Source organism: Amia ocellicauda, chromosome 19 (assembly GCF_036373705.1).
Source record: "Amia ocellicauda isolate fAmiCal2 chromosome 19, fAmiCal2.hap1, whole genome shotgun sequence".
Taxonomy (NCBI): domain Eukaryota; kingdom Metazoa; phylum Chordata; class Actinopteri; order Amiiformes; family Amiidae; genus Amia; species Amia ocellicauda.
Genome location: NC_089868.1, coordinates 16,454,466 through 16,570,521, shown reverse-complemented (window position 1 = coordinate 16,570,521; position 116,056 = coordinate 16,454,466). Strand labels below are relative to the sequence as shown.

Below are 116,056 nucleotides of genomic sequence, written 5' to 3'. Positions count from 1 at the left end.
ATTAATAATCTTGGCGGCGGCAGCAGGCAGTTAGCAAGTGATAGATTTCATTTTAGTAATGTATGTGCCTCTCTTTAAAACACGCTATCCAATTCATGATTGCAGTCTGGAGTATATTTGAAAATGTGTCGTACTAGTACTGTAGAAAAATAAAATAAAAATATCACCAGATGGTAGAAAGCAGGAAGTCGGCTATTGCAAGGATTCCCATTTTGAATTAAGCCTTGACTTAAGCCCTGTAAACTTATTAATGGACATTTAATATTCAGTACAACCTATTGCAGAAGGTTGGTGGTATTAGCCAAATATCTGTTCAAATATACTAGTACTGTGGAGGGGGGGACCGACCAAAGCATAATACACTAAATTTGCAGTCTGGAAGCATTTCAGCTTGAGGGACACATGCTTCAAATTTGGTACACAGCCTAATTGCCATACAAAGGGTTCATAAAGCCTGTTAATAAATAGCTCGTACAGTTCTCAACCCTAGTGCTTAGGCATGACATCAGGGAAATGAGACATTAGATTCGCAGGGCTGTTGACTTTCAGTGCCATAGAGGATGCTTTGCTTCTGTTCAAACAAACTCCAGGGTCTCTTTAAGCATTAACGAATGTACCATTTTCTTTCAGCGTGTCCAAACACACAGTGGCACCCCGCACCACCGAGGTTCGTGTGGCGATCTTCCGTTCAACCCGCTCTTGTTAGAATATGTACGATTGGGTTCTGGGTGCCGCTGCCGGAGCCAGTGGGTTGTTTGTGGCGGGCCGGCGGTTGGGTGTATTTCCGTGGAAAACTGATTTAGCTGAAATGACAAGTAGGGGAGATGAGGGAGTAATTGGCTTTCCACCTGGTTTCTCGTGCTCGCACTGCTGCTATCTGTTGTTTCTGAGGGGGAGGGGGATTCACTGAGGCAAAACAGATGCCTAGTTACTGACTGCACTGCTGGTGTATGTATAATAGGAGTGGGCTAAAAATAATTCTGCGTGTGTGTGTGTGTGTTGGTCACAAGGATGTGGTTGTCGGTTTGAATTTCTGATGTCCCATTTGTTTACTTTTTTTGTCCCCCCTCTCTTTCTTCCCCCACTATGTTTCGATGAACAGCAGAGGAGGAAATATACTGTGTGCAATCCTGACTGTCATGCTGAGATCTTAATTTAAAGCTGCCTGCTCACCTGTCTCCACCAGTTTGCTCTTCTCGATAGAAAAGCAGCCAAGAAAGAGGTACTATGACTGATAAGACTTCCCGAGATCTCCAGGGACCTGATTTAGAAAGCTTTTGTTCTGTTGGCCTATTTTTCCCTCTGCACTGGGTGAGTGGGCTATGTGTGTGTGGGGAGGAGGGGACTTTTATTATCATATTCTACAGCGCACTGGGGAAAATATTGGGTAGACTTACTACAGTCATGTATAATGTAGGGGTCTCCATTTTGTATTACCGTTGAAGGGTTGCTTTGACCAACAAAATCAAAATTGAGGACTAGATTGGATTTGAATTTGAGTTTTTCCCCTCAAAGAATTAAAATTAATTTGTCTGTATTAAAATGAAGGTTTCATCTGCAGAGAAATGTGTGTTAAAGCAGACACTGCCAGTTGTGTTTTTTCTGCAGGGTTCAGTGTGTTGGTGCTTCCAGCTCCTGCTGTCATGGGCTGATGTTACCAGGCATCACACCACGCTCAGTTCAGCCCATCAACGTCCAAATCCTATGCCATGGACAACTGGTGGAGGAGTTCTGTAGCATGTCATTGAATGCTCTTATTTTCAGGCTTCAAGAAGCTATTGTAGCTGCTCATGGAAAGACAGAGGTTAGTATTATGGTTAGGCCCAGCTTGCTGTGGGGGATAAGAACACAGTGAAGTACATTTAATAACCACGCTGCCTTCTCCTATTGTCTGACTCAATGGGTATTGTTTCTGTGTAAATATACCTCTTGTCTGTTATTTATAGTATTGCTTACGATTTAAAGAAAGGCCTGAGATTCACTTCCAATGGGGGCGATTCTGATGCTAGCTTCAGCATGTGCCATGGCCCATTGTTTTGTTGTTGTTGTGGTTGTCGTTGTTGTCCTTGTTGTTCCCAGGAAGAAAATAAGAATTGGTCACTCCTGTGTTGTGTGTCAGAATCTGCTTTATAGCCCATGGGATAAGCCCATAAATCTCCATCACGACTGTTAATATTTAAATCAATCACAGCCAAAACCCTCAGATCTGATAAAAAGCTGATAGCACTGGCCCTGACAAATGATGTACAGCCTGCTGTCTCCAGGAGCAGATTGGCTTTTCAGGCATCCTGATTTGTTGAAAGATTGAGCTTGACGCCCACCCCCATTGCACCGAGCTCCCCCCAGGCATGGCTTTTTTTAAGGAGGCCTCTGGGAGTTTAGCTTTTTAAGTGTATATTCATTGTTGCAATTAAAAAAAAGGCTCCCCCCCCTCGTGGAGGGGGTGTATATCCGTTTTCCCAGAGAGTAGCTCAACACGTCCAATCAGCTTCACAAACACAACATGTGCTTTGTTCCCAACCACAGCGGAGACTGACAAGGGCTTCAAATCCACAAGTACTAATCAGCAAATTGATTTGATGTTTTGAAAGCTTATGGCACCTTATGCTGCAATCAGTGTTTATTTATCCCATATTGTGACAATAGTATACAGTTTGTGGCCAAATGATACATTGCAAGGGCTGCTTATAGGACTGTGTGCCCCATAAATACAAAGAAGACTGTAATCTGCAGTCTTGCAAAATACCAGTCTTGATTGTATATTCAGAGATAAGCTTTTCATTTTGCTTCACAGTGCTAAGATACGGTGTCTGAGCCAATCCAGAGTGTGTTGCTGGTGCAACACAAAAACAAACAAAAACAACCCACCATTAGTGCAGGTAAAGCTCGATCTCATTACTCCCATACAGGTTGTGACAGATGAGCTGCATGGAGAGCTGGCTAGGATCACTTTTGCCTGGTGTGATGATGCATCCTGGTCCTTGCAGGTCACCATTGATCCAGTAACAAAAACAGGGCAGATTTGAATATACAGATTCACGCTTTCGTTCTCTCAGTGCAAATGTGGCTATTTTCGATCATGGTATGGCACCGGCCTATGGAAATCATCACGTATTTCAACTAGGTAAGGCCTGTCTGTACAAGTAAACAACCTAGAACATTGTTTTTAACATTCATATAAATGCAATCAGTTTAAGAAGAGTATTACAGATATTCCAGAAGGCTGGAGCAGCAGTGATTTAATACTGAAAAGATGATCCAGTGTTAGACTGCTCTGAAGGTTGCATTCCCCATACCAGTTTGATTTTGTCATCACCTACCATGATGCCCCAAATAATCATAAGTTCTTAATCTAACTGCTTTTCCCTATACCATCTTTATAGTCCTCAGGTTTACAAATAAAGGAACCTGCAAAAAATAGTGCCTGCTAAGTAACTAAAGGTATAGGGTAATGATTTAGCTACAACCAACTGTTATACTGCCAGTGAACGAGTCCAATCCAAAACAACAGTAGTCTTTATTAACTATGATATAAAACAATGTCTGTGTGTATATGTATATAGATCTTTAATGCTATTAATATATTTGTTTCTCATGAGCAATTCAATTCACCTGTAGCTCTAATGTAACAGCATGTAGTTTCAGTGTAATGTCCAAAGCGCTGCCAGCACAATCTTCTGCATCAAGATTTCACTGTGCAAAAGCAAAGTTAGATCGGATTTGTTTTGAAGCATTACATTTCCTGTGCCGTAGCAATGGCTGGTGGTTTGGCTATTTGAGCTGGCAGAGCTGCCGCGAGTGCGAGTGGACAGCTTCCACGAAGGCGCCCACGTGCTCTGGGTCCATGTCGGGGTACAGCCCATGCCCCAGGTTAGCGATGTACCGCTGGGTGCCAAAGCCTTCCAGCATCATCTTCACCATCTCACCAATCTTCTCCTGCAGACACAGCAACGCAGGACAGATCAGCACCATAAGCACAACGCCCCAAGAACATTAATCAGTCTTCTACCTGTCATAGCATTGAAGGCTGTGGTCTTACCTTGGGGGCGTACAGAGCACAGGGGTCAAGGTTTCCCTGCAAGCTCACTCGCCCTCCTGCCCGCTTCCTGCAACGACAGCAATGGCCTTGTTATTCATTTACACCAGTGGTTTTCAAACCAGTCCTAGAGTACCCCCTGCCCTGCTGGTTTTTGTTCCAACTGAGGTCTTAATTGCTTAATTGAATCCTTAATTGAACTAACAAAGCAATATACAATTAAATTAAGTAATTAAGACCTCGGTTGGAACAAAAACCAGCAGAGCAGGGGGAACTCCAGGACTGGTTTGCAAACCACTGATTTACACCAATGGCTTCATCAGTCTCACTGTTATACTCTGAGGTACACACGTCGCCCGAAGTAACTCCAGATTCAGTAGCTGAAACCGATAGATTCTTTACCCTCGCTTCCCCGATTTTTCTTGTGTACTACAGCTGAACAGTTCTAACTTTTCACAAATACATGGATTTCACAAGATCTTTCCAGGCTCCCCCTGAGGCCAGCATACAGCCTGGAGTTTTGAAGGAACTGTCGCAAAAGCATCTTTAGGTCATTGTGAGCTGAAAGTCTGTGCATCTATCGTTATTCACTTGGTCTGCTGGGGACATGTTGGGCATCACTCACCGAGCGGCCTGGGGGTCGATGGTCCAGTCCAGCCCCACCACTTCATACTGAGACTGAGAGAGGTCCTCCAGGGCGTAGTGCCCATCCTTTGCAAACACAATCTGAGGTAGAGAGCAGAAAGGAGTCAGCATCCCCCCCATGACAGCACCTTAGACAAAAGCTAATGAACTCAACATCCATCTTAAAACACTCCAGTAGGTGCTCTGAAATTACCACTTGGTCAGTAGTTGTAAAACAATGGGGGCTGCAACAGTTATAGTTATTTTGTCTCTCAAGTTCAGAAGCCACAATGATATAAATTTGATTTAAGCAACAAAAACAAGTTTTATAGATTGAGTCTGCATCTGGAGTCTCAACACAGGGCAGCAAGCCAGGCCCAAATGGCTGTCTTACCATGGGCACGTCATCCAGCCCCGCTTCCTTCAGCTTCTCCTTCACTTTCCGAGCGATCGTCCGCAGGTAAGGCAGGGCAAACTCGTTAAACTGCGCCGGACCGAGGCAGCCAGCGTGGGACTCGAACACCTGCAGAGCCTGAGAGAGGAGAGAGGAGAGGACAGGTCACCTCCGTACACAGGGCTGGGCAGAAGATTCCTCCCGGCACCTCCACAATCTGCTTGTCTGTCTTTAGCAGTGGCAAAGGTCCTGACCATTGCAGAAGTAGGACTTTGGCTTGAATATATAATTCTATAGCAAGATAACACTGGCTTTTAAATCAGGCCAACTCAGAGCTATTCTGGAACTGAATAAACATGGCAGGCAAGTCTAGAAAGCTGGGCACGTGGATGTTAAAATTGGTGCATCAATTGATTGAAGTTTAACCTTTTTAAAATGAACTTCTTGCTTAGACATTTAAAGGGGTACAGAACAAGGAACAAAACCATTTAAAGGACAGCCAGATTCTGGAATTCCAAATAACCTTTTTATATGAATATCTAATAGGTATAGCTCAAAATAATTCAGTTCAAACCCTTCATCTTTAGACCAATTCATGTGTAGAAGCTCTGAAAGCAAAGCAACACCTTTTATAGAGAAGAGTGCTTGTGCAAGTGCTGTGCTGCTTCTGATCACACTGTAACACACACTGCCACTTCCAGCAGCACCTATTCACTCCGTAGTGGATATATTCCTCAGGTTAGCAATTATCTTTATGTAAATATTGCAGGAGAGGAATGGCTTTCATGCACTGAAATGCTGACCCGTAAAATGAGGGCCTATGCTTTGGGCTTCATATACATGCAAACATTGCCACCTTTGGGTGCACATTGGTTACTGCAAGCACAACATGGGTCACCTGCATGAAATCCTAACAACCCTAGCAATAGAAGACTTCAAGCCACTCTGCAGAAAATGTTAAACTTAAGCAATGAATTTATCCAATCAAAATATTACATTGTATTTGTTACTAATCAAGTAAAATGAAAGCCTCATAAATGTAAACAATATATAAGATACCATGACATTTATAGAGCAACCTTTTCAGCCTTGACCTCACCTGTGCCCCCGCTGCCACCTGTCCCAGCAGGTACTCCACGATGACGTCCGTGAGCTGCACCAGCAGGCGGTGGCTGGCCTCCGGGTGGCGATACAGCCAGCGCTTGGCCTTGGACATGGTGTTGGAGCCTCCACCCTCGATCATGTAGGTCATCAGTGTCCACTGCAGGGAGAGCACAGGGAGTTCAGCACACGGACGCACAGCTAATGAAGCAAGGTAGGGCTCCGATTGGACAGTGGAGGTTCTCCAATAGAGAGGCAGGTGTGTGCGAGAGCGTGGGCGCCTGCGGCAGGTTCACCCACCGGTGCTCCAGTGAAGCCGATGAGGGGGACCTTGCCCTCCAGCTTGTGGCGGGTCAACGTGATGGCCTTGAAGACGTAGCCCAGCTCTGCTGACACGTCCACTGTGGTCCGCAGACGGAGGAGGTCCTCCGGTTCCTTCAGGGGCTCTGGGAACGTGGGGCCTTTCCCAGGAACCATCTGCACATCCATACCCAGAGCCTGCCAACACACAGACACCCAGCTGTATGAACATCTGCACAGGCACGGCACCTTCCTCTCCCCTCCCAAAGCACACTGAGGAATTGTGTGCGTGAGGAACCCAATTAAAGATGCTCCGTGACTGATTAATGGATTTTCAAGTCTTCGGTGGAAGCACATTGTTAAGGAGTGTGTACAAGATTACTTTGAAATCTGCAGATATGTAGTACTCAGGAAATATGTTCATCTTATTAAAGTTCTGAAGATCCATTTGTGATAAACTAATTAGGTGCAGTGCAAATAACAGGATCGAGTAGGAGGCAGGTGTGACTAATCGTCACACTTTCACTCATACCTGAGGAACCACCAAGATATCGGAGAAGATGATTGCTGCATCAAATGGGAAACGTCTTAAGGGCTGCAGAAAAGTAACGGGAGAAAATGTATATATTTAACCAAGTTAATTACTTGTTTTTCAAGTAATTACAATAGTTCAGGAACATTATGGGTTGTTTAATTAAAAAAATAATAGTAATGTGCAATGTTTCTGGTTTGATCTACCTAATCATTCACAAGAGAAACTATTATTTATACTTCACTTCACAATTGCTGACCTCATTACCACACACTAAATTAATTAGAAAAAGCAAACATAATAGGTCAGCTGACAACAATGTATGGTAGACTGCATAATTCATATTCCATAAGCATGAACTGCTGTGTGTACAGTGTGTTCAGTCAGGCCCCAGGCGGCCGAGGCAGGGGTGCTGACCTGTAGTGTGAGCTCACAGCAGGCCTCGGGGGAGCGGCACGTCTCGAAGAAGTCCTTGCCTGCTCTGGACTCCCGGAACTCTGTACAGAGCACACACAGTCACATACGTATACATGCTTTACACCAAATACACAATCACACACATACGCTCTGCACAGCGTACACAGTCACAAACAGACCTAAATATCTTTACCCAGCAGTGCCAAACCCCAGACTGTTCAGCAGGGTTTACAGACATCATATAACAGATGTTGGCCATAGTTGTGGAAACACAAATCTCCAGTTTCATTTCGGTAATAAGCCGGTGCAGTATGCAGAGTTCTCACCTGGAAGGTAGCGGCCAGCTTGCCTCATACACCACACTGGGACACACGTGGTCTCCTCGCCCCGTGCTGCGCGCAGGAAACAGTCATTCTGCAGCTCTGGGAAGTCCTTTGGGCTGAAACGGCACACAGAGACATCTGAAACACTTACCCTTAGACATCCTCCTGTATAAACCGTACACACACATGTAGACTGTTTTTCTATAGTGTCTCTCTCTGGTCAATTTTGTTCTAAAAATTTGTTTGAGACCATTGTTTTTCCACATATTTTGCCAATTACTGGACTTTCCTTATTAGTATGACTGTTACACATTATCTTGATTGGTGTATAAAGACCAGCCCTGTGAAACCAACTGAAAGCTTCCCGTGTGCGTTTTCTTCAGCACAATTCCTTGTCCCTCCCTTCACAGCTGCTATCTTTGTAGGCAGGCTTCGGTGTGGATCATGAGGAGCAGATGATTCTTAATGATAGGGCTTTTCTAATCAAGTCTTATCAGCTGAGTAACTGTCTTTTTCATCCACCCCAAAGGCTGCCAGCCCATTGAACCAGACAGCTTATCTCAAGCTTTCAAGGGGTTCAGCACCCAGAGACAAGTTACCAAACATGCATTCTTCATCTGAATTTTAATACCAACACCCAATACTTTTGAATTCATACAAAGCACCAACAAATATGTAGTAACTGCATTTTGTGAAGCTGATTTACTGAAATACAATACATAATTAATATCTGTACTCCGTTGTATTTGACACATCAATGATGTAAGTGTCTGCCTGCCATATGTTGAACTCTTTGAATCCTTCCAAACATATACACTGTTCTCTCTTCTTCCAGTGAAATGCAAAGTTAAAACATAACATTGAATGTTAATATTATAAACAAAAAAAGATAATAATCGGTCTACAATGTGGTATGACAAAAACTATATTTTCAGCGTCCTGACTATTTTAATGAAATCCTTTGAAATAAGTTATGATCGCACATAAACAAACAATTTACGCAACACTCGTGTCCACTTTGAGATACGAATGCATTGTTGTTTATAACAAATGAGGAGAATGAAGACACGTGCATTTACCTAACAGACGTTAATATGTCAGAATTTACATAAACAGAAACGACGTTTTTTTGTTACATACAGAATGTGATTGTCCTTGTCCATGGTGAAGTCAGTAGTGTCCCAGCAGTACGATGATGGTCTCAGCAACGTCACACACCTGACCGTAACTAAACCGGCGGACTTCTTAAGTGGTCTCCTCCCGAGTCTTAAAACTGGAATTCAGTAATCAGTCAGTCACGCCCCTTGCAAGTGCCTGGGCGCGGCCATCTTTGTTTCGTCACATGACAAACCCGGAAACGTTCCCTCCAGGCCCCTCCTTCGGTTTAGCTGTCTAACGATGTGCCTGAAGGACCCAACGTGAGTTGATTCAACAGGCCAACCGCCGGACCTGCCTTATTTATTGGAGTATGAGGACAACTTTAATTACTGTAAACACAGGTCACTCCGCCAACCTTTTTACTCCTTTTTGTACAGAAACAAAACACATGTGAACGTACATTACCGAACAAATCAAAGGACATGCGCACAACTAGGACGACACAAACTTTTGGAAAGCCCCCACGAAACGTAAACAGTATCCATATAGGCATTGAAGCTGTCATTTTATATCAGTAATTACGGCAAATAAACTGCGGACAGTTCGCACAAGGTACACCTTTGCTCTGCGGGACAGAAGCTCAACAAGCAGTTTGTGTGTTTATGTCTGTGTCACCGGCTACTGGACCCAGGCCGAAGAGGGGGAAACCCAGCGGGGACGAGAAGACACCGGCCGATCGTCCACACACACCGGCATCGTAGCCCCGCAGACAGTGGGGGATGTTGTAGCGTGCAGACCGTGTATTGACATCGTTTTGTTTCCGACTGGACGTTGCATTAGCTGTCGAGGAAAGAGCAACAGACACTAAAACACGCACAAGGAAAGTCTGATGTCAGCGGCGGGAGTGTGGGGTGCGAGTCTGCGTTTTAATTACTATCACCGCTGAGAGATGTCACCCGGCGACAACCCCCACATCCTTCTGGGGAGAATTCGCTTTTTAATCGAGTGCATTGAGTGTTTTAGAAATAGCAAGCCGATCCCGGAGAGCCTGTGCTTCGTGCCCAAGGAAGTCTGCTACAAAATCTGCAAGGACTCGTCGTTCAGCTCCGGCGCCGCGTCGTGTGCGTCCAGTGGAAACTCGTCGGTGGGAAAGACCCTGGTCTCGGTGTGGGAGAGCCCGTCCCAGGCTCAACAGAGTAAGAAACTATGCAAGTTCAACATCGAGCCCAAGAAAGGGACGTGCATCAGGACTACGGGAGAGGAGTATTGCAACAACTACGGCCTGTGGGTCAAAATCAACAAGGTACGATTCAATTCAGAAGTCATTAAGACAAATTAAGTATGTCGGTGTGTTTTTCCACTTCCTGGTGGTGACGTCACCGCGCAGGAATGTACAGTTCTGACGCCTTGCAATTCGTGAAGCGCGTTTTATGATTTTAAAATGCAAATGTTAACCCATCCAGGCGTTTGGTTGAATAGGCAACCGAAAAAGTTTCACCTAAATTACATAAAATGGAAAACACATCTGATCTGATCGATAAGGAAGTCGTGCATCCTTTTTTTGTGGGCGAAATAAATGCTTGGGCTGCTACATTTTTGATGCATGAATCAATTCCTAATAATGCGTGTTTTTGTTTTTTAACATGCTATAAAATATGATTGACAAGGACTTGTGTAATTAATGATCAACAGTTTCATGCCACTTCAGGCCGACCTTATTAGGGCGTTTCTAAAAAGCACTGAGTCATAATGTATCTATCAGTTGTTTCATATCCATTATTCTTTGTGATTTTAAGGCAGGTGCTTTTTTTATGTGTCCACAATAGCATTTGTTTTATCTTGTGTATTTCTTTGTGGGGAGGCAACCTCTAAAAAGATTGTTTGACCGGGTAACTTAATTCTACCTGTATCCAATACACTTCAATTGCACCTAGCTGATGTGGTTTGGAGAATGACACTTACTTTTTATTTATGTTTGTATTTGTTTCTGTCTGTATGTATGTATTTGCACAGCCCCCTTCTTTTCATGCAGCATATGAATGGCCAATATTCAAGTTATTGCTGCCTCTCTGAAATCTTTGCCTGTCCGGCCCTCACCCTTTCTCTGTAGGAGCAGCTGGAGGAGCACAAGAACGGCCTGGATGTGGACGAGGGCTGGATCCTGGTGTGTAAGCACATGGACGGAGGGGACAGGCTGGTGCCGGTGGAGTCCGCCGAGACTGTCAGCAGGCAGCAGCAGCTCTTCGGATACGACTACAAAGCCTTTACCAGGTCTCGCACTCTCGTCCTCTGCCGATGCCCGTTTGAGAGAAGAACAGAGATGGCCTAGTTCAAAAGACACCTGTTATTGTTAATGCTTGTGAGCATGAGAACAAAAAGGAATATTTGGAAATTTGGCAAAGAAGAAAACTTACATTTACTGTACACGAATATTTTAGTGTTTTAATTCTGCCTGTACCAAGTGTAAGTAAATCATTTTGGGAGAATTGATGACCTCCTGACTGGTGTCTGTGTATTCAGGTGGGAGCAGGTGGTGGATGCAGAGTACGGCCTACACCTGGGCTCCAGACCCAAGGTGACGGAGCGCGATGAGGCTGCTGTTCAGAAACTCAGGTGAGCCGTGGCCTTCCACAGTCTTCTTTGATCCGTTTTCAACTGTGGACTCGGGGGCTGGGAGCTGGCGACTGTATCTGTATATTGTGTGTATGTCTCTTGGCAGACATGTGCCCCCCACCTGGACGTTTGAGTGCGACGAGGACTTGGTCCACTATTTCTACGACCACATCGGCAAGGAGGACGAGAACCTGGGCAGTGTGAAGCAGTGTGTGGAGAGCATCGACGTCTCGTCCTGCTCGGTGAGTGCCAGCCCTCCTGTCGGCACCGCTTTTGGAATAGTACAAAAAAATGCAGGCAGGCGTTTTTAGTTTGCTCCCTTGTCAGTGATTATGTTGCTCGGTCTTCCTCACCGTCTCTTGTCTGTGGGGTCCGTAGGAAGACCCCAGCGGTGGTGCTGGGTGCCTGACCGACGGGGACACTGACACGTACTGGGAGAGCGACGGGATGCAGGGCCAGCACTGGATTCGCCTGCACATGAAGAAGGGCACTGTAGTTAAGTAAGACACGCAGCCTTATCGGCTTATTGAACACACATGATGGTGTAATAACTCAACGCCATCTTTGGTCCTGATCTTTCCTCTACATTTCCCTAAATATCCCACTACAATGCAGCTTGTTTCACTGTAAGAAGAAAACATGCTTTTCTTTTTCTTTCTAGAAAGCTGATTTTAACAGTCGATTCGACAGATGACAACTACATGCCCAAGAGAATCACTGTGTTTGGGGGTGAAGGAGACAACCTGAAGAAAGTCAGTGATGTTAATATAGATGAGTAGGTTTCATTCATTCATTCATTCATTCATTCATTCATTCATTCATTCATTCATTCATTCTTTCGTTCATTTCAAGGCTAATTCTAAAATAGAAAAAAAAAACTTTTTACTTTTAAAAGATCCATAAGCTTTTTTTTATGTATGAAATATACAAGTCTGATTTAAAATGATATACAAATTACATTGAGAAGAAGAATGCAATAATGCATTTGTGTTTATTATCAGTTAGTAAAAAGATTGGGATTAAAGAAAGTACCAGTAGTCATCATCTTAAGACTGGAAAAATCTTGCCTCCCAAAGTCCGTCAAAGTGACACTTTCCTGTGCATTTCAGTTTTGTATTGTTATTTTTATTCCCTTACAGGAATTTAATTGGGGAGGTGTGTGTTCTGGAAGACATGACATCACATTTGCCAGTAATTGAAATCCGAATAGTGGAGTGTAGAGGTAAGGACTTTAAATACTGTTATTCAGCAAATATACACGAGTGGACACAAGCATATTCCACAATAACTCTGTCAAGTATTTTACCAGAAAATCAATGAGGCAAGAACACTTGAAGTTACTCTATTTTTATTTGATCAGTAAAGCTTTAGACGTGTCATTGCTAAGGAATCTGTGAACATCAGAGTCAGGGTTTCTGTCATGTGTTTTGGGTTGCAGATGAAGGGATCGATGTGCGAATCAGAGGGTTAAAGATCAAGTCCTCCCGGGAGCGGGACCTGGGCCTGAATGCAGACATGTTCCAGTCCCCTAACCTGGTGCGATACCCACGGCTGGAGGGCACACACCCTGACGTGCTGTACAGGAGAGCCATCGTCATCCAGAGGTACAGAGGGAGGGCAAGCCTTGCAAACCAGGAACGAATATAGTTCATGTCAGTGTGATAATTGAAGGAAACGTCCTCTTTGTTGAGTATTTTCAGTAATCTTACTCTGCTTTGATCCTTTATTAGGTTCATCTCCATGTTGGACAGTCTGCTCCCTCATCTGGTACCTTCATGGGATTACACCATGGGCACCTTCAACCATCTTAAAGTAAGTATCTTTATGGATATTGTTCAGTTGCTCAGCTAAATCATGTATATAGTTATTCTGTGTATTTTGTGGAAGTAAGACAAAGACATGCTAGCTAAAAGAAACGTGCAGTGCTGTGCTGGGGTGAGTGCATACATTACAGTTGAATTGGAGACCCCGGACAGTCGGCGTGCCCTCGAGGTGCTCAGCCGTGTGTGCTGTGTGTTTCAGCACATCAAGCAGTTCCTACTGCTGTCCAAGCGCCGCTCGGCCCTCATCACACAGTGCCTGAAGGACTCGGAGACCAGTAAGCCCAACTTAATGCCCCGGCTGTACATCAACCGGCGCCTGGCCATGGAACACCGCGACAACCCCTCCCTGGACCCCAGCTGTAAGAACGCAGTCTTCACCCAGGTACACCGGCACAGCTGGAGAAACTGTTCCACACAATACGCGGGTCAAGAAAATAACTTCTGCTTTCATTTATTAATGTCTTCTGTTGTATTTTTCTCTCAGGTATATGAGGGCCTGAAACCTTCTGATAAGTATGAGAAGACCCTAGATTACAGGTATTTATTTTTCTGTTAAAGTCTTTCAATTGAAGTGCTCCTGTGAGGGGGTGGAGTCTCACCTGTGTGTGTGTGTTTCCAACCCAGGTGGCCGGTGCGTTACGACCAGTGGTGGGAATGCAAATTCATCTCGGAGGGAATCATAGACCAAGGTAAACGTTTCAGGGCCACTATCTCCTAGATCCATGTTTTTTTTTAATTAATTTATTTTATCATTGTCCTTGTACTAAGTTCCTTGGAGGAGTTTTCTTCTGGTTGGTAATTGAAAACAAGTATAAGGCCATAGATTTTATTTTACAAGTCCGTATTCTTTTCGTTTCCAAGCATAAAAAGAAGTGTGAAACAGCTTACTATACAAAAGAGAAGGTAAATAAGATTTTTTTTGTGATTTTGTGTATTTGGTAAAAGAAACAAAGTCTATGAAATAACATATATATATATATATATGTGTGTGTTATCTAAAGGCTAAAGGCACAGCTCTAACCTCAGAAATAGTCCACATGTGAAACAGGACGTCCCTCCCTCCCCAGGTGGTGGATTCAGAGACAGCCTGGCTGACATGTCGGAGGAGTTGTGCCCGAGTTCTGCAGAGTGTCCAGTGCCTTTACCCTTCTGCACAAGGACTTCCAACCAGGTATCTGCCCTTCGCTACATAGCTGCCAAAATGTGAGGAACAGACTTGGTTATTTTCCAGATTTGCATGTGTTTTACATTTGCCTGAAGTCATGATGATGCACAGCAGTCAGCTCTGTCACACCTGCAATCCCTTTGTGTCCCTTTGTGGAAAAAATATTTTTATATATAAACTGGAATTCTGATCCCCATAACCTGAGTATCCGGTGCCTGTCCTGTTGCGTGGTTATGTGAGGTGTTATGGTGTGTGGAGAGACACGCTGACGGTGGCTGTGTGTTTGCAGGGCACTGGGGAGGCCCGGGACTGCTACGTGCCCAACCCGTCCTGCCGGGAGTTTCACAAGTACGAGTGGATTGGCCAGCTGATGGGCGCTGCGCTCAGAGGGAAGGACTTTCTAGTGAGTTCCGTCATTTTGACCTTCCTCTTTTTTTGTGAGCTGCAACAGGGAGGAATTACTTAACAAAATAATATAAAAATCAGTTTGATTATTTGTGACTTGAGGAACTCACTTTATTATGTGATGGGTTTTTTTTTGCTCAGAGGTCTTTGTTTGCAGAAATCCCATATTGCAAGTTTCCATTCAATGCAAACCTCCCTGATGGTTGCCAGTTTTTTCCCCATGACCTGAGGGTGTGAACAGCCAGGTGCTCATGACATCGTGTCGCTGTAGGTGCTGGCTCTGCCAGGTATCGTGTGGAAGCAACTGATGGGAGAAGCGGTGAGCTGGAGTAAGGATTTTCCAGCTGTTGATTCTGTGCTGGTAAGTGCGTCTGCAGTCCAAGTTAACTAGACTCCAGTACACCATTTGTTCACTTTAGGTCAGTGGTGAAGAACAAATACTTTGTGAGGTCCTGTGCACAGTGAATAAATAACACACTGCAGGGCTCTGGATTCACAGTGAGACCTAGAAATGAAGGCAGAGCTGCTCCACTTTCTCTCCTGCTCAGAGGAGGCTGTCTCAGGACATTGGCCACAGATGAGACTACTTGACATCAAATGGAATATAAGGATGTCTTCTTTCCCTCATTGTGCAGGTGAAGTTGCTGGACGCCATAGACAACATGGACAAGGAGACCTTTGAGTTCAAGTTCGGCCAAGAGCTGACCTACACCACGCTGCTGAGCGATGGGAGGATGGTGGAGCTGGTTCCCGGAGGGGCAAGTACTGTGGTCAAGCACGAGGATCGCAAGGAGTTCATACGACTGGTGCAGAAGGCCCGACTGGAGGAGAACAGAGAGCAGGTACACCACTGTCACTGGGCGGGTTTGAGAGTGTGCTGCCCACTTCTCTCCCCAGTATGGCGTGTCAAGCTGCTGGTTTGGGAAACTGTCTGTACAACCCACTGAAGCCGACTATGGTTATTCATCTGATCCTGGTGTGTCGGTGTGTTTCAGATCGCGGCGATGCAGGGCGGGCTGTTGAAAGTAGTGCCCCAGGCTGTGCTGGACCTCCTGACCTGGCAGGAACTGGAGAAGAAAGTGTGTGGAGACCCCGAGATCACCGTGGAGGCTCTGAAACGCCTCAGTGAGTTGCACACGGCCCACGCTGCCAAACCTCCCTGCAAGCACGGGCCTTCTTTAGGTCTAAGTGTGCAGAATTCTGGAGCGTTTCTATTTATTTTTATTAATAAAAAAAGAAGTAAAAAAATCTCTCACAGTTATTGCAGCTGGACCTAAACCTCTGTACTAATTCACTCTCAAACCTGACAAATTCTCTGCTTAATCCTTGTTCATCCCCTCAGCACGATACGAGGATCTGGAGCAGTCTGATGTCCGAGTGCAGTATTTGTGGGAGGCACTAACTAACTTTACCAATGGTCAGTCAATATCAGGGTTTAATTTGGTTTAAATGCCTTGGGCGTGCTTCTTATTTTTAAGCGCAATATGTTGTTTTTTCTCTCTCCCACGCAGAGGATCGCAGCCGATTCCTGCGGTTTGTAACGGGTCGAAGTCGCCTTCCAGCCCCAATCTACATCTTCCCTGATAAACAAGGGTGAGGAATCCATCACTTAATGCTTTACTCAGTGGGGTTGAGGAAGGAATATGGCAGTAATTAAACAGACAAGCGCAGAACTGGATTGTACTGTAGCAGGTACATTTTTATTTTTCTCTCATTTGGATTCATAACTCTTGAGGTGATAACCACCACAGAATTTCAGTTTCCTTTTAGATTATTTTAGACCTTTCAGTCCAATATTAATTTGTTTGTTAAGGCCTTTAACATTTATGTGGAATTGATTTAAAAAAAAAAAAAAAAAAAAAAAAAAAAGCTGTATATATAATATGCATAATATACAAAAACGTTATCTTTTTAAAATCTAGAACTGAAACCACAGATGCCCTTCCGCAGTCGTCCACCTGCTCCAGTACTCTTTATCTGCCCAACTATCCCAGGTGAGCCTGACGTTTAGAACTGACCGCTAGGACATTAAATGGAGCTGACCCACACTTCTTTGTGCTTTTCCTGGGATGTAAATGTATCTGTACTTTCAAACATACAATCGTGTTATTCAGAGAAGAACTAAGCAACTGGAATTGTATTGTTTGTATTCTGTATTAATGACTTGATATTACTCTAGAAGAGAGAAGGTGAAACGTCTGTTACTTACAAAGTTTTACTATGGATGTAGATCGCTTATAGTGCTGGGTGTCACATCAGTGCTTCTTTCATTAGGGAGGTATGAATTTGAGATCTCTTGGGAATGGATGGCCAGGACTCCCAGTAGATTTGTGCTTTGTCTCAGGTTTGAGTGTGACTGTTTTTATTTCCCTCCCAGTGCGAAGGTCTGTGAGGAGAAGCTGCGCTATGCTGCTTACAACTGCGTGGCGATAGACACTGACATGAGCCCCTGGGAGGAGTGACCACGAGTCTGATTCACACACATTGTGTTGGTGTACCACCTGGATTTTATATTCACCTGTTGTAGCGAATATTGTTAATATGATACCTACAAGGATTGCCAATCACAGCTGTACATAATAAAAAATTAAAAATGAAAATGTTGCAGTTTATTAATGTATTCATATATTTTTTACCAAAATCATAAGGATTCAGATTGTATATGAATCTGCAAATCTGAGTTTCAGTAGTGGTCCTGGGATGTAATGTGTTTCTCAAGAACATAAGAACATAAGAAAGTTTACAAACGAGAGGAGGTTATTTGACCCCTCATGCTCATTTGGTGTCCATTAATAACTAAGTGATCCAAGGATCCTATCCAGTCTATTTTTAAATGTTCCCAAATGTTCCAGATCGTGACGACTGTGTGAAGAAGTGTCTCCTGCTTTCTGTCTTGAATGCCTTGAAGCCCAATTTCCATTTGTGTCCCCGGGTGCGTGTGTCCCTGCTGATCTGGAAAAGCTCCTCTGGTTTGATGTGGTCGATGCCTTTCATGATTTTGAAGACTTGAATCAAGTCCCCACGTAGTCTCCTCTCTTCCACGGTGAAAAGGTTCAGGTCCTCAGTCTCTCAGTAGGACGTTCCCTTCAGACCTGGAATAAGTCTGGTTGCTCTCCTCTGAACTGCCTCTAGAGCAGCGATATCTTTCTTGAAGTGTGGAGCCCAGAACTGTCCACAGTATCCAGATGAGCTCTAACTAGTGCATTGTACAGTCTGAACATCACTGCCCTTGTTCTCAATTCTGCACTTTTGACAATATACCCTAACATTGTGTTTGCCTTTTTTATTGCTTCCCCCCATTGTTTGTATGGAGAAAGTGAGGAGTCCACATAGACTCCTAGGTCTTTCTCATGCGATACTTCTAGTTCTGTTCCTCCCATAGTGTAATTATAGTGGACATTTTTGTTACCTGCAATGTAATTTATGTAATACCTTGCACTTGTCCACATTGAATTTCATCTGCCAGGTGTCGGCCCACAATTGAATATTATCTAAGTCCCTTTGAATAGCCTGTGCTGCCGAGATTGTATCTGCTGAGCCACCTATTTTAGTATCATCTGCAAATTTGACAAGTTTGCTAACTATCCCAGAGTCCAGATCATTAATATAGATTAGAAAAAGCAAAGGCCCTAGTACTGATCCCTGTGGAACTCCACTAACATCCTCACTCCAGTTAGAAGCGACTCCACTAATCGACACCCTCTGTTTCTTGTACATCAACCAGTTCATAATTCATCTACTTACATTACCCTGAATGCCTACAGCTTCCAATTTTAGGATCAGTCTTTGGTGTGGAACCTTATCAAAAGCTTTCTGAAAATCTAAGTATATCATATCATATGCTTTCACATGATCCACAGCTGCAGTTCCAAATAGTTATAATAAATTAGTAAGACATGATCTGCCTCGTCTAAACCCATGTTGACTATCTCCAAGAATATGGTTTTCATTAAGATGCTCCTTTATTTTCTGTCTGATAATTGTTTCCAACTTTTTACAAGTAATGCAGGTGAGACTGATTGGTCTGTAATTTCCTGGCTCAGTTTTGTCCTCTTTCTTTTGGATTGGTATGACATTTGCTGTCTTCCAGTCAGTTGGCACATCCTCTGTTCTAAGTGTCATTTGGAATATTTTAAATAATTTCCCTAATTTATTTAAGTACTGTTGGAAATATCCCATCTGGCCCAGGTGATTTGTTTGTTTTTAATTCTGCTGGTCCCTTTAGTACCTCCTGCTCATTTATCCTGATCTCTCTTAGGGTTTGACTGGACTGATTGTTAACCTGTGGCATGTTATCTGGTTTTTCTTTTGTAAAACCCTCTGAAATACTCACTTAGAACATTTGCCACATCTTGTTTGTTTTCCAAGATACTTCCATTTTTGCCCTTTTGCTGTTTCACTTCCTCCTTTATTGACCTTTTGCTGTTGTAATATTGAAAAAAGCTCTTAGCATTAGTTTTAGCTCCAAGAGCTTTGTTTCTTTCCATTTCCCTCTTTGCATTCCTGATCCCTTTCTTAAGATCTCTTTGTAGCTCAGCATATTCTTTGTATTGGTTTCATCTCTATCTCTTTTGTATGCGCTATACAACATTATCTTTCTCTTTTTTTGCATACTTCTATTAAACCATTTTGGCCAATGTTTTTTGGTCCTCAATTTAGTAAGTTTTGGTACAAATTTCTAGTTGTATATTCTTAAAATATACCCATCCATTTTCAACTGAGTCTGTATCCAGTGTGCTCCAGTCTAACTCTTTTAATTGCCGCCTCATACCTTCAAGGTTTGCTTTTCTAAAATTGTAGACCATTGTTTTTTGAAAGAATGCCTCAAAGCTAACCGTATTGTGATCACAGTTTGACACTGGATCTCTAACTACTGTCCCTCTGACTCTATGTTGGTCATTTGAAAAGATCAAGTCAATGCATGCGCTCTCCCTGGTTGGTTCCCTGACAAATTAAGTTAGAAAGCAGTCATTTACCATCTCAACCATTTCTATTTCTGAACTTCTGTAGTTCCAGCTGGGCTTTTCCAGTGTATGTTTGGGAAATTGAAATCCCCCATTATAACAGCCACATCCTTGCTACATGCAGTCCTGATTACTCTGTACAATGCAACATCTTTCTGATATCTGAGTTGGGTGGTCTGTAACACACTTCTACTACTAATCCTCCGGATCTTTTATTCAAAAGTTTAACCTACAAAGATTGTGTTTCGTTACTGGGATCTAATTTGAGTTCTTCTGCCTCAATGTCATTTCTGACATATAATGCTACCCCACCACCTTTTTGATTTTGCCTGTCCCTCCTAAACTGTGTGTATCCTTTCAACTTGTATTCATCCCCATCATTTTCTGTAAACCATGTTTCTGTCACTCCTACAACATCATAGTCACCTGCAAGCACTGGGGCTTCTAGGTGTAACATCTTGTTCCTTTTGACATTGAGGTACAAACATTTCAGGACTTTCCTCCTAGCAGTTTCCCCTAGTTTTCTTTCCTTAGTAGAACATGTCCCATTTTCAGAGCTCCCTGTCCCCCTGGTCCCTAGTTTATAAGAAGAACTGGATTTATTGAGTTGCTAAATCTCTTGCCATCTTCATTGTGATCAGATTGATGACTCTTTTGTCAGTAACCCAAATGCCAAATCGTTTTTAAAAGCTACATTATCACTAAACAACATAAAAATGAAATAAATGATAGGTCAAATCCATGCACATTAATGTTTTATAATACTAAGACCAGTTAAACTTTTTCAGAGGCATTCGAACAGCAGTAATTAAGAAAAATAGAATAATTAAAGCATAATCATTTAGAATAATGTGGCATGAGCACAGAGGTTAATTCAGTCATGAATACTACGTCCTTGTCCACTTTATAAGTGTCTGTAGTGCCCCACAATGACATGGGGGAAATCACGCAAGCTACATTTTGCCCCTCAATGACGTAGCCTCTCGTCTGTTCTCGCGAGAGAGTCTCGGTATCAAACCTGCCCGTGAGGCTTTGCGTTTCCTCTTTCTAGCCAGCGCCTGAGAATGGGTACGTGTTTTTGTGGAGGGGTCGCGAAGGGAATCGGCTTTCATCTGCTCCTTACACTGGAGACATGGCCGTTAAAACCAGACAGTGGCTCGGTGGAAATGCTGGGGTACAAATTCAGACCGATATCGGGAGAAATAATTATTTAATTTGTTATTATTATCGGTCGGGGAAATATAAGGGGTGAAGACTGGAAATGTCCCAAGATGGCCGCCTGCACGGGGGCTCTGTGCAGAAATACGCGTAGAGATTTATAAAGTGTGCGGGAAAATACCAGTGCGCCGCCACCTTTAGTTATTTATGCTTTTTCCGTGTTTATCCGTTGGTTCACATGTTTTATTTGCTCACCACAGTGTTTCAATCCTGTTCCGACACGTATCTAGTATTGTGAATAACCCACCTGGTAGTGCGTGGTATTGTCCTTCTACTAGTATATTTGTGGAAATTGTGTATTCAACCTTGTCGCAGTTTCTTGTTTGAGATCAGGGGTTAGTTTTCAGTTCATTCATTATGACCACGATTCAGCCCCGTTTTCAATGAAACTAGTCGATCTGGGCCTAATTGCTGGTTTTAAGAAAAAGCACGTGTTCTGGGAGTCCCGGTGCGATAAAAACCGCTAAAATGCGTGATTACAGAGCATCTCCGATCTTCAAACCGTGCAGTGAGAAAAGCGTGGTGGCCCTGGATGTCTTGCACTAGGCCTTCCTCACATGCTTAGACCAAATCTGTGGCTTTTGCGTATGTTTTGTTTGAGCTCTACCTGTGGTGAGTGTGCAAGTTGCTCATGCTGGCACTTTTCTTGGGTGGCCGGAGTAATAGATTCAGTTTCGGGGCATTTGTGAGTGGGGGGAGCCCTCATGCGGCGGGCATCTTGGAGGCATTGATGGGACTGTGTAGTACACCTGTATATCCACCGGTTACAACTGTGCAACAGGAGTGTGCGTGATGAAGCTTCTTTTGCTGAATCCGATTTTAAGTGCGGATAACAACCTTGGAGAGCTGAACACTCAAGCCTGTAGAGATAGTGCTGCTGTTGAAGGGCTGGCCTTGCTCTGATTGTTGTCCCATCCCTGCACAGGTATCTCACGGGACAACTGGCACAAGCGCCGCAAGACTGGGGGCAAGAGGAAGCCCTACCACAAGAAGAGGAAGTATGAGCTGGGCCGGCCTCCTGCAAACACCAAGGTAAAGGGGTGCATTGGTGCAAAAACTGATGCATGCGTGAATTATTTTTTTTAATCAACGTGGGTGATGAAAATGTGACCTTAGGCAGGTTTTTGTTGATCGTTTTGGTCAATATCCAGGATCTGCCAATGCTAGGACTTGTCATAGTTACACTGATCACGTTGCCTTTCCATGCTGTGCTCACCATGAGGATGTGATGGTATCAAATTTTAACCCTTTAATATAGGCTTAATGAAGCATCAGACTTCCATAGTTTATTGGCTTTTTATCTGGTACAGGTTATTGCACTTTCAACTTTAAAGGTTCAATATACCTTGAAAGTAGTGGCTGAAAAACGTGCACTCCTTGCCTGTGATTCACTTGATGGACTTTGAAAATGAATCTTGGGAACAACGCAGTGTGATCTGATCGTTAATCATATTGTTACATCCTCATGGGGAACATATCCACTTAAAATAGTTGCAAGCTTTGATAACCCCGAGCTGTTAAACACTTCTTTTCCTGTTGCTTCCCTCAGATCGGACCCCGGCGCATCCACACTGTGAGAGTCCGTGGTGGCAACAAGAAGTACCGTGCTCTCAGGTTGGATGTTGGCAACTTCTCTTGGGGCTCAGAGTGTGAGTTTCTTTCTTTAGTAAGACTGCTTTCCCCATTTTAAATGCTAAAAGGAAAGTTTCTCTGCTATTGTATTGGTTCACTGTTTATGGCTCCTCAGCAGTGCTGTGATGAGAGTGAAGACCTTAGGTGGTCTTGGCCTGGACTGTTTCTGTCTTGGTTTGTTTCCACCAGTGATAGGCTTTGTCATAGTTACACTGACTGCACTGCTGCTGCTTTAATGTTAAAACTTGTGGTTCTGCAAGCTAGGGTTTAATGTGTGCATGCCTTTGACCTCAGTGGAGGCTACTAGTTGGTTGAAATTGCTTAAGCAGGAATGAAGATTCATGTTTTTCAGCAACTTCAATAAGTTTTAAGTTGCCTTTTTAAGCATCCGTCTGTATTTCAATTGTTTAAAGTTCTTGTCACTCAAACCAGTCTAAACATCCCACATTTCTCTCTGTAGGCTGCACCCGCAAGACCAGGATCATCGATGTGGTGTACAACGCCTCCAACAACGAGCTGGTGAGAACCAAGACTCTGGTGAAGAACTGCATCGTCCTGGTCGACAGCACCCCCTACAGGCAGTGGTATGAGGCTCACTACGCTACTCCCCTCGGACGCAAGAAGGGAGCCAAGCTGGTATGTTCACTTATGGTTAGATTGGGACTTGGCAGCGTTTCACGTTACATTTTTATTTTTAAATGCCCAGAATACACGATTGACGCAGCACTTCGTAAATCACCCTGTATTCCAGGTTTCTAGGGGATTTCTGCTTTAATGCAGTTGGTGGAAAGTCTTTCAGTGACGATATCTTTGTCCAGTTCTGCTACTGAATGTAAAGAGATGACATTAGTGACTCTGAGGAAGACTTGAATCCTGTTAAAGCAGATTTTAGCCTTGAGTGATTATTGTATCAAATGTTTTGTGAAATATTAGAAATTGACACCAGAAACTGGGCAAAACACTGCCACACTACCAAGTCTTGGTTGAATGATCTTCAGATGTCAAACGTTTGTAAATGTGAAGTTTTCTAAAGTTGCTTTGTGTTAATAGTCTGAAGACGTTCTTTACATAAAGGGTGATGCCTTTCAATTAACTCATTGAGATATAAATTGACTAAATTGTTAGATTCTGCCATTGTCATCCAAAGCTGGTCTCTGTTCCATCTACCTGCAGACTGATGCAGTTTTGTGTTTTGTAGACCCCTGAGGAGGAGGAGATCCTGAACAAGAAGAGGTCGAAGAAAATCCAGAAGAAATACGATGAGCGCAAGAAGAACTGCAAGATCAGCACTCTCCTGGAGGAGCAGTTCATGCAGGGCAAACTGCTTGGTGAGTGTCAGGACTGTACCTCTTAGAGGGCAACCAATTTCTATTGCATGCTAAGGCTGTAGTAGCACCTTGCACCCAGTTTTCCCCGTCTTCTCATGATGAAATCTATCCAGTTCTGCTACTGAAAGAAACGATGAAACTATATGGATCTGATGAAGACTTTACAGTTTTGGAGAGTGTTCTTAGCAACGGCATAAGTGGAACATTTAAAATGTTTCACTGCTGTAATTGATTGTCACTAATAGTGACATGGCTGCCTGTTTATACTGCAACACCCCCTTAAAGTTAACTGGCGATTCCTTACAGCCAGTCAGCCCGTTTAGTTTTCTTTGCACCCTGGCTATTGCATGTACTAATGAAGCTTGTGCTGTTTGTCCTATTCTAGCCTGCATCGCCTCAAGGCCTGGTCAGTGTGGCAGGGCGGATGGCTATGTCCTGGAAGGCAAAGAGCTGGAATTCTACCTGAGGAAGATCAAGGCCAAGAAAGGCAAATAAATGTACAGAGCTGTTTGATACCACATCAATAAAAATACAAAAACTCCCTCACTTTGTGTTCTGTGCTGTTTTTGTCATGCTAGTTTTCTCTGTATAGGCTACTTTATTAATTGTCTCCCAATTCAGCTTAGTGGATCCCGGAAAATAATCTAGTTGAATGTTAGGTGTTCCATGAAGTCATGCTATTGAATTGTAGTGTACTGTGAAGTTTTGTTGTAAACGCTCCTTGCTGAGCACTGCACTGTCTAGTGACCCGATCGCTTTCCCCTTGGCGCTCGGGTCTCATTCCAGTGCCAGATTAACCTCTGCTAGCAGAAGGGCTGGGCTTGAAACCTGTAGCTCCTCCCTTTCGAAGGCTGAGAACAAATATAAAATATTCCTGACCCCTGAATTGCCATCAAGCTTCGTTGGATGGATGTGCCAAAGGTAAGTTTTGCAGTTCTACAGTTTAAAGGTATAGATTTAACTTGCCACAAGTTTTTTTTTTTTTTTTTTTAACTTGGGTTCATATGTTAAAGTTCTTCTGCTACATTTTAGTGTAGAAACCCATTATTTTAGCTCCATTGGTTATAGTATCCAGATTTGTATAATGGTAACATGTAGGGTTTAATGCTCTCTATCCTTTCCCTGTAGTGATGCAAAGTCTTTCACGGGCTATACTCGGTCCCAAGTAGTGCAATGCTCAGTGAACGGTTGAAGGGTTTGTGTATGTTTATATTGTAAATATTATATAACTCCCCCCTAAGAGACCCAGTGACTAAAAAGACATCATGGAATTGTTTCAAGGGGGAATTAACCATAACTGCTCGACTGCTATAAATGCAAAGTCTTTCACTGATGAGATCTTTGTCCAGTTCTGCTACTGAATGCAAAGTGATGATATTAGTGACTCTGAGGAAGACTTGAATCTGTGTAAAGCATCGGCATATTACAGATGTTGACCTGGTATTTCACGATCAGATTTTCACTGAAACAGCATTTCACACCAGAATTAATTGAAACATTATTTTAATCTGAATCTCCAGACTGAAGCCGTGCCTAGACCCTGATGAGGAAAAGATCCGGAGCAACACCAGGTAAAGGCAAATCCACAATTATAGTTTGAATAAATGATCATCATGCATGCTGCTCTAATGCTATAAATGCAGAAAGTCTTTACAGTGATGATATCTTTGTCCAGTTCTGCTACTGAATGTAAAGTGCTGACATTTGAGACTCTGAGGAAGACTTGTCTTTTTAAGCATCAACAGAAAACCAAAACTTAAATGTTAACCTTATGTTAGGGGGATTGGTGATTCTAAACTTGTTAAATATTAGGAATTGTAGGGAAATGTATCTAATAGATGGCACAAACATCATTGTTCCAGTGGTGAAAGGATATCTGGAGCCTTTAAATAGACTATATAATTATTGCATTCTCAATTAGAGTTCGGAACTAGCCTGCCTTTCTCAGCCCCTTGATGTGGACATCCATCCTAACAATGTGTATTTGTTTCAGATGGAGGACACACTCGGTACCATTGAGGTAAAGGCAAAACCAGAGTTCATTGACTGTATATTTTAATACACCCATTAAAATTACATTTTAAACTTACTGCTGTTTGTGTTATACTTAACTTTGGGGAGTTACAATTGGGTCAGTTGGGCATCGGTACGGTCTGCTGGGAATGTGAATATCTGAAAGGACTTTGAAGTGAAACCATTAGTATTAGGCATTACAAGATCCTTTGTGTTCTAAAGAACTCCATCACCTCAAGCAAAAGACACTAAGCGACATATAATGATTGAGTCGAGTCAATGATGTACTGACCGTTGCTTCCCAGGTGTTTTGTCCTGCACTCCAAACCCCCCCCCCCCTGTTTAATTTTCAGAAAACCCTTTTCACAGCACGTAAGGCAAAAAGCAGTACAGCATGGCTTCAGGAAAGACTCTGCAAATCTTTGTGGGTGAAGGAGGAGGGGAGGGAATGTTGCCTAACATTAACCTAGAAGGGGTGGTGCAGAGGTGGATAGTGTGGGTGTGTTCATTGTGAGGGATGCTGGACTCTGAAACCCCACAGTAGCCTGCTGTTGCCCCGGTCAGCTGTCCGTGCTTTCATGCTCAGAGGGGGGTGGGTCAACAGTGATGGTGATCTTCGCCGTCTCCTCTCTTCTCTTCTGCTGCTCGGAGGCCTCCAGCCGGCGCGTGTTGGCTCGGCGGGGCGTGGACTGCTGGCTGCCCTTATCGTCCTCGTCCTCGCTCTCCTCCTCGTTGATGCGTTTGGAGCAGTCCCACTCCTCGCCCTGCCAGGGGTTGGAGTTCACACTGTCTCCGCGCAGCCGCAGCATCTGCAGGCCCCGGTTGCCTCGGCCGAAGTTCTTGAGGCTGATGGCGGGCGAGGCGGCGGCGGCCAGGAAGCGGGTCACCATGGGTGTCTGCATACGTGGGGTTTTGGGGCTCGGCTCCACCGTCTGGTGCTGGGCTGGGTCCTCGCTCATCCTACAGCCCAAGTCAGTTTTGTCTCACTCAACACTTTGACAAAGAGTGTGTGTGTGGTGGTTCTTTCCTCACTTCTGTCCTATTTGGTCTTTTTTTGGTCCTGAATATCCTGAAGGCACCACATATATATGTCTATATGTAGGTTTTCTCATAACTTCTGATTGGGCCAACTCCGGAACATTTTTATCTACCACAACCATGCATAACCTTCACACGAGAAGTTGGGTAGGTATATTTCTTGGGAGGTCAGATCCTGTGTAAATGCCTTATTTTAAGGTTTTATTAGATAATTATTGGTGTCACCTATATACTTCAGTGTGTGCTAATTGCTTCTGATTTGGTGGCGAGACTTTCTCCCTCTACTGTGGTTTGTTTTTGTGCCTGCCTGTGTTCAGCTCCTATGGTGTCAGACGTGTGCCCAAGGCTAGTTGTATGTGTGTGTGTGTATGTCTGTGGGAGATTACCTCATGTCAAAGGTCGAGCCAAGGAAGGAGGGTTTCAGAGTCTCGGCGACGGTGGCCAGGGTGTAGGGGATGGCAGTAGAGGCCTCGTTCCAGTACTTGTCCTTTTCAGCGAGAGGCAGGTTCTGATACATGTCGTCCACAGCCAGCAGGGACACCTGGCGACAACAGGGACAGAGTTTTGCTCAGTTTGTGGGTTTGAAAGATGCATGATTTGGACACCTATTACAATCACATTTTGCCTGAGCTTTAAGTAATTTCAAAACAATTTAGTGGATCATTAGAAATTAATACTGAACATAGTTCAAAAAAGAAGGAATGAAGTATTGACAGATATTGGGGATATAGAATGTCTATAGAAAGGGCCTTGAGGTATTTACCTGAATGTTTCTGTCAATCAGTTTATTTGTCTCAAAGTCGTCGTCATCCTCTCCAAATGGATTGATAATCTGTTCTGCTACCTGATGGAAAAAGTCATAACAGACACTTTTTGACATGTTACTTGTCTAGATCTGTAGAAAATGTTAAACTGAACAGTTAGTTTGAAGATTACATGTACAATATGGGCTTGAGTTTAAATATTTGCAGGCATATATCAATTGGAACTTGGGGTGATTTTGTGTATGAGTACTTTTTAAAATCCAGCCAATTGTCTATATGATGAAACCTAGACCTAAGAAGGATATTGGGATAGAGGACCCCTACATCCCTCACCTTCAGCCAGCCAACATAGAAGAAGAACTGCAGCAAAGTGAAGACCGGGACGTACAGGTCCAGTTCATTTGCATTACTAAGATACTGCCGAGCAATCAGAGACACTGTGAAGAAAGAGTAGACGGCAATCGTGACGACCTGGAGCAGAGAGACAAAGCAGACATCAGTAGGATCAGGTAGAACATTTCTCTTTGGCTAATGTAAATAGGCTCATTTTCAGTTATTGTCGTAGCACCGTAAGCCTATTTAGCTGCACAGTTCTGTATCCTAAATGAAAGCTGATTTTAATTCCAACTGGGCTGATTGTTTTTCTCTGCTGAACAAAAATTGAATGATTGTTCATCTCATTACCTGCGTGTAAACCAGAGGGATACTGATCCAGTCATAATGGAACAGCATGCTGCACTTGGCTCTGTACTTATTCAGCTCCTGTTGGATGAAATCGCAGTTTAGTTGATGGGCTAATGATGTTCTGATTACTGAATGCACTGTTACAATCATATTACATAATTACCCCAGCAAGAAAGTCTGATTTACAAGAATATGACTGTTGCATATGAGGTACTTATTTAGTTTTTGTAGAGCAATGTAGTTCTCTGGCTAGCTGAGCACTGCTTTGTGTATTCTTATCTTGGACTGGGTATACACTACTATACACTGCGGTCACGGTGGCTTTTGCATATAACATAAAAGTTATAGCTTAGTAGATAATAGTAATAATAGTATTCAGAGGGAACGTACGTCCATTAGCAGTCTGAGCGCCACATCGTCCCTTACGCGCCCCTCCCTGCGCGCCTGTGACGCCAGGTTGGTGAACCACACCATGGGCATCCAGTACTTATTGAAGTCCGAGTGGATCCCCTCCAGCTTTTTCAACTCGCCCGATGTCATGAATCCTGGAATAAGAGCAATTGCCATAAAGGACAATCCTTGCAGTGACCAATCAGACTGAGTGGAAGAAGGCAGCAGTCCTTGAAGATGGATGGTTAAACAGATTAATTAATTAAGGCCAAATTATGTTAGGCCAGGAGTTTCTAAAGCCTTCTCCCTTTTTAAACCTGGAACCAAAATTGCGCCATTAATTCTTTCTGGTTGGCATGAACAATGTGTTTGAGTAGTTCAGGTTTTTCACAGACTAGCCTTGGTCATGCCATTGCCCTGTACCTGCTTCCACGACGTGCTCCATGGTGGGGAAGCGCTTGCGGACGCGGGTGCTCACGGAGCGCAGGATGAGCACGGAGGACAGGTTGGCGTAGCGCATCAGGGTGCGCCGGACGATGCGGCCCTTCTCGTCCATGCCGTGCACGTTGGCAGACACCACCATCATGAGCTGGTCTGGCAGGGGGATGCTGGTGTACTGATTCCACCAGCGGTTCACCACCAGGGTGACGTAGAACCCTAGTCAGAGCAGGGGGGGAAGAGTCATTTGTATATTTTTAGGAAATATAAAATGCATTTCCAGTACATAAGGTATTTTCCAGTGCAAGCAAAATGTAATGTTGAAACTTGTTATAAGAGGATTTGGTATCAATCCAAGTTTGATCCTGGTGTGCCTCTCGCCCTGCGGGAGAGAAGGCAGTCTTACCCAGTACGAAGGACAGGGGGATGAGATCGGCTTGACCCTTGCAGTAAATGGCAACTTTTTCAAACATTATCTTCTGATTTTCATTCAGCAAACGCCTGCATGGGTCATCCAGAAGCATTGTTATCTGCACAATATGTCTTACTTTTTTCATATAAGAATAATTTGAATTTATTGGTAACTTTTTTTTTAGTTAGTTACAATTTAGATTAAAACTGCAATATGCCAGAGTACAGCTGTAATGCAGCCTATCTACATCCACACACGATCTATTCTCATTAGTGTTTTATCTACAAAACTCAATCAATCAAGCATCTGAATCCATTTAAGTAGAGTTTATATTTTTTATTCACATTCATATGCTTTCAAGATATTAAATGTGGGTTTAATTTCACCCTGAACAGCAATGGTACCTGTAAGTGAGGCTCAGGATCGTGTATAGGACAGCATAGACAATGAACTCCTTGTAGAGCAGTTTATAGATGCTCCCTTTCCACCTGAAGAGCAGCTTTGAGAAGCCAGCGAAGCGGGCATTGGCCACTTCCAGCGTGTAAGAGATGGTCATTGCGAAGAGCAGTGGAGTCCACAGTAGGTAAATCCACAGGAAGGCTTCTGTGATGAAGAAAAACCTATAGATGCATATATATATATATTGATAAAGTGTAATATTAATGTTTGGTTATTTTTGTGTTAACCAGAAATGTAACAACTCAAAACGATTGGAACTTACCCCTTTCCCTAGGAAATCTTTCATTAGTCAGAGTATCATTTTTGTGTAATAATGAATTAATTAGAATTATGCTTAGCTATATATATTTTTTTTTGTATGAGATTGTTATTATTACTACTACCTGAGAGATTCCTGGTATCCTCCTGCTCTCTCCAGGGGCTCAGTCGTGAGAAGATGAACACTTCTCTCACTTCTCTTTTTAACACTCCTACTCGGGTTCCGGGCAATCAATCAGACTGATTTATAGACTATCTGTGATTGGGAACACTTTAATAACGGTATAAAGATTTTTTTTTTAATGAATGCAAGATGAGTGGATACTTAATCTGGGTGGAAAAGTTTAGCGTTGCTCAGATGCTCAGACCTGGTTGCCGAATGACTTCTCCAGAACCAGAACCCCCTCTCTATAGGAGGGCTGTACCACCCTGCTGCTGGAGAACCTCCTTTTATCCTTGCAGGCCTCTTGGTCTTAATTCCCTCTGAAACATGAAATGTGCCTTGCTGTCCAGGTATTAGATATTGATGTGCACGTGCATGTGCACAGATAGACCCCAAGTGGTGCTTGAGCCCCTGCCCTTTTTCCCTTAGACTCAAAAAGTGCCCTTTATCCTGAGCACCCCCACCCACCCAGAACGCCCCATCCCTCCGCACCACACTTCACTAAGACAGGGTGCCTTATTTTTGGATTGAGCCCCTGTCCCTCAAAATATCTGTGCACGTTACTGGATATTGATATCTAAGACCTATAGAGAGCCTGCAGTTATGGTCCTTGTGGTTCTGAGCTGACCCATGTTAGTATGTAGGATTTATAAGTTAACAATAAATACAACAGGGACAAACAGCTTCTAATAAATATCTTGCATTGTGTTAAAAACATGCAATAGCTCTCATAATTAAACACAGATGTTTTTGCAGCTGTGTTTTTTGTTTTGTTTTAGTTTTTTGTGTGGTTTGAAGTATGTAGAGAACAAGTGCAGCCGTGTGTTTATAGGCCAGGCCAGGCAAATTGACCTGAATTTCCCATAGATGTGAAACTTCCCTTTTCAGTTATGTGTGTGGATCGACATCACAATTGCTGAACTTTTCTGACTCGGGTTAGTGCATCTCGGCTCATTGAGCTCTTTTAACCATTTCCCAGTACTTTGTGATTTATATTCCTGTTTTACAATAACAGCGTTCTTATCAGGTCAATAAATCAGTGAGATATTTAAAGACGATTGACAAAGGCTCATTGTGTGTAGCACAGTGTTCGACAACTGCTTTACTTCTGCTATTTCTGCTGATAAGCCATCAAGGACATGGCATTAAAACACAACAAATGCCAAAATACAGAGAATCTGCCCTGGCACAAATGCGACAAAACATTTTTAGGTCTTATTATAAAGTATTGAATATTGTTATTATTTTGTGTGTCATTTTTTCACCATGCTCGTAAAAAGTGCAACAAAATGCATGCACCCTATTTATTTTAATTGTATCAAATCAAACAAAATGGTATTGCAATCTTTGAAACACCAGCTTATCAGAACATTACTTTTTCTTATTTTTAAAAAAGTTTGTAATTTAGAAAACATTCACCTGCTTTTACATAAGAACAATTAATTATATATACATAAATTGTAATATAACTTTAAGTGAATACTTTCTCTTTCCACCTCCTCTTTGCCTTTGACTGGAGAGGTTATTTTTGGTTCCTCTTGTAATTAAACCTTCAAAACCTTTCCTGCAATCGACTCTTACTGTGGTTAGTTTCAAATCTGAGAGAAAGAAGTGCTTAGGGTTTTTCATCTGTACACCAGAGAGCAGTCACAGTGCAGTCGTATCTAGGCCAGGGAGAGCTGTACTGAGTTGGGAAACAAAAGTGAACCCTGATAAAAATAGATATGCAATATTTTCCATGGAATACTTTAACCAGTGTCTGAAGTTGAGTTTTAATGCATGTACAACAGTGATACCATTTTAACATTTAAATCAAACCCACACAGTGTATGAAAAAGCAGCACATTTCCAGTTTATGTTCTTATTATAGCGCCTCATTCAAATCAAACCACAAGCACATAATCACTAAACACACTATAATGTTGCTAATGAAATCCATTTGCAAAAGTGTCCTATTTAATGGCAGCAATATTCTTAATCTACTGCCTATTTAAAAATAAGAGAGAACATGTTTTTTGCTTATGAAATCTGTTCCCGTCCAAAATGTTTGTAAGTACTGTAATGCATTTTCCTTTTAATTGTTAAAACTGCTATTTGCAACAGTACCAGCAGGTGACTCCAGAGTTTTAGTAAGACAGTGATTGTTACTTATTCTTTTAAACCCTTCACAGGACGTGTGAGCCAGGAAACAAAGCTCACAGCCCAGTTCCGTTCATTTAAGACCTGGGCTCCCAGACTTGTTTTTCTTTTGCTGCCAGATATAGAAATAGTATTTTGAGAACTCAACTTTTGTTGCTCACTATGCAAAATAAATAAATGAATAAAATAGTGGAACAACTAAATCTTGTTAGTACATCAACCATTTCCCATTTCAAAACATTGCAGATTGTTTTTTCTTCTTTTTAAATCAGCAATCCAATTTTGATTGTAAAAATAGTACAGTCCCAGGACAGGTCTCACATCCTGTGTTTCCAGACAGCCAAAGGCGATGGGCAACAGGGCTTCTGTCTGAATTGTGCTCCAAAAAGTCGGTCATGTACAAGTGTTTTCAAATCCTTTACAAATAAAGGGCTCTATAGATATTCATGTTCATCTCAAAAGGAAGGCTTATTTATTGTTGTTTTAACAGCAGTTTAAGTCAGACCCACTCCCCTCTTCCCATACAGTAGGTGGAGAGTCATTTTGGTGCTGGCAAATCCACGTAGCAATCACACATGTTAAGTGAAGCTGGCCCGCATTCGGTGGACCTACACAACCCATCTTAGCTACAGGTGTAGGCCAAATTATGGCAAATTATGAGATCAGTATATCGAATAGGGAATGTATTATATTTATATAGGATGTATGCTATTTTTCTAAAAGTGTTAGTGGAAAACCAAAATAAAAATATGTAAAGGAGGATCTGTTTTCCCAGAACCTTCTTAGGATTGCTTGTGAAGTTTGTAGGGTTGTTTTGTAAGAGGGGACAGGATGATGCTGACATAGTAGATCATGTAAGAAATGAATCCTATATATCACACTGACCCGGTTGCAAACTTGAACTGTGTTCAAGTTTTGGATTTATAGTGTTATCTTTGTGGCCGGGGTGTGGGGCAGGAGGTTAAAGCAGAACTGGCGAGACTGAGTGCTCAGAGCTTCACTGTATACAGGGATGGTTTACTAGCTAACAGATTCTTGTTTCAACTCCTCCCTGAAAAGTCAGATGCTAGAATTCTGTTGGGATCCTGTGTGAGGGGCTGTCATATAATAGATATTTCTGTATTGCTAGTGCTGTTTAAATCCCAGAGGGGGCACCATGAGGTTAATATTCAAGATCATTGAGCACCTACACTCACCTAAAGGATTATTAGGAACACCTGTTCAATTTCTCATTAATGCAATTATCTAACCAACCAATCACATGGCAGTTGCTTCAATGCATTTAGGGGTGTGGTCCTGGTCAAGACATCTCCTGAACTCCAAACTGAATGTCTGAATGGGAAAGAAAGGTGATTTAAGCAATTTTGAGCGTGGCATGGTTGTTGGTGCCAGACGGGCCGGTCTGAGTATTTCACAATCTGCTCAGTTACTGGGATTTTCACGCACAACCATTTCTAGGGTTTACAAAGAATGGTGTGAAAAGGGAAAAACATCCAGAATGCGGCAGTCCTGTGGGCGAAAATGCCTTGTTGATGCTAGAGGTCAGAGGAGAATGGGCCGACTGATTCAAGCTGATAGAAGAGCAACTTTGACTGAAATAAGCACTCGTTACAACCGAGGTATGCAGCAAAGCATTTGTGAAGCCACAACACGTACAACCTTGAGGCGGATGGGCTACAACAGCAGAAGACCCCACCGGGTACCACTCATCTCCACTACAAATAGGAAAAAGAGGCTACAATTTGCACAAGCTCACCAAAATTGGACGACTGGAAAAATGTCAGAATTTGGCGTAAACAGAATGAGAACATGGATCCATCATGCCTTGTTACCACTGTGCAGGCTGGTGGTGGTGGTGTAATGGTGTGGGGGATGTTTTCTTGGCACACTTGAGGCCCCTTAGTGCCAATTGGGCATCGTTTAAATGCCACGGCCTACCTGAGCATTGTTTCTGACCATGTCCATCCCTTTATGACCACCATGTACCCATCCTCTGATGGCTACTTCCAGCAGGATAATGCACCGTGTCACAAAGGTCGAATCATTTCAAATTGGTTTCTTGAACATGACAATGAGTTCACTGTACTCAACTGGCCCCCACAGTCACCAGATCTCAACCCAATAGAGCATCTTTGGGATGTGGTGGAACGGGAGCTTCGTGCCCTGGATGTGCATCCCACAAATCTCCATCAACTGCAAGATGCTATCCTATCAATATGGGCCAACATTTCTAAAGAATGCTTTCAGAACCTTGTTGAATCAATGCCACGTAGAATTAAGGCAGTTCTGAAGGCGAAAGGGGGTCAAACACAGTATTAGTATGGTGTTCCTAATAATCCTTTAGGTGAGTGTCTAGTATTAGTATGGTGTTCCTAATAATCCTTTAGGTGAGTGTATGTTTTCAGTCCCTGGTAGCTCACAGCTTTGGTTACTTAAAGCTGTCAGGTTGTGGGCTCAAAACCTGGGTGACCTGCTGTCTTCTGGAAATGTTATTGTTTGTGTGCTGCTAGTGCTTTGTTTTAGTGTCAGAGGGGGCAGTGGAAGGTTGATACACCAGATCTTTGAACAGGGAGCTCTGTGTCTCTTTATGGAGTGCTGGTCTGAAAGCTAGCTGGTCTTGAGTTCAAATTGATCTTGTGGTGATGTCTATTGAGAATGTGTTGTTTGTCCGAAGTGGGCAGGGTGAGTTTGATATTGAAGATCTTGGATAACAATAGAACTCAATACTTTGTGGCCCCACAGCTTTGCTGACTGATCTTAAAGCTGGAAGATCATATGGTCAGTTGCGGTCATTTGAAACTGTTTGTTCAGTGCTACTAGTGCTTTGTTTTACTGCAACAGGGGGCAGTGTGAAGCAGATATGCCAGATCATTGAGGTAATAGATGAGTCCTAACATTAAAGGTGGAAGAACTTGGGTTAAAATCTTATAATATAATATATAGTATATAGTATTTAGTATAGTCCTTTGTGGCTCACCATGCAGAGTGCTCCTGCTAGTTTCAAAGCTTGCAAATCCTGAGTTCCGATCCCGCTGGAGACCATCTCTTCTGAAAATCTCTTGCTTGTCTTCTGTTGTTGTGCCAGAGGGGACAGTGTAAGGTTGAAATACCAGAACTTTGATAAAGTAGTAGAGTAGTACTTCTCAACTGAAACTTGGTAGGAACTGGGTTCAAATCCTGGTGCAGTATGTTTCTTCTCTTTATCTGATGTTTTGTGCCAGAGGAGGCACTGTGTAGTGGATATACCATATCATAACTGTAGTTATTTGTGGCTGACCATGCAGAGTTCTGGTCTCAAAAGTAGTAAGTTCTGAGTTCAAGTCCTGGTAGAGCCATTGTCTTCTGAAAGTCTCTTTGTTGTTGTCTGGCAGTGTGAGGTTGATAGAACTTTAAGCAAGTAACAGGAGAAGTCTTTGTGGCTCACAGCATGCAGTGCTTCCCTGGAAGCTGCAAAGGACCTTGGTTCAAATCCAGGTGCATTGTGTGTTACTCATAATTGTATCTGTGGTTTTACTGCTGGAAAGGGCAGTGTCAGGTTGATATACTAGATAATCTAGGATGAGAGTATGTAGTCCTTTGTGGCTCACTGCATTGAGTGCTGCTCTCGAAGCTAGCAGGATCTGGCTTCAGATCTTGGGGAATCATCCGTCTTCAGAGAATGTGTTGTTTGTGGTGTGTTTTAATACCAGAGGGGGCAGTGTAAGGTTGATATACCAGAACTTTGATAAATTAGAAGCAGAGTCCCTGTGGCTCACTGCATTAAGTGCTGATCTAGATGTTAGCAGGACCTAGATTCACATCCTGATGCAGCATCTGTCTTCTGACAATCTCTTCATCATAAACTAGGACTTTTTTTTTAGGGTCAGGAGGGTGTGAGGTTGATATATCAGAAATCTGATTATTTCAAAGGAGAGTTCTTTGTGGCTGAGTAACAGAGTGCTGGTCTTGAAGCTATTAGGACCTAGGTTCAAATCCATGCTGAGGAGGTTGCTGGTGACCAAGGTAAGTACATCAAGGGCTATGATGTTGAGAGTGGGGAAGCATAGAGTGAGTAGTAGTGTGATGTGAGTAAGGCTGTTGTAGGATAAACATAATGAGATGTGTGATGGACCAGGATAAGAGGCATAAGTGTAGGTGTCAGGCTATAGCATGTAAAATCCATTTAATCCTCCTCTTACCCACCTCACACCCTGGCCTTACCATACACTCCTGCCTTTCCCCACCACCTCTAACTCAGCCCACCTCTCTCTAAACATTGCTTAGTATTATATGCCTTAATGTACTTACCTCTGTCACCAACACCTCCTCAGCCTAGATTTGAACCTGGGTCCTGCTGGCCTCAAGACCAGCACCCTGTGACTCATCCACAAAGACCCTGCTCCTAGTTCATCAATGTTCTGGTATATCAACCTCACACTGCCCCCCCCGGTACTAAAACACACCAGAAACCATAGATGTTATGAAGACAGATGGTGCCCTAAGATTTGAACCCAAGTCCTGTTCACGTTTAGACCAGCACTCAATGCAATGAGCCACAAAGGACTACATACTCACTTGCTTGAATATCTTGTATATCAATCTCACACCAGCACTAAAACAATCATGAGTAACACAAACTGCACCAGGATTTGAACCCAGGTTCAGGCAACTTCCAGGCAAGCACTGCATGCTGTAAGCCACAAAGGCTTCTCCTATTAGTTGCTCAAAGTTCTTGTATATCAACCTCACACTGCCCCCTCTGGCACAAAAACTGAAGACAACCAATAGATTTTCAGAAGACAAGGGCTCCACCAGGAGTGGAACTCAGTTTGTATCATTTTCGAGCCCAGCACTATGCATGGTGAGCCACACAGGACTACACATATAGCCTAGGTGTTTGAAGATCAATGACAATGCTCTGAGGAAGACCAATGACTTAAAAAGGACTGAGGATATGGACTACTAATACAAAATAATTCCTTAAACACAGCTCATAATATTATATTGGTATAAATGTATATGTCTTTATTTATTATTTATAAAAATTATATATTTTATTTTATTGATGTAACCATTTTTTAAGTGAAAATATATACACTAAATGTGAGTAGTGGGGTTCAATTGAGTTTCAGTGGAAATGTAGAGTTTGTAAGAAAGAAAAAGTCAAAACATGTATTGTTGGTTATTCCAATAGATACGCTTCAGTTATTTATTTACGTAATTGACTACAGAAACAATTAAACCACACATGAATGTGCTGGATAAGCCAATACGTGTACTGGATACTGCCCACTAGCTGTAATCAACAGATTGAAAAATAAAAATAAATACAAGAACCGCTTCAAAATGTAAAAGCGCACTGAGAAATGTAAATAGCAAAGCAGCAAATGGGAAATAAATAAATGAATAAATAAATGTTGAAATAAATATATGGCTAAATAAATAAATGTCCATCTATTTATTTTTTATTTCAGCACTTATTTATTTATTCATTTATTGATTTATTCTTTTCTCTGTGTATTTATTTTGAATTTTGACGTGGATTATCCTCCATAACCTACATGCCTACTGGATTGATATTTCAAAATCCCAGCATCTAAATTTAAATGACAACTTCTTAAAGCACTGTTTAGAATAGATTATGCCTAGCTTTCCTATCTTCTTTTATATCTTCTTTTTTATTCTATAATAATTCATTATAGTAATACATTATGCCACAGATCCTGGAAGTGGAAGTGGAATAGACGTGGTATTGGACTTGGGTCAGATTAGGGGTATACAAAAGTGGCATATATAAAAGCTTATCCAAATTAGGCCACTGGACTGTAATATATTTATTAGCCTCCCGGTACTGGACCAGCACTGTCCCATATGTCTGTGCTCTGGCCCAAATCCAGTATCCACATTTAAGTCAGAAGATGCGAGCAGCAAACTGACACAGGCCCTGACCTGATACACGGATCTGGGCCAGCTCTCCAGCCACATTTGGAAAGGTTCTGGGCCAAACAATTTTGCTGTCCAAGATTTTTTGTTTTATAGAAGGGCTGAGTGGGTCTAATGTAAGTCTGGTACAAAAAGTTATTTGCCAACACTTCACTAAATTCACTTCACATAGCATTCCCTGGACCTGGTTTTAAAGCTGTTTGGTTACTTTACACATGGCTGTCGTGAACAGTATTTGCCGTGATGCAGTGGCTGGCATTTCGAGGGCTGCTCTTTGCCATAACTCCTGTGCGGATGTGAAATGTGCAGCAGTGAGAGAAGCCTATTATGAGAAGAAAGTTACCTCAGAGAAGTGGAGCAGCAGGTAACTCATGGAGGGGCTCTGAAGGTATCACAGTTACATGGTGAACAATGGCTGGTTTTCATGGGAAACTGAGCAGCGCCAGTGGATGGGCTACAAAGAGCTGAGGAGGAAACTTAAACCCCCTGACAGCCTCTGTGCTCTGGACAGTCTCATCTGACTCAGAGAGGGACCACATGCTCCTATGAAGTGATGTGATGTACCAACCCCAATATGAGGCATCCATGCTGGAAGGGCCGAGCACAAGGTCAGAGTGGTCTTGGTCAGTGGTTCTCAACCCTGGTCCTAGAGTACCACCTACCCTGCTGGTTTTAATTCCAACAGAGCTTTCAATTACGTAATTGAACCCTTAATGATGCGAAGGGTGTTTGTCTGCCCCCTGCCTTTAAAACACCCCCCGCTGCAGTGCATGCTGGGATGCGAGTCGGTCGAGCGTTCGAACTGCCAGGATCAAATTGTAAATTAAAAAATGTAAACACGCCTTTTATTAAATGGAATATCCACGAACAAAACTCACAGTTCCTTCATGAAGAAATGCTACTCAAGTGATAAATAAGATATTTACGAAACTCAGAATTTGGCTATAATAATACGCTAAGTTACTATCCGCAGTTTAAATGTATGGCACTTTTTTTCACAGGTTCAAAGGTTATTATTGATTAGGCAGAAGTGCTGGATATGAATTATCAGTAGAAACATTTTAAGCATTTTGTGAACTGGTTTTGATAAACATCACCATAAACTCATGTGCCCGCAATCCTCCTTTTCATTTGTGATAGGAAGGGTTTTTGGTACCTAGTGTCTGTTAGGTGTTTTTGAATCTCTCAGTTTGAAGGTGGTGTCCATGTCAGGATGTGTTTAGTGGTAATATGTCTGACACTATGATGACCTATGCTGTTGGGTGATGCCAGACCTGACCTCTGGACTGAGGGTTCACTAGACAGTGGAAACGGTCCTGATGCAGCACCAGGTGCACAAACACATCTGTTTCCTCAGGACAGTAGGATTGCAGGGGAAAACAGGTAATTTCCTCAGGACTGCTTACTGCTGTATTGCTTTTTGAGGTATTGTCTACCCAGTTGATTATTTGAATCACTTGTTTACAGAACTGTTTTCATTGACAGATGTATCTTAAATGATGAAATCATAAAAAACTACTATATTGTATAAGAAAAATAATATACACGTCTGAGTTTAAAAGCGTTTATTTTCTTCTTGTGTTTTTACAAAACGCGATGTATAAATATAAATGAACATTTCTTAAAAAATGTTTACATATAAAACATATAACATTAGAGTTATTGGCTCATCTTATTTCTTTAAAACTATGTACACATATCGGTGCCTACAAAATCAGGGCACCATAAGTTAAAACCAGTGCTTTGTAATATTTGTTTGAAATTTTATTGCAGTGCAACAGTAGATCAGTGGTTTACCCTAAAGCATTGCCTTCTTTCAACCTTATACAGCTTTGTTAGGATGTGTACACTGTTTGTAAGGCACTAATTTAAAATGTCTAACCAAACAAGGTCTAACATCCACCCTGTGTTCGGGAATTTGATTTTGTTTAACAATACACTCCAGTGTTAATTTTAAATTCCAGGAAATGTCCCACCCCATCTCTTGAGATAATGTAGCTGATATACTCCATTAGACAGCTTCTCATGTGAAATGTGTTGATTTTGTTTGGAAGATTGTAGTATTTAGGCTTCATCTTTCTGTTGTGGTTTTGCATTTGTGTGTGAATGCAGTGCATGCTTTATTTAGCAATCCATTTAACAATATTTTTCTTGTATCCTTTTAATTGTTCAAGCCCTAAAGTTATCTATTCACCCCTGCCTCTGCAGTCTTAGGGGGATTATATTGGGGGATGGGGGGATTATATCCCTTACTTCTAAAGTGACACAATCTTCCAGTGTCCTTAACTTTAATAATTAATTTAAAAAAAATCACTTGGCAATGTACTGGAAGATAAAGCACAATTAGGGAGTGGGTATCTTAAAAAAACTGGACAAGTAGACACCCTGGACAAATATAAATTCATATGATCATCCGAAGGTGTGTATCATGTTAAGAATGAAGTCAAACCCCACAGTACAGGTTTCTCAACAGGTTTGGCAAGAACACCAATTTCACTGTTCTATTCAGGACAAAACAAACTTAATGGTTTGTCCTGCTGTCAGTCAGCTCTTAGGACAATGGACTAAACTGCCTGTGTTTAAGAAAGCCATTGTTTAAACTCTCACAGTGCAGTATATCACACTGAACTGTGCTGTGTGTAACTCCTGTGAGGAACATTATCTTCCTAGAGAAGGGAATATTCGTTCAGGTGATCATTTGGGCCACCTTGTGTCACCTTACTCTACAATTGCTAATGAATAGTTCTTAAAAAAGAAACAAACTGTGTGAATACTTCTATAGTCTTCACATGTAAAGAAGGAATTGTACTTCAACTTGCATTAAAAAGGAGTTCCATTACACTGGACTAAAACAAGAAAAGCCCACCTGTGTCCGCTGTGTACTGGAATTTACAAAAATCTCTGGGTTTCACCCTAAGCACACACCGATACCAGCACTCCTTTCAAGTCCTCACCCAGATGAGGGATCCTGACAATCTGACATACAATTATCCATGATCAGCTTTCACGGATTGTCGAGACAGAGCTTCCTCTGTTATTCAAAAGCCCATTGATGTCATTTCATGAGAGGTCCACATTTTCATACTCTCCGTGATCCGAGTCGCCGAGGTCGATGCCTGGCACCAGGTTATAGTATTCAGTTGACTGGGTGAGGTAGAGCTTCTCCCTGTCATTGGAGTCCTTCAGCACCTCAGTCACACTCACAGTTTCCAGGTCTGGTCTGCTGTCCCCCAGGTGCTCCGTGGCCTCCTGAGACTCTAGGCTGGAGGACATGATGATGTTTTCAGACGGCGGCTGCACCAGTGAATCCACGGAGCCCAGTTTGATCTCCACTTCCTCATAAAGGTCCCGGTTGCTGCCAAGCAAGGCAGTAGAGGGCCTGAACATCAGCTGGTTCTTGAGGAGAATGTTCTTCTCCCTGTCCCTGGGCAGAGCCACCTCGCAGGGCTTATAGTGGTGGCGCCGGTCCATCATTCCATCAGAGCCATTTCGGTCCACCGTGGACAGGTGGGAGGCCCGCTTGGCCAGGTCAAAGGTGCCTTCCTTTCTCTTCCTTTTTCTGCCACAGCACCAGCACAATACCAGGGCTAACACTAAAGTCAAGGGCAGCAGAATGAAGAGGGCCGTCAGCCCCTTAGACCGGCAAACCTCTGTCTTCTTGATAGACCACACGCTCTTGCCATACAGGTGCTCAGGAGAGGCGCAAGTTAGGTTTGTGATCAACCATCTCCAGTCACTAGCATTAACTCTTTGTGGTTTATTGGACTCCTGCAGAAGCTCAATGAGGTCGCATGTGCAATCCAAAGAGTTGTTGGAAAGCTCCAGTCTCTGCAGCCCTGGTTTGAAGATGCTGAGGGGCAGACTGGATAAGTGATTGAAGTCAAGATGCAACTCCTCTAGGTGATGGGACTCTTGCAGAAAATTACCTGGCAGTTTCTGCAACTTGTTGTCCTGCAGGTGAAGGACCCTCAGGTTTGGGGTGTTGGCCAAGAAGTTCTCAGGCAGCTTCTTTAACTTGTTGTGGTCCAGGTAAAGTTCCTGAAGAAGTCCAACTGGGCCACTGACATCATAGATCTCGGTGATGCTACAAGCAGAAAGGTCCAGTATCCTCAGGGTCTTCGATTTAGAAAACATGCTCCATGGTATACGATCAAAGGAAGACCTGGAGTAATTTAAGCAACACTTTCCAGAAGGCAGCTCTTGGGGAAATGTATCTTCAACAGTTGCTTGCGGACACTCACACCTGTCTGGTTCGCCCTCCACCACAGTGAGGACCCACAGCACCAGGAGAACCCCAAGGACTGTTGTCCTCCACAAATGGCCTATGGAGAAATAAAGAATATTAATTAAAAAATGCTTCTTAAAAACATAACCACAGATTTATGAATATGACAGTTTATGCACTTTGAATTAGTCTGAATTAGTTTAAATTGAATTAGTTTGTCTGAAGACTTTTTAGCATTTGCACAGATTCAGAACACTATTTCTGGTGTAAACTAATACATAATAGGTGTTAATTCATTATTGTAAACACTTAACTGTCTAAATTATCACTTTTTACATAATACAGGAATTTCATAAAGAATATCGAAATGTATCTTGGAGAAATTAAATATATATCCTTTAATTGTACTTCAGTTTGTTCTGTAGCCTTAATAAAGGATACAGTGAGGGAAAAAAGTATTTGATCCCCTGCTGATTTTGTACGTTTGCCCACTGACAAAGAAATGATCAGTCTATAATTTTAATGGTAGGTGTATTTTAACAGTGAGAGACAGAATAACAACAAAAAAATCCAGAAAAACGCATTTCAAAAAAGTTATAAATTGATTTGCATGTGAAAGAGGGAAATAAGTATTTGACCCCTTCGACTTAGTACTTGGTGGCAAAACCCTTGTTGGCAATCACAGAGGTCAGACGTTTCTTGTAGTTGGCCACCAGGTTTGCACACATCTCAGGAGGGATTTTGTCCCACTCCTCTTTGCAGATCCTCTCCAAGTCATTAAGGTTTCGAGGCTGACGTTTAGCAACTCGAACCTTCAGCTCCCTCCACAGATTTTCTATGGGATTAAGGTCTGGAGACTGGCTAGGCCACTCCAGGACCTTAATGTGCTTCTTCTTGAGCCACTCCTTTGTTGCCTTGGCTCTGTGTTTTGGGTCATTGTCATGCTGGAATACCCATCCACGACCCATTTTCAATGCCCTGGCTGAGGGAAGGAGGTTCTCACCCAAGATTTGACGGTACATGGCCCCGTCCATCGTCCCTTTGATGCGGTGCAGTTGTCCTGTCCCCTTAGCAGAAAAACACCCCCAAAGCATAATGTTTCCACCTCCATGTTTGACGGTGGGGATGGTGTTCTTGGGGTCATTCCTCCTCCTCCAAACACGGCGAGTTGAGTTGATGCCAAAGAGCTCGATTTTGGTCTCATCTGACCACAACACTTTCACCCAGTTCTCCTCTGAATCATTCAGATGTTCATTGGCAAACTTCAGACGGGCCTGTACATGTGCTTTCTTGAGCAGGGGGACCTTGCAGGCGCTGCAGGATTTCAGTCCTTCACGGCGTAGTGTGTTACCAATTGTTTTCTTGGTGACTATGGTCCTGGCTGCCTTGAGATCATTAACAAGATCCTCCCGTGTAGTTCTGGGCTGATCCCTCACCGTTCTCATTATCATTGAAACTCCACGAGGCTGAATCTTGCATGGAGCCCCAGACCGAGGGAGACTGACAGTTATTTTGTGTTTCTTCCATTTGCGAATAATCGCCCCAACTGTTGTCACCTTCTCACCAAGCTGCTTGGCGATGGTCTTGTAGCCCATTCCAGCCTTGTGTAGGTCTACAATCTTGTCCCTGACATCCTTGGACAGCTCTTTGGTCTTGGCCATGGTGGAGAGTTTGGAATCTGATTGATTGATTGCTTCTGTGGACAGGTGTCTTTTATACAGGTAACGAGCTGAGATTAGGAGCAGTCCCTTTAAGAGAGTGCTCCTAATCTCAGCTCGTTACCTGTATAAAAGATACCTGGGAGCCAGAAATCTTGCTGATTGATAGGGGATCAAATACTTATTTCCCTCATTAACATGCAAATCAATTTATAACTTTTTTGAAATGCGTTTTTCTGGATTTTTTTGTTGTTATTCTGTCTCTAACTGTTAAAATACACCTACCATTAAAATTATAGACTGATCATTTCTTTGTCAGTGGGCAAACGTACAAAATCAGCAGGGGATCAAATACTTTTTTCCCTCACTGTATATATTACTTGTAAACTGTTAAGGAAACAGTAATAATTTAAATTATTTTTAATAAATGCAGTTTAACACATCATTTACAATGTGGATGGATATATTTAAGCCCTTCTGGAAAACTGAAAGCTGAAAGTAACTGATTATATTTTTATATATTTTCTTTTTTTTTTAAGTTGTTACTTGGTTGTTTGCCAAACACGCCATCTGTGGAGCGTAATTCACATAGTTACTAGAGGATATTGCACTATTTAATTCTTAACAGGATAAGAATTACATCAATATTACATTTTTGTCTATTCAATAATTATTATACCATTTGTTGTTGTTATGAATGTGTTTGGGTACAGGATACAGTAATGGTCTAGCAAATGATTTTCTGCAGACTTGTAAGTGGAATCTCAATCTGCGTCTCTCTGGTTACTGATATTTCATTCTGCAGCTTGTTGTGCTTTAGAAGACACACAATGGCACGACTGCACCTTGACAATTACCAGGTGATCTGAAGGTGTAAACATCTGTCATCCCTAGCAACTGAGCGCCAGTGTACAATCTATTACGGCCTGACCGGGGGTTGACATGGGAACTGCTATGGCTTGGGCCCCCGAGTCCCTCGCCTGATTTGACGGAGCCTCACTGAGCAGAGGAAATCCTACCCTGGGAGAGAACAATGCTGTCTAAGACCGGGCCAGCGCTGCCCAGGTCCAGTGTGGCGGAGGGGAATGAGAGACACAGTGAAGTGTGCAGAGCTCCCTGTGTCTGTACTTGAATGCACGGCAGAGGTATAGGTCCTGATCACAGTCCGTTTGAAATGGTGATATAATGGGAGAAACGTGTTTCGTTTGCGAGTACAGCACCATTCCCTCCACTTCGGTGGCCATGACTTCACATTTCCTCACCATAAACAGCAGCCGAGCTCTAACTCCCGTCTCACAGCAGGGGGGGAATAATGCTACCGTGCGACAGCTCAGAGGAACGCAAGCACTTCTGTAACTTAGCTCAAATTCGAAATAGTTGTGGTTTTGACTGATTCTACAGAAGTACGTTTATTTCCAGTTCGGACTGGAACAGCTGGGGACGGTCTGTTCTTGAAGGAGGAGCTGTAGCAGAACGAAGTTCAAATTCAGTAGATATTCAGTGATTAAAAGAGCTAGAGCTTTGCTAATTGCTCAGGTGCACTGCGACTTTAAGTGTAGTTAATGGGAGGTGGTTTTCACTTGTCACTATAAAACATAACAAATAGGACTTGGTTTCCAGGGATACCAGATAAACAGGGCTGATTACTCCCTTCCTCTTAATAGGACCTAAAGGGCACAAGGAAACAGAATTCAAACAAAAGCCCTGACTAATAATGCGTTATTGAACAGATTAATTAATACCTGTACTGGTTTTATATCGTTAAAAGTAGTGCTCTAATAAGTGACATAGCAGATGACCTTTTGTGAGATGAAAATCATAATTTTGTAATAAAACTTTTAAATCAGACATTGAAGTCTCCATCCCTGAACAAAACACAAAAAATATGGCATGTGAAGTGATTCCCATGAACTCTGTAATGTAAACAGCAGCCACGTCTCTGGGGTAATTATAAATGGCAGGCCACAATACCCTGGAGGCTTTCTGTACCTCACTTAACTGGAAGGGACTGAATGAAAATACTCCCTACTCCTGCTCTCTTTCCTTCAGTGTTATTTTTCCTTTAAAGGTAAAAATGATATGGTACATGACAAACCAAGAAACTTGAGAGTTATATATATCAGTGCAGAATACAGAAGAATACTTTACATGTATGCTGTTCTTAACTGAATGACAAGAATTAAGTTAACTACTGTTTATAGTTTGTAGTCAGGCTTTGTTTGGGATCCTGTGATATTTAAAGTTGATTTTGTGCCTTTCCTTTCTTTGTTTTGTCTCCTTAAATACAACACTAAATGTAGTCTGCGGCTAAAGAAAACAGTGGTGTAAAAAAGACCCACCATCATCCATGGCTTACTGTCAAAGATTTCTAGACTAGAGAAAAAATGAGAGGGTTTGGTTTTAGTGCCTTAGCCAAGGATTTCACGTCACCTACCGAGCCCCTGTAATCAGCCTCACCGAGTCATCCAGTGAAGGTTAGGTGTTACTCAGGAAGAGTGTGTGCTTTTATCGATGAAGAACAAATTCAATGTATGCATCCCTGTTTATAAATGTGATTCACATAATATGTACACCTGGTTATCTTCATTGAGCTAAACTAGCACATGATCACCTGATAGACTGGCTGATAAAATATGAATTTCAGATGAACACCTCTTGCCAACATGAAAACAATGGAAATTAAATGTTATAATAATATTATAATAGAATAATGTCATCATATTATAATAGTAAAATATTAATTTCAGATTTTCTAAAATACTATATAGATAAATATATTATAGGTAACTACCTTTTTACAATAAACTTTTGACAAATATCCTCTTATGCTGTAAGTTTAAAAATGCATTGGTTGTATATATTAGTGCTTCTGCTTGAGCTGTCTTCAAAGTAGGCGCTGTATTTAAAAATCACAGGAGAGAGGTTAAATGCAAATTGCCAGTAGTGTGTGGGAAGTGGCCTTCATGCTCTTTCTCAGGAGGCGACTAATTTGCTTAGTTACTGTACTGCAGAGTTGTCATGCACTGCTAATTAGTGTCAGGGTACAAGTATCTGACAAACACAAGTGCCTCTGTAACTAACTCAATACTGGAGAAGTGAGACAGACCAGAGTAACATCCTTCTTCTGGTGTGCCTTCATACTTCTGTAGCTTCAATAAAATAGTGGAGTCTAGTTTTCACATGCATCTAGGGAAATATGATTTGGCTATTCTCATATGTGGAAGGACATCATATTGGCCAGCTGCTGGTTATTAATAAAAACAAGTTATAGGAGACAAAACCGTCCTATATGTTGTCCTATCAGTGCTGGCACTTTTTCTAAACTTACTGTGCCCACGATTTAGCTTTGGGAAGAGAAGTGTGAAAATCAATCTCTACTGTCTTGCACTTCACAGCAAGGACACATTAGGAAGAAGTCGGATTAGCCATTTGCAAATACACCCTAGAGATGATCTCACTCCGCAACTATGCGCAGTTTTAGAGATTTTTCTTTCTGTTTTGTATTGCATCGTTGACACTAAGTTTAGTTTACTTAAGTGCTTTTTCCGATGGCTGTTTCTGAGTTTCTGCTTTCGGTATTAGCCTATATCCCTGTGTGGGTGCCATGGCAGTCTGTTTAAAGCCTGGCCCCTCCCTGCACGGTTACAGTCTTGGTTATCATGTTATAAAGGGCAGCTTGAACAACAGATAACATGGGGGATGACCATTGAAAATGAATGAATCTTGTTCAAATGCGGATGCAGACTGGGCTCTATTCTTTGACAGTAACAATGGGTCTCTTCATGCATGATCATTTCATTTTCATTTGCACAGACAGAAAAGTGAAACGGGAGCGGGATGCAAAGTAACGTATGCAAAGCGTGCTACTGTATTAACTGTTGTGTTCCAACATGCCAAATAACTTGTATATTAAGTAACACTTTTAATCTGAAATAAATCAAATGTCGAGTGAGGAATTTACGCAGGAGAAAAACGAGCAATCCGCATCAGGGTACATATCATCAGAAAGAGCAGCTTTAAAGATGCAAACATGAGTGTGTGTATATATGAAACGAGTTTAAAAGTAGGGATAATATCACTGCATCACGTCCTTTCTCTATTCCCATTGCAAACTGACAGCTGTAACCCTCCCACAGCTCACAATCAAAGACCTGCAACTCTTTCCTCTCTTTCTGTGGCCGTTCAAAGCGGTTCAGGACAGTGTCCAAGTCTCTGCCTCTTACCCTGTGGAGACATGGCCGTGTCCTGTCCGTCTCGGTCGGTGTGTCCTGGTCCCCAGCCCGGCTCTACAGGCGGCCGTGCGCGGTGTCTCCTCGCCCCGCAGCCCCGCAGCCCATCTCCCGCGGCGCTGGCGGCTCGGCTCGGCTCGGCTCGGCGCCCTCACTCTGGGTGTGTCCGTGTGGCTTTCAAAGGACCAGGAATGTGGAAAGTCGGGCTCTTTAGTAATAGTAACCGTCGTCCCTCAACACAATGCGCACAGGCTGATGTCATGGACACACTTGTAAGCCGAGGACAGTGTAGAGGAGACACCTATGAGGAAACAGGGAGCAGGTTTCGTCCTGTGCGTTTGGTACAGCACTGCCTACTGCAAACGCTGCTGCCAAGTCAAGTCAGTGCCAGGAGAGGAGAAATCTGAGTGAGTCAACAGGATACTCATAAAACACCCCCACCTTAAAAGCGCCATAAAGTACCTGATAACCGTGTGCCACTTTCACATTCAGACCACTAACTTGTTTATTAACTTTCTTTTTCACAGGTGCAATGTTATCAAAATAAAATTATATCAAGGACCCCCTAACTGTCTAATTGAATTGGGAGTAAGTCTTTTAACCTGAAATAAGATTTTCAATATGCGTCCAGTATGTCAAATGTGGTGAAAACCGCAGTTATAGATACTGTAGATATTATTAGCAGTGTTTTGGTGGGCTGTGTATCAGTCTGAGTCTGCGCAGTAGCCCCCTCTAGTCGTTACTTTGTTTCCTCGCAGGTGTGTCTGTAAGTTCTGTATCTCGGTGCCATATATTAGGACTCATGGTCAGTGTCCCAATCATTAAGGAACACTGTCGTCTGACATTTGGACACAATACTAATTTAATACAGTTTTGAATATATTGAATCAATGGATTGATAAGTGTGCCCTATTTATCAGCAATACATGATCGATTTCATTATGCCAAACACTGACGTATGAGTCTTCATGTTTTACTGCTTATTGAAGAATATCTCCATCCTTGGTTCACAACAGCTAGTGATGTGTTTTGTTTTTCATTTGGTCCACAAGGTGGCAGTCAAAGAATAACCCAGTGTATAAGTCAATGTGATGAATTGCAGATGGTTGTAAAGAATTGGGTAATTGAGGGATTTTCTTTTCCCAGGATTCTTCCCTGTTAGAATTCGAGTTTGTCATTAACCGCTTCTACTGATGTACCTCAGAGCCCAAATTACACATTAAATAGCAATTCATGGTATCCAGTTTTGCAGATCTGGGTTGGCATATGGTAGTTCACACACACACACACATATATATATATATATATATACACCAATCAGCCATAACATTATGCCCACTGACAGGTGAAGTGAATAACACTGATAATCGCGTTATCATGGCACCTGTCAGTGGGTGGGATATATTACGCAGCAAGTGAACATTTTGTCCTCAAAGTTGATGTGTTAGAAGCAGGAAAAATGGGCAGCGTAAGGATCTGAGCGACTTTGACACGGGCCACATTGTGATGGCTAGACGACTGGGTCAGAGTATCTCCAAAACTGCAGCTCTTGTGGGGTGTTCCCGGTCTGCAGTGCTCAGTATCTATCAAAAGTGGTCCAAGGAAGGAAAAGCGGTGAACAAAGTAACCGTCTTTGATCGTAACACGCATATCACACCAATACACTGCAAAACTGCAGTCGCACTGCGAAAAAAAAAACATCACTTTCAGTAGCGTTTGCAGGTCCCAACAGATTGCAAACTTGGGCAATCGCAACCACACTGCAGTCTCTGTATCACAACTACAGTGTCCGAACCACTAACTGTTGTGGAAACCTGTCTGCACATGACCTCACCACTCCTCCCAGGCTCACTGATGCACGTGGGGAGGGAAGGCTGGCCCGTGTGGTCCGATCCAACAGACGAGCTACTGTAGCTCAAATTGCTGAAAAAGTGAATGCTGGTTCTGATAGAAAGGTGTCAGAACACACAGTGCATCACAGTTTGTTGCGTATGGGGCTGCGTAGCCGCAGACCAGTCAGGGTGCCCGTGCTGACCCCTGTCCACTGCCGAAAGCGCCTACAATGGGCACGTGAGCATCAGAACTGGACCACGGAGCAATGGAAGAAGGTGGCCTGGTCTGATGAATCACGAGTTCAAGGTGCTGACTTGGCCTCCAAATTCCCCAGATCTCAATCCAATCGAGCATCTGTGGGATGTGCTGGACAAACCAGTCCGATCCATGGAGGCCCCACCTTGCAACTTACAGGACTTAAAGGATCTGCTGCTAACGTCTTGGTGCCAGATACCACAGCACACCTTCAGAGGTCTAGTGGAGTCCATGCCTCGACGGGTCAGGGCTGTTTTGGCGGCAAAAGGGGGACCTACACAATATTAGGCAGGTGGTCATGATGTTATGGCTGATTGGTGTATATTAAGACCATCAAGACACAGACACAATTCAGATCTGATCAGTCAAGGAGACACAAACTCTTTATGGCAAATTTTGAAGAAGTGTTTAAGGCTTTAGACTGGGAAGAAAAAGGTATCAAGATAAACAGAGCTTGCTTGAACACTTTATGATTTGATGATGACATTGTCAAAAATACCTGAAGACCTGCAGCTTCAAATTCAAGAACTATCTGCCTGAACAGAAAAGTATTTGATAATTGCAAACTACCAGTGCTCACTTGTATATAGATGCCTTTAAAAGAAAATACTAACAGAAATGATCATTTTGATTAAGTGCCCTTGGGTTCAGTCAACAGAGTGAAATGTGTGTTAGCTGGGCAAGCCAGAGGTAATTGTGCCGACCTGCAGAGAGAAGTGTCCCACTCGGCGCTCAGCTCTGGTAAGTGCCCCGAGATACAACATGTAGCACCGATTGCCTGGAATACACGTCTAAAACACCAATATACATAAATTCCTTAACTATTGCAAATGCCCTAGTGAAAACAACATTGTTCAGACATATTTAATAGACCACATTAGTCAGATATTCAATACATTATACTATACAACATCAAACTAAGAATCTGAATAATTGTCCATGTAAATAATGAATTCCAATATCAAGATTCAATCAGTGTTATTTACCAAAGGCATTTTATATTTGTTCTTTTACTGCATTTGCATTGGACAGCAGACAATCAAATCTGAAAGGCAAATTAAAAACCTGATTGTGTACAGTTCATTGAGCTTCATTTCTATGTACTTGAAAGCATCAAAATAAGAGGAATATTCTCCAAAGATCTGAAATACCATTACTTTTTCTCATGAAAATATCTGAAGGATATGCAATCAACTTAAAGACTTCAAATGATTTTCCTTTCTCATTAGGGATTTAAAAAATATTGAAATGCTCTAAAAAAAACTAAATAAAAACAAGAAACATCTGCATGTGTAATTAAATAGCATGGACGCAAACTTTAATCTTAAGTCTCTGTATACAAACAGTGGACTTCTGAGTGTATACATTGTGACATTTAAAAATGTCTCAATCTCTTTCAGTTATCTAAAAATTAAATGCATCTGATATTTTCCAACCGCACAATGTTTATTTTATACAGAAAAACCAACATAAAACCCCACCCATTCTTTTCTCTCTCTCTCTCAATGCATTTTTTTCTTTAGTGAAGGGTTTAGAAGGAAATATAATTGTTTTACAAATATGATTTGTAGTATTTGATTTGAAGGAGAATTAGTTGAAGAAAAATTTGATACAATGTTTCCATTTTATGTGTTTATTTAAATAGGAGCTTTTAAACGTGTATGAGAGTGAGTGACAGACATTTTGTAAAATCTGTAATTGTGAGCATTTTGAATAACTTTTCAGGCATTTCACAAAATGACTGATTGTGGAGAAATGACACAATTTGGCTGTTTTATGTGGCCATTTAATCAATTGCAAAACATTTTTAAGGCATGTTGTGAAATGACTGCAATTCTAAATATCCTTTTAAACTATTTGACTGACAGAACCTGTCATTTATGTGTCAAGATTACACGATGTTTCAAGATCTCAACTGCTTAGAATATCTCCTGCATTTCTATTGGTCTGGAATATTAGATGATTATAAGGTTTGTAGTAGGAGAATGAATCTCATAGCAGAGGGTAGATAGTAGGTATCCCTTATGGTATGTACATTCTTGAATGTAATTATATTTCGTTACATTAACATCTATACATAGCAAGATTTGCTCATGAAAAACAATGAATATGCTCTTGAAGTAATATTAAATAAATGAATGCCATAATACAAATATTTTAGCACACTTATTTTATGCATTATTTTAACATTAGTTATATTTCAGCCTAAAATGCACTCTGAGTGTTCTTTTCCTTGTGGCATAATTTACTTTTTGTGATTACAAACATGATATTGATGTGTGGAAACATAGCACAAGTTATAAATTAAATCTGAGACAGGGAAGCTATGGAAGGGAATGAATAGGGATAAGCTTGTGTCACTCTCTGAGGCTGTTCTCCATTGTTCTCAGGTACAGGTCAAAGTTTTTGTAAAATGTAGCTGCAATGGACCACAGAGAAGTAAAACAAACATACCTACATGATAGTACAAAGTGTGATAGCTGATGTCACAATAGCTTCAACAGTGAAAACAGGTCCTATGTGTAATACTATATAATGCCTGAAAGGTTTAGGTGTTTTGTGAAATGCCTGATTGCACAACATATATAAGATATAATTGTAGTTATAACTTATTATTTCCTTTAACTGGTAAAAGTACTTAAACTGGGAAAAATCCAAATATAAATTAATCAACCTACATTTTCCTTAGAACGCTGGAGTCAGTGTTTTATCAGAGGATATAATTATGTTTGTGTGCACTGATGTTATGACATCTGTATCTGTGTACAATGTCAAATCTTAATTAAAATCATACTTTCATACTTACACTAAGTGCTTCACATAACTGGCTTGTTTTAATCACAACTCATTTCATATGGCCACTGCAGACTAATTGTGATTGTTGTTTTCTATTCTGAAACTGATGTTTACAGTTAAAAATGTTTTAATGGAAAGGAGCATATTGTATCTGTTTATCTGTTTTATTATTTAAATCAAACCTTATTTTAAGACAATTGCACAATACTGCTCTTTTAAATTGGTAACAAACCAACTTTCAATCCTTCAGAGCATATCATTTACAAGAAAACAACAAACCACTAGAGGGCAGTGTTGCTCAAGAATGGGATATTAATTCATCCCTACAGTATCTTAAGTTTCTACGAATGCATCCCCAGTTACTGCCCTAGTGTGCATTTCTTCTCGGGTTTCTTTCCCAATAGAGAGTACTAAAGTGCTCATGCTGTACTGAACGATAATAAACCAGAATAAAGTGGTATTAGCTGTTGTGTAATCCCCTTTTCATTGTTCTAGCCTCAGCCAAAACTATTCACTCTCTCCTATCTAGGTTGCACCACAGTTATATTATTATAATTGAAAACTGTAGGTGCTGTGAAACTCATTCATAAACACAGGATTGATACCCACACTTCTTGCATGTATTCCCATATATAATAAGATCACAGAGTACGTTCAGCCACTGGCTACATTGTTGAATGGTAATTTATTTCTTAAAAACTTGAAAATATATGAACAATTTAGAATAACTGCTTTAAACAAACTGTACATTTTATACATTTGATCACAGGACTGCTACATTGTGTAAACAGACCAGAGAACTGTTAACAGGGCCAATGGTTTTTGTGTCTTTATCTTTTCTCGCCAAGTTTTAAAAGGCCTTCAAAGCCTACTTCTGCTGTGCAACAATCATTATGCCAAGATGCTACAGTATCTGCGACAGAGAACAAACACTTTCTGTGTCAAAAGCATTGACAAAACATCACAGCAAAATATATTTTCTGAACTTTAAAATATAGGTTGTTCCAAAAAACATAAAAATGCAGACAAGGCAACTGCAACACTGCTGGAGTGTAACATTAATTTAAAAGAACTAGAAATCTGCTCTGGCTAGAATGGGTGGGACCTGCAGGTCTGCGCCCCGTGCCGAGGTCAGACGCGGGTTTCATGTCTCAGTGTACACAGAGGAGATCTGACTCAAACAACGGTCAAATCCGCCTACTTGAAAAAAGACATTCTCCTCGGGGCCGGGGGAAAAGTCCTGTCCATTTCCGGCTGGCAACTCCTGCACCATACTGAAACCTGTGGGAGAATCGGGGACAGAATGGCAGTTTCACTTGCAGATTCATAAACTTTTATTTCAGGTTAAGGCTGCTGTCAATACTGACCATCTTGGGAATTACAGTTCTAGAAAGACAAGATTGAATCACCCCGACAAAGGCAACACATGTTATGTTGTTTTCTTAACCTAAGTCTCGGATCATCTTTGGTCTTATTTAAACCAGATTTGCGCTTTGTTTTTCTTTAAAAGGAGAAGTGAGTTACATTGGGTACAGTGCAGTGCAGTATATGTGGACACTACTGCAGTAACTTTTATGTTTTAAATTAACTGCCACGTGCCATTTTCTTTCAAGCCGTATTAAACTACAATCAAGGGTAAAAGACTGCATACACACTTGACACTGAATGGAGCCTGTCTAGTGCATATTGACAGTCTGGTTGTAAATGAGGCGAGTCCAGTCGCTTCACTTCTGAACAGCTGCCCTTGCTTTTCTCTTTTTTTGTGCGTGTGTATTTATTTTTTGTTAGAACTGACGCCCTTTTTTCTGAAGGTAAACGCTGAACAGATTTGTATTGTTTTTCAAATCTATGAATGTCAAAAGATATAAAATATGGTGAATCCACCCTCGGTTTCTTATTTGTTTTTCATAGCAATCATTGGATCAGACTGGTAAAATAGTGTCTTTCATATACAAGCGAATATTTCCTCTTGTTGCCTGAAACAGTTCAGTGGGCTGGCTACAGGCTTATTATTGTTTGGGATCACACAGGTTCTTTTACAAGCTTAGCAGTCATGCTGCACAAAATCCACACAAGACAGCTGGTAGTGAGAGCTGGGAGTCCTTTCATTGACTTCAGTGTGTTGGCGCAGTTTGGTTTCCCTGTAAAGCCCTTTTCTATATTGAGTGATCAGGGTTTGCTAAGAATAGCGCTGGTAACTGATACACCGGTTGCTGCACTGTAGAACTTATTTAAAATTTATGGCAATGAGGGCTGAACGTTCAAGCACTGTAGTGTACAATATGTTAAAACACTATCATCAGAGCACAAACATATTTTCACTATCTGGCAGACAGCTAACTTGGAGAGAACGTTAAGAAAAGAGGCTGATCAGATTAACAGATTTAAAGAGAACGAGGACGGACATGGACACAATTATTATATAAAAAAGAAAAGCTGTTGCAGAGTCATTTTAATCTTGTACTTCTGAGTTCAACAGGAGAAACTTAAAAGTGTTTCCGTTTTCGTAAGCAGCTATGAATCCCGTCCAGTTAGACACTGGTTTGAGGTATAGAAACAAATTATATACTTTATAACCAAACCAAACGTTTTTAATTGTGTTTATATTAATGCACTTTGCCTCGAGTGTGAGTAACCGCGATCAGACTCACCGGTGGAGGCCGAGTGTGTGGAGGTCATGTGATACCCATTTTGCCGATGAGGATTAAAGCAATGGGAGTCCCCGGATAAATGCGCGTCACTGACAGATTGTTCCATTCTGTAATTGTCTCCGTAATGGAAGCAACTCTGAAAGCTGCCTTGGTAACCTGCAGAGAGAGATAAAGAGAGAGAGGGGGAGAGAGGGACAAAAACAACAGAAAAGCCTAATTTAATTACTTTTATTGGATTTGGAAACCCCAACTATAACAATAACAATGTGGACTACAGTTAATTGCTTTAACATTTTCAAATATTTACATCTAACAAAAGTGTGTCATTTTTGAAGTAATGCCCAGTCTCCTGCCTACAGGTTTTGATGTATGATAGCTCATAGAGGCAACAGTCAGTTATCTACGCTTTTTGACTTGCATTAATAGAACTGCTGGGACGACAAACCGTATTGTGTAAACACGCTTTCTTAACACAATAAAAAAAAAAAAACAGTACTGCAAACTTTCATTTTTTTTTGTGTTCACAGAGTATTTTCTTGTAGAGAGATTTATGTGTAATATTTAACTAGTTTTTAGATGCTAATACAATTATTGTGCTTCCATCTTTGCCTACTTTGGATAACACGTATAAAAATAATAGCGAATAAGCGGAGCTATATAACATAAGTACAACCATAAGGACAACAGTAAACAAACACCCTTTTCTCATTTTCCATAATGGTATTAAAACTGTCCAGTCCATGCTTACACTTGCATCCAAGATCTGCAAACAGTTATTCAACCAGCACTTTATAATGGTACCAGGGGTGACTGAACTGTACTAGAACTGTTTTCCCGTGTTGTTTTTAGTAGATTAAGGGAGGTATGTTTTGTTACATAACAGTGAAACCTGTTTCTTCTAATAGACTGGATTAAAATAAAAAAAATACTTTAAACCGAAATTATAATTTTGTCATTTAGAGACAACATTAATCAAATCCTGTGCATGTATTTATTAAAAAAGGGAAGCGGCTTTTAAAGTGATTAGGGACTGGGGTTTCCTGTGACAATAAACTCAGCTTTTGTAGTCCTTTCAAAGACTATTCTCTATGAATGTTCGACACAATAATAACAGTGAAGAATCTTCCGCTTGTGGTTTTGCCTGCTCTGTTTCACTGACAGTGATCCCAGCTAACCGCTGTCATAAAACTCTATAGCATGTGAGCATTGTGTGTGTATGTTATTGTTATTATTTTATTAACAATTTATTATTGTATTTTCTATGTTATTTCTATTACGAACACAGATGGATATAATCAGAGTAATTACTCCAACCTGTTATTGTTAGCTTGAAGTGCACGTCCATGTCTCGTGTTCGTTGTAAATGTTTGCATATGAAATTACGGGTTAGTTCTGAGCTGTTTGGATAAGAGAAGCGACACAGAACATTTCTCCCACAGTTTGAGCTTCCCCTATGTGGACAAAGAATTGTATTTCTCAGAACGCTCAGCAGACATTTTATCAATAAGTTGAATGTGTCGTCTGTATGAGATTTAAATTTTGCAACTTCTCCTGGCTCTGTACTAACACTTTATAAAACACGAGGGGACTTAACAGCAAATCAAATAAATTGGTCTTTGCATGTCTTTGTTATAACAAAAAACAAACCCCAAAAAAATCTTCCACCAGAAGATTAAAGAGACCTTTGGCAGTGCTAATAAAACTTAAGAAGTGGTTGTAAAATGGATTGTTTCTGTAGTTACTCCCTTTTCAGCTGAATCTCGTTATTTTTCCACAAGGATACAAGATGGCTACAAGATGAAGCCGTTATATTACACCACTGTAACACTTTTTTCATAACCTGTAAAGGAAATAAGCGTGTTTTACATATGGGGGAAGGGGGATAAAAGATGGGGGTGCAGGTAAGTGTGTATGGAACTTTAATCTCAAGGTCTGTATAATACTGTAAAGGAAGATGCACAATTTTGAAGAGACAGATTTAAAGTCAACATAAAAACCCCCTTGATTCGCACCTTCATGGGTAGGCGGGTCATGGAAGTGGGTGTATGCTTTGTGGTGAGAGGAGAGCTGCTGCTCGGGGGGCAGCTGGGCCTGGGAGGACGCAGAGCCGTGCTTCTCCAGTGCTGTGGATGGAGGTGCAGAGTTCTTCATGGGGCTGATTCCCGGAGACAGGAGAGGGGCGGCTAGCCTGCCAGGAACAAGTGACAAACACACGTGAGCTGATGGGCAAAAATGGAAGAGCTCTGACACAAGCTTAGTCACCTTTACGTCTGCCTCCCACAGCTCTCACTATCTCCCCATAAGATCATCATCATCCTCAGACACATACTACTTTCAAATAAATGTGGTTTGAGTTTGGAAAGGAATCAGATGCCATGGCCTGTGTGCTAACTGCAAAACAACATTATAGACCAATATCATTATTGAATTACAACTACAATATTGTAGACCAGTATCCTATCTAGATCAAGACCACTATAATTATTTAATTTAAACTTCAATACAACACAGTAAAGACCACTGTCATTACTGGTTTACAACAATAATATAGCAGCCCACGATTCTTTCACAATGACAACTATTGAATTACAATTATGACAGAGTATAGCACAGGCCACTAGCACCACTACAAAACCATACTTACACATCAGTATTTTTCCCATGAATAAAAGTGAAAGCAGAGATAGTACTGCCAGGTTTAAGTGCTTATTTCTGTCCACCCAATTTGCCTTTACAGTCCACCTCCCAACATACCACAGAACAGCGGTTTACAAACTTGTTCCCACTGAATCCCAGCTATTTGTGGTACAGGCAACATACATTTTATTGTATTTAAAACATACGTTCATTCTAAATTAGATTTAGCTCTAGATTAACTATTATACAGCCTAGTCCACTTTTAGCACTTAATAACAACCACAGAGCAATAATGTCAGACACATATGTCATCTATTCTTCGGATGACAGGGAAGTGGAGATAATCTAACAATGTTGACAGACCAACATTGCCAAAGCTGGCCCATGTCTGGATCTGTGCTCAAGGCAGGCTGCAGCTACATGATTCACTGGGACCAGAGATATACATACGTGGAAACATAGCTCCCCTTTCACATCCACTTTCTTGGGGCTGAACACTAATAACTCCTGCATAGGACCATTACGGTTTATAAATGATACCCTGAACAGACAGAACACGCCAGAGGCTCTGAACACTGTTGACATATTCTTACCACCCAACTATGTTAAAGGTAAAGAGGTTAAGTCAATGTTCCATGTCAATATTAAAAACAAATTTCAAGCCATTACAGTGCTGCCAAATAAAAAATCTCACTATACTGGTTATGACAAGCATTGGTTTCTTCAGAGAAGTGATGAAAGTGAGACGGCAGAGGAGTGGAGTCTAATCTGGGACTGAGACACCCACTCATCCCTCCTATCAACAGCCATCAGCTCCAGCACACTTATAAAGAATGGTTAGTCATCTGTCTTGAACAATGATGGAGACAATACTATCTGCAAATATTTTGGTCAAAACTATTTGATGTCCTTTCATCTTGTGCCTAAAGACAAAGTTTTGAAAGTTTTCTAAGTGACACTGTCATCTAGAGCAACACTTCTAGGAAAATGTTTGCTATGACATAGCTAATAAGGGAATAAGCTTAAAATAATACCTTTATGGTTCCTGAGTACAAAGCCAGAGACTGCCTTTTGAACTTTCTTTGCGATAAGAAATATCTGTCATGACTAATTCTGCAGAATGCCTGTATGTTGACTTTATCTCAACTGCGCAACTGAAACGGTCAACACAGTGAGCTGGTGGGCAATTCCTCATCGAGAGGGCATAAACGAAACAATAATTGAAAATGCTAAACTGGAAAAAAAATGAAAATAATTCACTTAAAGGGGTTTGTATGTTGAGTATAGTTGCTAGTTCCTCCACACAATTTAGCCTCCAACTCTTTCTTTAGATTTTCTTGGGTTATCATTTAGATTCGTGCTGATCTGTAAACACCAATAAACCACTCAGTAGCTCTTCATCTCTGACATTTTACTGGTGCTTGTGGTTTCACTTTCTGTCTATGGTTTCTCAAATTCAGCACAAAACATGTTGAAATCTGTCTATTGCAGTGATCCACATTGTGTCTGTTATTCACTATTAAGATTGTTGTCTCTTCCTTGTGGGTTTTTTTATGACAAAGGGGAAATGTTGAAGAATTTTGAGAATGTAGCTTTTGAAATAAAGCAGCTGATTGCAAACATTATACATTAAAAACAAACTAAAGGCATGTCCTCTAACTCTGCAAAAAGAAAACAGAACTCTTGAAGCAGTGTCAAGAAACAGATTATTTCTATAAATACTACAGAGGGTGAAAAATCACTTACAAATTCCAAAATATTGTCTTTAATTGACATTGGTATAAACACTATATACCAGACAGAACATTTACAAATATTTATACTATTATACATTCCTTACATGGTTAAAAAACAATGATCACCCCCTCCCCCCATCCCCTTGGTGTACATAATAAAAGTGGAATTGTATTGAAGGGCTCTGATGACACAGGGACTTCCAGGCTTAATGGGTTTATTCATGTCACTTGACCTGTGAGATAACATTACAGTCTTTTTTCTCCATTGATAGTTGCAGCTTATTTTTTATAATTGCTTGGAAACCACAGAGGATGTGGCTCATACTTGTTTCTGACTGATACAGTTTCTAAAGGGACTATCATGCTTCTTCAAAGGACTGCCATTGATTTGTTCACCTTCAGCAAAATGGATGTGGTATTATATTAATCGGCTATATTTTCCTTCTTCAAAGGTGAATGCACATCTCAATAAGTGGTTTCTCGGGATAGGAATGGCTGGGGGACGCGGTTAACTATCTATGCATTAAAAAAAAGGTTAATAAAGAAAAGCCTCTGTAAGTAATATATTTAGCAGCTGTTGTGTAGGATTTGAAAGATACTCATGGCTGACATGTTTAAATCAGTTGGAGACAGAACTCTTGAGAAAGACGGCTTCACAATTATTTTGTGTAGAGAAATGCTTTATCTTTTTACTGACCACATCAAAGGACCTTGTTTGCAATTTAAAATTCCATATTTCAGAATAACAAAATAACCCCAAAAAAGGAAAAATCTTGAGTAGTTTCTTAAACAATATTTATTATAACTAACAGATGCCTAATTTAATCAATTGAGCTTGTAGTAAAAGAGCTGGAATTTTATATGGCTGTGCAAATGGCGTGACCTTAGATCTTTTGACATTATTGAAATATTTTCTTTCTACTATTTTCATAATGGATTCCAAGTAGTAAACCTTCTTTTGCATCAAAGTTATTATTATTATTGTTTCCATGGTAACTTGTAGTACATAGTATAAATGAACCAAAAAGAAAAAATATATGAATAAAATCCAGCCCTCAAATACAAGCAAAACAATGACTGACTATATTTTTCCTTTTGTGTAAAACTGGTTCAGATCTGGTTTCTGTAGTCAGTGACAGATTTAAAGCAGATCTGGAGAAAGAAAGCAAAACAAATAAATTCACCATAATTGGTTCTAGGGTGGGTTATCCGCACTAAAGGTTATATCTCGTTCCATAATGTCCTGATAAAAGCGGTGGCAGGGAAAAACAAAGATCAGAAGTATCAGAGTAAACATCCTGTATCATGAAACTGTTTAAGGATGCTCAGCAGAACAAGCAGGTATGTTGTTCAGAGCTACCAAGCGTGGCCGAAGTGTGAATTCACTCCATGGTGCCAGAGAATAGAAGACAGTGGGCGAACTGCAGTCTCTACCTATTTTATGACGTGTCAATGACTCATTCATCCGTAGAAAAACATTTGGCCTTCTTCTTAACAACTGTAAGCAACCGCACTATGCAAACTGAATAATATGCTTTGCAACCATTCCAGCTGTCCTCCTTCTACCAAGTATTCACCACCAAACAAGGTGAAGAAATATACATATTTAAAAATCGAACTAAAACCCTTTTCTTTCACTCTTAATAAATATAACCTCCCTACTAAAATAAGGTCACGTGGCAGTGCTGTGAACACATCGGCGGTTCATGATCCATCAGGACAACACGTATTCACAAACGCTTGCCACTGGTTTCCAAACCTGAAGCCAGCCAGTGTGAAAACCTCATGCTCCCTTTAAAAGCAGCTTTGGGCACAGACTTTACATACAGTGTCAGTATTTCGCTGTAGTCTTCATTCTGACTAAAAGTGAATATTGCTAATCCAGGCTTTGGACGCTGCCCAACGTGTTGCCATGTGTTTCTGTGGAGAGCTGGCCCTCTGGGGAGCTGCTGTCAGCACAAACTCAGGAAACAGTTATACTGTTCATATTTTTACAACTAGCCTCTATATGCAGCTAAAGTGAATCATAAGCTAATCATTGCCAGGTGCCTGCGCCTAGTCTGCAGGAATGAGAAGAATCTTTCATATGCAATATAAATCTTTCAGTGGTATTTACCTTGCTGATCATCTTCATGTTTTACAGTCTTTCCAAAGACTCTGACACGAGTCTTTACTGAGGTCCCCTGTGTGAGACTCAAAGGCCTGCTGAGAACAGGGTCCTCTCAGGGTAATAGCTTTTGAATGAATACGGGGACTTGATGAAATGCCAGCCGCATTGTGAGGGGTGCACATCAGTGACATTATATCACACTCCTAAACCTCACATTACTATCGGACAAATGCAGGAATTCATCCCTCTTATTTGACGAGAGTAATCTTCTAACATCTGGGGTATTTCTGGTGTCTCCAGAAAATCCCCTCTATATTAAATATCATATTTGTAAAGATTTTTTTTTTTAAGCAACTAATACATACCACCTTAAGCAGTACAAACCAGTATAGTGGTTATAATTACATATTAACTAGATCACTTCCATGCTGCATTGCTACAGAGATAAAATTATATTTAACTCTCTTAAGATTTGATCTTATAAACATTTGAGTAGAGTTGGTAGTTTGCCCATATACAGTACACATAGCCAAAACATTTACGTTCCACAAGGTTTCTCTCAATTCACCATACTTTTGGAATACGAAAACGAATAATCTGAGATTTACAGCATGTCCAGAGCTGAAGAAAGTGAAAGTGAGCAATCTGACGTTCTGTTATTTTACGGTCGGAGATCTCTCTCTGAAGGGGGCATTAAACTGAAAAACACCCACAAAAGAGCAGCATGTGCTTATAATTCACCCTGAAAAACAACAAAACATGCATCATAGACTCAGATGTACAGTAATTAAGTTACAACATCCAATGTTCTTGTTTTACAGTTTTCATTAGCTCCCACTATACTTTTCATGAAACACCGCTGACCTAAATCTATAAGTTGAATTCTCCACTTTGAAATGCACAGGCCTCTATGTCACACTGCCCATTCAGAGGTATAATTCGAGAATTCGTTTTGTTCGACTGCACTCTCCAGATTTATGGGTAACAAGAGTTTAGTTCTCTCTCCTCCTCCATCACCTGTGTGTGTTTTGTTGCTTTGGTGCAATGCATCAACATCCTCCACTGCGTGCCTAGATTTAAAACACTGATGAATTGCCCTGGTGTCTTGGCTGAAGTCGGTGGGAATATTTCTTGACATGTCGTATATCTGGTTCTAGTTAGTAAAGTAAAGCCCTTTATGAAAGACCTTGCCTCACTCTGAAAACCCTAGGCACCGTGGAACAGTGGGCTGTATGAAGAACTTGAACATATTAAAGTGGCAGTGAGTTAATGCAGTAGCCTTGTACTTCTGAAGACCAGGTGGAACCCAATCCAGGCTTAAATCAAGGTTCGCTTAGGCACTACTTTCAACTCGTTTAAGCTTTAACAAGCAATTGTCACTCTCCAGTTTATAAATTCCAACTTTAACTTCCAATCGGATAACCTTGCCATCGCAACTCACATTGACATTCAGATTTACACTTAATTCTTGTACTTGTATGGTCTGTAAATCAACACGTTTTGGGTCTACTGAACAGTGTAGTAATATGACTCTAGACCATTACTTTCCCTGTGTTTGATGTTGCTTTTAATGCTGGCTTTGTTTTTTTTTCCCCCATTGCTGTTTGTAATAAACAAAACAACAAACAAGCAAAACAACCAATTACAGACACACTGTTATTGTACACTGTACAGAAGACTAACACAGGCTTAACGATGTGCGCCTGCCAACCAGTTGTGTTTTAGTTGTGTGACAAATCAGGCTATGTATTATAAACTTGGAAGGCCTGCATCATGGACGCTATGCAACTGGTTAGTAATTGAATTAAACAAATCACATACATGTGAGGTTGTTGTTGTTGTTGGCAGTGGTTTGGGCGGGCCATTAGATGGCACTTTTTCCTCTGCGCAACATATTCCAACCCAGTCCCCCACTATGGTGACAGTGCTGTAGCAGAGCGGTCTCTCAGATTGGAGATTAAACTGAACTTCTGCCCACACTGGGGACATTATACATCCCATGGCCATTTCCATAAGGTCAGAGGCATTAACCCTGGTCTCGTGGGCAAATCCAAAACAGACTATATGAGATCTGACTTGTCTAAAGACCCCCAACCTTAATTAGGTTTAAAGTCAGTTTCCTACCTCAGCTATTCTACCCAGGTCTCCCTTGGAAAGGAGATCTTAATCTCAGTGGGACTTCCTGGTTAAACAAAGGTTAAATAAAAGTGGCAGATTCCCTTTGAGCTGGAGAGTGTATATTATTGTAAAGACTGTTGTCTATGATGAGATTTCCTTCTGAACCTGTGTGGCTCAGCTGACAGTCTGATTTACACCCGTGTTTGCATAGGAAAGGGTCAGATATCGTGAGTGACAACGCTGTCTGTGGACTATTTACATTGCATCTGTCCTGTACAGTTTCAAAAAAGAAAAATTTACAACCGGACAGTACGGAGGACATTTTTTATGACTTTACAATCAAAGGGCAGGGCACATGCAGACATTTTCAGAGATGTTTCTCTGGTTCAGCACTGTGTGCAGTCACAGAAGCGTAGAGCAGGAGAGAGCTTCCTGAATGTCTTGTAATGGGAATGTGCCATATACGACATTTTTGTGTAAAACTGTGGACTGATCCACTGCTTTAAATACTACAGATGTGAGGCAAGCAAGTACCAAACTACAAAATCTAAGCCATGACAAAAACTAAACTGCATTTTGAGGCAGTAACTCAGCTTTCTACCTCCAGCCCATTTCCATGATTCCAGATTTTGATGATTAGGCTTACAGATTCCTCAAGGGAATTTGTATTATACTGGTTTCTATGAGGATGTCACCCTTGAAGCTTTGGCAGAACATCCATCACCCCATGTTCTCCTTCATCTAAGTGTGACATCTAAGGACCTCATCATCAATAAAGCACCCTGCTGGCTGCATATCTCTGAGGTCTGAACCAATTAACATTTCATATGAATAAGTCAATGAAGAGTCAAAGACCTCCAGAAGAGAATTAACCAAAGCTATTTGATGTGGCACGTGACTTGTCTATGATTTTGATTTCAGGGTTTGTACCAAAGTCAAAGGCAATCTGCGTGAAGCTGATTTGTTTTACATATCTGACGGTGCTGTCCTTAAACCTTGTACTGCCCTGGGCAAATATAATGGGCAATTTCCTGCCTCTAAATTGCCAGTATAGATTGTATTTTCCAGACTGTTAAACAGACTCCAGAAGCTTGGAAGTTGGAAACTTACGGAGACTGATATTAGTTAATGGACATGAATCAGCAAGGCTACAACATACAATATAGAACTGAACAACACTATGCTGAAATGTCATTATTGTTCATAGAATGAAAGAAGATGTTTTTAAATTAGTATTGTAATTCATACAGCCTAACTCCATTCTAATGATACAGCAGTCACAACATCAGTTAGACTACAGTCTACCAATCCACTTCATCCAAACTCTTCTGAAAGACAAACTCAACAAGGAACATGCATTGGCCATAAAGTCACAAACAAACCCTGCAACATGCATCTCTATACAGTGTATCCAGCAACACTGGGAGGAATTTAATGGAAGGCGCCCTAAGATGATTAGCCAAAAGTGAGGAGTAAAGGCTATGCTGAAGACAAGACACATCTAACCAGCATTTGAGATCTACCAGCATCCAAGATACCACATGACTGAAATGGAGGAAATCTTTTACTTGTTCATGTCTGCAAGAGATTCACAGTTTAAAACCCATTTCAGTCAAAACTGCTTTGACAACTTATTTCATGTCTGGTTCTGACGCATAACTGTCTTGCCCTAACCAAGAATTATACATACGCCTAACATTGAAATATCTATTTTAACTGGCAAATTTTAATATTAGCTTCAGAAATTACACTAGTATTTAATAAGTAAAATTACTATAAATGCTTCATTTCAGCCAGGGTAAACACATTTAGTAATGAGGTCAGATCCTGCTGGTGCATATTCAAGTTAGTTAGATAATTTTGTCAAAATGTTTAAATGTCTTGCTAAACCATTTGGGAAAAACAAGTGCTGCACTGATATTGACTTTGGCAGGGGATACGATACCACAGACTTTAAACATTTAAATCAAATGCTGGATCTTCAGGCAAATGTAAGTAGACATTTTGTACCCAGCTTGTTGTAGGTCCTGGCAGAGTACATTTTCTGATTAGCCAGTGAAGCGGACATTTTTCTCTCCCCCAAATCAGGCACATCGTTTCAATGTAATTCACAAATAAAAACACAGCAAATTCACTTCAACTGGTGTTGTCATCATATTTTTCCCCCTTATAGGCTCCAACTGCAAATTCTTTTAAGTCTCTGAAAAGCGGAGTGCTGAAAAGTACATGGTGAATGACAGCAAGACGAATTGCATTTGGTAGGTTGAAACCCGCATTTCTCAATTTTTCTTTCTTTCTCGCTTTTTTTTTTTCCATTTAGCTATCTTGTTTTTATTTGACCCCTACTGGGGAAATTTAGTTATTCTACAGTTACACACTCCCAATGGTGTTGCACTACATTAATCATCAAACTCAAAGTGCTTCAGGTAATTTCTGTCAGACTTACCACCAATGCAATTAATTTTACCAGGAAATATTTTGATGATAATGTCATATGAGGTTCTATTTTTTATCCCTACTTCCCAGAAGCTTTAATTATGGGAGAACCATAATCGCATGATAGGTTGTAAGAGCTATCTACCTGTGTCAAGTCTTTTGGAAAAGCAATTTAGCCCAGTAAATCAACTGTGCCAAGACAACACGACACCATCTTTAATGTTGAATATATCTCAGCAATACTTTATTTACAGTGGAAAGCTGAATAGTTCAGTGTTTAGCTAGATCAAATGCAGTTTGTGGTTTTCCACTGCCTAGCTGATTCCTTTTTTCTTTAATAGATAAAAGGCATTTTTTTGTGACCATAATAGTATGATGATAATCTTTGGTGATAATAATTTGGTTAGGCTGTATTAGTTCGTCGCCATGAAAAGTTCTGCAGTAAAAGTTTTCTTTTTAGTATTTTGGTTTTAAGGCATTTTTTTAAGTACATACAGTCCTGTTTGTACAACAGGGCATTACTTTGAAAACATGCTTCGCTGACTCTTCAGGGAAAATCACAGCAGCTTTAATGGACAACATGCCTTCAACAAGAAACACAAGCAAGGACATTCTGGTGAAGTTCATGTAATGTTCTTGGTATAACTGCGCTACAGCGATTGGTGGTTGATGGTGGGTAGATACAGTACTTACTTGAATCTGTTACAGATGGTTAGATACACTACCTACCTAATCACTTCCTTGCAAAATACAATTGATAGCCATTCTTATATATATTATTTCAAACCTGGTAGCTGTTACTATGTATGTATGTATCTCCTGCTAACACACACTAGCTCTTTGACCTACTAAAGAAATCAAAAATAAAGCAAAACAAATTAGTCAATCTGACCGTGATGACAAATAGCGAATGTACCGCCCACCTAAAACAAAGCATTTCCACAGTGCACTGAATAAAAACACACACACAGACAGTTTTGAAGAATTTACCAAGGCTTAACCAATGAGAAGACAGGGTTATTACAGAGCAGACATCTGCGCAGCAGTGGGAGGACTGCCGGGGACAGGGAGGTCAGGGAGGCTGACCGCCCTACCATTGACGTCATCAACCTTATCCTCCTACACTAAAGCACCACGACACAGCCCTCGTAGCTCGGCCTCGTGCATCACAAAGGCTGCCTCCTGCATTAAACGCACTCTTATACCCTTGCATTGGAAATGTTGTGGCAGCACTGAGCATGGTCACAATATTTGGGCGTGCTTGCTTTAATGTGGCGGGTGTTCAAAGTCTCTGAAATCGCTACGCTGGAGAGTGAATTTAGCTTTTCAATACACACCCTTCTCTGGTGTTCTCCACAGCAGGCAGAGGTGACAGATGATTGTGTGGGCTGCTGATGCTCCCCTCCAGAGCCGACTGCCTCGAGGACATGTCATGAGTGGGTGGAAGAAGCCCAGATGTGGATCCATTTTGGGGGGCACTGGAGCCAGTGTACATGCCTGAAAGGCAAACAAAGTTAATTCGCAAACTGGTTAAATTAACCAAGAGGACTTCTAGGCTCCTCAGTTACATTTTCTGTTTACCAAATTATGTAATTATCATAGCAACATACTTTTGTTATGACAACAAACCTCGGACCGATCTAATCAGGGGCCTTAAAACAAATGTTGCATGTTTGTGCCACATGCAATTTACAGTCCATTGTTTATATTACACGATGTGTTTAGATTAATTCCATAACCTGTATTAAACTGAAAGTATTGTTGTTCTTTTTTTTTTCTATTTCATTTTCACTGCCTGTTTTTTATTTACACTTTAAAGACTCGATTTCTGAACAAAAAAAACATCTCAGTCCTCAGCAAATGGACCCACAGTGTGCATTAATTACACTATTGAGAAACTCATGCTGTTCTGTGTGCTGGTCGTCATGTTCTGTATGACGTTGACAGTGGGGTGAGATACAATTGGCTGAGTCCCTTTTTACATCCAGTTTACACCAGGTGAGTCTGAGCATATTTAAATGATTAATGACAGCTGTGGTGCATCTTACCTACAGCACTAACTGATGGTGAATAGGATGACTTTTATATTCCCACATTCTGCAGCGGTTTTCACTGCTTTCCAGGACAAAGTGTATTATTCTGTGTGTGTTTCCCAGATACAACTCAAATCCTTGGCGCTACTGTGAGGTAATTGAAATCGCAGTTAAATACTTCTGCAGTACACTGGTACTTCCATTACAACTCATCGGTTATCTACATACACTCGACACACCATAGATCTGTCTTTTGGGAATTTCCTATACAAATAAGATCAAACATATATGTCTGTGCAATTGAAGAAACCGACAGTCTAAAACAGCCCCCACATGATATATAGACGTGCTTTCTCAATACCCATCTTTGTAAGCAGAAAGAAGACTGGAAATGTAACCGAAACACGGCAACAATTAAATATATCCTTTAAAATGGGCCACTACTACCCTGCAATAGAGGGATGCGTCTTTAACCACCTTTAAAATCTCAAGAAGCATAACCACATATCATGGAGGTCAATGTATGGGGTGCACATTAGCATTTATGTTGGAGTGCATCTGTTCAATGGATTTTGCTAATAAAAAAGCAGGACAATTACAAACGAGAGGAGTTGGTTGCTGAGCTTGGTTTATTTTCTTCTGTTGCCTGATACAGAGGTTAGACCTAAAAATACATATTAATCCTTTAATAAAACTGTTCTTCTCAATTCTGTCCATAACTGGTGTTCCAGATTCCTGTGGGAAACCTGTGCGCTGACTGTCCAAATCACTTAGCTGGGAAGGTGCTCCTGTTTCTCTCTCTATCCGACCAGCTGTTTGCCAGTGGAATCGGGGTAATCTGACAGCTTTTTGAAATGGTTACAACTTCGATTCATTACCCAGAAATCATCAATCAAAATCCTAAATGGTTTCCCCTTTAGCCTTAACATCTGTTACTAAAACAGCAACATTTAATGAACAATGCCCATGATTGCAGCAATTTTATAGGTTACTTAAAAAAAAAAAAAAACACACACACACACACACACACACTATGAGAGTCCAGAAAGGGAGGAAAAAAGAAAAAAAGCTTGAGAGACAGAGAGGCACCAAGCTGAAGCCACACTACCCAGAGAGGGTGCCCCGCGTGCGGGCGCACTCCTCCACCAAACTGTTTGGAATAGTTGAGGTTTGTCATTGTGCAACGCCGAGCGCTGCCGAGCGGAGAGAGAGGGATACAGTGGTCCAGTGCCTTATTACTCCTCATGTCATCCCATCCTCCTGCCTGCTGTTTCTGCAACTCGCTGCAGCACAAAGCAACTTTGAAGCAGCACACAAGTGTGGGGGGGGATCTTTATAAATAACATTTTATTTTTTCATTTATTCTGCTTGGCTTCCTTCCCCAACATTTTCAATTTACACTGCAGCGAAAACCTTGGAATCAGTAAATGAAGGCCACGGGAACACAAGACCTCCCCGGGGCAAATGTTTTACACTAAAGTTGTGGCTTCTTTGAAAAAATAAATAAATGTATGATTCTTTTTTTTTTTTCTAATTTCTGAAACAGAATATCAAAAGAGATTTATAAGTAGGAGAAAAATGGTAATGAATAAGGACAACTTCATTAAGCTTTTTAAAGCCCTGAATAAGTAAACACCGTGTTCTCTGTATAATTACAGAGTATCTGCTATGGGCCTAGATTTGAAGAGATGGGGAGTTGAATTGCTACTTTTCTGATCTACGTATACTTGGTCAACTACTTTTTTTTTTTTTTAACATGGCTTTAGCCATCTCAGTTTAAATGTCTTCACCCTTCACTGCCTAGCACAGAATTGGAGAGTCAAAAAGAGAACTGGACTGGAAGTTCCCCTGAAGAGGAATATGGAAAAGCAACCCTGAATAAAAATAAATACAAATGTGTGCGAAGCTTCTGGGTAATGGCTAGTGGAGGTGTCTGTGTTCTTTGTGATGTAAAGTGAGCCTTGTGTTTACCCCCACAGCTGTCCCTTACCTGTGAACATATCCTGGCCCATCACAGGTGACCTGGCACACTTGCCATTGAGGAGGTGCTGAGAGGTGGTGGAGCTGTGGAGGTGCTGCACTGCCAGGCACTCGCTGAGCACGTCTTGGTCCAGATGGGTACAGGGACGCAACTGCCATGCAGGGAAAGAGAGAGAGAGAGGGGGATACAAAGAGGGCAGTCCAATATAAAATTAGTGTGGAAACAAAAGTGTTTAACACATTTGTGGACAGTAACAATAACCTCATGTGAATAAAGCAATTCATGTGCCCCTGTAATGCTTCCCAGTCCAACTATTTATTACAAACCCTTCTAAGTATTAGGAACAGTTTCTATTGAATGTTTTGTGTTTTCTAGATTGTCCATAAATAGATTTAAATAAAAGGAGCGCATTGATCTGACAACAAAACACAAAATGCCCAGTGAAGGCTGTGGGCACAGTACAACCATTGAGTTAAGAAGTCTTTGCATAAGAAGTAAAAAGATTTGCAGCTCTGGGGAATATCAATTTGTTTTTAAGCTAAAGTCTTTCAAAATGCATCAAAATTTTGTGATAGTTTCTGAATTGTCTGTAAAAGTATATAATGCACTTATTATCAAGTTCATAATTACCATCTAGACCAGCAGTTTCACACTGTGGCCCGGCTATTTGTCATAGTTCAATATACTTTAATACCACAATGTGAACTATACAGTCAACACACATTTTACTGCATATAAAACATACATACATGCACAAAGGATGTAAATGCAATACCAATACAGCACACTTGAAGCATTTGGAATTATTATCTTAATGTTTTGATGGATTTTAAAATTGTCTGAATGTGATAGGGTGCAAGAGGAAATATGCCACGGACCAGTACCAAATGTGTTATGGACAGCTGTTTGGAAACCATGGATCTAGACTACTGCAATGTTATTATGCTTACATTTGTAAAGCTTTATGCATAGGCTGGGAAAGAAATAAATGGCAGTTCTTTAAATAAAATAACAAACAAAAAAACTAATGTCTAGTAGGTTCATTTCATACTGCACTGAGCCGTTTCAAGACTTTGATTCTGATTCGGCACATTGAAGTTCTTCATTTTTTGATCGACACAAAATTGCTTTTCCAGCACACTAGAGATTTGTCTCTGAAAATCATCCAGTGAATGTGAGTGGCAAATAAAAAGCTAAGTCTGTCTCTGGATTAAGGATGTACAATTCTTAGAATCATGCATTGTTATGTCATGTCGAAAGTGATAAGTGATCGATAATAAGTTAACTGTCTTTCCTGTTAACTTTTCATCCACACATAGAAAAGATAATATAATTTTCCTTAACAATCCTTCACCTTTACTTCTTCATGTCAGGATTATTAACACTACAAATGCCATAATTAAAAGGAAGTAAAACAAACAGGATAAAGTTGAGGTCTGATTACAGTATGGCCTGTACACCATCAAATACAATAAGCTTTTTTTAAAATCCAGCCCTGCATTTACAAATTATTCTACTCTTCCTCCTGTTTTTAATATTTTCTTTCTGATTAAAAACAGTTCAAGGTTTCTTTTGGCACACAGTTGTTCAAGAGGGTAACTGTGTTCACTGAAAAGAACCACATGACCTGGAGTTTGAATGTGTAAGATTTTAGTAGCACGAAATGTATTGCTTGACTCAGACGTTAGCAGGACCAGTACAGAACATCTCTGGAAGCTAAAGAAAAGGAAACATTTTTTGTTTGCTATTCGTACACACACTGGCATAGTCTACTTATAACGTGTTCCAGTTCATGCCACTCATACAAATGCAGTGGGATTCACAAGCAATAATTCAACAAAATACAGCGTCAATGCTTATCATCTGCATTATGCTCCTGTATAAAAACAATTCTCATTTCTGATCCCCAGGGCAGGGGTTTACAATGCAGTGTTTATGTGAATGGGTGTTTTTCAGTGTTCTGTTCAGGAAATAGATTCACGTTTGTCTCACAATCAGTGTGAACCAAGATTCAGCCATCTATCATTAGTCCTCACTCTACAGGCAATGCCGAGTGTTGGTGGGAAAAGTACTGCAGGTTTTTACATCACCTACTGTACTAGCCTGCATTTTCTCTACGAGGTCTTGACGTGGAGTCATAATATTGGCTCGGACTACTTTTTAATGTTAATATTGTTTTTAATTACAGAGCTTTTGTAAGGTAGGCAGTTGACTCCTGTTTCTAGGTTAAGTTTGTTTAACTGAGTTACTTGGCTTTGTTTGACATTCGTGGACAATGACGTTTTTTTCCTATAAATGTGATGCTTTTTCTGAAATGGGGAAATAAAATGTGTAAACTGGATCAGAACCAAACAAAAGTCTTTAATAAAAATATGTAACAATTCATTGCGACATTTAGCCTTTATTCTTCAGAGGAAATTACTTTCAGAGAGGCCTGATTTTGAACCACAGGCACCCATCTTATTAAAAACATGAGGAAACAGGGATTAACAAAACCAACCTTCCTCCATTTACAGTTTAGAAAGTGGCTGCTGCAGCCAAACATTTGTCACTACGCAATGCTGAGCGCTCTTAGTGGAGCTGACTGCTCCGTGTTCCTGCTGCATTCATAATTGAAACATTACATTATTAGGCATTATCATGACTGCATATCCATCTGCCATGTGTTTAACGCACTGTTGAAATAATCTTTGAGTGCATATGTATGAATGCAGACCTGTTGTTTTCCATTAATTGACAGATGTGCGCTGCTTAAAGTCAGCACTGCCATATTACAATTAAGTGACTTACATAATATTACACGGAAGGACAACATTCAGCAAAGCCATTTACTCTAGGACCATTCTGCTTTTAAGACTATACTAGAATTAAATCCAGGTATATAGTTTGGTGTCCACCATCCCTTTTCCAGGTCACACCAGCAAAGCTTCTTACTTCATCTTCCCATCTCTTATGTGGTCATCTTCCAAGTCTTTTTCCATCTCTTAGGATCCATTCTGAAGATACTTTTTGTTCATCTTTGATCTGTTCTTCTTGTAAAGTGTCTGACCCATTGCCATTTAAACATTTTCACTATTTCAGTGATGCCACATACCTTTGTTTGTTCTGAGATCCATGTATTTGTTTTTCTGTTTTTCCAAGCATGCATCTTTCCATGCTTTTTTGTGTTTTGTCCAATATCAATCTGTATCAATCCCCCACAGCAGAATAATGTAATGTACTCTCTCTTACAAAAGCACAGTGAAGTATCATAAAGCACTGAGATCATGGCAAGCAAGGGACCGAATGGTAAACCATGATACAAACTGGCATAAAACCACGTACTTTTACGTTTACAGCATATTTTATTAAGTAAGTAACTATTTGTAACTTATTTAATTATTAATTAGAGAATTCTAATTAATTTCAAAGAGGTTCTTAGATGTTTTGTTTGAGATTTTTTACAACACATATGGCCCCCAAGGCAGCTTTCACTACAGCTTATTAACAACATGACAAGATCCCATGTGTTTGTGTGCATTGCACAATGTTTGACTACACAGAGAATGACACCACCCTTTTTGGTCAGTAATTCAGCTGAATAATACAATAGGCATTTTCAATTGAAGTTCACAATTAAAGCTTTTGAAATATACTTTAAACATGCATTGTACTTTTCACCATTTGATATATGCAACTACAATTATTTCTACAAAGTCGCAGTCTAAAGTCTAAAAATTATGGAACAGAGCAGAGTAAAATGGGTTAATAATACTATGTGTCAAATTGATAGGATTCGTACAATCTTTCAAATTATATATCACAAAGATGAATAAACAAAATAACAGCTTTATTCTGAGTGTGTGTGGGCCCAATCTGACCTCAAGACAGATACACAGGCTGAGGTTGTACTTTGAGCAAACTCTGACCCACTTGTTTTTTTCTGAGTGAAATATGAAACTGTAATAAGAAATGGAAAATAAAACGCCTGTGTATAACCTCTTAAATAAACATTTGGTGCTGTCAATTCATAATTCTGAAAGAATGGTATTTTAATTGTTTTTTTAAAGGCAAACAAAATAAGTAATTCTTTACACTTGAGAAACAATTGAGGCCTTTGTGTTAATGTTTCACTTTCACATCGCAGCCTGTAATTTGAAGGTCTTTTTCAGTGGTACATATGCTTATTTCAAAACCTCAATCAAAATGCATTTTTATCTTATCAGCTCAGAATAAATATAAAATTATAAAATCATGGATTCAAAGCAGTCTATTCAGTGACTGAATTTAGGGTCAAGACAGAATTACTAAGTTTGAAAACCAAAAGAATGGGAATCCTTTTTTGAGGTTCTATGTCATAAACATATATTGCAGTGTGGTAGATGCAGACGGTACAGGAGTCTCCTCACATATACACACACAATGACCAGTGGTTCAGCTACCTGGTAATAGCTTTTCCCACATGCATGTAGCTGTTGGTTGTTGGAGTTTTCCACACTGAAGCAGCAGACACATAACTGCCAAGATATGGTCCAAGTGTAGTGCAGAGATGTGAAAGGAATAAAATACACTATAAATGTACAAGTGAAACACCTGGACTTTTTCCTTTTTGTTTTGCAGGCTGCCACAGTTTTGACAGATGCCTTACCTTCTTACGCACCTGTTGCTCTTTGGCAGAATGGGCTTTCACATGCTTGCGGAGAGAGCTGGGGTCTGTGTAGCGTTTGGTGCAGCCAGGGATCTGACACGCATATGGTTTCTGTGCAGGAGGAAGAAACACAGAAGAAACAAAAGGGAGAGGTGTAAAAAAAAAAAACTAAAACTGAAACAGATAGAAGACCCTCCCAACCCCATTTATAATATTAAATGTATAGCTGCTCATTCTCTTGAGCATTAAATAGACAGGGGAGTCTTTAAAAATGAAAAATCGTGTTTTACACGATTTACAAAAAAATGTATATAGATGTATGCATATTTACGCACATAGATTGCAAAGTGTTCAAACAACTGACAAGTCTCTCATCTCTGGTGTATTACTTCTTTGGCAATCTCCCAGCAGTACATAATGTTAGTGACAGCACTACTCCTGGAGTGACTCCAAAACTCTCAGAGCACTTACTGCCTCTGAACCTGGAGTCAAGCTGCAAGTAATTAATATGTGTGCTTAACCAATAGATCATTTATAATAAGCGACCGATACAGGGCATAAACCTTTGCGCATGTTAACGTGAGACAAACAGGTTTTAATACAAAAATGGGAACATATGCATGCTTTTATTTAAAGGAATACCAAGATTTTTTTTTTTTTCAGCTGTCCGATAGCATTGTATTTTTCTGTAGCATACATTAAAATCGCAGCTGTTTGCAAGACCAAAAAATGATTTGAGCTGTTTCACTGCATAGAAAAACAATTACAGTCAATTATACAAGAATATTATTTCCCATTTCTTGAGTAAACAATGAGGGTATTGGGTATTAAGGTTCATGTGCTATATAGAGGCTGTTTGGCTTTTTGGATAACAGTTTAGTGCTAGTATTTATTTGTTTTATGCGCAATGTAACAAAGCTGTGTGTGACGCAGGAGAATAGTGTTGAGAACACTTCATGGCCTGACCTCAATCCAACAATTGAGAAATTGTCTTGTCTAAATACACTAGAAACTGGCCTTCAATGCAGAAGGATGGATAGAGTATTAGTGTGTCTCTATGCAAAGGACTGCAATCATCTTTAAGGCCACTGAAAAACATTGTAAACAGCTATCTGTTGTATTTATTATGTTTAATACTCAATAAAACAAAGAGAGTAAACCATTCCCTCATCTTAACACCGACTCTATCACAGTTTCACTGTAAGTCGGCCTGGATGGCCTCTGGCTCATGCAGAATGGAAAGTCACAGACAGTGGATTTTAAATGAACATTTAAGAGCTGTCTCCGGCCCCGGCTGCAGTTTACAGCCAAGAACCATCTGTGCGTCAGTGTACTGCAAAGGGGTTTGGACCTGCACCCGGTATTGAAGTGTGAGCGTACAGGTAAACATGGACTGGAGAGAGGGTTAGCTTTGATTGAGAGAAGTTTATTTTTTAAGGTAACTTCATTTGCCAACATTTTGTGCAGTATGTATTAGCTGGATAATGTGTCTGTGGTGACCATTTTAGGTGGTGACCAACAGTCCTAATGAAAAAATGGCACATGTAGTGTTTTGAGAATTTTAAAGTCAGAAAGAAAAGAAAGAAGCAATACAGAAAGTGTGTCACTACCTTTCGTGACCCTCACAATGAATAGCACAGTTGTATCAGTGGAGTCATCTACACTGACTCAAAGCACACGGAGCATCAACAAACCTCAGTTACAAGTAAAGAATGACAATGCTGATTACGAACACTTCAAGGAGGCCTTTGAGACCTTTGACTTGGTTTATAAATACAATCAGTGTAAGGGTGGCCACAAGAATACACAATATATATATGACAAAGACAATATGTAAAACAATGTTTTGTTAAAATAATGAAAGCGGTGCATTGAATGGAATGAAAAATAGCACAAAGTCAATACCATACCTTTCTGCTGCACACTCACAGAAGGAGAGAAAGACAAGAAGAAGAAGAACAAGAAGAAGAAGAAAGACAGAACAGTTTAATTGAAGAAGTATACATTTCATAGAGAGCATTATTTTAGAATGTAAGATAGAATGCCTTTATGGTCTACATTTACTTCAGTGCACTTTATGATAAAATTACATTTGTCTTTGTTTTCATGCCAAAGTCAAATGTAGTCAAAAGTGAAAAATATAATCCAACATATCTAAAAAATCCTTAATTAAAAACAAAAACTCTCATTATGGCATGCAAACGGACTGAAAACAGACCAAAGCTCTAACATTTACAGCTACATTTGCATTATTTCATTAAAAGTAAGTTGTAGCAGATTTGGAAAGGATACGATTTCTCATTGTTCAAGGTATCTTGTAAGCAAAAAAGCAAGACACATTTCACTCTCATGAAGCAATGAAAAATGCAAAGTCCGGCTGTATTGACTTAGTATTGAGGTGCAACTGATTTCATTAGTCGAACTGTTTGTCAGAAACCTTTATTAGCTGCAATGAAACCCAGACACACAAGACTAAAGGGAAATTAGGGGCTACTCAATAACACAATAAATGCTCATAGCAAGTGACCACCCTCTACCCAGTAATGCCCCCAGCGCTCCCCCCTTTAAGAAAAAGGTGGTCATTAAAGTGAAAATGGATACTGCAGCTTTAATAGGTTTGAATTCCTCATTTTGACTTTTCTGTAAATAAGACATTGTTATTATAGGAGTTCCTGGGTTTGGAAAAAGTGACTGACTAACTCCTCTGACTTGTTTGTTTTTCTAAGCATAATGCGCATTATACATTCCTTAATGCTGGTCTGTCGAAAACACAGAGAGAGAGAAAGAGAGAAATTGTAAGCTGTGTAAAAAATAAATATAATTAAATCCAAAGGGTTCTGCCCCATGAACACTCGGCAAAGCAGGAGTAAAACAAGCTTGACGACCACATTAATACATAGTGATTGCCATTTCTACTTATTAGCTTTATTATTCCTGTCAGTACAGTAGTTCTCACTGGAAAGTCTAATGGTGAAATCTGATAAAGGAGACTTTGGTCTTTTCTCAGTAAGCGTACCGTTACTCGCAGCCAAGATACGGAGCGAGAAGTGAGCCATGGCTTTGCCCGCCGCTTAGCTGAATGAGGGATTGATTTCTTTAGAAACTGGCAATGGAAAGAAATATGCCATTTCTAATATATAAGGTCCTTGGCATGTTCGTTTTCTTCTCTAATTTGAGCGAATACATTATTAATTATCTTCCCATGGAATTACGAAGTCAAATAATATATTCCTGTCAAGCTTGTGCAGGATAATATTCCAAAAATATGTTGTTGTTTTTTTTTCTGTTCTGGAATATCATGACTTCTGTATTACACCTGAGACTGCTACAATATGTAATCCAGTCTACAGTGTTGCTATAATTTGTATTGTTGTAATATTGCTAAGTAGTTCACAGTAACTACACACAATAGAACAGATTCATTTCATGCTAAAATATTTAGCAGCACCCTACATTTACACCTGCTTTTTCCTACTACAAAAACAAAATAACGATGTTGTAAAGTGTCAAATAAATCTTTCAGGATGCTCAAGAGTCCCCATAGGCCCTTTAAAGATTTCATTTTCATGTTGTAATGTTAGGAATTTCATGTTCCTTTCTGACAGTGTTGGAACATAGCATGATGCTAAATACTTAATTCATATGAACCAATGTGCACTTCGGTTAGTATCTCTCTTCAATATAAAGGCAAACATGAATAGAATAAGTATGCATAAATTAACTTATTAAAAAAAAAAAAACTGTCGGAATGTAAGTGTTTAATGGTAACGATTTTGTCAACTGTGTGCATCCTCTAATTGTAATTCAAGGACTGTGCTACAATGTCCCCTTCTGGGCCACACTAATGACCCGCTGTCTCCCCCGATCAAACCTGCCGTCCGTCTCTGTGTGTAGCACCTCATTGTGGCAGTACACAACTGGGTCCTCAGCTTTAATAAAACCAGGCCATAAATCTAACGCCGAATAGGAAGCAGTAGCACTTCAATTTAGTAGACATTAATGACAATATAATTACACCGGAAACCCTTTCAAGTAGACTGTAATACATTACAGCTTCTTAATGCATTTCAAAAGATATTGAAAAGGTATATTGTTAGGTATTGTTTTTGGGGAGGTTTGTTATTAAACTCTGTCTATTCAAATACGTTTACATAACGTAAAAAAATGAAGCACCTAATTACATTAAACATGTCACATTAACAATGATTTGTTACTATTACACCTGGTTTCTAATATATTTTTCTCAGCTGCTTCCAACACAGCCCTGTCTATAGAATAAGCTGCCTGACCAATAGTAATTAATGCATGTGATTGGTCAACAGGATTAGTTACCATGAACAAGTACCTAAGCACCCTGCAGCAGGGTCTTTACAAGCAAGTGAGAGCCGAGTTTCCATGTGCTTACAGTGTCCAGGTGTGTGCGCTGGTGCTTTGCCCGGTCACTGGAGTTGCTGAAAGCTTTCTGGCAGCCCGGGTGCTGGCAGAGGTATGGCTTTTCTCCTGTGTGACTGCGCAGGTGGATCTTGAGGTTCTCGAGCCGTGAAAAAGCCTTGTTGCAGCCTTCAAACTGCAATAAAAGTACCCACACAACACAGAGAGAAAAACATAAATTAGTGGGGAGAAATATTCAATAAACCTGCTCCCGCCACAATGAGCGCAGTGTATGCCGGTGTTGGTCCCACCATAAATCACTGCACGGCACAACATCTGTGCTCAGTCAGGGAGAGAAGACAGATCCTAAGCCATTAATTTAGATTAGCAGCAGAGACAAGTTGTGTCAGATTGGTAGATACACTCTGGAATTAGCACCCTTTTCTCCTTTCCCCTGCTTTTTCCTGCATAAAAAGCAATATCTGCTGTTTGTCACATTTATTAGCCTAACTAAAAGGGTATAATTTCTAAATGAATTCCCAAACATGCATTTGATGGTGCAGCTTTCTCACAATCTGGCTGCCACACACTTTGAACACACACTACAGAGGCGTGTGCACAGGACCACCTCAGGGTGTAATAAAGGATTTAAAAAGAAAAAGGAAAACTTTATGCACAGCGGGTTATGCCTGGTATAACAACTATATTAAAGAGATGCCATTTATAGCCATTCCCCAACACAAAAAATAAATGAAACACTAAATTAAAATCTTGGAAAAATGGCTTGAAACTATAAAATAACAAGTACCTGGGTGATATGTGACAGGAATATGGTTTAGAAAGTTACTGTACAGTTAAAACAATCTATGACGGTATAGTGTTACTGCACAGTGCTCCACCAGAGCATGTTTATTATACCTGGCTATTTTTCACAAGGATATACAGCTGACATCAATTTTGCACCAACGATTGTGAGTGTGAAATTTAATGAAAAGGTACTGTATAAAACGTCTGAAATGTTCAGTTGCAAAGGATAACTGTTTTCAAAGGTTAATGTTAAAATCAGAAATAATCACAGAAATCTCATTTAGATTCCATCAAAAACATAAATATGCTGAACTGCACAGAATGAGGACAAGACTGCTATTTCAGGGAGGCTTGAACATAAAGGAAGGCTATAACTATTTTTGGGTAGAATAAATTGAACTCATCTTGAATGGTAAGAGATGGTGAAATGTATATTATCTATATTATAAATCACATATGAGAAACCAGCCATTCACAGAGCAGCATCTCCAAAACATCTTGTACCTCTTATCTTGCGTATAAATGTCATCCCGTGCAGAGAATTATCAGTTACCAATGCCGTTTCAGGGCACTTAATGCTAGCGGTGCATGTTTTGGACCCAAAAAAATGTAGATGGAGAAAAAATATTTGTGTGTCTTATGCTCACGAGTGATTTATAATAAATTAACAGGTTGTGCGAAGGGTGTCTCTTATTGTAGAAGAGATTTCATTTTGTGAAGTTTGTGCAGCAGTTTTTGAATCAGCTTCACTTTGCTGTCCTCTTGTCAAAACTGCATGAGATTACATCTTACATACAATAAGAGACCAACTTCACACATTCTTTTCACTTATAAAAGGTAAATAGCAGTTAGTGTTGTCATTAATTAACCAAGCTTGTATAATGAGTGAGAGTAAATATAGCAATATAGAAGCAGGGGCAAAACAAACTAATTAGGCTTTCTGGGAGCTATAGCCCCATCTATATAAGATAGACACAATGGACTGACAACAGTGCTTTATACTGCAAGCAGTTTGAGAGGTTTTAATCAAGTAATACTAAAACAAATCTACTGATAAAATATCCAGCCTTTACAAAAAAAACTCCTACAGGTACAATTAAGTCATGCATCAAAACTACTTTAGTCTGTTTGCAAATATTTTCTCTTACAGTGAAAATCACTGATTGTAGACACATGCGTCTCCCATGATCAATGCGGTATGGGAGCACACGCAACTGCACATTTGTAATCACCTCTATTTCCCCCAAAGGGACACAATAATATCTTCAGCTTGTTAAATCTATCAACGACATTTGTTAAAAATTGGGTGAAATCTGGAGCTCAGATGGTTCAGACTATAAGTACACGTTTACAGCCCGTGCTGTTTTCCAGAAGTGACAAGTGAACTGGGCTCTTAAACACAGCTGCCTGGGAATGCTTACAGTCCACAGTCCGTGTCCATTAGTAAGCTATGACAGCATGTGAAATACTTTTCATTCGAGCTGCCTAGTTGTTTTGGTAACATACAATTCCACATTATACTTTGACATAGAGGAGCTACCTCTCCTGCTAACTGCAGATGCAACAAGGAGATAAAATGGTGAACCAATGGGTGCTCACTCTGAACAGGAGATTCATACATGTGAACGTGTCCCTGAAGAGACCGTTCAGCATGGCTCTTTCATGAGGTTGTACCGTCTGCTCATCAAAGCACCAACGTATGGAGTAGCACCATATGTAATCTATATCCCCATAGTTAATCCTGCTGTACAATTAAGTAGGATGCACGGTGGCTGTAGCGACAGACATCAATACACACATGTATTCAGGTTGCCTCTACGTAACAATGAGTTCTTTGGTCCAGAGCTGAACACATGGTCCTTCCTGTACAATTACTTATCTGTTACACTATCTCAGCTCTCCATCTCCTGCCCTTTATCAACTGATCGTGAGCGAGACACATTGAGCTCAATGCGCCCCGGTTGAGATTCCAGGTTATCTTTGTAGCTTCTGTAGTGAAACCTGACATTGAAATGCTCTCTTCCTTTGTCGGCTGACCTCTACCTGAATCTTCTTTGCCAGCTCCAGTTACATCAGTGCATCACAGTCCTATTCTTCTAAGAGCTTTTTAACCCATTTTTATTCCCTGCTCATCTATGGCTCCTGCATTCAGAGTTTCCCTATAGTTAATACCAGCGTAACTGTAGCTGAAGTGAACTACGGATGGCAAGGTTGACCCGATCAGGGATGCTCTTTAGCAGTAGAGGACGATTCAAATAGGGTTACATGTGTTCCTGTGATTGGGCTTAAAACACTTTTTACTCTCTTTTAAGTCCCTGCCGGCTGGTTATATAATATACTTTAAATTTTGGATTACAAAAAGCCACTACTAGGAATTGTCCTATTTAGCACAAAGATGCCGTGTCAGTCTGGTACAGCAGGGGGTCATTAAATGAAGTCCTGACTGTGAATGATAAATAATCAGCCAATTTAATCCTTGACACCTAAACACCCATCAATTTAAATTTAATGTAATCATACACTTCTACATTCTACATTTCTTTTCTATTTTATGAAGAATATAAAATGTCCGTCTCTCAAACACAGATACGGATATTTGGGGATTTCGAACGTACACCATAAAAAGTTGTGACTGGAATTACAAATACATGGTTCTTGGTCTCAGGGATTCAATTACACAATGCATTTGGGGTTACTCTGGGATAATAACAGACTATAAAAGCATTACTTGTATTTACATTGCATTGTGTTGCCATATGCCCACAGGACCACACACCCATCCAACCAAAAATGAGGTGTGAGTGGTAAGTTTAAAATACTGTTAGTGCAGGAAAAAACGTGACATGCATAAAAAAATCCCACAAAACCATAATTACTGGCCTGCCCGTTTTCCTTAAAAGTAAAAAAAAAAAAAAAAAAAAAAGGGGGGGGGGTTCTGTTTAAAAAATACGAGACGTCTGCTCTGTAAACACAACTTGCTTTACAGTTAGAATAATAAAACTGCTTGAAAGTAAAGAAAGGGAGAACCTAATAAGGCCTCAAAATTGAGGCCATCAATACTGACCTACCTCTTAGGATAGACAGGTACCATGCTGACTAAAAAAATATTGGCAAGCACTCACTTAAAAATAACATGGGAAAAACTGAAGTTTAGAAAATAAATAAACAGAAGCGTAATAGATGTCCTAATTGTGTGTGTTTCTAGATAGATTAAATAATCACTGCTTTATAGTTTTCCTTTAACTTAATATGAAGCTAAAGTAAAAAATTTATGACCCCATCGAGAAAGCTGTGTTAATCATGTAAAACCTGCCATTAGTCTAAATGGATGCTGCCAAGAGGTCTGTGCCTGTAGTTTTCCAATTTCCCGTATACATTAGGCTTCCTCAACGTACACTGGCATTTTGTGAAGTTACCCAATGATATATTATGTTTGTGGTACTCAAACTACATGTTCAAAGGACCATGCCAGTTTAATCCATAATCTGTAAAGCCATAATATATGTTTATAAGCGTTTTTTGGGAAACGTTTCAAAATATGGGTTCATTAACAACACTGTAGTTACATGGTAGTTGGACTGTAACACAAATTGTAGTAAAGGTAGTCATTACTCATAGTTACAGCAAAATCCATGGACTGAAGAGTAATTACAAGATGAGCGTAGATCTTGATTAAGAAAAATGATCTATCTCTATAATAACATTATCTGTAGGTCAAAATATAGTTTGAATTGAATCTTGAATGTCAGCAAAACCTTAGCCGAAGCTCACTTACAAAATATAAGACATGAAGAAGTAAACACACATTTTCTTTATTTCTGCATTTTGGAAAAAAGTAATAAAGATCCAATTTACCCATAATTGTTAAAACAGAAATAAATTAATGAATGACCTTTGACAGTTTACTTCTTTGTGCTTTAAACATGATTATGTAAGCCCTACATATTGTACCATGAAGCATGGATGTTTCCATGAACATCAATTATTTCATATATTTCTACATTAATTGAATGGAAATGTTTTGTTGCCCGTAGACAGCCTCACTTTCTGCAGGTGCCACAACAACAAAATGCATACAATTCACAGCTCTAAGGACTTGTTGAAAGTCTGCCAATTCAAAGAAGTAGTTTCGCCTCTTCTTTCAAAGCAAACCTTATACATTTGGAAGCTCTCCTTAGAATGGCAGATGTGCTTTGTGAAAGATGTCAGAAATAGATGACTGTCTTAACCAAAAACGGAAAACCCAAACCCACAGTTCTTCGAAAGGATCCCGTTACTAAAAATTGAAATGGGTTTGTAAATTTTATGAACGTGGGAACTGCCTCGTTTCAAGCAGTTTGACTCGTCAAATCTCGATCCAGTTGAGGACAAAGGTAAACAATTTATTTCTAAGCACAATTATTAACTTGACTGTAAGTATTATAAATATTGCCTTGGTCTGTTTCAATTAACTTTAGCTGCACATTTATGAATTTTGTCTGATTATAAAGCATGCACAGACCTTTGCTTATAAAATAATTGTGCAGTTGAGATAACCCAATAAACACCCATTTATTTTCAACCACGACTAGCATAGCAACCGCAGTTATGAAAAGCAGACAAAACCAATCAACACCACTGTTTATTATCTCCACGTGCATTGTATAAAACTTAAATGTATTGAACAGATTCATATTCACCCATACTTCAGCAAAAAAATGGCCAAGAACGGCTCATTTCTAATGGGGAAAGGTCGTGGGCACAGCAGAGAAACCTTAGAGGACCCTTTTTTTTTTCTTCAGTACATCACTTTGATATTATTCATGAAAACAGTTTAACACTAATCACATTAATTGCTTTAAACATGTTTTTCTTGCCCCTCATAATTATTTTTGAAAGTGAATCGAATAATAATATTACCATAGCTTGTAGCAGTATTTTGAAATGGCCCGATTTGGACTGGATTTAGGCTTTTTGTAAACATTTGCATGACAGTCTTCATCTGACATGCCTGTTAGGAGCAGGGGATCACAACAGACAAGCGCTGAGCCAAACAGGCTCGGCAAGAAGGTGGAGCAGTAGCTGATGTTTTCATGGGAAATGAGTTATGACTGCAGGAGAGAAGGTTTCACAGTTCTGCAGTTAAATAGGTCCAGTGTACCATTAAAAAAGCTCATTAATATCCAGCATAGCCATAAGATCATTCAAACAAACTGCCCATTATTATATAGTGCTAAGGAAAGTGCAGGTCATATTGGCTGCTGACAGACGAGCATCTGATGGAAACCCCCCAAAACAAACTGCAGCCCAAAGGGTTTTCAACCATCATTAGAAAATCTTGTGTCTGAGCATTAAGGGGTCTTACAACCTGGTTCATGTCTTGCAACCTGGTTCAATATGCTTTTTGTCAGAATAATATTGCAGATATTATTGCAAAGCTGATTTTTCCAGTGTTTGGTGTCGACTCGCTGATGTCTCAGAAAGTCCAGCCGCCCTGTGACTCTCAGGGGCAGCAGCTAATGATGGGAAAAGCCAGATTAAAAACTTTTGAAGTGATTCACCGTTAAATACCAAGACATTCATCATAACTCAGTTCTGGCTGCAGATTTATTAGAGGGTACAAAGAGTAAATTTACATACTCTGAGATGTATTAAATAAATATGTAGGCTATGTATGTATACACAGCTCTGGAATAAATAAGAAACCACTGCAATCAGCATCTCTACATGTATGGCAGCCATTCCATTTCATTCATATTTTTATTTGGAATTTGGAAGAAATGTTGTCAGTAGTTCATAGAATAAAACACAAATGTTCATTTTACCAAAACACATGAACCTATGAATAGTAAAACCAGAGAAACTGATAATTTTGCAGTGGTCTCAATTTCTTCCAGAGCTGTATATAGAACTACTTTATACCACATTAAAATAAAAAACACATTGTTACATCAAACTTATTCTATGGAAATCAGCGGATTTATTTCCTATTGGAAACACACTTTGGAAACATCAGGATCACAACAATAAATATAATGTGTGGATCCCACAACTGTTCAGCCGATTGATTTTGTTAAGTTAAAGTGTAGCATTAGGAATGGTCCTTTATGGCAGAATGGATTAACACTTTGATAAGGGAAAACAAACATTTCCTATAATGTCAACTGGTTAGAAGAAAAATACTTAAACAGTACTTTCGAAACCAAAACGATTGTAAAAGGCAATTTATTTTGTCGGTACAGTTTTTATAGTGTCCTTTGGCATTATAAAAGCACAGTGTACAAACCGCTATGCAGTTACCAAATAATGCTCTTGCAATTCACGAGTATTCACAAGAAGGTTTGATAAAATCTACAGTGTTGCTCGAGTTTATTACAGCATGGCTCAAAGCACTGACCTCTCAGGAAAACCACAATCACTTCTGCTACCTTAAGTGGAGACTTTGAAATGAAATGTTCCAACTGCAGGACCGAGGAACATGTGCATTTAATCTTACTGGTTAAAAACACCCTGTGGCTACCACAGTAAAGAGCTCGAGAAACGTAAATGGATGAAATTATATCCATATGATTAAATGAGACAGTTAAGGAGAAACACGTTTCTCGTGTACTTCATCAGGGATAAAATTAAACACAGCTTTGCCTAAATATTCAGATTAAATAGTTTACACATATCATTTCCACATAGAGCTGATATTTCTTTTAGCAGCCCACCGCATCTGTTGTAAATAAAGCTTCATCTGAATCTAACATTCACTGCACTTTTCACATGTGCTGCAGTTCGCCGTAGATGTGTTCATACACTAATACTGCGGGGATGTAGTTTTTTTTCCTTTTTTCTAAATAATAAATGTTAAAATGCTTCCTTTATGGATGGTTTAAGTGAGATAATAAATATATAACCCTTTAAATGATTTCCAGATGTAATTTCACACTTAGACTGTAATGTTTGAAACCAAAGAGTGAGTAAGGGAGGTAGTCATTAAGGGAACATATTTGAAATAAAATCCTATTGAGCAACTGTTTTATGCTTAATGCAGTTTTCCATGTGGTTAGCTTAGTAATCTGAAGCAAAAAAAAAAAGTAAAAAAAAATAATAATAATAAGTTTACACACAAAATAATAAAAAACGGACTCGTATACACTGCAAAACAAAAGCAAACAATGGCATGAGTACTGAATTAGGCATTTCACCTAATTGGCAACACACCGTGTCATTTTTTCTACTGTTCTATGATTGTTTGCTACAAAACTTCTGATTAACTTTCCACCAGTGATTGAAAAAGGGACATTATAAACATCTCTACTGCAGCCCAGCCTCTGTCCTTTGCCCACTATGTTAAACACGGTCATACTTCAGCTGTGATTGTTTTTTCAAAGCAAAGCTGAGCCACAACACAAAACTGACCACAGAAAGCCTGGAGATAAGAGGGCGCAGCAAATGTTTGCTCTGTAGCAGTTAATGGCAGCACTTTTCTTTAAGTGACATTTACACTTCATGTAATTATATAATAACTAGCCAGACAACAGACTAATACCAAAAAACATACAGCATGGGTTTCACCTAGTGTTACCATATGGTCCCATAATCCCCTGGACTCATTTGTTCCTAAACTGAAACAAACATTTTAAATGGAAAACATAAGTGTAAAGCCTTTGTTAAACTGATATTACTAATTACTGCAAGTGATTTTTTAATGCATATATTTATTTATGATTCGGTAATAAATGTATTAAGTAAATTATTACTCAGCCATAGCCAGTGCTCTATTTCAAAGTTGACAGGAAATTTGAAATATGAGTAACCTGGAAAAAATATTCAGGATGCATTTAAATTTTTTATTTCATAAAAATATAGTCCTGAAATGCTGCTTGGCAGTAATTCAAAATATCAAGTTAGCAAAGATTTAACACTCAATGTACGAGTTAATTATTTTCCGTTTAGGAGTAACTTTAAAGCCTGTCCTGAAGTGTGGGAGATTGGGGACATATGGTACGCATAGATGCAGGAATTATACAAATCATTGCCAGCCTCCAAAAAAAACACTTTTTCAAATGCTAATTCTGATTTCAAAATTAATTAAATAGCCAACAATCTGTAACTGCCTGTGTAATTGGTTCCTAGCTGCAAAAAACAAACACAAAGACTACAGTAAAACACCAGCTGTACACTTTCCCAAGGAAGTACTTTCTAAAGAACTGAAATACACGCTAAAGATGTGAACCATCTCCTGAGACAATATGGGATACAGTCTCACTCACCTAAAGAGATCCTATTATCTCACAGGCACTGAAAGGACCCCACACAGAGTGATACACTGCCCCGTCAGATTGTACTATTCTAGTACACATTTCTGCTTTAAATATGCAGCACCACATGTGATTTAGTGGTCATCATATAATGAGAATCCCTCGAACCCATTACACATCTGAATGTAACCTCTGCTCCATATTGTAATTTGCCTAGTCCACTTGTATAGCCAACACACAGCATCACTTCTCATTATCTCTTCAGCAATATAGCATTGTGACCAACAGAGCCTGTTGAGTATTGTAGTCACTGGGGTGACCCCCATTATGACTTACCTTCTAAAAATATCAGGCATCACTCATTTAAATATTTCAGTCTTCTGCGATATGTAAATGTCGCTCTTTAGTGGAACTCCCTTCCCTAGCCAATGTAAAGAATGTCCTATTAAAGACAAATTATTAACATTTACTTATTTCATAACAGAACATTGCAAATCATTCAGATTGCCATTATTCAAAAAAATCTTAATACTTAACTGTAATAGAAGAAAATACTAAATATAGACCTACCTCTGCCCCCATTTATATATTTATTTTCTAGTTTTCAAAGAAGCAACTGACTTATGACAGCAGCTTGTTATTTGAATTGCTTTGAAAACCTTACTATTAATACATTTTTATTATATAATAATAATAATAATAATAATAATAATAATAATAATAATAATAATAATAATTAATTCTGTACTGCCTCTCTTCACTGAATGAGGGGGAACTTGAGCTGTAAGCGCAATGCCCACAACCACAGAACTGCCTGTCAAACCAGGCTGTTTATGAGTTGGGGTGCACGTCATGTAAAGGAAAGACTAATTACAAACAGGCAATCACATAAAGCACACAGACCATGTTTTACAATGCTACTGCATTTTATATGGTATATAATAGCGTTAAACACAGGATCTGATTAAATATCACAACTGCCAGTATTATCAAAGGACATTTAGAAAAGGCTAACTAGAGCATGCAATGCATCTTGTGGCAGGGGATTCATAAATCTGATATTCTGCTGTTACCCGATTCTGTAAATATACATGACATATTGTGGTGTTTTGGCTGTGTATAACGGGGGTTATCAACAGATTCTCCTCATGAGCAAATATGGAAAAACTACAAGACATAAAAACATCAGATGAGGAGTCTTAACAGACACCACAAGAATCAAGAATAAACATATACATACATACACAAATACACAGAGAGCGAGCGAGAGATCTTAAATTGACAAATGAAAAGTGCTTTATGATCAGGACAAACAACACATTTTGTGACATAAGTATCTAGTATACAAGTGCAACATTTTCCTCTGCGACAGTGCTGTGGTGAGGTGCACATGTATCGTGAGCCCAATTCGCTGCAGCTCGTGGGTATTAATTGACTCGACAGCAGGTGCACAGTGGCTGCAATGCAAGCCTCACGAACACCTGGGTCCACTCTCACATAAACTCCAAACAGAATGTATTATTTGGAAGCGGAGCATATATAAATACTAGCACAACTGAGGTTTTCAGCCGCTATACACAAACTGTCAGTCTGTTTACAGATTTCCCATAGCTGACAGAAGTGAAAAATGATTCAGGTCTCACTCAATTCTGAGAGCCCCAGAGCAGGGCCCTGTGAGAGCAGTACCATCTTCAAAACGGACTTAATTGAAACGTTTTGTCTGGATTTAATTGAGCTCCTTTTATCTTGTCTGTCTTTTATTTACAAAACCACAACTTTAGACCTGGTGCAGCTCTGCTCTTTTAGTTTTTTTCACACTTAACAAATAAAGAAGAATGTAATGGCAAATATTCATGAAGCATAAATTAAACAGACTCTTTTACAGCCCTGTGCCAGAATACACTGATTGTGTCATCCACATACAGCATCAGAAATCTGTAACTGTTAGTTCTGCAAATGCAGCTGCAGCTTTCAAGTATGTATCAGTATGTTGGTGGCCTGCCTGGACTGCAAACTCAAACACCTATTTTACAGTTTCAGGATAATTATCTGGCTCGTATTAAGGCTTCCTGGAATTACTAGGCTGTAGAATTTAACCCAGCATGAGCATCTTTACTGCCAGCGTGAACTACTGAAATGAGTGTTGTTTAAATACAGAAAACTGAGGTCTACACATACTTCCACTTTAACATACTTGAATTAGTTTTCATTGCTCATTCTAGAGGGTAAACATAGACATATTTAATGGAAATAAAGATCTTAGTCGCTGAGAAAAGCTTGAATTATATGTATATATGTGACTTACATGTGAATTATGATTATATATGTAATTTGGCCAGTGTGGCAACAATATAAGTTGGTCGACCAAAACAAGAGAAAGTTATATTATTAATTTGCGTGCATATGCTTGCGTAATCCAAGGATTTGGCCAAGCAACAAATCAGCATTGCCAAATATGAAATTATTCTTTCTATTCACGAGCACTCATCTTAAATTTGTATGTTCTTTAAAAACTAAAACTGTGACCAAATAAAAGGCACAATATTGCGAGAAAGGGACCCAGAGGGCCAAAATCTGAAATAAAATTAAGTGTCTCTGATTTCTCAAATCAGATTTCAGCAGCACTCCACATACACTCACCTAAAGGATTATTAGGAACACCTGTTCAATTTCTCATTAATGCAATTATCTAACCAACCAATCACATGGCAGTTGCTTCAATGCATTTAGGGGTGTGGTCCTGGTCAAGACAATCTCCTGAACTCCAAACTGAATGTCTGAATGGGAAAGAAAGGTGATTTAAGCAATTTTGAGCGTGGCATGTTTGTTGGTGCCAGACGGGCCGGTCTGAGTATTTCACAATCTGCTCAGTTACTGGGATTTTCACGCACAACCATTTCTAGGGTTTACAAAGAATGGTGTGAAAAGGGAAAAACATCCAGTATGCGGTAGTCCTGTGGGCGAAAATGCCTTGTTGATGCTAGAGGTCAGAGGAGAATGGGCCGACTGATTCAAGCTGATAGAAGAGCAACTTTGACTGAAATAACCACTCGTTACAACCGAGGTATGCAGCAAAGCATTTGTGAAGCCACAACACGTACAACCTTGAGGCGGATGGGCTACAACAGCAGAAGACCCCACCGGGTACCACTCATCTCCACTACAAATAGGAAAAAGAGGCTACAATTTGCACAAGCTCACCAAAATTGGACAGTTGAAGACTGGAAAAATGTTGCCTGGTCTGATGAGTCTCGATTTCTGTTGAGACATTCAGATGGTAGAGTCAGAATTTGGAGAAAAAAAAGAATGAGAACATGGATCCATCATGCCTTGTTACCACTGTGCAGGCTGGTGGTGGTGGTGTAATGGTGTGGGGGATGTTTTCTTGGCACATTTAGGCCCCTTAGTGCCAGTTGGGCATCGTTTAAATGCCACGGCCTACCTGAGCATTGTTTCTGACCATGTCCATCCCTTTATGACCACCATGTACCCATCCTCTGATGGCTACTTCCAGCAGGATAATGCACCATGTCACAAAGGTCGAATCATTTCAAATTGGTTTCTTGAACATGACAATGAGTTCACTGTACTAAACTGGCCCCCACAGTCACCAGATCTCAACCCAATAGAGCATCTTTGGGATGTGGTGGAACGGGAGCTTGGGCCCTGGATGTGCATCCCACAAATCTCCATCAACTGCAAGATGCTATCATATCAATATGGGCCAACATTTCTAAAGAATGCTTTCAGCACCTTGTTGAATCAATGCCACGTAGAATTAAGGCAGTTCTGAAGGCGAAAGGGGGCCAAACACAGTATTAGTATGGTGTTCCTAATAATCCTTTAAGTGAGTGTATATACATTGAGGAAAAAAGTATTTGATCCCCTGCTGATTTTGTACGTTTGCCCACTGACAAAGAAATGATCAGTCTATAATTTTAATGGTAGTTGTATTTTAACAGTGAGAGACAGAATAACAACAAAAAAATCCAGAAAAACGCATTTCAAAAAAGTTATAAATTGATTTACATGTTAATGAGGGAAATAAGAATTTGACCCCTTTGACTTAGTACTTGGTGGCAAAACCCTTGTTGGCAATCACAGAGGTCAGACGTTTCTTGTAGTTGGCCACCAGGTTTGCACACATCTCAGGAGGGATTTTGTCCCACTCCTCTTTGCAGATCCTCTCCAAGTCATTAAGGTTTCGAGGCTGACGTTTGGCAACTCGAACCTTCAGCTCCATCCACAGATTTTCTATGGGATTAAGGTCTGGAGACTGGCTAGGCCACTCCAGGACCTTAATGGGCTTCTTCTTATGCCACTCCTTTGTTGCCTTGGCTGTGTGTTTTGGGTCATTGTCATGCTGGAATACCCATCCATCAATGCCCTGGCTGAGGGAAGGAGGTTCTCACCCAAGATTTGACGGTACATGGCCCCGTCCATCGTCCCTTTGATGCGGTGCAGTTGTCCTGTCCCCTTAGCAGAAAAACACCCCCAAAGCATAATGTTTCCACCTCCATGTTTGACGGTGGGGATGGTGTTCTTGGGGTCATTCCTCCTCCTCCAAACATGGCGAGCTGAGTTGATGCCAAAGAGCTCGATTTTGGTCTCATCTGACCACAACACTTTCACCCAGTTCTCCTCTGAATCATTCAGATGTTCATTGGCAAACTTCAGACGGGCCTGTACATGTGCTTTCTTGAGCAGGGGGACCTTGCGGGCACTGCAGGATCATTAACAAGATCCTCCCGTGTAGTTCTGGGCTGATTCCTCACCGTTCTCATGATCATTGAAACTCTATGAGGTGAGATCTTGCATGGAGCCCCAGACCGAGGGAGACTGACAGTTATTTTGTGTTTCTTCCATTTGCGAATAATCGCACCAACTGTTGTCACCTTCTCACCAAGCTGCTTGGCGATGGTCTTGTAGCCCATTCCAGCCTTGTGTAGGTCTACAATCTTGTCCCTGACATCCTTGGACAGCTCTTTGGTCTTGGCCATGGTGGAGAGTTTGGAATCTGATTGATTGATTGCTTCTGTGGACAGGTGTCTTTTATACAGGTAACGAGCTGAGATTAGGAGCACTCCCTTTAAGACACCTGGGAGCCAGAAATCTTGCTGATTGATAGGAGATCAAATACTTATTTCCCTCATTAACATGCAAATCAATTTATAATTTTTTTGAAATGCGTTTTTCTGGATTGTTTTGTTGTTATTCTGTCTCTCACTGTTAAAATACACCTACCATTAAAATTATAGACTGATCATTTCTTTGTCAGTGGGCAAACGTACAAAATCAGCAGGGGATCAAATACTTTTTTCCCTCACTGTATGTACACAACATTTGTCTGCTTTACTTCACGTGACAAGTTTCAGTGGTGGAAAATTCTAACCTGAGAAAAACGATTTAACCTCTTCTTCTTATTGAGACCTATACAGAAGGAAACCCTATTATTTTTTCATTGTCCCAGCATTAAAGCTCCTCAGATTAAATTATTTTTGGTCCAAGAGGTGGCATATTACAAAAGTGGAGCCCTCCAATGCAATCATTCCATATTCGCTCCAATTAATGATGACTTAGCACCTTTGTAACAGATGTGGCTTATTTTAGCTTTTGGCAAGTCAATCCAGTGGATAGTGGGACCACATCCTGCGTTTTATGTACATAAAAGTAGCTACATGTACCCTAATTCAGGACCAACCACAGAGAAACTGCCACTGAACTTCATTCATCAAAGTCCACTGTGGTTGCTCCTTCACGTCACAGTGAAGCCATTCTTCAGCATTACTCACACCTCCATTCGGCCTTCTCTCCTTCGCTGGCACACATCTCCTTTTATACAAAGAAAGTTGACACAGCTGTCTCAAATGCAAACCAAGGCATGTCATTTGATAGCTTGAATGTGACAACAAATAAACATTTTAAAGATCGCTGCTGCCAACCAAAACATTTCACATCCAAATGCATAATAATATTTGGAAAGAAAACAGAAATTAGAAATTGAACAATAGGTCAAGCTGGCATTGTATTCAATACCAGCCAGGGAGTGCTGTTAAAAAAAAAAATGTGTTTTGCAATACTAGTTATTGAAACCAAACCTTGCTGTACGCCCATCTACACGCCTGACAGAGAATCGGGCCATTGCTGCCATATTTCAGAGCTCAGATATCTAATAAATATGTGGTGAAATTACCTTCCCGCATTTTGTGCTTGTGCCTGGATTGTGTCTTGCTGCCTCAGTCCTGTGTTGCTGAAGACACCATATCAATGTGTGGTTTTTCCAGCTCATTGCAGCGATATGCTCACCCTATTACCACACACTCCCTGTGCAGTTCCTACAAATGCCAAAATGCTTCACATAGACCTGGATTTTTTTTCATTAACTCATAGCACTCCTCCTTTAAGTTTCAACTGATGAAATTACCATTTAACAGTGTAATGATTCAGTATGTGATTTGTGCTAATGAAGTGATGAAATAATCTATAATGTTTTGTATAAACGAATGTTATTCTCTATTTCTGTTCCACATATACATAAAAGCAGTCTTTATTTAAGGCGCCTAAAGCTGGACTATAGCATTTATACATTTTTCCTTCGATTTAAACATTTTATTATGTTGGCTCGAGTTTCTGACAGTGCTCTCCACTGCTCTGCCAGAGATGGGTGGGACGGCCTATCATCTCCATTTTAACGCTGCGCTGAAAATATTATTTCTCTGAGCTCTGATGGAGTTTGCTGGACTGTACACTCATTGTTTTCCCCCAAGGTATTTCCCACAAAGTCACTTTCCTATTATTCGTTTATTCTATTGTTCTTTGCACAGCTTTATTTTCTACTGGCCAAAGCATGTTACAAAAGTCTGTAGACAGCTGCACAATGTAAATATACATACTAGCAATTGAAGTCCACAGGATGTAAACATTTATGAAGGAGTGCCCTCATAATAACAACCAACAACGATGACGACAACATCATCAACCTGGCATCAGTACACAAAATATTCCAACAGTTTCTTGTGTTTCTAATTTGTAAGGGATTGTTCAAGATCTGAGTGAATTCCCTGATTCTGGGTTATCTCTATGGTCACCACACTGTCCTCAAACCTACGTTGCTGTTTCCCATTAGTGCCTTGTTCTGGCTGTGCTTGTGATAAGCTGATGATGTCAACAAGGCAGGTTTTTTTTCTTTTTCCTGCCCCCCTGGGTGGTCATCTTGGGGCTGAGATCTCCCCGCAGACGCAGATGTTCAATCCAGCACACACATGCTGTGGTGGATCTCAAAGGCCTGTTTGGCTCGTGGAATCTCCTAGCGCAGCTACACAACGATAAACATATAACATCCGAACATTCAGAAACATTCAATATCATTTCAACCGTTTTCCTTCATTGTGGTTTTTGTCTGTGGCTTTGGTTGCAGGGAAAAGGCACTTTTCTGCATTGGGTAACATGCTTCCTCGAACTTCTGCCATTTCATGACCATGTACCTACTAAATCGTGCCCTCCTACTACACATCTTCACTCAAGCAAATAGAAACTAAATGAATAAATCTCAGGTTCAAATGCAGATTGTTCACATGATACATGTTTGTGATTAATACAACAGCTTTTTATCATTTGAAAATGTTTCCTACAAAACATTAATTGGATAAAAAAAAACTTCAATGAACAAAGTATTTCCAATTACATATCTGTTTCAGCGAATATTAAATTATATCTGGTGAATTTCTATTACCACCAGATTACGGAATACAACATTTCTTTTTTATAATGCTGTTACTATACAGATACAAAATGGCATGTTGTCTTTTTATATTTACAGTATATATTGTTTTAAATTACTCATCAGGCACTTGTTTACCTTACCAGTAATATGAGTATGAACTTGGCACTTACAGATTTTCAGATGTTTGCCAGTAAGTCCACTGACTGCATTACAAAACGCGCTATGTTTATTCATATGTAATATCCATTTTCCATCAGCGTACTAAATTGTGCATGACCTAATTTTATTCTTGGCTTAATCCTTTTATAATATTAAATTGGCCTATCCACTACTTTATTTTTTTCTTCAAGATAATAATTCACCATTTCTAAGGGAATATTTCAAGTGACACGTTTTTTAATGCTATCTATATCAGTCAGACAGAAATGTAATGACCAGTAATTTACACCACAATCATATTCTTTTTCCTTTTCTTATTTTATAGTACTAAATAGGAAAAAAGTGTTTAAATTAGTCACAGTTTCAACCAGTTGAATCTAGGAAAAGCTCATTAAGAGTGTGAAACAGTAACATGTTTCCATATGTTGTAAATCTGTACTATATTTCTTTTTGGAAGGTATTTCAACTCTTGACAAGTAAGCTAGAAAAATAAACTAACACTTATTTTTAATGAAGAAAACAATACATAAAATGTGGCATTATATCAAATAACAATACTTCATATCTTTAAAGCTATTAAGACAGTGTTTCCAGAGGGATATAAAAAATAGCCCAATAGCAATAAGCCTCAATAAATAGCAGTATCTCTTTGCACAAAACAAGAAGGACTTTGTCTCCCAGAGTTTCTTCCTTAGCCAGTGCTCCTCTGCTGCACAACGAAGGGCTATCCCTCTATACAGGATGAAGGATGGAGTTTTCTGGTCAGCGTGAAATAAATGTGTCATTAGCCATATTTCAGTTTTAAATGGCGCAACGCTTTCTCCATGAAACTATATTCCTCGCAAATTGTTCAGCTATTCATGGCAACAACACGCTCAAACGGGAAACATAAAAACACACTGTACTTTCTGTGTTGCTAATAAAATAAGTCAATCAATGAAAAGAGCCAGACTTTTAAAAACGTATTTTACTAGCATCAATTCAGAAATGGACTTAATTTTTGCCTCTCTTAAAACTATAATGCAATAATAATTCAAATGACTTAACCATTAAAACATTACCCTTTTTGTGGTAACAGATTTTTTTTTTTTTCATTCAGCAAAGCTAAGTAAGCAAGTAAATAAATAAATAAATAAATAAATAATTACTTAAGTGCCATTTGGAATTCCAAGAGTGACTCAGCTAAATGCAGTTCTAGCTGCAGTTTTTCCAGAACCATTTGCCAAGCTTTCAAAAGTCTAGCACTTTATTCTGTGAGCTGACCTGCTGGGACAGCTCTCCCTGACAGCAGACACTCAGCCACACGCCCCAGAGACCAAGCTCAGGCAACGGGCACACATGCTCCCACGTCTCGGTAAAGATGCTCACATTTATGAGCAACCTTTGAAGAGAAAAATAAATAAAACACCCGCCTGTTTACCTTAAAACACATTTGTGTTAGTTTAACAAGATTATTTCCTAATCAAGGGAAAGAAATACCCCTCTCTCTCTTTCTTTTACTTAAAGTAGCAGGACAAAATGCCAAACACAACATAAACTAACCTCCTGAAATGCCTGTGAAAACATATTTTAGTCATGTGTGTGTTCAAAGCTGATTAGTATGGTCTATGTTCAAATTACAAATATTAATAGCAGTGAATTTATGAACCAAGAGAGCAGGGTTTATGAGTCCTTGGCTGTGGATTTTCTCCCATCCACAGCAACTGGAAAGTCTGCATACATTTGGACAGACTACCCCTTCGGGTGAAAAAAGAAGCTTATTGTTGAAATGTCAGGGCCTGTAACATTGTATAAAACATCCAGGTCCGAGCTCCTAATTAATGTGTGTTCAAAAGCAGCACTGTACGCCTGTGAAATTATTGTTGGCTGCTCAGCTCCTTGAGTAATTGTCAGCGGGCTCTGCCATGGGCACTGTGCAGGACAACCATTCACATAAATCTGTGATGTTGTTGTTGTCTTTAACAAAGCAGTGGGAGCGAGCGCTGAGGGAACCCAAGAGTAGTGCTCAGATGCTCAGAGACAGCACAAACTACAGGGGAGAAGGTCTGCTTTCAGACTGTAAGTCTAATGGTAGCCTTTGTGCATCAACGTCCCTCACATAAAAGACAGGTGCACAGTAATGCTGTCAAAACAAGTTTAATCTGCTTCATTCGGTGCACTGTCACACACAGAGAATCACTCTGGCCTTGCTCTCACTGTGAGGCCTACTTTATGAAGACAGCAGAGTGACCAGCAGTAATGTGACAACATGAGTTATAGTATGAAATATCACAGCCTGTCTCCGATGCCGTTTATGGGGTTCATTTTGACCGTGTACATAAAGAGTTAGTATAAGAGCTGCGACTCACTCTCCGCACTGACAGTGAGGAAATTAAAGGCACGCTCGGTCGGTGTGTGTGCTCCTGGGCAGTGTGAATTAAGTGACTGGGACAGGGTGGGGGGCTTCAGGCCGCTTCAGGCCCACGTCCTGCAACACTCTATCGGTGCGCCAGTGATGTGCAAGAAGTCTGACCTCAATGGAGACAGGGGAGAGGGCAGGGAACCCAGACTTATCAAAGGGCTTCTTGTTTGGCTGTTTATTGATAGCAGAAAAGAGTGGAGCAGATGTTTTTCTCAGTAGCTACTTGTGATCTCCCTGTCGCTCTTTTTTTAAGTGCGTCATCCTGACGGTCAGCTACCAACTACATTAATACCTCAGCAAACCAGAATCTGGACGTACTGAATGCCTTTCTTGGCCTTGTGTAAACCCCAGCCAGACGTTATATACAGTGGTCACAAAATATCTGTATTTAAGACACCTTCAAAAGTACTACAAATTAAAATTCAACTCAATCATGCCTCTGGATACAGGTCCATATAGCACATTCACTGTAGTTGACTGGTCCTGATAATTATTTTAATTAGTGGTTGTTAATTAAGGATGTAATGCATGAATGTGAAAATAATGAGCTGTGAAATTATTTTAAATGCCAACAAATTAAAAAATCAATGCAGCAATAGGTCAATTTACTGAATACCAGCCGAGATTAGGGTGAGAGTGAAATCTAATCACACTGTTCACCACACCTGATGTGCAGTTCTTGCCAAATTATTGCAAAGTCAAAGTTGAAGGCTTCACTCAGGCCCAGATCAAATCAAAACGTCCACCCTCCTTGCTAATGGCATAATCCAAACATAGCATGTCAGCTTTTTCTTTTCCTTGACACTTCTCCCATGCAGCCAATGGAAATTATGCGCCCAAGTCCTGGATTTGGAATTGACATCAGTGTGTGCGTCAGAACTGGGAATTAATTCAGGTGTTACCTGAGCAAATTCACCCAGTAAAGTGTGAATGGGTGCCATCAGTAGTGTCTGTTACTCCGACAGCGATCAGCACTAGGGAGGGTCCGGTATTTTCCATAATTAAGTGTGGCTCGTCAGAAACTTCCAAATGCTGGAATGATTTCTATATGAAGTTCAACATTTCCGAATGAAATTAAACCAATGCCCATGGGAATAAATCTGATCACAGCTTACTGAACTAATAGTCCTCAAGAACTATGTCACACATCTCTTCAGATCTCTTCAAGCTGATTCAAGTCTTGGTTGGGGACAATAATTACACAATAAATGTGCAATGCAGTGACAAGCTCAACTAAAATGTTTCCATCTCAGAAACATTTTAAACATCTAGGAAATTACTAGCTGAAAAGAAAACCATCTGTGTAATTAATACCGGCCTATATCTAAAACACCCTTCATACCAGAGGAAGGGTTTGGAAAATACATTTCAGAAGAGAGCGGGGAAGGAGAGCAGGGGGCGATTGTTCTCTCTCTCTTTGGGCCACGATACTGAGACCGGTGACGGACTACTATGATGCTCTACTATCAGGACTTCTAATATATCAGAAAACTTGCCATATCATTATGTTATGAAATGCATAATAATAATAATAAATCCTTAAAATTGAATTAAAATATTTTAGACCAATTACATTGTTACCAGTAACAAGGAGAACAAACCGTTTGGAATCGGTGTCTGCTTTATTAAGAAAAAGGATTACATTACTGTAAAGATTGACTGGGTAACTTTTATGGCCTGACAAGATCTTGGCCCAGCTGATTCAACAAGAAAAACAATCATGCTTGATGCATTTCCAGGCCTGTACTTTTATTGCCAAAACATCAGTCTTCTGACATTTCCTGCCAGGAGTTTCATCATTTTTACATATGTATTTATCACATGTGTTCACTATTTATCTGCCATTAGCATGAAGCCTATGCAGCAAAACGCCACATTGCATTAGGTGTTGATATCTAATGATAAATATGATTGAAAAATTACATATATTCCCACTTCTTGATGCAGTATGTTGGTCAGCACATTTACACACTTGTAGGTAATCTGTTTTGACACCTTAAGGAATATACATCTTTCTTTGCTTCAGTAAACTTGTGACTGAAGTTACAGAGCATCATCATTAGTGCAGGTGAACAAACGAGTTTGGCGTTTCAGCTGATTTACAATAATGTTCGGTAAGAGGAGTTTCTAACACATGGAAAAATATATAGACCTGGGAGATGCCCTCTTCTTTGTTATTGCAAAAATAATTTTTGAGACTCAATCAACAAATAGCCTATGTTTATGTTTGGATTAAGAATGAATACAGTGGTCAGAAAGACCATATTTTATTTAGTGATCAAAACACATTTAAATAATTTCACTTATTTCACAGCGTGTAAAACATGAAGCTCAACTGCAGTTCTCTCAGGATAAGAACTTTAATCACCCACAATTAGTTTTCTTTCAATCTGCAAAATATTAAATATAATTACACCATCAAGACATTTGAAATGCAAATTACTTGTAAAATTGTTATTTACACAATTGACTCCAATTAGCTTCTGTCAACTTGAGAGTAAAATGATTTTGTTTTCCACATGAGCACAGAGCTCCCTCTTACACGTGTAACATTTGTCAGATTATATCATTATTTAGGTTTTCCACACAAAAAAAGGAGTTTAATCATAATTGTTAATTACATATCGTCACCGCTGCTCTTTGGAAGGTCAGTCAGAGACGCTGTGTAGGAAAATCATTAAGACAAGGCTAGATGCTTAGTGTTTATGGGAATACAAATAGATTAATATCACTGTCTGTGTCTGCCTTTTACAACTGCAAAGTCCTCCTCCAATGTCAAGGGCCTTAGAGGGAAAGTAAGCTCATGTATATACCTCAGCTTTAATTAAGTTAATAGAGCACATTTATTATCTTCAACATCTCACTCAATTACTCATCAAAGTCTTAGTTTACTGCATTTACAATCTTCCCCCAGCTAGCCTTCTGGGCAAAATAGTCCCAATAGTAATGTCTGCTTTTTGGGATTTGAAGACCAGTCCCAAAAGATGATGCAATATATAAGAAAATTGAGGTTTACCTATTTACTGCCAAAGGCAAATTTATTGACATTATTTTTATTAAATTCCATGATTTATACTGACAGTCATTTTCCTTAACGTAAGCCTTCAATGTTCCTTCAAGATATTTAAGATGCCTTACAATGTTCTTCCATTAGTCTAGTCTTTAAACATTTGCTACTTGATTATATTCCTGTAGGTGTTTGTTCAGCGCAGGGGCAGCTAACCTGAATAAATGGTTGCTGTAAGGGTTTAACTCTCTTTGAAATTAAAATTAACACAATTAAACAACACCACAGTGTATGTATACTAAAAAGCATGATAGTTTAAAGGTTAGTAGACACTATTTTTTACTGTTTACAACTATTAAAGTAAAAACAACAAAGCTAAAAAGCTACGGTACAAAAATCTGACCCTTTCTTTTCCAGAACTGAGCAGCTTAGTTCAAAAACAACACCAACATATTCATCCTTTTCTTTATTTAATAATTCAAAATAAAGTCTTAGGATATTAAATCTTTCCAGTCCAACATACAGAACATCAGATTAAAAAAAATTAGGAGCAGAGCTAATAACACTTTAAATAAACAGTGAAATATTAGTCTTGCATGTGATGGCCTAAATTAAACAAACAATTAAAAGAAAAAGTCATAAGTGTTTAATTTGTTTATTTTCTTAATGCTTAAAAACCACCTGTAACATTGTGCATCCCTATTTTAGGTTATTTTCTTTCAATAAAGATGAGTAGGGGTAGGATGTAAATGTTTAAAGTTGTCTTAAAGCTCTAACTAGAGTGTGCACACACCACTACTGTTTTAAATTATCGAAAGTCAATTAAATAAATGCGACACGGAATAACAGGGTGCTTATGAGTTTGAAAGATGAGTAACCGTCTACTCGTGATTAAAAAAACAACAATGCCCATTGTTATTTGTCAATAGTGATAAAAAAAAGTCATAAACGGATTTCCTCAAGACAAGACCGCAGTCCCTTGAAACCACTCCGAGACCACAACACTAGAAAACACCACAGGGAGGAAAACAGGCAAGAAAACAACTTGTCAGCCGAGTAAAACAAAGACTCAAACATAAAATACGTATATTAAATAATGATATCCATTGTCCTGAATTTTCTCTATAAAATAAATAATTTGCTCCATGACTTCTGGCAACTGGTCTTTCTTACTTAGATACCAATAAGAAATCCACATACAATTCTAAAATAATCTATTAAAAAACAAACAAGAAACATGCTGATCTGTATGCAATGTTTAAAACAAATAAAAAATTGTAATTATCAAGAAATAGGTTTTGGCTTTTCATTTCCTTTGACTCGAAAAAAACAAACAAAAAAAAAACAGACGCTAGCATTTACAGTGAAGATGACATTCGGTATGAAACAGTGCCGTGTTGGTTTAGATTCAATCTTCCACTGTCATTTTCCATTATTTGATCTTAAATCTAGGCTACAATTTGACTCATCCATTGAAGATACCTCTAATTAAATTTGCTACAAAGTACACATACAGGCATAGCAGAGGGCTTAGAAAAGTTCAGGTCATAGCATACCATATGGTTTTATCATATGTAAATATTATCTGCGTAATTGACAACAGGGTTTTGAAGCTTTGATAAATATTTACGTGAACTTTAGGTTACCAATTTGAATAGTCTGAGACATCAAATTCTCAAAATTGCCTTAAATTGACCACTAAGATATCAAAGCCTTAGGACTATAACAGGGCTATTTTTGTTGGATATATTTTTAATATTAATGTAGACAAAAGCGAAATGTAATAAACTAAAACAACAATTGAATTAGGTATGAAACATAACAGGATATTGCAGAGAGATTATGTAGTTTCCTTTTAACTACTGACACTGCCCTGAGCAACTACTGTAAAAATGCTCTAAGCACTGATTAATTGGAACAGAAAATAATACATTCACAGATCTGTCTCCGTGTACAGATTTTACCTGACCGTCAGACACAGGCAGCATTGGAAACATAGACATAGGTGTCGAGGGTGACAGAAGACTGTCCAGATTAATTCTGTTGCTGATAATTACTTTTTTGGTTGGTGCCAAGACACTGCATGTAACAAATGTAAAGCAGCTGTGACAGAGAGTGTTATACTTGGACATGAGGAAGCTTACCTCATGATTGTACAGTGGAAACTGCTGTTGGAAAGATAATAAAGGGATTAACTGGCTTTTTGTACAGCGTTTGGTTTTAAATCAAAATGTCTCATCTGTTTCCTGTGCACGAATAGTTTAAATTCCAAAATGCCTTTGTCTATTACATACATACAGCATACAGTCACACACACACAAACACACCCAATCCTAGTCATATAAGGCCACAAATGCTAATTATTCTGTTCTTTAAACGGTCACAATGATTGTGAAAGGTAAGAGTTAAAAATGTCTGTTGATCTTTTCATTGAATCTTTATTTAAAAATCAAACGGAATATGCGAACACACATTAGAAGTATAAATATGCCTGTAGCACACACTGTTTACCTTTAAAATAAATAGTTTACCATGCGTCTCCTGTCAGTTCAGCTTGCTTACATACTGTTCAAGAAGGATCCCTCATAATTTCAAGACTGATGTGATTTGGTTACTGAGTGGTTCACCACCATCACAATAAGTCATGTGACGCATGGCATCAATTTCTGGTTGGCTACTGGCAAAGCATTTCCTTCCACCCACTTAACTGACATAAATAAGACCCAAAAATATCAATGAAACTGTAAACTCTTCTCCTCACGTCCTGGCATGGCAGAGCACACCAAGACAAGGTGGCTATGCTGTGAAAGTGCCTCTGCTCAATATCCTGGGACTTTATAACACTAAGCATGAAAGCATCTGGTAAGCATCTTTAATCCACAGAGCACTTTACAGCAAGGGTTTGTTTGGTTTTCTGTCTCACGTATCATTTGGCTGTGACATCAGTGCTGGAACTTAATACTCGCCTATCAAACAACAAGAGGAATTACTACAAATGTAGCTGCCACTCCCCCAGTACAGGGCATGGGATTCTGGACAAGAGAAGTGAAACACAACCAAAGCATAGAAATGCACCCAAGAAAACACAGTGGTTGGCAATGATCTCTACACCAGTACAATTCATTCAGTCTACAAATGACTTCTTCAGACCAGCATGGACACACAGTAATAGTCTGGCAAAGTGATTACGCAACCAAGAGGATAAAAGGGGTTACACATAAACACATTCAGTTCTGCTGAGCAAACATACAAGACCAGAGGGAGGAAGTGACAATAGCTTTTTTGGTCTTTGATGGTATCAGACTATTCATTCCTATGAGGTGTAATCATGATTTAAGAAGCTGTATAAGCAGTGAACATGTAAACTCTTTGCGAGAAAAAAAACAGGCCGATCTGAAAGCCTTTTTTTTTTTCTAATTCTAGTGAATGACTATTCATCTTCTTAGAAACACAAGTTCTGAACAGTATGTGTATCAATACTGGAATGTATTCACTACCACAACTGTATTGTACTGGATTTAAACTACCATGCTATTATGAGCGGTTGGTTTGAATAAAAAGGCAATTCACTCAATCCTTTCGGGACTGCAAAACATTTAAATCTCCCATTTTAAGGGGTCAAGTGCATTCATCGTTTGGTTATGTTAACCAGATGTGTTATACCGAGTCCGAGCATTCAGCATCTGAATCAATTCTACTTAAAAAGGGAAGGTCATAAAAAATAAATATCTAGTTTCCCCCATCGCAAATTAGAGAATAACTGTGTATTTGGTTTGAATCCTTATGACTCTTAAAAGCAGGCTGGTTTTATTTTCATTTGGATGGCAAATCTGAGCACGGCAGGTCTGAGGCTCATTTGCATGTTGATTAGTGGAACTTGAGAATGTGCCCAGGAATGAACAGAGGCAGAGCATATTTAAAGCTCAGTATGGCAAAAAAGAGGGATATCCATTTTCAAATGTATATTTTCAAATATTATGAAAACATCAGGTATTAAACAAGATTTGCCCACCTAATATATAGAAAATAAGAAAAAAAATGATGTTCCCTTTAGATAAATGCATTAGCAGTGTTTTGTCTGTTGCCATTATTTTCTTTAGGTCATGTGACTTAATATCGTCCTGGGGTACCATGTAAATGTAGGATACTCTGGGCAGTGTACAGTACAGTTATTTATTTCTGTTCAAAACCCACATCAGTGGAAAAACTAGAAACTGCACATGTGGAGTTAAAGGGTGAAAACCAGCAGCATCCAGCACATGACAACGGCGGTCAGCTCCCCGATGGCAGCGCTCTGTCCTGTCAGAGAGTATGGGACTCACCATGCACTTGTTCGGCTTCTCCCCGGAGTGGACCCTCATGTGGATCAGGAGCTTGTAGCGGGCGTTGAAGGGCTTGTAACGGCGGATGCAGCCGGCCCAGAAGCAGGTGAAGTCCTCGCCCTTGCGCTGGTCGATGTGCACCTTCTCGATGTGGCGCACCAGCTCCTCCTGCTGAGTGTAGGCAGCGCTGCAGTCAATCCAGCGGCACACCTGGCTGTCACCGCCGCCCCCCAGGGCCGCCTCATCTCTGTCAGAGGGGTGGGCGGGCTGGGACAGGGGCTTGGGGGGCAGCAGAGTCTGGGGCTGGCCCTGGAGGTGCAGCAAGGCCCCCTGGCTCTGGTTGATGTACTGGTGCAGGTGGTAGGGCGGGGGCAGGCTGCGGTGATGACGGTGGTGGTGGTGGTGGAGGTGGTGGTGTTGAAAGAGCTCCTCTTCGCTCTGTGAAAACTCATCCACAGGCTCCTGTTTCAAAGAGCTGGCTTTCTGACAGCCATCCAGCAGTCCGTGGTGCATCATATTGTTCATGATGAAGCCGAAGCTCTCGGCCGGCTCCAGCGGCGGCTGTGGGGGGTGCTGGTGCTGCATGGGGAGCTGCTGGTCGCAGTCGCTGCGCTCTGGCTCCCCCGTCTCCGCGGAGGAGGAGGAGGAGGAGGAGAAGGAAACCAGGCAGGCTCCGGGGGACGGCAGGCTGCAGCTCTCCTCTGTCTGCGAACAGGGCGGGGGGCTGAGGGGCTTGCGGCTCCCCGCGAGGTGGGCGCCGACGGCCCGGGGGTAAGAGGAAATGCCGGGAGAATTAGTCCGCAGCCCGTTGACACAGGCGACCAGGGACATCTGGGAAGAGCAGATGATAGCGGTGATATCAATTCCCTCAGACGGAGCTGCTGCCGGGGCCACAGAGAGGCATCGCCTCTTCAGGTTGCCTGTGTGGAGCAGCCTTGCTGAATGACGGGAGCTGCCGACGGACAATGAACCCGGGGAGGAGCCCGCTTCATTATTAAACGAGTACGATGAGAGCGAGTTGGAGAATCTATTGTGGCCGAGGTCTATTTCGGGATGCAGCATGCCAGCCGAGCCCCCTCTCGCCCCGGCCCCACCCCTGCCCGTGGCAATTTCCTGGCTCGCTGGGACCCCCGATACCACTTTGTAACACCCAGGGCTCTCCTGTTTAATGTGCTGGGGGAGGCGTCCGGCTCCATTTAGACAGTGGCTGCTGTCATTGGCAATGTTCGCCGATGTTAGCGTGTCTTGAAAACTGGAGGACCTGTAATAAAACACACAAAAATGTGCTGTATTAGTTATCTGCTGTTGATAGAGAGAAGCCAGGGCTGTCTGGGCCCTGCCAATCAGTCTACCCTGCCAGGTGCCCTTTGTGTCTGACATAACAGTTGAGCACTGTGCTCCCGACATGGGCCACATAATATGATAAGCTCAGTGTTGCTGGAGTAAAAGGTTCAATAAATTATATAATAATCACAAACATTGATTTTTTTTTTTTTTTTAATTGTATGTATTTATTTTAAAAAGCCCCAAATCTCAATTATTACAGAAACAATTATCAGAAAAGCAGTATGTCTGAACATATGGCAGCAAAGCATGTGCATACAAGTCAGACATAGAATAATATTCAGATTACGCCTACTTAAGTCTGACATTTTTTGTTTCTCTTCTGCTGAAAGGCAAAGCCTGGGTAACACAAGTTAATTTAAATACAAAATACTTCAACTGTAAATGAGACAGAGGAGTTGAAGTGTGCTTTTCATGCAGAATACTTGAAATAAAACTTTTCCAGTAATTAAAATAAATAAAGACTCCTGTCGACATAAAGATTCTGACATAATGGGGTTTAGGAAATGTCTGTCATCTTTTCTTTTTCATGCTTTTAGTGGACCTGGTTGTAATGTAGAAGTACATTCAAACAAGAAAACAAAAGACAATGTTTTGGAGAATTTAGCTGTCAACCTGATTTGAGCTGTTTTAGAATAAAAAAAGAGAAAGAAACCAGCGCATTTTCACAAGTACGCATTTTTTAAACAACCAGTTTGTCATACAGAACAGGACTGTAAAAGGCCTAAACTCAGTGACATATTAAAATTAATTCAGCTTAGTCACCTGTTGTGTTGGCATAATAGTGGTCTCTGAAGTTGTACCATTTACAATGCTCTGTATTATTATGTGTATCTTCCTCGAATGAATAGGAAGGAGTTCATATTTCCGAATGTGTTGCTGTGATCTTTTACATAATGATTCCTGTCAGTTCCCTTATTATAGATTGTGTGCAAAGCCCTTGAGAGATCTGAGAATACGTTTTTCTTTTCTTTTTTCTTTCCAATAAAAGAAATACTGCTGTCTGGATCCTTCGGATTTCTGACACAACAGGACATGAAATGTAAAACATTTGCATTTCTAACTGCAAGAAACAAGTTAAATGTAGACATGTCAAAGTAAATAAAGATACTACCATTTTTTAAACATGAGCACACGCATACAGTGACAGAGAAACAAATTGTTATTCAAAACAGTTTAAACCCCCATACTGGGGTTGGACAGCTAAATTTGAAAGTGTCAAAGCTCATTATTTTATAAGTATTCGCAGTTCAGATAAAACATACCAGCAACTTCACAATGAACAGGCTGTGTGCGGGTTCTGCTTTATTCTTTGTTAGCCTAGTTTACATAGCATACAGTTATTGACATATTCACCACTGTAAAATGTGCTTCAATTTCAATTCACAAACAAAAAGGGAAGGGAAATAATTATCATTTAAGTTTCTTTTTAAAAAACAGGGTAATCTCTTGCCAGAGCTGCACTTTAAAACATTTACAAATTCTGTCAGAAACTTGGAAGCACGACTTTGTGAAAAACCTTTGTGAATTTGCTGTCCCAGAAACTCATATCAATTATGTGAGATAAATGCACATCTCTCCGTATCTCTGTCTCTCTCCATTTCAGCCTTCTCTGATAAAGAGCAGCTGCCCGGGTTTAAGAGCAGCACCGTGGTTTAGCAATTGAAGAGGCCAACAGGCAGAACCTGGGCCAACATGGGTACCTGATGTCCGAGCGTGGGGCTGTGGGCAGGCGGTGGCTTTGGGGCGGGCCTTCACAGTGGCCTGCCGGGCGCTCCCCTGCAGGCTGGCTCCCCCCGTGGCCAGGGAGGCTCCTGTGGCATCGAGACAGGGACTCCTCACTCGCCACCAGATCCCCTGAATCCTTCTTCCCAGGGCAGTAGGGGCTGCAGCCTCCGTTAGCTGTAAGACACCAGAGGAGTTCATGTAACAACTTTTACATTCAAACTTCAGTGAGAGAGACAGTCAGGGTCGCACAATGCTGTCTTCGTGAGGGTGTATGTGGTAAAACGGATCACTGAGTGATAGTAGACAATTTTAAATGATTTTAACATATTACAGTATCTATGTCCATTTAACAAATAAAACAGAAATACAAGTTTAAAGTGTGTAATTGAAAAGGTACATATGCTTTATGGCTAACATTATGGATAACTACTCACGGCCCAATGAAGACCTGTCCGATCCCTACACTTGGAGAAACTCAGGACCCCACTCTAAATAGAGGGGTTACTTTGCAGATACAGAGAGACACTAAAATGGGATACTTCAGTACAATAAGCCAATTGTAACTTGCCTATGTATATCATATGTCTTAAAAGTCAGTAAAAGCAGACCGCAATGTGTGTGTTGCCGTTGATGCTGCAGTAAAATTTCAAACTAGATTCTTGTACAGTGAGAACAGACTGTGTTGCTAAATCCATACACATACACACACACGCAAAACAATCGAAAGACAAGTACAATGTTTTACTTGTTGTAATAATGTGAAGAGACGCGTGTTAATTAAAGGCATTTGGTCTTCTCACCATAAGCAAAACCACTAGAAAATGGAAAATATCTTTCATACGTATGTAATTATGTTATTCTTCCACTTCAAAAAGTCCATCATGAATACAATAGGAGACAGGCCCTCTTAATATGCAGACTAATTTTCTTTCAGAATTATTCATATTTAAATGTTTGCCCTAAGGTAATATTTTCTGGGGAAAAGCCTATTGTATTGTTTTTCACAGTTGACAGCACAGAGACAGAGCACAGTGTTTTATAACAAGAGGATAAGTAGAGTTTCTAGAAAGTTGCACAGCTCTTACACCTTCCCAGAGAAAGGGTGTCCACTAGCCCACAGTAGTGAAGATTTAGCTGGAACAGGAATATGAATCAAACATCTGGTCATTTACTGTATAAAGTTTCAACAGGCAGCACAGGACAAAACAGCTCTAAAATTGTATTTTGTATCCTCCCTCTCTACTGGGCTTTATTGGTTCTTATCAAAATCTGGATCATTGCTACAAAAAACACTTTAATGCAGTGATTTAAAAAGATGAAAGACAGGCTGCAAAGAAAAGTCAAAATATCCCCCGAATGAAAAACGATACCTTTGCTGCACTCGAGGTAAAATATACCATATGTGATCTCCTGCTCACTTAACTCAATTTCACCTAATTCAATTTATTTTAATGATGTTATTGATAACGGCATCACTCTGATGGCTCTTTATTAATACAAAACCCCAAACATTTCTTACCCAATAGAAACTCTAACTCGAGTTTACTGTATGTTGCATTCTGGAGGACTGATGTCAAACAGTTCAGTGTTGCTTCATCTGCGTGGCTGTGTAGGAAACGGGCCATGGAAATCGCGCGGGCCAAGAGCAGCAGTACAGTGTGCAGGCGGAGGGTCAGTAATCAATGGCATGCCTATTGTTTCACTGGAGCAAGTAAACAGAAGGCCAGACCCTTGGGCCTCTTCGTTTTCTGTTCCATTTTCAAGAAATAAAAATGTTTTTTGTTATTTAACTCTTGGACAGATTTATTTCGCTGCCAAGAATTATCAATCTTGAAATATCCTCCAGTATTGCTCTACAAAATCAACCACCCACACCGAGTGCCAAGTATTTTTCTCATCTGGTGAGTACCGAGTGATGATTCAAAGGGATCGCGCAACGTGAACACAATGTTTAGTTAAAAAAATAAAAATTAGATAAGTCAAAATTCGTCACTTCTTATCATGAATATTACAAAAGTTCAAAATCCCCCTCATCTCATATTTGTATGATTCAGATCCCATTACTGAGGTCAATGAAGCACCAGAGCAACACTAAATATGTAAATCTTAAGAAAGAAAAACAAAATGGATAGTTTTCAGCGGTCTGACACACAATTTAATAAGCACAGACAACTCACCTACCAAAGCAGCGAGAAATGGCACTTACTGTTAATAACATGATGAAAGCGCAGAAAGGGAATGGACAATGACTTATTTATTATAACACAAAGGTTGGTATATATTCCCGTAGTGCAGACTATGGGCAAATGGCCCACTCCATGGTGAATTAATTAGATGGGAAGTTTGCACAGAAGAAATATCGGGTATAAAGGGTAATCTTACCAAAAAAGGGGTGTTTTCATACAAATAAATTAGCTACAGTGCATCACTTACACTGTCCTATTATCTCACTGTTGGTGCACAGTACCATATTGTCTGTTTGTTTATCTGCTGTTTAGAATATAATTTCTAGTAAAAGTAGATTCTGAATAGACCTGTCGGTGCTGGATGCCAGGAAATATAGAGGCAAGCTTACTACCGTCTCACAAATCATCATCCTTGAGAAGAATTACAGCCTTACCTATATAACAGTGATAATTATATAATTTCTCACTTTTACGTTGAACAAGTTTTGAGTATTTTTTCCTCTTTGGTTTTGTTTTACAATTCTTGTCAAATCATTTTTTTTAAAGTAAGAAAAGTAAGATTTTCCCCATTCATATTGTTCAGATTACAATCCTGTATCTGGTAATAAGGATATGATAAATTAATAAGTGTAAACATGAATGTATAAAACATGTGCAGCTTTTGCACAGTAACGGTTTAATTTAACACACAGTGAGCAGTAGTATTTTTTATATACATTTAAAATATTCAAACACATCAAACCTTACATGCAAATGTCAACCACTTTCTACATTAAGAGAATGTAGAGATAAATAGAAGATACATATTTCCAAAAAACAAACATACCAACTTATGTATGAAATTAAACAATGTGAAACTCAAATTGAATACTGGGTCAAATTATATTTATGATAGGTGGCTAGGTCATATTCTTGAGTGAATCCTGGCCTAAGTCCATGAAATCTTAGAGGAATACAGATAACCATGTTATTGTATCTGCTTAAATGTAATCCAATTATATTACCTAAATACATACATGCATGCACACACTAATGTATAGCTAGCTTGCTGTGTAAGAGAAGCAAGGTTGTATAAACCCTCAAGGAAAAGTTTCCTTAAAAAAGCTGTAAAGGGGTTTCTGACAAGTATAAACCTAGGTTGGAGTGCTGCGGAGTTGGTTGGCTACATTTCTACCTTTGGGCAGTTAAAAGATACAACTACGTAGATAATCCTGCAAACATGTGTCTTATCAAAGACTGTCTAACATTTATTATGTGGACATTTTGCACCTGCAACCATGTACTATAAAATAGCATTTGTTTAAGAAACCCTGACAATATGACCGTTTGAAGATTTATATGATTTACAATTATTCAAGAAATCAGAAGAAATTATACAGCCTTTGGGCATGTACTACAAAACTGCAATGACACATTGAGACGTGATTTCATTAACCGATCATTCTGCCTGCTCACAATGAATAAAGCTGTTAATAGAATAGTCATAAAGCTAATAACATAAAATTGATACTTGGACTAGGGACCAAATCAATTAAATCAAAAATTTGACCCACCCGCTAACATAAAACTATAAACCTGTACATCAGAGAGGTTATATTTAGGATTAGAAGAAAGTGGCATCTTACTAAAAATGAAGCCGCAACTGAGTACACATCTGTAGTTTTCTATTGGTCAAAGTTTTGATTTAATTAGGTCCCTGACTCAGGAACAGGCTCCAGTAGTTAGCTATTGGATTCTAAAATATATATTTATTTTACATTCATGTCTCCAACAGCAGAACGGTTTATTACAGCTGCACATTACAATTTTAAAGGGAAAGTATGAAGTGAATTAGTTTGTTTTTGTAACAGGGACTGGTTAACAAGAAAAGGTTTGAGGGAACGAAAATAAGTGTATGGTAGCCATACTAGAGGTTTTAATAAAACTTCCCACTCTCTGGAACCGGCATTGCCCAGGGTGTAATAAGCAAATGCTATAATTGTATATATATATATATATCTATCTACACAATAAAATCTTTTCAAATATTATAGATTGTGCTGCTTATGATTTATTGCTTAGCTGCATTAATGGAATTAGTCACGCTCGACCAGGATGAAAGAGTTCTTCTGCATATGGTGGCTTGGAAGCCGACCAATAGTAAATTCGGTTTATATTAAACGTGCAGAATAATTCAGCGTTGAATATTTCATTATGTGCTGTAGCCGTTTCTCTTAATAGGTGGAAGTCTGTATCAGCTCCAATGTCTTGTAATGCAAGAAGGGGGAAAGTGAAGAAAATGATCGAGAATCCTCCTTTTTCACAAGTAGGTTGACAACCTAATAAGATCATGTTTCTGCCCAGCTGGCAGGTTATCCCAGGGCTGCCGGATCTACTCTGGTCAGCTTCACAGTGGCTGGACCTGGTTAGTGTGAGGATGGGTGGTCTGTTTCAGGCAAATCAGGCTCTGCGGTCCACTCTGGTCGAGACAGTAGGAGAAGTGGGCGAGTCACTGCTATGCCTCATGATCGAAGAGACTGAGGGAACTGAACCTTTTCACCCTGGAACAGAGGAGACTACATGGGGACTCAAGTCTTCAAAATCATGAAAGGCATCGACCACATCAAACCTGAGGAGCTTTTCCAGATCAGCAGGGACACACGCACACGGGGACACAAATGGAAAGGCATTCAAGAAGGAAAACAGGAGACACTTCTTCACACAGAGTTATTATAATCTGGAACAAACTCCCCAGCGATGTGGTTGAAGCTGAAAATTTGGGAACATTTAAAATGAGACTGGACAGGATCCTTAGATCACTTAGTTATTAATGGACACCGAACGAGCACGATGGGTGGAATGGCCTCCTCTAGTTTGTAAACTTTATGTTCCATCTTTTGAAATTCTCTTCATTTTTTTTAATATATTTTCTTGTAAACTGTTTTCCCAATTAATTTTACCCACCCATATGTTAAGAAACCTGCAATTATGCAACACACACACAAACAAATCTCTATGCCCAAACATAAGCTTGCAATATGTGGCATTCGCTCAACCCTTTTTACAACAGTGCAAAAGTAAATCGCTTAATAGGTTTACAACATTTGTTTTCTAAAAAGGAACGAGACTGTTCTATGTTTTCAATGTTTTGCAGCCTAATGCAGAACTGGATTCTGGTTAGATTTCTAGCCCGCAACGTTCCAAATAAATTAAACGTGATAATTTCGGGAGTCAGATTAAAAGGAGCTTTATTATCTGTGTGCCAGAACGGCTTGGGGCGTGTGATGTACACACACTTGGAGAATACAGGCGTGCCGACTCCACTGACACGTCCACCAAGAGATGTCAGAATAAATAAATAATAAGTGAGGAATAATACCTCTCTGGATATGTGTCTATTCTGTTTATACCTAACTTCCCCAAAGCTTGGCAAGCCACCGCAGAGTGGAAGACTTGTACAGCTTCGTCTTCATATTCTGAGGCCGCCTGCTTCCCTTCACCCTTTCCCATTCCCAGCCCGGGTCAGCAGCCACAAAAAGCTCCATCCTTGGACCTTCACAGATCGCTGTCCATCCGGCACATGCTTTTTGTGATGAAGGGCACTTCCATGCCAGCATTGTGTTTGCTCATGCATCATGTAGAGATTCACACAACATATTTCTGTACAATTAAGACTCCTATTTAGGATGTTCTCATCTAAGTTTTCCCAGATTTTCTTTTTTGGAATAAGAAATTATGCCGCCACCACCACCTACAGCCTTTTCCAGCATCTTGATGAGCCAGAGAGACGATAAAAGGCCCGATGGACGTATTTACAAATGTC

The 116,056-nt window shown here is 40.2% G+C and overlaps 6 protein-coding genes, 1 long non-coding RNA gene and 6 other non-coding genes across 13 annotated transcripts; 9 read left to right on the top strand and 4 right to left on the bottom strand.

Moving 5' to 3' along the window:
- Positions 1–3,498: 3,498 nt before the first annotated feature.
- On the bottom strand, positions 3,499–9,146 carry urod (uroporphyrinogen decarboxylase). The gene is made up of 10 exons (XM_066692310.1): positions 8,868–9,146; positions 7,731–7,843; positions 7,405–7,484; positions 6,988–7,050; positions 6,456–6,653; positions 6,154–6,315; positions 5,055–5,192; positions 4,662–4,762; positions 4,040–4,106; positions 3,499–3,936 (listed from the first exon to the last, which is right to left on the bottom strand). The coding sequence occupies exons 1-10, from the start codon at positions 8,888–8,890 to the stop codon at positions 3,772–3,774; spliced, it is 1,110 nt and encodes a 369-aa protein (XP_066548407.1). The 5' UTR covers positions 8,891–9,146; the 3' UTR covers positions 3,499–3,771.
- Positions 9,147–9,433: 287 nt separating this feature from the next.
- Positions 9,434–17,431, top strand: hectd3 (HECT domain containing 3). The gene is made up of 21 exons (XM_066692309.1): positions 9,434–10,128; positions 10,936–11,096; positions 11,346–11,438; positions 11,545–11,680; positions 11,817–11,938; positions 12,100–12,213; positions 12,578–12,660; positions 12,877–13,042; positions 13,169–13,250; positions 13,461–13,643; positions 13,746–13,798; positions 13,886–13,950; positions 14,329–14,432; positions 14,716–14,829; positions 15,103–15,192; positions 15,467–15,673; positions 15,827–15,956; positions 16,174–16,248; positions 16,343–16,424; positions 16,754–16,825; positions 17,209–17,431. Exons 1-21 carry the CDS (start codon positions 9,775–9,777, stop codon positions 17,291–17,293), a joined length of 2,571 nt encoding a protein of 856 aa, XP_066548406.1. The 5' UTR covers positions 9,434–9,774; the 3' UTR covers positions 17,294–17,431.
- A 3,329-nt stretch (positions 17,432–20,760) lies between these two features.
- LOC136714708 (small ribosomal subunit protein eS8) lies at positions 20,761–24,519 on the top strand. Its single transcript, XM_066692308.1, has 6 exons — positions 20,761–20,863; positions 21,939–22,045; positions 22,563–22,662; positions 23,106–23,281; positions 23,844–23,973; positions 24,359–24,519. Exons 1-6 carry the CDS (start codon positions 20,860–20,862, stop codon positions 24,466–24,468), a joined length of 627 nt encoding a protein of 208 aa, XP_066548405.1. The 5' UTR covers positions 20,761–20,859; the 3' UTR covers positions 24,469–24,519.
- Positions 21,798–21,870, top strand: LOC136715057 (small nucleolar RNA SNORD55/SNORD39). The gene has a single exon (XR_010805086.1). It is a non-coding gene; the product is annotated as a small nucleolar RNA SNORD55/SNORD39 (small nucleolar RNA).
- LOC136715046 (small nucleolar RNA SNORD46) lies at positions 22,102–22,208 on the top strand. Its single transcript, XR_010805076.1, has one exon. It is a non-coding gene; the product is annotated as a small nucleolar RNA SNORD46 (small nucleolar RNA).
- On the top strand, positions 23,439–23,509 carry LOC136715061 (small nucleolar RNA SNORD38). The gene has a single exon (XR_010805088.1). It is a non-coding gene; the product is annotated as a small nucleolar RNA SNORD38 (small nucleolar RNA).
- Positions 24,520–24,704: 185 nt separating the features above from the next.
- LOC136715052 (small nucleolar RNA SNORA35) lies at positions 24,705–24,836 on the top strand. The gene has a single exon (XR_010805081.1). It is a non-coding gene; the product is annotated as a small nucleolar RNA SNORA35 (small nucleolar RNA).
- A 64-nt stretch (positions 24,837–24,900) lies between these two features.
- LOC136714709 (uncharacterized) lies at positions 24,901–26,062 on the top strand. The gene is made up of 2 exons (XR_010805047.1): positions 24,901–25,544; positions 25,967–26,062. It is a non-coding gene; the product is annotated as an uncharacterized LOC136714709 (long non-coding RNA).
- Positions 25,298–25,368, top strand: LOC136715060 (small nucleolar RNA SNORD38). The gene has a single exon (XR_010805087.1). It is a non-coding gene; the product is annotated as a small nucleolar RNA SNORD38 (small nucleolar RNA).
- On the top strand, positions 25,624–25,692 carry LOC136715045 (small nucleolar RNA SNORD38). The gene has a single exon (XR_010805075.1). It is a non-coding gene; the product is annotated as a small nucleolar RNA SNORD38 (small nucleolar RNA).
- A 484-nt stretch (positions 26,063–26,546) lies between the features above and the next one.
- best4 (bestrophin 4) lies at positions 26,547–30,584 on the bottom strand. Its single transcript, XM_066692703.1, has 10 exons — positions 30,555–30,584; positions 30,117–30,332; positions 29,707–29,801; positions 29,286–29,519; positions 28,863–29,017; positions 28,473–28,550; positions 28,122–28,259; positions 27,788–27,868; positions 27,411–27,565; positions 26,547–26,946 (listed from the first exon to the last, which is right to left on the bottom strand). Exons 2-10 carry the CDS (start codon positions 30,266–30,268, stop codon positions 26,547–26,549), a joined length of 1,488 nt encoding a protein of 495 aa, XP_066548800.1. The 5' UTR covers positions 30,269–30,332; positions 30,555–30,584.
- A 9,619-nt stretch (positions 30,585–40,203) lies between these two features.
- LOC136714697 (slit homolog 2 protein) lies at positions 40,204–49,117 on the bottom strand. Its single transcript, XM_066692301.1, has 2 exons — positions 48,760–49,117; positions 40,204–42,975 (listed from the first exon to the last, which is right to left on the bottom strand). The coding sequence occupies exons 1-2, from the start codon at positions 48,770–48,772 to the stop codon at positions 41,714–41,716; spliced, it is 1,275 nt and encodes a 424-aa protein (XP_066548398.1). The 5' UTR covers positions 48,773–49,117; the 3' UTR covers positions 40,204–41,713.
- Positions 49,118–54,319: 5,202 nt separating this feature from the next.
- LOC136715028 (zinc finger protein GLIS1) lies at positions 54,320–115,743 on the bottom strand. Its single transcript, XM_066692702.1, has 10 exons — positions 115,644–115,743; positions 110,044–110,242; positions 106,997–108,257; positions 80,384–80,545; positions 75,979–76,089; positions 71,361–71,502; positions 68,675–68,834; positions 58,313–58,488; positions 56,301–56,456; positions 54,320–54,930 (listed from the first exon to the last, which is right to left on the bottom strand). Exons 1-10 carry the CDS (start codon positions 115,741–115,743, stop codon positions 54,794–54,796), a joined length of 2,604 nt encoding a protein of 867 aa, XP_066548799.1. The 3' UTR covers positions 54,320–54,793.
- Positions 115,744–116,056: the final 313 nt, after the last annotated feature.

Coding starts and splice junctions, on each gene's coding strand:
- hectd3 (XM_066692309.1), top strand. CDS start 9,775: ATGTCACCCGGCGACAACCCCCACATCCTTCTGGGGAGAATTCGCTTT. Junction 11,097..11,345: donor GACTACAAAGCCTTTACCAG/GTCTCGCACTCT, acceptor CTGTGTATTCAG/GTGGGAGCAGGTGGTGGATG. Junction 13,951..14,328: donor GGAGGGAATCATAGACCAAG/GTAAACGTTTCA, acceptor CTCCCTCCCCAG/GTGGTGGATTCAGAGACAGC.
- LOC136714708 (XM_066692308.1), top strand. Junction 22,663..23,105: donor CTTCTCTTGGGGCTCAGAGT/GTGAGTTTCTTT, acceptor TTCTCTCTGTAG/GCTGCACCCGCAAGACCAGG. Junction 23,974..24,358: donor CATGCAGGGCAAACTGCTTG/GTGAGTGTCAGG, acceptor GTCCTATTCTAG/CCTGCATCGCCTCAAGGCCT.
- urod (XM_066692310.1), bottom strand. CDS start 8,890: ATGGACAAGGACAATCACATTCT. Junction 7,844..8,867: donor GACAAGGACAATCACATTCT/GTATGTAACAAA, acceptor GTGCCGTTTCAG/CCCAAAGGACTTCCCAGAGC. Junction 7,485..7,730: donor AGCTGGCCGCTACCTTCCAG/GTGAGAACTCTG, acceptor TGCTCTGTACAG/AGTTCCGGGAGTCCAGAGCA.
- LOC136715028 (XM_066692702.1), bottom strand. CDS start 115,743: ATGGGAAAGGGTGAAGGGAAGCAGGCGGCCTCAGAATATGAAGACGAA. Junction 108,258..110,043: donor GCCCCACGCTCGGACATCAG/GTACCCATGTTG, acceptor GTTTTATTACAG/GTCCTCCAGTTTTCAAGACA. Junction 54,931..56,300: donor CACACACTCGGCCTCCACCG/GTGAGTCTGATC, acceptor ATTCTCCCACAG/GTTTCAGTATGGTGCAGGAG.
- best4 (XM_066692703.1), bottom strand. CDS start 30,268: ATGACCATCTCTTACACGCTGGAAGTGGCCAATGCCCGCTTCGCTGGC. Junction 29,520..29,706: donor CCCCCTGTCCTTCGTACTGG/GTAAGACTGCCT, acceptor TGCTCTGACTAG/GGTTCTACGTCACCCTGGTG. Junction 28,551..28,862: donor CGCTCAGACTGCTAATGGAC/GTACGTTCCCTC, acceptor TTCATCCAACAG/GAGCTGAATAAGTACAGAGC.